General features: G+C 35.4%; 1 protein-coding gene across 5 annotated transcripts; it reads left to right on the top strand.

Moving 5' to 3' along the window:
• Positions 1-36758: 36758 nt before the first annotated feature.
• LOC127850667 (uncharacterized) lies at positions 36759-98403 on the top strand. Of its 5 annotated transcripts, none has more exons than XM_052383846.1 (5): positions 36759-36882; positions 42843-42936; positions 45663-45731; positions 46828-47146; positions 96022-98403. In XM_052383846.1, exons 2-5 carry the CDS (start codon positions 42883-42885, stop codon positions 97806-97808), a joined length of 2229 nt encoding a protein of 742 aa, XP_052239806.1. In that variant the 5' UTR covers positions 36759-36882; positions 42843-42882; the 3' UTR covers positions 97809-98403. The 5 variants fall into 5 exon arrangements, with proteins under 5 accessions (XP_052239806.1, XP_052239805.1, XP_052239807.1 ...); XM_052383844.1 differs by lacking the exons at positions 36759-36882; positions 42843-42936; positions 45663-45731; positions 46828-47146 and adding exons at positions 79018-79090; positions 88455-88514; positions 93193-93292; positions 94559-94627 and having other exon boundaries at positions 95703-98403; XM_052383845.1 differs by lacking the exon at positions 46828-47146 and having other exon boundaries at positions 95703-98403.
• The last annotated feature ends 45776 nt before the right edge of the window (positions 98404-144179 follow it).

Below are 144179 nucleotides of genomic sequence, written 5' to 3'. Positions count from 1 at the left end.
TTTCACGAAGATAACACATTAAGAAATAACATTTATTTTTAACAATGTGATCTTCAAAAACACAGTATATGTAAATATCACTCAACTATGTCTACCATACTGCAGTCAGCCTTAAAATAATTACAAAAGCAACATATAATAAAAATACTAATACTACTAATAATAACAATAATAATAATAATAATAATAATAATGATAATAATAATAATAATAATAATAATAATAATAATAATAATAATAATAATAATAATAATCATCATCATCATCATAATAATCATAAATAATGATAATAATAATAATAATAATAATAATAATAATAATAATAATAATAATAATAATGATGATGATGATGATATTTTTTCATGTTTTCCGATGGTTAATAGAGAAATGTCAGTGAATTAAAAAGTCGAATATTACCAGATGGCTGATCGAGTTATTTGTGTATGGTCATTCGTGCGCAAATAAATTGCTTTATCCTGTTATTAATAAAATGTTCACTGTTTGATATCAATTTTTACGACGATGACCAAGCGACTGTCCAATATTCAAGCACATGTTATTAATAGTGTTCAATGTTTGATATCAAGTTTTACCACGATGACCAAGCGACTGTCCAATATTCAAGCACATGTTCTTAATAAAGTGTTCACTGTTTGATATCAAGTTTTACCACGATGACCAATATTCAAGCAAGCATACATGTTCTGAAAGATAAGTTAATAAACGTTTGAAAAATAAGCTTTAAAAATCTAAGCGTTTTACCTGAAAAACAATTACCTTAGATATAACACATCGGCTCTTAAGGCATGGGTGTGGCAATAAAGAGCATACGATTAACCACAAAGATATAAGGCTATAATCAATGTAATAATTCAGTGCAAAGAAAGAGCTTGTTCTCTGATTGCATACATATATACATGTATATATACATTCACATTGATATTACGATGCATCTGTTAAACTCTGTTTTATAATGGCTATGGAGTATGTACTTAATCGTGTTCCTTCATTATCACATAAGCAGCCTTCATCTCGGGACTTCAGGTGTACGCATATATAATCCCCGGACACATGTCGCTGAGGTTATGTATTGTATTAACACTTTATCTTGGATAAATGGACCATTGTCAATGAGTAAATGTTAGTCTTTAAAGGGTGACCTGTCGCGGATTAGGAGTGATAATTAGAATACCGTGAGGACGTTGGTTCAACGGACGTTTTATAGATATGTATAACTTTTTTTATAAAATATACGTCAGTTAATAGACTTTCGTGACGCATCAGCGCGATCTATTCGCACTATGTACAATTAAGCAGAATCGCACAATCTGCCAAATTGTTTTAATTTTTGTGAACACGTTTCAGGCAAAACAAAAACTTCCTATTACTTGATCTGGAAAAGAATACCATGTTTAAAGGCGCCTTTAAGCAGATTTTGGACATGTTTTAAGTGTTTAATGCTTTAAAATTGGCAATAAAACAAAAACAAAATTAAAGGAATAAGAAAGTATTTCAAGCATGGACTCAAACCCTTGGAGTAATAATATTGCGCTAAAAGCACTCGGCCACCCTTGCTGACGTAACAGTGCATGTTTTTTTTTATTCTTAATATAACTAATACTCGTCTTTTCACAAAATGAAACGATAACAACATAATTTTCCAAATTATTCAATCGTTTTGAGTTTGTAACGCTTGATAGTTTTCATATCTTTAAATCGACAAAAGATGTAAATAATGGTTTTTAGTGGAACATGTTAAGTATTACTGTTTCCTAGCAAAAAAGAACATAAATACAACGAAAATGTGTGAATTTGGATTGTGTTTCCCATTTTGTATATTTATCAAAACTTGCAAAGGTCACTTTAATTTCTAATTGAAACTCAAAGAGAGGTGTTACATAATTCGTTAATCTTTTGTAACACATAGCACGAGAAATTAAATGACTTGCTTTATTGATATGGTTTTGCAATAAAAGTGTTTATGTCTAGTTGTATTGCTTAGATTTTGTTAACATGGCACACATTTTACACGAGATATTCTATTTCGCATCGAGGTTAAACGAAACTTTTTTTATAAAAATCATTTGGAGAAACCATGGTCGTTATACATTTGTAAGTATAATAATCACATTTACAAAATCGTTCATTACGCAACAGGATTTCACTGAATTGCCTGAATTAGTTGTTTATCCCTACAAAAGAACACAATTTCCTATATTTTTTGTCGAAATAATAGACGTTGTAAATAACGTAAACTTATGTACATTTCAAAAGGTATATGTGTGATAAATATCATTGATTAAAGACTTTTTTCCGAGTTAAGTCCTCGAACCGTTTAGCCAATCTAGTAAGAACTTTATTGTTATATTTGTGCAACATATAAGAAAGAGTATGGATACAATATATCATTGAAAACGTATGTCAAATAATTTACTTACTTATTTATTTAAAGCAGTATTACGTTCAGGTAGAACCAGAATCATGGAATCAGGTAATATCGGTTCGTGTCGATTTCGTTCGTAACGTATCGGTTTCTCTCGATACATTGACGGACATTGTCGGAGATGATAATATCGAAACGAAACATTTTATTACATGCCATAACCTACAAATTATTGATACAATTAATGTTAATCTATTGTTGAACTATCAGGTTGAGTAATAGCACGCTTTCTCTTCGGGATTATATATATTTATGTAAACATGTACATGTAAACGCGAGTAAACCGTACACACGGAAATCAATTGTCAAACACAACAGCTAACCGGCATAAAGACAAGTGAAAGTATACTGGTCAAACAAGGGGGTTTACAGAGTAATAGTGCAGGTTATTATATACGGACAAATTCGGAGTTATATGTATATAGTTTGTTGAAATGTTTTGTTTTGTCTAAAAAATATCGAACATCACAAACATAAAATACATAAGGTATCGTTAGGTGAAAGAACGCTTCAATCATGGTTAAAATAACAATAACTATAATACGTCATAGTTTGTTCCGCGTTCTTCCGCGGTTACGTTACTTTTCACAAATAAAAATTGCAACGTTATGACGCATGTTTAACAGGGATTGAACAATAATATTTATTAATCAACGGAAGTCGTGTGGTGGATTAAGTGATTTTATTACTTTTGTAAAGTCTTATGAGAAGTTCTATTCTTCCATGACGTATACATAATAAATTCTAACCCAGCGTGAAGCGCTTGTAGTCGAACCAGTGTCACATAGGTTCGTTGCAGTTACCTTGGTGGTATGTATTTTAAGTAATTTGTTAATAATTGGTTCCCCTTTTGAAGCAAAAATCTAGCATGTTAAAACTAATCCAGTCGCAATATACGAAAATGGATTTAAATGCATGTGTGTAAATTGTCGTACCTGATTAGCATGTGCAATCCTCACAGGCGTATCAGGGTCGACTATATCGGCCAAAAGTGGAGTTTCGTTTAAAAGACACTTCCTTTAAACGAAAAAAATCATCAAAGCGGAAAGTGTCGTGCCTGATAGAACAGCAGACTTGTATTACAATCTTAAACAAGTCCACAACTCGACTACTATCACGCACATTTTAATATTCTGAATTAAAAACCACACAATTATATTCCTTCAACGTTGCTATTCGATATATTTAATGGTCGCTGAACTATTTACGGCCTGAAGCGATCGTGTTCGGTCGACAAGACGCCACATTTATATGTATGACGTCTTATTCGCAATCCTTAGTTAGGTAATCATATTGCTTATCCCGAGGTGTTCTATTTTAGTGTCAACGTTTAATTTTGGTTCATGTCAGATCTGATGACATTTTACTGGCTGCATTGATAGAAACATAGGGGTGTTGTTCATACTGAAACAGTTTGCAATATATTGCACATGCATGCATTAAATAAAGCACTGTTTCTAGTGTTTGAAGTTTATACAACGTTAAAGTTATCAGTTTAAGAATACAAGACTTCAAAAATGCAAGAACATACAGTACAGCTCACGCAAAACCAACAAAATCCGCGGCTAAGCCGCGGACACACTCTTTTGTTTTCGAAATTACTCCGCATCCACAACGAGTATTCCCTCGGCATCATGCCGAGGCACTCCGCGATCATTCGCGGAGTTACGCCGCGTCTGTTCCTGCCTCGGCATCGATCCGCGGCATCACGCCGCGTCTTTACACGCGGCGGTTCGCCGAAAAAAATACAAATATTTATTATTTACTGTAACACATGTTAAATATTTTGTACATAAACGATTATTAGAAACAGATACAAATAATACGTTGATATGTTTACTTCTGCGTGATTGTGTAAACCTTTGGTCAGCTTCTCTGCATACGGAACTTCATATATGATGATTGTGTAGGTCATTATAACCATATCAATCAACCTTACACAGTTTAATCCCGAACATGATCTCGGAAACAAGATTTACTTTAAACATCGAAAATAACATATTGAGTATCATAAGATTTGCGAAAATACATATGAGAACCAAAAAACTATACACATAGAAAACAAATATAAATAATGTTGACAATTTTAATAAAAACTTATATTCGTTTATATTTAAAAATGATTACTTTCACTTCGTCCCGATTTTCAGAAATGGCCATGTACATGTTGCATCTAAATATCAATTTAATAAACGAAATTATCGGGCAATATATTGAAACATTAAACTCGGCATAAATGTGACTACCAAAATAATATTGCGACGCAAAACAGTATCATTATTGCGACATTAAATACACTTGTAAATCTGCTGTTCTCTTAGAAATTGCGCGAAAATAAAGATGACTCGTGTAATATCACGTTGTCTGCCTGGAAGGCGTGAGCTTTTTCATTGTAATTTTAATAAATCTTTGCATATAACAAAGACCTATAGATTACACAGATTGGAAACTTCGCGCCTTATCGGGCTATCTCTCGGCGGGGTCACGTGGTCGAGAAACTGATAAGAACACTTGGGATCAGCAGACGATTTATTCCATGAATCAATCGGAGTAGTCCGGAGATAGCCGGTGTATCACGATTGCGATAAGATAGCGACGCGTCAGTAGCAACGGCTACGATTATCGAGAAAAGTTATGCGAAAATGTTACGGCGCTGTAGAAAGGCGGCTGTAACTTGGTAAAAAATGATCCGATTTTCATAAAATTAAGTTTCATAGAAACATGAGTAATTATGTTTTTATAAAATCTCGATTTTATTTACCTACAATAAGAATTCATAATGCCGCGATCATTGAAGCAATTGCGCTAAGAACTTCCAAATCGCGGCGAGAATGCTGTTGAATAGTTTATTTGAAAGGCTTTTGCTGATAAAATATTCTTGTATAATTTGGTATTTCAGACAGTTAAAACCTTATAAAATATTATTATTTCAAAAAGGATAGATATATGTGGACACATAGATCTAGGTCTCTGATTAAAACAACATTACAGTATAATAAATGCTATGATCGTTCGATCCAAAAACGGTTTTAGTTCGACTTATTTCAATATTGATTGTGTAGATTTTTTTCAATTGTTTAATTCTCTTTTTATTGAGATTTAATTCATGAGTTATAGGTTATTAAAGTTTTGTTTGTAATCCAGTTTTTTTCTTTTGGTAATTAAATTAAGCTTTCAGTATCGTGGGCTAGGATTTCGCGAAAAGAAAAAAACAAAAACATTTCACGCGCGTGTTAATCGTCGGATCAATTAGCGAACTGAAGATGCTTTGTGTGTTTTTTCTTTACTCTTGAGAATTAATTAAAGGAAGGGATTCTTACTTCAATTATCAGTTTGCGTTGTTGATTGATTTTAATTGTGTGATCAGTGGCCGCGGCCGGCGAATTCATTCTTTATATGTCATTGTGATGTCCAATTAAGGTAAGTCTTTGTTGTGAATGTGTTAGATTTTAATATACTTGTTTATAATAGTACGTTATAAACACAATGAAATGCTGTATAAAACTGTTTAAAAAAAGGCTGTTCTCGATTGTGTATCTTATAAGTTGGACATACTAGTACATATTTTGGATTTTACATTTTTAAATTCTGTATCATTTGTGCAATCATGTCGCGTAACAGAGACCCTGATTTTTTCGCTTGGAGTGATAGTGATTTAGACCTTGATGAGCTTTTTGAAGGGGACTATACTGACAATGACTCTGTTTGTACTGATAAACATAGTGTTAGTGTTGATAAGAAAGATATATATGTGTGTCCAATTTGTTCACGAGAATACAAGACTATATATATTTCTTACTGTAAGAGGTTTTGCAATTACAAAACTAATAAATAAGAAAACTGAGAAAAGTGCAAAAAATGAAAAGAAAACATCCGCCAGCCTGAGAGATGCTTTAAAGTCACTGAATACCGGTAATTTGAAATAAACTGGGACTATAGGTCTGTACCAGAAGTTTAACATCAGGACTATCAGTATGGGAATATTGAAACTAATAACGTGTGCTCTGCTATTGCTTACGCTTTTAACAATGACAATTTGTGGTTTTTATAGTCATCTCACAGCTTTTGTGTTTTAATAGTAAGCTCACAGCTATCTGTTAAAATATGTTTGTATATTAACTTGCATGTGTAACATTGACAGGAAAACTGGTAATACTAATAAAATAAGATATTAAATGAGAATCTAAACCCATACATTGTACTTTCATCTAGTTCTTTTATTCATACCAAGATAAACATATTACCCAGAATAAAAATCTTATTTCTTCAATTTGAGGTGAATAATGACAGGGACCTATACAAACAAAGTATAGGTCCCTGATAATGACAAAGTTTTTCACAATGAACCAAAGCACGTTTGACAACATGTGTGTATAATAGGGTAAAAGAGCTTAAAATTGTACCATCTTTGTACAAGGCCAAAATCCTTTAAAATGAACATTATCCTACAGTTTAATTAATTCATACCAAGATTAACATATCACCAAGCATAAAAATCTGACTTAATCTATTTGTGATGAAAAATGAAAAAGTTTATCAAAAAGAACAAAAACACGTTTGACAGCTATCTTGTACAACAGAAGAAAAGAGCTTAAAATTGTACCAACATTGTATAAGGCCAAATCCTTTAAATTGAATATTTTCTTGTAGTTTGTTTAAATCTATACTTAGATTAACATATTGCATAAAAATCTTACTTCAACGATATGGGATGAGAAATGGAAAAGTTTTCACAAAGAAACAAACCACTTTGGCGACAGGTGTGAAAAATTATTGAATGAAATAACAGTATAAAATTGTACAAAATGTACAAAGGCAAAATCCTTTAAAATGACTTATTTTCGTCTACTTTTTATTAATCATACCTAGAATTACATATCACCAAGCATAAAAATCTGACTTTATCGATTTGGGATGAAACATGAAAAAGTTTATCAATAAGAACAAAAACACGTTTGACAGCAATATTGTACAACAGAAGAAAAGAGCTTAAAATTGTACCAACATTGTATAAGGCCAAATCCTTTAAATTGAATATTTTCTTGTAGTTTGTTTAAATCTATACTTAGATTAACATCTTGCCTAGCATAAAAATCTTACTTCAAATATATGGGATGAGAAATAAAATAGAAAAGTGTTTCAACAAAATACAAACCACTTGATTGAATGAAATAACAGTATAAATAGTACAAATTGTACAAAGGCAAAATCCTTTAAAATACCTCATTTTCCTCTACTTTGTATAAATCATACATAGATTAACATCTCACCTAGCATAAAAATCTTACGTTATCAATATGTGATGCTTAATGAAGAAGTTTATAGAAAAATGCTTCGGGCCTTTCAATTTTTAAAAAATTATCGAAAATGAACGAATCCAGTGTTCTCTTTCAAATTCCGATAAATTAATAATTAATTAGAATAATAACTACCAAAACCTAAAGAATTATCAAGACAGAAAATAAATACTTATTTCTTATCACACAAAAAATATTCAATATGTCTTTTTTCGGAGACCGACTTTGCTCACTACGTAAAGTTCGTAACGTTGCGCTTTCAGGCATTCATTGCTCTGCAAACTGACAACCGAGCGCTAAAAACACTAATTAACACATTAATATTGTTAATAACAATATCAAAATAATATAAACTAACCAGATCATGCTCAGAATACCCTACGACATCAAATATTAACGACTAATTACGAAGAATAATTGTTTGCTTTATAAGAAAATGCACGGAGTGTATATTGACAGGAGATGAATCGAGTATTTGACCCTTACTTTAGTAAATTCAATCTTATGCAAAAACTATTCATCCGATTTTATTGGTTTATACGTTATCTTGTTGCTTATTAATTCCTCTTTCAAAAAAATATAACTTTTAGTATATTCCTGTTGTTATTAATGGATTTATAGCGAGTTAAACACAAGAAATACAAATTTTATGTTTTACCACCGCGCGTTTTAACGTGTCGTGGCTATCGATCTTTTACGATTAGCGTACAGCGAAGCGCCGAGGTTATACATTTTGATGTACCCACTCACGTCTTTTGTTAAATTATAGTTTCATTTCTCGGCCGATTTTGACAAATTATATATCATTAGAAAGCTTACGTTACGCAGTAAACAGATATATCAATATATATTAAGTTTTTCTTCTGATTTCGACAGCCCGGCGAGTTATAACTTTAACTTTTGCAAATATCATACCGTTTTGGAGTTTTAGAATCTAGATTTACGGTTGACATGTTCGTACTTAATACCAATTTGTAGCGTTTATATTTGGAGTTCAGTTTTAAAAATTACATCTTGCTTAGGAGAAAAGAATTCTGTATACGATAGAAAAAAATTTTGTTTAAAAACCAAAGTAATTAAGGAATGAAGGCGGGAAAATGTAGCGCGCGTTCCTAACGCACTGAACTGATGCTACGGTCTTGGCGATTATGCTTTTGTTTAGAAATCGGCCATTGAATTTCTTTTGCCATCTTATTATATTTTTTATGGAATATATTGTAGTATTTTGTTCACGAAACATATCAATAAAGCTTATTATAAATGAATCTTAATAAATTAACGATTTCAGCTCTTGTTTATAACACAGAAAGGTTGTAAAATTTATGATGAAACAGCGTATATAGCGGACCCTCTCGATATTATTCGGCTTTGCATGCATACTTGAAATAAAATGGGTGTCAAAAACATTCATCGTTTGCTGTTTATTATCAACAAGGTAATTATGTATAATTATTTGAAATGTTATTTACCTTAAATTATCAATTTATTAAAGATTCTTGAAAATCACGGTCCGTGTTACGCGGGTCATTTCGTATTTTGACATCAGGGCATCATGTCCAACTATTGAAAATCAGATTTTTTCACCGGGACGATGACGGCTTGGATTTAGACAGGCAGACAGATAGTTTATTCAGACTTAAACAACAGTACATCGTCTTCAACTCAAATATATAAATTATTTTTAGACGAATTGTTAGGTGATTACACATATAGCAGTGATGATTCTGAGAATGTTGCCATGTTTCTTATCCGTGTATTCTAGAGTCCATGGTTTGAGCATTTTTATCGCGGTGTTCAAAAAAAGATATCTCAATAATCTTGTTTATTGATAGATCTGTGGTTTTATTGCCCCTGTGTTCAGCACAAACCAATTATCTCGTTATGATCAGATACTGTGCCGACCAATACTAAATAACACTATGGTGTCATACGCCACAGCAGGGACCTATACTTGTATATTGGTCCCTAACCACAGGTGGCAATGTCTGGTCAGATTACACTTTTTATGATACCTCCATGTCTTCTCGTGGTATTAGTGGTCATTTCTTGGAGTAATGTAACGCCCAATACTCAATTTTGCGTTTATGAGATATGTAGCGTATTGAAAACATTTATAGTCATCTGCCCATACAGATTGCCATAAACTAAATACTGTATAGATGTCAGCCAGCTAAATCACAATAATTATAAGTGCTTAATACCTATACATGTACATTTTAAACATTTAAAAAATCTAATACTTAACATTTGACGTATTTAGCGGGTACCGGTAAAAAAACTCCGTCATTTCGTAGTCCTATAAAGAGTGTATGAATAATCTTTCCGAAAAATACAAATAATACAGTGTTTTAATTTAGAATTCTATATATTTATAACTCTGTTAACTTATAAAGATATTTCAATATACATGCATAGACAGTTGACCGTGATTTTCAAGAATCTTTAAATAATTTTAATTAATTTATAATTTATGGTTAATAACCTTTCATATAATTTTACATAATTACCTTTTTGATAATAAACAACAAACGATGAATGTTTTGACACCCATTATATTTGAAGTATGCAAAGCCGAAAAATATCAAGAGGGTCCGCTATACATTTGTATACGCTGTTTCATCATAAAATTAACACCCTTTCTGTGTTATAATCAAGAGCTGAAATCGTAAATTTATTAAGCTTCATTAATACTTAGCTTTATGGATATGTCTCTAGAACAAAATATTTCAATATATTTCATAAAAAATATAATAATCATGGCAAAGGAAATTCAATGGCCGGTATCTAAACAAAAGCATAATCGCCAAGACCGTAGCATCAGTTCAGAGCGTTAGGAACGCGCGCTACATTTTCCCGCCTTCATTCCTTAATTACTTTAGTTTTTAAACAATTTTTTTTTCTATCGTATACAGAATTCTATTCTCCTAAGCAAGATGTTATTTTTAAAACTGAACTCCAAATATAAACGCTACAAATCGGTATAAAGTACGAACATGTCAACCGTAAATCTAGATTCTAAAACTCCAAAACGGTATGTTATTTGCAAAAGTTAAAGTTATAACTCGCCGGGCTGCCGAAATCAGAAGAAAAACTCAATATATAATGATATATCTGAAAACTACGTTACGTTAGCTTTCTAATGATATATAATTTGTCAAAATCGGCCTAGAAATGAAACTATAATTTAACAAAATACGTGAGTGAGTACATCAAATTTATAACCTCGGCGCTTCGATAAAAGATCGATAGTTACGACACGGTCACGTGACTTAGACACGACAAGATATTTGGCGTAACGGTCCCGTTTCTTATCCGTGTAATCTAGAATCCGTGGAAAATGGCCGACAGCAGCTGGAACAGGGAATAATCTACAGGTACACCGGCATCTCCAAAATCAATGTCACGTGACCCGCGTCCGCCGATAGATATTATCGCATATCGCTATAGCGGAGACGAGAGATTCCAATCTGTGTAATCTATAGGTCTTTGCATATAATACGAGGATATAACAAGTAATACAAGCGTATGCGAATGCAAAAGGAAATGCAGTGAGAACCCCGCCTTAAAATATCGAATTTTATACTGAAACATTAGGCGGTTAATCTTTTGATTTGTCGGCGTTTTTTTTAATACTGAAACATTAGGCGGTTAATCTTTTGATTTGTCGGCATTTTGTTTCATTTCAGACTCCATGCAGTTTTCAGATCATAATCTCAGTGCTTTATTATCCGAACTCGTTAGTTTCTGGACACATGCGCTACTGAAAATAACCACCAGTTATGACCCAAACAAGCACAAAGTGTCTAGTCTCCCGTGTGTTTTATCCCTAAATGTTAGATAAGCACGTGCACTATTTATTATTATGTTGGTCAGTAAAGAAGGCCTTCTGAAAACCGCCGACTGCGTCTTTGTTTTATTGCTCAATCTAGCACCGATAATCCAATATCCCGTGTATTACAAAAACACACACTTAAGATAAGCACGTGTCGTCCGTCAAAACTATAATTTATCAGTAAACATATCGAAGTAATTCTCGTATATGATCTCGGAAACGGGACATTTACCATTACGATATTTTTTTTCATAAGATTTGCTTAAAACAAATGAGAACCAATCAAACATACACAGACAAAACAAAATATAAATAATTATGACAAATTAAATGGAAAAAAACGTTGGTTTATTTTCGAAAAATCGCTTTTCCTTTCTCCCAATTTTCAGAAAATGACTTGTACATGTTGCATAAAACCTAAATATAGATGACGCTGTTTATTGGTGTTGTAAAAGAATATTAACTTTACACGGCACTTTGTGTGCAATCAGATACAATACAGTAATTGTTGCAATATTAAACGAACTAAAATATGAAAATGATACAGCGTTTTTGACTTTTATTTTATTCAGGAAAATGTCAAAATCATTTGCGAGATACCCCGGTACTCAAATGGAAATTCACTACGAAGTTTTACAATGTTGTCTGCGCAACGTAGTTTTGTGTATCAATAATTTCACCCACGCTTATTTTCGTGCGCTTTTTGTTTTAGACAAACACTGGACATGAAAATATCATGGGCATATACATGTATTTATTTGTGTTACCCTTGTCCCGATTGGACACCTATTTCATCAAATCTTTATTACAAACATATGCCAAAATTCATTTGATATTTTAGAAAAATGTTGGATGTCTGTGTTAATGAGTTTTATTGAACACTTTTCTCGTCAGTATTAATCAGAATTTGCATTTGAAAATGGAATACACGGGATTAGCGTGTAATGGATAGAGACGGGAAAATTCACATGTATGTGGTAATCGATATTGACAGTCATAAACGCATGTATCGGGGAAACGATAGACTCGGGATTATACGCATCTATCAGGGAAAGGGTTAAGAAACAGTTAATAAAGATAATTTGGACAGATGATGCAAAACCTTATTGTCAATGTATTATGTAGTGAATTGTTTCGCAACGTAGTAACGCTCCATGTAATAAATTTTATGAAGCGAAACTCGGAGTCCATTTCTATCCGAGGTACATGTACATTGTAAATTATAATTAATACGATTGTCCGCCGAATGACTCGACATCATCAATAAATTACTAGGCATCATGCCGAGGCGAGTCGCGGAGACGAGATGCGGAGTGCCTCGGCGGACAGACGCGGCTACTCGGCGACCAGATAGTCGATTCCGAGTCGACTCCGCGAACACAAGATGGCGTCTGACTCCGCGGATCGCGGAATATGTTTGTTTTGCGTGAGCTGTACTGTATGCTTGTTTAGAAATAATTTCTTAGTTGTAACCTATTTATTTAAGCACGATTGTATTTAAAATGCTTTCTACTTATTTGAAACGCTCTCTAGTCTGTTTCCTTGGCCTAGAGCCAGGACTTGGTGTTTTTGGGGGAACGCTCCAACAATTGGGATTAAACCCAACACCGAGACGAAGAAGGTCGCTAAGCGGACACCGTATCCATGACACCACGGCGACCTTGACACTAGTTTATTTTGTCCGCGGATTATATTTCCTAGTGTTTGCAGAGGGAGGAATGTGCTTACGCCAATACGCACCAGTATACAGAAGGCAATAACGTACGGACGTCACGTTATATATGTATACATGGGATTGTTAATGAAGTCGCTTCCAAATTTACCGACATTAGCACGTATAATTAAAGAACTCAATGAAACAACTGTATGATAAAATTTTACAATTTGAAGACTAAGCGTTTTTCAGGTAACATACTTTTTTTACCGTTATACGTACATAGGAAACATTCAATATTTTAAAATGAATAATTACATTACGCAAAACGATATTTCTCTGTTTATCGGTTACGAAAACATTTCAATTGGTAATATTTGCATATTATGATACATTTCGCCTTCCGGTTATGTACAAAAGTCTTATCATTTTTGCGCGTGAACAAGCATTCACGATAAAGGTTTATATAATCGTGCGAATTTTGATTAGCTCAAACTATAAAAACGCAATGTTAAAAAGAGATAGGATGTTGAGTAAAGAGATTTTTTTATCAAATTAAATAGAAATATTTGAGTATCAGGACGTACCAAACATGTTTTTTAGGCCAATGAGCACGTGTTCTGTGTTGATAATAACGTTAATGTTCTTCGGAGGTAAGGTTTTATTGTTATTTCAAAAGATCTTTATTTCAAGTTGAAACAGTTTATGCAGACCTTTCGAATATACCGATGGGTCGAGAAAGTATATTTAATATTTTGTGAACTCGAACAAAAGTTTTTAGTTTATTTATTAAGCAAGCTTTTATTCTTATTGATATTGGTATTTATTTTTAAACCAATTGAGTAGACCATATTTAAATTTTGTCACTTATAAAACATGGTTTATGCAGTTAGCCATCATCAAACATATAGAACGTACACAAAACTGTTGGTTTAAACATATTTATTCAAGAATGTGTTTAACAACATAAGTTACACGCATCTAAAGTGTATAGGATTGTAACGATAGCTAGGCTAGTAGGGTTTCTTTCCTCAGTTGTATATTTACAAACATAGTGGCGGAATTTGCATTTTCAACACAAAACATTCGAATAATCATTCGAGTTTAAACACGTTTGTGAGTATGATTGGAACTTTTGACCGTTTTATAGAAAAGAATGAGTCTGTTTTTGGACCTTATTGTGCCAAGAGTTTCCCAACCAATTTCGTTAGAAAGTAATCTTTAGGACACAAGTCGGGTACAGCCGGAAACAATGCGGGCAGCTTCAGTTTGAATTTATCTAACTCATTTTTTCATACAAAGTACAATTATCCCATACAACACCTGCATATTCTAGAATAGATCTAATAAACGTAAAGTTAATTATTTCAAATGATCGTCGGTCAAGGCGAAAACAAAGCTTTTTTAAAAGGTTGACACGTGACCAGGCCTTTAATTTAATACACTCAATGTGTTGATGCCAACTTCCATCATTTGAAAGAAAAACGCCTAAATGCGTGTGACTATTCACTGCGAGAATCGGAGTATGGTACATATGGATAGGAGTATGATAGGATTTGTCCCTCTTACGTGATATAACACGTGATTCTGACTTAATTGGATTGAATTTAACCAACCATATATCGGCCCATTTTGCAATTTTGTGTATGTCGCGTTCTTAAACGGTGGCTGCAAAATATCGACGGTCAACACCCACGAACAACGTAGTGTCGTCTGCAAATAAGTTTGTATGAGCTTGAATGCCATTTTCAATGTCCTTTATATATACAAAATAATAATAGGGGACCAATAATGGAGCCATGTGGAACTCCAGCCTTCAAAAAACTGTTCGGGCTGTAGATAGGGACCTTTGTACAGACTGATAATTTAATTGATATATTTGCATTGAAGCGTAGCGTAATTGTTAGCTTGTAGACATTTTAAATCCATGAAGAGTTTTACCATTTTGATTTTGTTTAATTACTGAACAATCAATTTGCAGTTTGTAAAAGTTATTGTATGATAAATGTTACATCATTCGAATAGTTAAATAACAAGTTAAAGAACTTAAAACACACAATGAACAACTAACACTTTTGTTCTGAAACGCAAAAACAAAGACAACGTGCTACACCTAAATACATTTAAGATTTATCAAATGTCTTTAAAACGCATGATTACATGCAATGACTTATTAGATTGTTTTGAGTTTTGAAGTCAACAGTATTTGCCTGATATTTCCTATTCGTGCAATGAAATTGAGCTGCGTTCTGGGAAAACGGGGCTTAATGCATATGCGTAAGGGAGTCGTCCAATATTAGCTTGTATTGTCCGCACAGGGACGACACTTTTTGGGGCTAAGTGCATTTGCGTAAGGGAGTCGTTCAAGATTAGCTTGTGTTGTCCGCACAGGCTAATCAGGGACGACACTTTTTGTTTGTACGTAATTTTCGTGTAAAGGAAGTCTGTCTCATCTAAACGGAAATCCAGTCGTGGTGTTGAGTGTCGTGTCCGATTGAGACTGTGCGGACTACACAGGCTGATCTTGGATGTAACTTTTTGCACATGCATTAAGCATAGTTGTCACACCGAGCCTCAATTATTGATTCAATTTAAGGTCTCGTGTCTGCGGATAAAGACTCCGAAGAAAGCGTGAAATATTTCCAGAAGTTACTGACACGGTATAGTATATTCATTGTCACACTTGTCTTTAATTATCAACATTTGTTAATAGTCAAATAGCGTACAATTTCTGTATTCATTGTAATAATATATGCTAGTGTATGTTAATTGCATTTAAATATAGTTATTCAAGCGCAATTTTCTCTTATAAATCGTTCTTTAGATTTCCCGCATATACATCAAGTATTGGTTCTAGTCCCAGGAAACGGACTTGAGTGCGTTACAAATACGCCTTATGCTGTCTATGCAATCGAGTTAAAATAATTATATGCATACACATATTCAAAAACATTTGGTCAATTTCATTCAAAAACACACTCAAATAATTAGGAATAGAACAATCTCAACATGGGAATATGTATTCCCAGAAGGGATTATCAAGATGGAGACGTCCATGCCGAGGTAGGTATTTTTCGCCATTTTATACCCTTTATTACTTGTATTAATTTTCTAAATTCCGCTCACTTTCCAGCCATATTTGCAAAAAAGTTACTGCCGTTTGTTTCATCGAAATATTCGCTCTATAATTCGACTTTACTCGCTGCGAAATTTCTTAGCAGGATGACCTAATTAGGGCTCTACTTAGAAAAATTTGCGGTGAGTAAAGTCGATATATAAAGCGAATGTAAGTACGAAATAAACGCTAATCACCTTTTTAGTAATATGGCTGGAAAGCGAGCGTCATTTTAAAAAAACAAACAAAAGTAATAAAGGGTATAAAACGGCGAAAAATAACCGTCTCGGCGTGGACGTCGTCATCTTGACTATCACGTGATTACCCCATCTGATTCCAGTTCGCTCCGAGACGGAAGTTCCCCTCATGACGACGGTATGACTAGAACCTTCTCCGGCGCCATTTCCGGCGGTGGCCGAGGACCGGATACGATTGTCCTCGAAGCAGCGATACGAATAATTGAGAATATCCTGGCCACTAGCAACACCAATAGTAACCTCGTGGAAACCCTCGAGAAGTTGATCAACCTCCGAGACGTCGTGAAAAATAGACAGCAGCGCAACGGAAGTCGGGCGGACGCGGACCTGAATTCAGAACGAGTCGGCATGGAAAATGAGCGGCCAATAGCACAAGGCCAAGAATCGGAACCGGCTGTTGCTGAGCGCGACTTCCATTACAAGAACTGCTTAAAGCTTGGGCAGATCTGCGGCTTCTACCGAGACTCCTGTTGCGCGCGCGATACGGAGTACGGCTCAAACGCGCCGTTCTGCTGCATCAGGCTTTCCGGCGGCGGAAATTTCCTCCTGAGCGATAGTTACGGGTACTGCGTGCCGAACTACGAATCCTACACGTGCGAAGAGATGCAGATGATGTACAAACTTTGGCAGCGTTAAGTTGCCGTTGCACCGGAAATGACGCAATTTATACGTGTTGGCGCCTGCAAGGGCGGTCTGTTGTTTTTTTCGTTTGCAAGCTTGTTTGACAACACTTGAAACTTTGTTCTTCACGTGCGTTAGTTTGTGCGGTGGTGTACCAACAACAAGAATACTGTATATTATTTGTGTTCACTTACTATTTAACGTAGAACGCTCATTATAATTGTGTTGTTTGAATTATTATTAACATTAATTATTGTTATAAATATTGTAAACTCGTCATTATTCTGTGAGATGAGATGAATAAGTTATGTAAAATTGGTATTATTATGTGACATTTACAGGCTTTGTAAAATCGTGATTAATCTGTGACATGAATAGGTTATGTAAACAAATTTTGTTTCATTACTTTCGTAGGTTTATCGATCCTCAAATTTAAGATCGCAACGAACAATTGGATGATTGTATTGTATGTGTGTTGTTTTTAATTTTGTTGTGTTGTTTTTAATGTTTGTTGTGTTGTTTTTAATGTTTGTTGTGTTGTTTTTATGTTTTTTGTGTTGTTGTTTATGTATTTTTACGGAAGAGGGCATGATGAGAATTCAACGAATTTACGTGTCAACGAACTTGTATGTTTCTTAGACATGAAATTTTATGTCGTATTTCATATTAAATGCCAATGTTTTTTTTCATTTAACTCATGTACGTTTAGTTTGAATCTATTAAAAATATACTACGAAAAAAAGTATTGTTGTTGTCCAAATACCAAAATGACGCCTTGACGTTGTTGAATACGCTGATGACGCCATGATTGTTATTGAAGACGCTGATGACGCAATGTCTGTTATTGAAGATGCTGATGAAGCCATGACTGTTATTGAAGACGCTGATGACGCCATGACTGTTATTGAAAACGTTGATGACGCCACGACTGTAATTGAAGACACTGATGACGCAACGACTGTAATTGAAGACGCTGATGACGCAATGACTGTTATTGAAGACGCTGATGACGCCATTTCTGTTATTGAAGACGCTGATTATGTAAAATAGTACGCCTCGCCCTCGGGGGCATTACAACCCGTTTTCCCAGAGCGAGACTCATAAATCAAACATGACTATTGATGCAAGATTTGAAGTGATGTTAAGACTTAATGAGTATTGTATTGCCTTTTAATCTGATCAGTTAAAACGTCAGTTAATTTTAATAACGCCGGTTGTCAGATTGCTGTCGACCATTGCAGGAGTCTTCGGAATTGTTCTTGTCTGCGCTTTGTTAAACACTATACAGGGTGCAGAGTCAATGGGGTTTTAAGGGGTTTACACACGTGTTGGACAGAATGCAATCAACCCGTTTAGATCTGTATTTTTGCAAATATCTCAAGTTATTGAAATACATTTGCAAAAATCTATAATGCATAAAAGACAGTTTTTCTTGAAGTTTGTGCCGATATCTTGCTGTAAATGAATACATCCTTGAATGCGTCTGCCATTATTCATGAAAAATTTACGTTCAGTGAAACATATACGGCCATTAACCGTGTACAACGTCTGCAGTTACAATGAACAAGAACACATGTTTATTAAATACAGTAATTCTGATGTATTTCACATTGCCATAAGCAGCATAAAAATCTGTCTTTTATTTACTAGTTGAAATTCTTAAGAACATTTGTTTAAAAAAGTTATTTGAAATAAAGCACCTCTTACCGTCGTGTTAAATCCTATAAAGTTAAAAAGTGGAACCCCAAAAAGTCCATGTATGTCGACGGAAATAAAGAAATCGAGTGAAAGCCTAGCAGTTGTTTTCATTCAAAATTACGCTTCCGCTTATTCAATTCATAATATTGCCAGTAGGGATTTATTAATTATTTTTGGAATGTCAAACTGCCAAATGCCAACATTATTGTAAAAACAAACGAGTAATATCAACATATATTTGAAATATTTTAAACGGCAAAACGATATCACTTTTTTTTCAAACGTGTAGTTAAAACAAATAAGTGTTCATATTTGTTCGGAAATAAGGATCGGACGATACTCGACGTATTTAATACAATAACAACGTACAACTCATCCGAGCTCGGTTTCATTTGGTGACTATTTAGCAAGAAAAGGAAGCACACATGTACCAAGTAAGTAATCCTTGATTCATTACACTGATACATCAAACAAGTGTTTGAGTTTTTAACACGCCAGCTAATAGGACATGGGTCCCGGATCAGAGGGGGTAAACACGTGATAGTCAAGATGGCGACGTCCATACGGAGGCAGGTTTTTTTCGCCGTTTTTAAACCTTTTATGACTTATATTAATTGTTGTAATACCGCTCACTTTCCGGCCATATCAGCAAGAAAGTTACTAGTGCCTGTTTCGTGTTAATATTCGCTCTATATCTCGAATTTACTTGCTGCGAAATGTCTTAGTGGCATGAACTACCGGTAATTACAGCTCCACTAAGAAAATTTGCGGGGAGTAAGTCGAGATATAAAGATAATTTTAATACGAAATAAACGCTTATCACAGTTTCACTGATATGGCTGGATAGTGAGCGTCATTTTTAAATTGAAAATACAAATAATGCGTATAAAACGGCGAACAATAACTATATCGGCACGGACGTCGCCATCTTGGCTATCGGGTGATTACCCCCTCTGCGGATACTGTCCATTGGAAGATAGTGATTGGTAACAGATGCGTTTCATCAGTGAACACGCTCTAAGCCACATCTGAAAAGTTAAAACAAACAAGATTGTAATACATATTCATATTGGTTACCGTACAACTCTGTTATCAGCGTAAGGCAAAACGGCGTCATTGTATGGAGCGAATGTAAACAGCTCTGCTTTTTATTCGATCGTTAAATGGCGAGATTTTAGACGCGAAGGTTTATTTTTATGCCTTATGACAAATGTGAAAGCAATAATAAGACAACATCTTACAGTCAGCGAATACATGACGGTCTGTGTGTATGCAAATTAAGTTAAATTTTCCGGACAGATTATTAACCGATGACATTGCAGTTCTATTTTGTCGGCATGTATGCAACTAAGGCTTACTTTCTCGCTGGTTGAAACACAGATAAAATGTAGAATGATTCATCTTAAATCATGTTTAGTGCATCATATAGCGACCTTTCACAGCAGTAAGAAATGCATTCGCAACTCATGTATGAAAGTGCATATTTAGTTTGTACCATGCGTTTCCGAACATTACCATGAACTAGAGCTGCAACGATTCACCAACAGCTCGATTCGATTCGATTTCGATTTCAGACACTCCGATACCGATTTTTTCGATTCGATTCAACTTCAAACCTAGTTTTATCATATATTCACTCTTATGCCTCAAAATTAACATTTCTGTTCAAATGTGATTTTAATAGAATTCATAAAAAAGAAAAGCAAATTAGGAATTTTAGGAATTTTAATATAAAAACTTCTGACTAGAAGATTGTGTTGATTACACAATAATATAAATAAATAAATAAATAATCATAAGAACGTATCTGGAATCAGTTGAATGGTTGTACTAACACTATAATATTTTTACCCAAAACCGCTATAAGCATGTCTACCATTGTGTCATGACAGCATCCCCTGTTACCTGTAGGACAAATCACATTCTCTAATAAGCTTAACAAAATTCCAACAGAAACAGAACTACTTTTCTGGCTCGCGACTTCAGTTGTTGCACTCTTAGTCTTGCTAAATCAACGTTATATTTGCGTTTGACTTGTTGCATTAGATTAGTGGTTGAGCCGGACTTAGCGTACGCCACATCCGTGAAGCACAGTTTACACTTTGCTTTATCGGTAGGGCTACCATCCCGAAACTCAAAATACTGCCACACTTTTGATTTTAGCTTCTTAGGCGCATCTGATAATTTCAATTTGTCGGCAACAACTTGGTCAGCCATTTTGACGCTTTTTCCGAAAGTAAACCGTAACGCGCTTATTGATTGGATGACTAAAGTATTAAGCAACCAATCGCGCGCGTCGTAATTACATGTAAAGATAAAACCTTCACCTTTCCGTATCAATAGTCAGAATACAGCGTGCTTTACGTAGCTATGTATATATATGTATATATGTTAAAGAATCGAATCGAATTTGGTAGGTTTGGTATCGTAATCGAATCGAAGCATTTCGAATCGATTTTCGATGAATCGGATCGAATTGTTGCAGCTCTACCATGAACACTGTCATTTTTAAATAATTAACGGTTTTTATTCGAAGAAATGTCAGTTACGCCCATAATAAATATTGCTTATGTAAAAAAAAATGGAGTGTGCATGCTTCTCTGTGATTTACGGGGTAATGTCAGTGATTAACAACTGGTAATTCAATGGTTCAAACAAAGAAAATATCACTTTTAATATTATCAAATATTTACACTGTTTTACTGTTAACTACGTGATGACGTTATCCTTCGTGCATTTCTTCACTTAATCCTTTTAAAACATAAAAACTATGAAAATTCATTAAGGAATTGTGTTTTTTTTATGAATTATTTATTTTCTTCAACAAGTGCCCACTAAACTAACGTATACTAATATACTAATTCCAATCGTTATGTACATGAATGTAAAGTGTTAACGTTGAGCTCACCGGTGACATCCGTTATCCAGCCGTAATACGCCGGCACTGACGCGGTGATGCTAGGGACGACATCATGCAGTCAGTTGCCGAACCCGAAACTGAGTATTCCCAGCAGTTTTCAACTTCCGTTTCCCCGCTGACACACCAGCAGACCGCCAGAATCACCATGTTTGGAACAGACAGTGTGGTTTAGCATGCATTTCTTTGAACAAAAAAGTAAGCAACATCAACAATACTTACTCCGTAATTAATCTTATACAAACTCATTGCCGACTTCAGTGCTATTATGCAGAAAGCCGCAATTGCAAAATAGGATCAAAGTTGACATATGTCTGACAATAACCAGAATCATAATTATTTGAGTTTTTTAAATGAAGGAATTCAACGCTCACCATCAAATATTTCTTCGGTCGCTCCGTACCCAGTAACGTAGTATTCAGCGAAAACGAAAGCGTTATTTACGGTCGTCGCTCACGTTGCCACCCCGCAAATCGAAAGTAGCGGCGATGGAAGGCACACGGGACGAGTGTAGTTAGAGAGGAGGACCGTATGTTCCAGTCGCAGTATCGCGATGTCTTTCGCCGGGTAAGGTTCGCCTATGTTTCCAGTCTCTTTAAACAATATAAAATAAATGAGAGTAGTAGCACGTGCACGGACGTAATTTTATAAACAGGCATTAATATGATGACTCTTATAGATGCCAGTTTAATAATGACCATTTAGTTTAGCGCTAAGTTATTAAGCCCTTTTAGCTGCATTTATAAGATTTATATTTTGTGTGATGCAGCACTACAATACTTTATCGTATGTTTTGGTAACCCGAATCGTCCGCATCCAGTCATCGAAAGTGAACAAAGAGTCGACGCCGAGGACTACCGAGTATTCCGTATATGAAGGCAGCGATGTTTCAATGAAATAAAATACAATAAAGAGCGACTCACATTGTCAAACTTATAATTCACATTTAGCGCTTATAGTATACGTAAAATTATGTTGGTAATAATACTGCAACTCTATTTGTGCAGGTTTTCAATTATTTTTAAGTTAATTATTAGGAATTTCTTCAACAACATACACAATTTATTTAGTGAGAATTGCAATCAACGCTTTGGTTTTTGTTTAATTTATTTTAAGAGGAATTAATATATTTGAATCATTGCACAGTTAATGGATTATTTGCGTTTTTATTTTACCTGACTGTCATGAAATGTGACGTGGATGCGATATTCCAGAGGGGGTGATCATGTGATACTCAAGATTGAGACGTCCATACCGAGACAGTTTTTTTAGATTTGGTATGCCCTTTATTACTTTTGATTAAGAAATTCATTTGTTTAATTTTTTGATAAAGCTCACTTTCAAGCCATATCAGTAAACATGTGATAAGCGTTTATTTCGTTTTAAAATTCGCTTTATATCTTTACTTTACTCCTCGCAATATTTCGTAGTGAAGCTTTAATTAGGTAATCCCGCTATGAAATTTCGCAGCGAGATAAGGAGCGAATATAAACACGAAATTAACGATAGCAACTTTCGTGGATGTGTTATATTACTTTCTGGACTTTCTCTTTCTCCTTAACAATGACAACACAAAATGAACATAAGCTTAACATTTTCGACAAACGTGACTGACTATAAAACACTCGCTTGTTCAGGGACTTTTTAAGGGGAAATAACTAAACAATGCGTGGATAACGGGTGAGTCTCATAAAAATCCCATAGGGAGGAAAAACCCAGCAGACCGAGCGACACAGTGACTTCAATTTACTCCGTCCATTCGGGGATATATAGACCTCCCTTCTGGGGTATAAAGACCGTTCCATTTCCAAAAATAGTTTCACTTAATAGGGAGCCTTATGGATCAATTTTAAAATGAGCCTTATTCTGGTAAAACTGCGCATAATGCATGTGCAAAAAGTGCATTCCCAGATAAGTATGCGCATTCCGTACAGGCTAATTAGGGTCGACACTTTCTGATATGTAATTTTTCGTTTAAAAGAAGCATCTTTTTCGAAAATGCAGTTCAGGTGAAAAGTGTCGTCCCTTTTTAGCCTGGGTTGACTGCACAGGCTTATCTGGAAAGACACTTTTCTCACAAGCATTAAGTCCCGTTTTATACGGGAACTTACTCGTGCAGACAGTGCGCAGCGTTGAGCATCCATTCCGGGCTGATGACGTCAGCGGTGCACAGCACGTAGTCCTGCACGATACGAAACGCCGTCCACGGCCAGTCTTCCACGCGCGTGTCCTGTCTTTATAGCACGTGCGGCTCCACAAGAGTGTCCGTTGCGGCCCGCCTACCGCAGACTACACGTGCATGGGGAATCTCAGATTATGCCAAAGAAACGCTGTGGGAAAATTGGGCTTAATAAACGTTAGTAAAATGTCATCGCAAATAAGCCTACGTGTATGAAGTCTGCATGGTCTAAACAGGGACGATACTTTCGCTTTTGTGGTATTTTTGGTTAAAAGGAGTTATCTTGGCGAAAATCAAAATAAGGCAGAAAGTAGTGTCCTTATAAGCTTTTACGGGCTACACATGGTAATCCGGACCTTTAACGCACATGTATTAAGCCCTGTTTTCCAAGAGCGAGGTTCATAAATTCTTGTAAACCAATTAATGTTAGCCCTATATGTACTCGAGTCATGTTCAAATTGGAAGCTCGTCTCCAGGAGTTTTGGATAATTTGCTGGAAAAGTCGAAAATTAAAATGTCGTTAAAGCTCTTTGATCAGGGTCATTCAATTTTTAAGGCCATAATGTTTTTAATGCAGTGACATATTATTTATTATATAGACCAGTCGCATGTTAATGACGTCGGTTTTGAAAAACGCATTTGAGCTTACCTTCAACGCTTCATAAATACAGACGATTTATGAGGAAATTGCTATAACTTATACTAAATGAATGCATATAAAATATTCTATCATTTTATTGATTTTTTAACACTACACGATGTGTATACTTATTACGAAAACCCCGATAATCGTCTTCAAACGTCCCGCGTAATATTATACTTGGATTTGGAACAAGATATCGACTTTATTTTTATGGCGCCAAAACGCAAACGCTAATTTTTTGTTATATCAGATCGTGAATTAATTTCCGTTTTTAAAGGGGCCTTTTCACAGATTTTGGCATTTTTTTAACTTATTCATTAAATGCTTTATATTGATAAATGTAAACATTGGATCGTAAAAGCTCCAGTAAAAAATCAAGAAAAAAAATAAAAAAAGGAAAAGAACATTGCCCGGAGCAGGTTTCGAACCAGTGACCCCTGGAGTCCTGCCAGAGTCCTGAAGTAAAAACGCTTTAGCCTACTGAGCTATTCCGCCGACTACGCATTTTCGACGTATTTTATACCTTATATAAGCAATCTTCGTAGTTTCACAAAATTTAACGACAAAAACAGAACTCTCCAAATTATTCAATCGTTTCGCGTTGCAACGCTTTATAATTTTTAGGTTTTAAAATCGTCAAAAGATGCATATAATGGCTATATTAGAGCATGGTTAATGTTCAGTATTACTGTTTCCTCACAAATATCATAACTAAAACGAAAACTTACGAATCTGAAACAACTTTTTTCAATTTTGTCAATTTACCAAAGCGTGAAAAGATCCCTTTAAATGTTAAATCAAAATAGTGATCTGCGAAATTAAAAAGCGATATAATTAGCGAAAAGCAAACACTGTTAAATTGTCCCGGTCGACTTAGCGTTTTTGGGTGATATCACTTGCAATTGAAAATAAAAATGAATATAATGCTAAAAGGTAAGTACATTTGATCACAGGTGGAAGTAACGTACCCTGGATAGTATTTTTTTTAATTTTTTTAGGAGCCCAATGTATTCAAATGAATATATTTATCATGTTTAATGAGAGAGAAATTGAAATTTTTAGGGGTAAGTGGTTGCATATGCTTGCATTATGTGACACGCCTCGTTGTTTTAAAGGATTAGGACGCGAGCTATCCATTTAGGGGACAAAACTAAACAATATTGTTTGAAAGTCTGTCGAAGATTTATTCGGGTTGACAAACGGACTCGAAATATTGCTTGGTTAACGACCGACTGCGAGTTTACGGCTGGACAGATTTTTTTGAAGTAAACTTTTTTGAAAGGTGGTCCAATTGCCCATAGGAGGATTAAGGGATGCTTTGGATTAAAGCTTTTTTGACATTTTTGCGGCCCGTGAAGACAGGTCTATGATAAATTCTAGTTAATGACCTTGTTAAGATTCCAATATCAGAGGGTGGTGATTTTTTTTCATGGCTCTTGGTAAAAAAAATTCTCATTAAACATGATAAATATATTTATTTGAATACATTGGGCTCCAAAATTTTTTAATTAATTATACTATCCAGGGTACGTTACTTCCACCTGTGCATTTGATTATAATCTTGTACATTTATGATTAAACAAACATATTCAATTTGCAATAGTTCCTGTTAATAATGTATACAATTTGTTCCGTTCGAATATATTTATGAACAATGTCCGTAACGTCATTTATTTGTAAATTTTGAGAAAACGGCTCAGATAATATGGAAATTGGTAAACGAATATTTCCTTTATTTTCTAAATCAGGCAAATGGTTTGGAACCGTACATATCCGGGAGGAGAATGATGATATATAACCAGAATCGTTAAAGTATATACATTCAAACATGTCATTTTTACTGAAAACAATGGCGATGTCCGCTCGATTTATCAAACTATTTTTATATTCCATGTCAGCGTGTTATGTGTACATATTACATATACATGTTTCGAAAATTAAAAAAGAATCTATATATCCTCTGAGTAAATTTTGTTGAAAAAAAAAATAAAGAAGATAATATAATTAGAAGTGTATATTATGTTGTTTTCTAAGCAATTATAAATGTCACCTTACCTTGAAAAGTATGCGTTTTTGCATATTGGGCATTATTTCTTGCGTTATGACCGCATGCCATAATCAGATGTATGTTTTTAATGCGTTTCTGCAAGCTTGATATCAAAAAAGTAAAATATGTAACAAATGACATGTTCAAGTATCGCCGCATTACGAGTTAAAATTCTAAACGTATTCTAAACGCCTTTAGAATTGTCGCCTATACAAACTATTAACGCGTGTTTTCATAGACGTCATTTTACGACATTACGCATGTTACGCGACTTTGTTGTTTGAATCAAACGGCACGCCGCTATTCTTTATTCTAGAGTATGTAACAGTTGTTGTATTTCATTTGGTGTGTGAGCATTCGTATTACATGGAGGTTTACACTGGATAAACAACTTCTTGAAACGGAAAATAACAAAATGTTGACAGCGCTGGTCCCGAAAATTAAGAAGGCTGGGCCGAATATGTGTCGTGTTCTGAAAAAAAACGGGCATAATGCTTGTGCGTAAAGTGTCGTCCCAGATTAGCCTGTGTAGTCCGCACAGCCTAATCAGGGACGACACTTTGCGCCTAAACTGGATTTTCGCTAAGAAGAGACATCATTTAAACGAAAAATTATATAAAAGCGGAAATGTTCGTCCCTGATTAGCTTGTGTGAACTGCACAGGCAAACTTGGGATGACAATTTACGCACAAGCGTTATGCCCAGTTTTCTCAGAGCACGAACATATACTCTTTGCAGTACGAGTATACTTTAACAAGCCATGTAAACACTATTTATGAAAAATCCCATTTTGTTTTCCAGATAAAAGCCGCATGATGAGTAATTCAGAAAGAACAGAATGGTATGCAGACATTAAAAACAGTTCTTGCTGAAAATGACGAGTTCTTTTTGCTAGAAGCAAAGTCCAGACCATTCATTCTAACGCTGGTTTCAACAGATGACTATCAAACAACTTTTATGGCAGGCACAAGTATTATGGAGGGACTTTATTACGGGCGCATGAAGAAATCAATCTTTGAGTACAGGCTTTTACCAAAACATAGAGCATTCGTACCTGCATTGTCAGTTTTGCGAATTTTAGTGAGGTTCAGGGCAAACGAATAAAATTATCTGAAGCAGTTCATCAAACTATTGTTGATACATTTGATGAACTTTAGTGTAAATATTAAATCAAAGCAAAATTTTAGTCTAATAAGAACCCGAGCGAATTTCACCGACTGATCCGATACGGCTTTTCATTTGTAAATGTATTGACTGTTTAGAACGGCTTTATTCATTTAATCATTACAACTTATCTGAGCAAACCCGTCTTAATAATCAGTTTTATTCAAATAAATCTTCGATTTTTTTATCAAATTTCAAGTTAATTAACCGAGTTGTGTTATTATTTGTATTTATTTCTATAGGTAATTTCAATAATCGAGGTGTGACTGTGCTTGATAGTTTAAATATACGCATTCGTTTTATGGGATTTCTGCCCGTCAAAAGAGTGAGCGTATTCAAAACAGTCACGCTTTGAAACTTGAAGTTTATCTTTACATGTATAATCAGACGCTCGACGCAGAACGTCATTTCAACGTTGCGTCATGTTACGCTAACGGAAACCAATAACGTGCGACTGGTCATTATGTTTTGTATTATGTTGCATTTATATGGTGTATTATGTTGAGTATTGTGTGATGAATATTGTGTATTATGTGATGAATTATGTGATGTAGTATGTGTTATATAGAGTTGTGTAGTATGTGAAATAGTTTTAAAACTGATGTAAAGCTTTGGATAACGTTTAAACGTGATCATTTAATTGCGATACGTCACGATTTGACTTTGTGATGCTTAACTTTCGATTAGTCAACATACGTCACGATTTTACGTCGTGTAAGATTGCGTGCGATGTGGCAATAAACATCACGATTTGACGTAATAATGTTTTACTTGTGATGTACGTATCAAGAGCATAACGTTAGATCAATATGTTGACTTGTTAAATGCGTGTTAACGTACTAATGTGACGTCATAATGTTTACTCATGATGTGATAATAACGTCTTTATACGACACCAATGTGTTTTAGTTGCGGCGAATTTGACATATTTACAGTGTAAGTTAATGGCGTTTGTTGAATCTAATATTTAGAGAATCATACAATCGGGCCGTTATATATTATATATCTCTTACTTTGATTTTTCATCTTTGTTTTGTTCTCTAAAATGTATTACAGAACTAGCTTTCCGTACGTTTATTTTCGTTCAATTGATTAAGCAATTTATGAAGTATTTATGTGACGTAATTTCTGTGACATAAAACACCAGTGTTAGCTATTCGAAAGTGAAAGGTTTATATTTAATATTTTTGAAGCATCGAATGAAATCAAAAACGTATTTCGGAGTGTACATGTGTCGTGCATCATTGGAAGCTTTGATAAAATTATTGTTTACAATCGCTCCGACAAGTCATTCGATTTTGTAAATAGTGTATTGGTGACAATGGTTAGCATTCGCTACAATCGTTTAAAAGTGTGATTCAAAATAAATATAGATAAACAGATAGAATAACAGAAAGCGGAAAGCACATCGTTGTTATTTTATTATTATAAGCATCGAATTAAAGGTTTCATAGAAGTGTGTATTTTACTTTTTAAATTTTGCTGTTTGGTAATTCCTGTTAAAGCTCAAATAGAGGCATCAATCTAATGAAGAATTCAAGTAATGTGAAGCAGAGATTCAATTTCAATCGATATTTTCATCATCCAAATTTCGAGCTACCTGTCATTAAACAATCTAAGTATAATAGATTATTTCGTTGATTTGATGCTAAGACTGAATTTGGACGCCATTTTTTCCAGTTGAACGTCACGCGCACACATTCTGAGGACCGATTATGTATAATTACCACGCAATGGTGATAATGGCATGAAAACTGTTTAAATCTGTTACTATATATAATAAGGTATGTATTATACATTTAATAAACGTATATGGCTACGAACTACATCCCATTAATCTCTATGCAGATTTTGACGAAACATCACATAAGTGATCCTTAGCTGGCTCTCTTTGAACGTTGCTCTCTTAAAAGTGTGTTTAAATCATGCCTATGGGTTACAATTTTACCGCACACCGGGCACACATAGTTAATATAGCATGGTAATGTAAAACTAATATTCTCTCAAGCCCATTTAAAATAAAAACATCAATCATGAGAGCGATCTTAGACATATTAGCCACTATGTTTGTATTTTACGTCGTACTCATAAACACCAGCCTCGTTATGGGACAACTGGTCGAAAGGCTTATGACACAAGATAAGCTAAGATGGCTCTGTATGGCATAGGATAATCTGTTATTGCACTTTACGGCACAGGATAATCTTCAAAGGCTCTTTACAGCATAGGATAATCTGTGATGACACTATAGGGAGCAGGATAAACTGTGAGATCACTTTACAGTACAGGATAATATGCGATGACATTTTACGGCACAGGATAATATGTGATGGCACTTTACGGTACAGGATAAACTTTGATGGCACTTAACGGCACATGCTAATCTGTGATGGCACTTTACGGCACAAGCTAACCTTTGATGGCTCTTAACGGCACAGGATAACCTTTGATGGCACTTAAAGGCACAGGATACCTGTGATGGCACTTTACGGCACAGGATAACATGTGATGGCACTTTACGGCACATGATAATCTGTGATTGCACTTTACGGCTCAGGATAGCCCGTGATGGCACTTTCCGCACAGGATACTCCGTGATGGCACTTTATGGCACATGATAATCTGCATTGATACTTCACGGCACATGATAATCTGTAATGGCACTTTACGGAAGAGTATAATCTGTGATGCCACATAACGGCATATTATAATATGTGATGGCACTACACGACATAGGTACATCTGTTAGGGGACTTAACGGCACAGGCTTATCTGTGATGGCTTTTTACTTTCTTCGGGCATTGGTATCGTTTCGTAAAATACGATATATACGAATATTCAAAATGTTTGTACGGTGATTTACGACCTGAACTCGCCTGCCCAGCAGCAGTGATGTTAAAGGACATGTTTGTTTCACATTAAATATATAGGATATATGCATATCCTTTTCTTTTTGAACACGAATGCAAGGTTTCAATCCTGTGACTGTAACATCGAGCCCAAAAGTAAAATTCGAGTGTGACAAAAAAAACACATTCAGTTTCACATAACGTAACTGTCGTTCTTGCATATTTTTGGTTTAGCGCCCTTCAAAACCGAACGATATTGCAAACATGCGCCACCATATCCTTGAACAAATTAGTATTGTTCGTTTGTTTTTCAGATTGTATTCTGGCGATTTCGATGGAAGCTGTCCTAACAATATACTTAGAGCAGGATATACCAAATATGGAGTATTATCCAGTGTACACGACCGGTATTCAACAAATAGACGTCTCGTTAAAACTGTGCTTGGACGGTAAGCGATGAGTTTAAAATGTTGCAAATAGTTATTATATGAGACGTTCTCAACAAACTCAACAAATATTTCGCAAATTAAAGGTTTCCAATAAAAAAGTAGTGTTCCGTAGAGCGCTAGCCAAAACGTCAACGTGTTTTGCGTAATATTCGTTGATTGTGAGTATTTATTTTATTTTTCGCATCATGATGTCGAATCGTGGCGTGTGTTGCTTTATCGAAAGTTAAGAACAAGAATTCAAATCGTGAAGTATGTTCACACATCGCAAGTAAAGCATAAAAAGTCAAAATTTCACGTATGTTGCCACAACGGAAATAAAACATCACGAAGCCAAATCGTGACGTATAATGAGCCTCGCTCTGGGAAAAGAGGGCCTAATACATGTGCGTAAAGTGTCCGGATTAGCCCGTGAAGTGCATAAAGACTTATCATGCAGGATGACGTTTTTCGCCTAATTTTGATTTTCGCCAAACAGGGACTTCGTTTAAACAAAAAAAATCATACAAGCGGAAAGTGTCGTCCCCGATTAGCCTGTGCAGACTACATAGGCTAATGTGCCACGAGATTTTCCTGTGCAGTCCGCTAATCCGCCTACTATGGGACAGCACTTCAAGCACACGTATTAAGCCCCGTTCAAATCAGCCTTATATGGGACAACACTTTAAGCACATGCAATATGCCCCGTTCTAATCTGCCTAATATGGGATAACACTTTAAGCACATGCATTAAGCCCCGTTCTATTCAGCCCAATATGGGACGACACTTTAAGCACATGCATAAAGTCCCGTTCTAGTCAGCCTAATATGGGACGACACTTTAAGCAGATGCATTAAGCCCCGTTCTCCCAGAGAGATAATAATCTCTATTTGCGTATTGTTCTAAAACAACATAATTGCCACGTAACCTCATAAAAATCCGAAAAATATTACACAAATATTTTGTCAGACCCGTTTTTGCCAATTGCGCCTGTGCGGCAACGACAGCGAACTCTGCGTAACCACGTGGCTGCACGAGAACGGTTACTAAAACTTCACCAGTGACGTCATCTGTATCGCCAGTGAAGGACCGGTGGCGCCGACGTGCTTCGTTAGTATGACGGAGAACAAAGCCTAGCGATTTGTTGATCTCTTATGCAAAGCTTTTCCGTGTAAGCTCCGCAAGTGAAACCAAACACGTGTTTGCTTCGAACGTTAAGCAGTGTTCGTATTTTACGCAAAAGACGAATCTTTCAATTGTAAGTTTCGTATCTAAAAATTTGAGATAGTATTTTCTTCATGAGTGAAACTTCCAATTTCATTTACTAACAATTTATTTAGCATGTTTGAAACAACGTGCCACATCCTGTCGGGTTTGTTATGCGGGTGGTGGAGGGGGTATTCGACAAATTCTGGTTAAGTATCGGATCAGAATGGACCACATTTTAAGTTTATTAACAATCAGATCAGGAAAAACATAAACTGCTGTGACGTAAATTAGCTTTCAATATACGGAATTCGGAACCCATATCAGCTTAACTGACGTGTTTAACATTAATACGATTTCCAATGTGTTCGTATAATGAAGGAGAGAATAATAGACTTGGTGCATGTATGCTTCATTTTCTTGCTGCATATTCAACAAATGAAGCCCAGCTTGCGTCAAAATACACTTTATACTTGTATTTAATCAGTATATTATCGTCAAATCCTATATATATATATATATATATATATATATATATATATATATATATATATATATATATATCCCTACTGTAAAAGTTGTGAATTTGCAAAAGCAAAAACGTATTTTTTTTATGACAAAAAAAGCTAAAATGAAATGCAATCCGCACGGGCTCATCAGGGATGAAACTTTCACTAAGAAAGGCTTTTCGTTAAGAAGAATTTCAATTCACTCGAGACGTACATTAAAAGCTGAAAGTGTCGCCCCTGATGGCACTTAACGAACATGCATTTAACCCGATGTTCCAATAACACTTTACGAACATGCATTAAACCCCGTGTCTCCAGACCACTTTACGAACATTCATAAAACCCCGTGTTCCCAGACCACTTTACGAACATGCATTAAACCCCATATTTCCATAACACTTTACGAACATGCATTAAACCCCGTGTTCCCAGACCACTTTACGAACATTCATAAAACCCCGTGTTCCCAGACCACTTTACGAACATGCATTAAACCCCGTGTTCCCAGACCACTTTACCAACATGAATTTAATCCCATGGTCCCATAACACTTTAGGAACATGCTTTAAACTCCGTTTTCCCAGAACAATTTACCAACATGTATACAACCCCTTATTCCCAGATCACTTTACGAACATGCATTAAACCCCATGTTCCCATAACACTTTACGAACATGCTTTAAACCCCGTGTTCCCAGACCACTTTACGAACATGCATTAAACTCAGTGTTCCTAGACCACTTTACGAACATGCATTACACCCCGTGTTCCCAGACCACTTTAACAACATGTATGGAATCCCGTGTTCCCAGACCACTTAACAAACATGCATTACACCCCGTGTTCCCAGACCACTTTACCAACATGTATGGAATCCCGTGTTCCCAGAACACTTAACCAATATACATTAAACCCCGTGTTCCCAGAACACTACGAACATGCATTAAACCCCGTGTTCCAAGAACACTACGAGCATGCATTAAACCCCTTGTTCCCAGAACAGTTTACGAAAATGCATTAAACACGCCTTAAACCCCGTGTTCCCAGAGCGAGGCTTATTTACTTTACATAGTCATCATTATTTATAATAGTCGTGATATCATTTATGCATTGGGATAAAACAAAGACATTTGTTTGAACCAATATACTATTGACTAAATGCATACTCAACGCACATAAATTAAAAATAAATGGAATTAAATATGAAATACGACACACAAGGGAAGTATAAAATATGACTATACATAAAATACACATTAAACATGACTATACGCGACGTAAAAATACCTATCGTAACCTTTAGATGAAATGTGCATTAACAAAGGAATTTAAATTTAAGAATTTAGATCGTTTTTTTTTGCTTTATCTTCACTTTTGTTACATGAGATGTTGCTATATCATTCGGAGAGTAACAGGAAGTAAAATCACTATCAAAGCGTTAGGCATTTATTTAGACGATGGTTTAACAAACTGAAACTGATCAAATAAACGTCGCTTTGGGAAAACGGGGTGCATGTGCGAAAAGTGTCGTCCCATATTAGCCTGTGCAGTCCTCCCGGGCTAAGTATTATTATACCGGATGTATATGGCAACAATTCTGCCTTAACTGGATTTTTGCTTACAAGATACTTCCTAAAACCGAAAAATATCTTAAAAGCGGACAGTGTCGTCCTTGATAGGTACAGGCTAATCTTTGACAATACTTTACGCACATGCGGACAGTGTCGTCCCTGATTAGTGCAGTTTGCACAGGCTAATCTCGGACGATACTATACGCACATGCATTAAGCCCTGTTTTCCCAGAGCAAGGCTAAAATGTGCACAGTGTACGTTGTCACCTCAGGAGGACAACATTTGTGAACTACAATTCCATTAAGCATGTGATAAAGAATATCCACAAAACACGCGTAATTTTAGACCAACATGCACATACTATAAAATCATGAACATTGTATATTCGTTAGAATGAAATTTCGTGGTTCGAAAGTATGCAAGGTCGTGGACACGTTAATTTGTTTAATTCCAATCATCCCCCTTACGAAAAACAACAACAAAATAAACATTAAAACAACTAATTGTTTGTTGCGAACTTAAATTTTAGACTCGGTTAACCCTCGAAATTCATAAAACTTCTTGTTAAACGAATAATCACCTATGTATCCTGCGTCAGAGAGTTGCACAATGTTGCAATGTTGATCCTATTATATTACAAATTAAAGGCTATGGGTGAGACAAGGAACAGTAATTACAAAGAGGAAGTAAATCGGAAACTGTTTATTCAGTCTCGTATAACATATTTGTGTTTCGTAAATACACATTTAAACACAGAACAAATTGAACTTTTTTCATCATCGTTAACTGTCTAGCCTACCATTTACTGAAGGGAAATACAATTAAAAAAAATAAGGCAAAAGCATACAAATGTATGTATCATTTTAAAAACATAATTGTTTTACGTATCTTCTGTTCGTTTTCCGTATTTGTGTTGCCTTGTTCCACTCCTCTGTTGTTCTACATTTATTTTATTAGCTTTTAAATCACACACAGATCCTTTAAACACCGGCCAAATAGATTTAAAGAAACAGCACACAGTTAATCCGCTTATTTATTCCTTCGAAAAAATATTGTTCTTAACCGTTTTGAAATACCTATTCACAAATACGATGATTTTTTAAACATACCTTACAAACGTCAGTAAACGAAAAAAAGCCTTTGTTTTAAAAGATTCGAATAAAAATTGACGCACTAGGTTAGTGATCTGCACCATGTTTCATTATTTATAAATTAATATTGCATAAGTTAAACCTCCAGTATATGGTACTATACTGGGCCGAACAATGTAAGTGTGATGTGTTAGAAGCCCGCAATTTAGCTTTCACACATATTTTGTTTCTGATTGTCCATTCCTACCGCAAACAGTCTAAACCATCTCATTTTTGTACTTTTTATTTGGGTTCAAAATTTAAGTAAGGCTTGCTTTTGTATGGACTCACATGTAACAACTGTCTGTGAATTTTCAATGGGAATATACAGCTATGGTGTTATTTGTTCTGCCCTATACACTTACAGCGGTAAGCGTATTTCCAATTACGCTTGTATCCGGCCTCAGATTATTTATATTGTTTGCTTGCGTTGTGTGTAACATAAGTGATTGATTATCCTTCGATATGATTGTTTTTATAATCCACGATATTAAACTGTTTGATGGAATGTATCAGTGACTTATAACATCATTATCATATATTATATTATGCGTGATAGACATTGTTGCAGGGTTCCAAACCGTAAACAAGTCAAAATGTTAAATTAAAAATAGGTTGCAATACAGAAGTATGTGCATGATGTTTCAAATTTCAACTGTTTCCTGTGTGTGTGTTTGTGTGCAAAAATTACATTTGCACAATAAATATTGTATGTTTTTATCCATGAGTATTTGTTACTTTCGTAGTGTCGGTGTTCTGTCAATGCTGCGAACTAACGTGTCGATTGTACATGTATGTATGTCGGGCCTGAAAGTAAGATGAGAGGTCAGGATAGGGGTAAATATGTGACCAGTATTTGATATTTAAACGCGACATTGGAGACATATGTGTTGTACAAATCTTCTTAACACACCAAGCATGCAACCCGTCCTATATTTGTAGTGGCCGTTTAAATTATAACCCGTTTCAAATTCATCACTTAATACAATTATTGATCAATACCAAATACGATTAACATGCGTTTGACAACTTTTCATTGTTCACACCAACATCCATTTTATGAAACCCGTACACGGTCTGCGATTTTCTACGCGAGTTCATATTGTATCTGCTCTTCTTCTTTATCTTTAGCATTTTCTATTTGCCGATCCGTTTAAGTCAACACCCTTAAACCCACAAACAACAGGTATTCGCCGGTGTGTACACACTCGTCACACATCCTCAATGAACTTCAAGGGAAAACCCCGTAAAATTCACATTTTACTTTCGATGTTGACTCGAGACTTCGACGGATTTATATGATACATTAATTCGAACGAACAAGTGAGTAATGCTTTTAATATTTGTAATTATTTAATGTATCAAAATATGTAAGCAGCCGCTCCTATATAGAATATAACTCAAATATTCATTATTCATTTGAGCATGTTATGTGTGTTAATCAGCGTTCGTAAACCAGTGTACGACATTATTTGCTAATTTTTAAAATAAATAAAACATTTGTACAATACTAACACTTAGGTTATTTATTTGAACTCTTAAGGTTATAAAGTGTTTTATACCTTGAATAGTTAACATGTAGTGTAAGAGTGCTTTGTTTAGACATCATCTTTATCTATAAGAACAGTACTCTCTTAAAGGGGCCTTTTCACAGATTTTGGCATTTTTTAAACTTATTCATTAAATGCATTATATTGATAAATGTAAACATTGGATCATAAAAGCTCCAGTAAAAAATCAAGAAAAAAAAATAAAAAAGGAAAAGAGCATTGCCCGGAGCAGGTTTCGAACCAGTGACCCCTGGAGTCCTGCCAGAGTCCTGAAGTAAAAACGCTTTAGCCTACTGAGCTATTCCGCCGAGTACACATTTTCGACGTATTTTATACCTTATATAAGCAATCTTCGTAATTTCACAAAATTTAACGACAAAAACAGAACTCTCCAAATTATTCAATCGTTTCGCGTTGCAACGCTTTATAATTTTTAGGTTTTAAAATCGTCAAAAGATGCATATAATGGCTATATTAGAGCATGGTTAATGTTCAGTATTACTGTTTCCTCACAAATATCATAACTAAAACGAAAACTTACGAATCTGAAACAACTTTTTTCAATTTTGTCAATTTACCAAAGCGTGAAAAGATCCCTTTAACATTTCCACGAACAATGTACGCCATTTTCGTTTTAGAGAGCAAACAATCAAGAGACGAGTTTAATTATCGGATCTGAGAAAATACGCTTATATTCGGGCTAGATATCGGAATATGTATAATAATAAGTATCGGAATCTATCCAAACAATAAGGAATAGGTTTGTTAAGTTTTATCATACAAATTATATATCTATACTAGATATTAGATTATCAAGTTCGCGATGTACGTGATGATTATGGTAAAACAAACTAGGTGAAAGGGGATCGTATATGTGCTTTATCGTCACAAAAACAAGAACGTCGATTTTGAACGCAGGTGTATATTTTTATCAATCTTTTTAGAGGACTACAAACACTGTCAACAAACATAAATCAAGTCAATTGAAACCTTTTCACGCTCACACCCCAGACACGGTATATTTTGACCCCAAGTGCATGATCAAAAAATGTTAAGGAGAGTTCCGAGGTATAATGTTTTATGCCAATCATGATACCCACTTGAATTTTTCTTTTATATTTTTTTTATTTAACTATATCAGTCTTAATAAATTGTGTGACCCTGGGGGAATCATTTGAACAATCTGTGCACAGGACCGTTATCTGATGTTTCATACCAAATATCAACACTCGGAGACTGGTAGTTTCAGAGATATGTTTAGTCATTATTGTAAGTCATGTTACCTTTGGGGTTTAACCCAGGTTCCTTTTAAAATAAAAATATCAATTTACCGTTTACTAGCCAATTGATTGTAATTTTGGCCAGTAATGATTACAACTTTACACGACCTTGTTGCACATTGTATTCTTAGCACTATCGCGGAGACTGTTTACCGTCTCATACATATGGGTTAGCAACATGTTAATTATGTAATTAGGTTGAATGTTAAGGTCAGAACAAAAACGTGTTTGATAGAACAAGTTCATTGTTTGGCACTAGCCCGACCGGAAAAATAGATCGTCAATTGCATTGTGATGTTAGGGTCGAGCGAAGTAATCTCTTAGCACAGATTACTGTATAATTGTCATTCATTGACACAGCAGTATAATATAAATGCAACTATTTACAAAAACGTAGATTATACAATTCTAATACATAATTCTTACAGAAAAAGTAGACTTTTATCCATGTTTACAATGAATCAATTCTATCACTCAGCAAACATCACATTCGTTGAGTTCAACTTGGCGTCTTGTGATGGATAAAGCCTTGTTCAAAACGAAAGTCGAATGAATTGTCAAAAGGGAAATCGAACAAATCATAACAACAATCGATTCGAACTTGTAACATTTCCTCTTTTAGCAAAACTCCAATCCACAATCGTACACAATAGATCCTGCACAATCAACGCAGGATTTCCGTTACAGTATCTTCCCATGCCCTACCAAGATCTTAATATAGATAAAGGTTTAAATTAACTAAAATGATGTTGCGCTCGTAGATTTCGTAGTCTACGTTCGGTTCTCCGAAATATCGGTGCATACGCCGCCATATTTACGCTAAATTACTGAGTTACGTGAGCCTTTGAGCACACGTAACTTTACGTGCAAAAATACGGTAAACGTAACTTTACGAAATTTATAGAAACGCTACTAACTGAACGCATGATTTTTGAACGTACGAAGTTTTAAGAAACGGTCCCCAGGTCAATAAATACGCCCAATGTCTATGAGTTAGCGGTCGATAGTCGCACAATTTGGTATAAATAATAATAATAATAATGTTTAATAAATACGCACAATATCTATGAGTAAGCGGTCGATAGTCGCATAATTTGGTATAAATAATAATAATAATAATAATAATATTCAAAGTCAAATATATCTAAAAGCAACAGATGCAAGGTGTCTTCTGATTGGCTAACACTCAAGGGTCGGTGAAAATTGTAAGTCGAAGTACATTTCTCGTTCTACCTAGTAGGTCTTGAAGACTTTCGACGTCATGGTACGTCATATTGACACTAAGTACTGGTCCTACCCAGGAAACAGTTTGTTTCATCAAATGTCTCAATTCAACTTGACAGCTTGCTAAAGCAGTTGCATTTAGCATACAGTACACTGATTTAACATAATCAAAATCATGTGATGTGTCAAATCAATTTTGATTGACAAATTTGACAGGATTTTTTTTTAATCCAATAAGTTTTAGACTGTCAAATAACACACACTACATATTGAAAGCCATGCCCGGAGCTTTCGTCTGTATACCACTGACTTCATCAGAAGAATGATTTCTACTGTTGGGAAACGTTAACAACACTAATTGTCTTCTTATTTATTATCAATGTACATGTATAATTATGTGTAACAGCATAACAACATACGTGTTTCGCAATTTAAATATTTAATGAATACAGGTATCTTGCAGGTTTCTTATTTTCCTTCGCAAACTATTCTTGAATAAATTAAATTTTGTCGCCACTAAAAAACTAGCCATTTTGTAGCATTTCTTAAACCACAGTCTAAACTGCATACACTTAGCTCTATACTTACAATTTGAATGCAAATATTAGAATGCATCATGTTATATCATCCATATTTTTTTATTTAAATATTCAAATAACACATAACACAGTACATATATAAAAAGGTATGTGGTATTGTGTGGAGATACCAAAACACTTCACATCATTTATTTGCGCATAAAATAATAGTTACAAAATAAGTAATACTAAAACACTGTCATCAACCTACAGTACAAGAATATTTACGTATATGAAATTACAAAGTAGTGTTATTTTATTACTTTTTCAAAATGAACAATGCTGGTTTTTTACAAGCCATAAAACATTTATCATGGATTGACAAGTAACAACCAATTTATTAATTACACAATAGAAAGGAAACCATATTAATTGCATTATGCATTTACTAAACAAGCTATTTGCTACTGTTTAGAATTACACTATCTTACAAAAAATGATCACAACAGGTACTTAGTGCTTTTACCTACTTGTGGTAATTTTTGTATTACTAGTTTGACATTTATTGGCAGACACTTGTGTATATACAGACTAAATTTGCATGGGAACTTTCATATTTTCTCAGCATTATTGCCTTCAGATTGTTAATTTAACAACCATTTGACATTGTTTGCACATCTGATCTTATTATACCATAGCTCTTTTTTTTAGATAGACAGCTAGAGACTTTTCAAAGTTCTATAAAAGTTCACACATGTTCCATCCAAGTAAACCAACAGAACCAATAAAGATCACCACAGATAATAACTGTGTGTATAGCTTGGAAATTTTAATTGTTCAGGAATCCCTCCATTGTTGATTTCTGTAAACCAAAACTGTCAGTTTTGCTGGATAGAATGGCTTGTGTGATGCCCAGCTCTTGCCTTGGTAGAACAGCTTCTAAAAACGGAAAACCAACACATATCTAAAAATTTCATCAATAATGCAGACAATTTATAAATGTTTTTTGTTGATTTCGAATCAGAAAGATTTTTTAACGTAAGATTGTGGTACGAAAATCCGACGGTATCGGATATTGTGGTTTTAGGCCTAAACTTATTATAGTGATATGTAACCTTTCGGGATTTCGGTAAAGTGCGAGCAAATACGTTTAAAATTAAAGCTGAGACTGAAAAGTTAGATCGGAATATCTTTAAATTTGTTGAATAAAGGTGTTTCTGATGGATAACAACGACAACTTACCAGAATATTGCTCATGATCACACGTAAAACTTCTTTCTGAAAGCGAATGGAAAAGATGTCACGAATTCTGACAAATAAACAGTGGGTCGTCGTTATTGAAATACCGCGAGAATACTGGAATAGAAATGCCAACTATAATGCTTAAAACAAATAGTTTTATAACAAGCGTTTGTGATTTGTCAGGATAATAATAACAATAAGATATCGAAAAGATCAAAGCAAATGAATTCGACAGTAATCTAAGATTCGGCAATATATTTAAGACGGGTTTTGTTCACGAAAATAGTGTTTGGTAAAGACTGTCACTATATGTAGTGAACCAGTCTTCGGCTTATACCCACTGAAGATGAGTATTCAGGGGAGATAATTGAGTTATGACTTAATTCTGGAACGGTTGCGAAGAAAAACAAATAATGCGAGAATATTTAGTGCGATTCGCTACACAATTATGATGTCATTAATATAATTTTACTTGAGCATATGTCAAAGTGATTTTGATTTGTTCAAGATCATAAACAGCATCGCGAAAATATATGTCGCGTGGCAAATTTTGTTGAGACCCATCCCTATGTGGTATTCTTATGTAATTTTATGTCTAAACTTCCATATGTATGAACCGTCAACGCCCGATTCGCTGGCTTTTGCCCGTAATATTTAAATTACATTTTTTGTAAAATATAGGTAAAATTCTCCCGTCTGGAAAAAACTCCCACGGGAGAAGTGCAGTTCTATTCTTAACGGGGAAGCCAAAACCCCGTTTGGATCCCGCGGGGGATGGCAACTTTATCATAAAATAACTCTACTTTCCAAAAACATTTTAACTCTTTTTTTCAATTATATGTATGTACTCACTGTCCCCTACAAATATTCAAATTTCATAACAATTGTTCAATAAATAAATAAAAAAAAGTTTGCAAATAATCTGGATTTGCAAACTGAATCTGGATACTGTTTATGGAGAAAATTGGGAGTCAAAAGGTTAGATTTTGAGTAATTGTTCAATGTCCTTACGCCAAATTTTCAACAGAAATACTGTCCGGAGCCAGCATTACACCTGTTTTCGAATTGCATTAACTCTACTTCCTGTATGCAACTTTAGTTACAATACCAATGTTTTGGTAACTTACAAACATCCAAGAAAAATCACCACAACTCAAGCTTGACATTCATTATTATTTAGACACTCAAAAAGTGCTTACTTAAGCAAGGTTCTCTTTATTTACAAATTTGACCGGGGCCAACTCGCATTGGTGGCTACAAAGTGTGTTGTGTGCAGCCTTATGCACACGCGAAATGAGATATGTTCCATGATGCGATTTATTGCGAGCTTTGAAGTTAAATAAATATATTACTCTGAGTTAAATGGTTTCTTATTTGATTGGGGTATGTACCTTATATTTAAACGTTTGAAGCATCGTAATAGTATCGCAGATCGCATATTAATAATGATTAATTCTTGACACGTTCAGGTTACACGAGTTTGAAGAAGTACAGGTTGCGTTTAGCAAGATGTGGACACTTTCAGTGGAAGCCGCGCCAAGAGAATCAAGGATGCAAAACAAGGTGTGTGCTTTCAAAAAATCCTATATGTTATGTTAGCATGTTTTTGTAACATTATAACTTACACAATACTTATAGTAGCTTAAACTGTTGCGTTTCGTCACAGAAATTACTTCAAACGAGAAACATAATAAATTGCCTTTTTAACTTAATGTAAATTTACGAAAAGCTGATAATCAGTGATAATTTAAGTTAAGAACAGAAAGTATAATATGTTATATAAAGGGTCATGCCCGGCTTAGCTCTGCCGTATGTGTTAGTCTAAATGTAAGGTCATTTGGAAATGCTGTGATTTTATTGAGTCAGTGAAACATAGATAGCATAAACTGATTATGTTATAGGATACATTTCAGAAAATTGTTTTAGCGTTACATGTTAATGATTGCCGTAAAAACCAATGGTTCTTATTTCATATTTTGTTAATTAACCACTACATCCTTCTCAGCGGAGCATCAACAAATATAATTGCCACAATAAACCACGCTCGAGTGTCATTTGTTCCAAAGGTAACTAAATATGTATATACTACATACCTTACTATATATAGTAACAAATTTGTACAGTTTGTCATACCCTTATCACCGTTGCGGGGTCATTATAAATATTCGGCCCTAGGGTCGATTATTTATAATCGGCCCTCAGAATATGTGCGCGTGACGTTAAACTGGAAAACAAATGGCGTCCACATTCAGCCTTAAACACAAATCAACAAAATAATCAATCATTATTAGACTATTAAATGACAGGTACCACACAATTTGGGTAATAGAAATATCGATTAAAACTAAAGCTGTGCTTCACACTATATTGATGCCTTTATTTGAGCTTTAACAGGATTCGCAAAACAGCAAAATTTTAAAAATTAAAGACACAATTATCTCTTTGACAACTTTAATCCGATGCTTATAATAATTAAATGACAACGATGTGCAATCCGTTGTTTATTCTATCCGTTTATCTATATTTATTTTGAATCATACTTTTTTAAAGGGATCTTTTCACGTTTTTGTAAATTGACAAAATTGAAAAAAGTTGTTTCAGATTTGCAAATTTTCGTTTTAGTTTTGATATTTGTAAGGAAACAGTATTATTGAACATTAACCATGGTCTAATATAGCCATTATATGCATCGTTTGACGATTTTAAAACCAAAAAATTATAAAGAGCTGCAACGCGAAACGATTGAATAATTTGGAGAGTTCTGTTGTTGTCGTTAAATTTTGTGAAACTACGAAGATTGCGTATATTAGGTATACAATACACTACTATGTATACTCGGATGAATAGCCGAGAGGACTAAAGCGTTTTTACTTCAGAACCTCCGCAGGACTCCATGGGTCACTGGTTCGAAACCTGCTCCAGGCAATGTTGTTTTCCTTTTTTAAATTTTATTCTTGAGTTTTTACTGGAGCTTGTACGATCCAATGTTTACATTTATCAATATAAAGCATTTAATGAATAACTTCAAATCTTGCCAAAATCTGTGAAAAGGCCCCTTTAAACGATTGTAGCGAATGCTACCCACTGTCACCAAAAACACGATTTATAAAATTGAATTACTTGTCGGATTGATTACAAGAATTGTATAAAAGCTTCCAATTGTGCACGACAAATGCACAATCCGAAATACGTTTTTGTTTTCGTTCGATGCTCCAAAATATTCTATATAAACCTTCCACGTCCGAATAGCTAAAACTGTTGTTCCGTCACAGAAATTACGTCACAGAAATACGTCATGAATTGCGTAATCAATTGAATGAAAATAAGTACAAAATCTTGTTCTGTAATACATTTTAGTGAAAAACAAAACAAAGATAAACAAAACAAAGTTAGGTATATATTATAGTCGTTAATACGGGCCGTTATGCTCCCTGTTAACTGGTCCCCCGTTGAATATAACCGTTGACTCCGTTGACTATAATATACAACAGGTACAGGCTAATGTATCGGCGATTTTAATTGGATAACGCGAAAACCAATCGGAACGTTGTTTATTACTGTCGGGAATTCATGACGTTAACGTTTATCCGCTAACATGCACGCGACGTCATGTATACTATCGACGTCACTTTTCATGTTGTATAGTAAACAACTTCGTATGAACGTCTAATAAAATGTCGACACTAACGCAACTGTTTTCGTATTTCGCAGTTTTTTAAAACCATACGATCATCATACGCAATAATAACGATCTTTTATTCTTACCTGTCAGCTGTCAAAAAGTTCGGGAAATGTTTTGTTTCCGGTTTGGAAATGGTACACGGATTACTTCCCCTGAACCTCGTATAATCTCGCGATATGTTAACCGGCCTGTACCGATCCCTATATAGAGAGTATGCGATAGATAAGGGGAGGTAACCAATCTATGCTCCCTGCGGGCTGATTATCACTGCCCGCCCCGGCTCAGCCGTGTATTATCCTCTTAATATTCCTTTTTACGAATACACAAGCGAAACACTTGAATAATAAATAAATATGTATTTATTCTACAAAAAAGTAATTAATGCATTGTGATTTTCAACAATCTGATTTAAATGTATATTGGATATGATTATCCATAAAAGCCAATGACAGGCAAGTCACTTTGATCAAGTAAACCATGTAATTCCTGGTGTGTACTTTTATATAAATTGATATTAACTTGCAATTATATTTTAATCCAAATTTCGAATCGTTTAAAGTTTCTAGTATATAATTTTTGCTAATCATGGTACCTGTTTTTTTATTAGGAAAGCGATATTGGTATCAGAAGAGCGTCGAACAAAAAGCGTTATCAAAACCTTCAATCAATCATGCAGGTATATCATTAGCATTTGTTTGTAAACTAGTTGTTTGTATTGATAGTTTATACTGAACATAAGGAATGCAGAACACGTTCTCAGAGATACGGGCAAACTGACTGAGAGGCACACAAATTGTTGACCACACAGAAATGTAAAAATAGACAGACAAGAAAGCCACATATATACATGAGGTACGCTCTGTGAAAACGGGGCTTAAGGCATGTGCCTAAAATATCGTCCAACAATAGCCAGTCCGTACCGGCCTGTGTATTCCGCACAGACCTGTGAAGTCCGCACAGGGTAATCAGGGACGACACTTTCCGCTTTTTAGAGTTCTTCTCTTTTAAAAGAATACTCTTCAGAAAAAAATCAACTTTCGGCGGAAAGTATCGACCCTGATCAGCCTTTGATGACTGTATAGGCTTATCTGAAGCTAAGAATACAGACAGGCATCGTTCAAGAAATAAGTCAGTCTTTCTTTGGACAGGCAGAGCGGGCGAACAGACAGACAGACAAATATATAGAAAGACAGCCTAGACACAAGGAGTGACTGATATATTTTCTGACTTGCTAACTGAAACAACGACTGGCAGGCGTGCGAACCGACGGGTCGGTCTCCAACTCACAATCAGGCATCCACATTTACATAATGACACATGTTCGATTAAAGAAAACATTCAAAACACATACATCCTTCATTTGGAAATATATTCTTTCATCAAACGGAGCAAATCACAATTTTAAATAAGACTTTAACCTATTGATTTTGAATCATATCTGATTTATATCTATAAGCGCCAGCGCGCGTATGGATTTATCAGTTCTCGTATACATGTTTGTCGATTTAATATACTTAAATACTTAAAACTATTGTATATTAAGTACTATCAATACATTTGGTTTTGATATATTTCATCTGCTGCATGTTTGATACAAACGATACAATTAGATGTACTAGTACAGAGTTATCAATAGAAACATGTACGTAATTTATATAAAATTAAACAAATAATATCCGCAATGTGTATCGAAAATATTGCAAAACTATGCTCAATATATATGTACAAATGATCAAAACTAATTGAAAGTTATATCATAAATGCATATTTAGATTCCAGAGCATTTCACAGAACTGTCTATTCGGATGTTTGAAGCAGTTGACGACAGTGGAGCTGGGAAGGAAACTTTATTGGAGCGGAGGAGAACTTACTTGCGGAGGGAGCAAATTGAGAAAATAACACAGCAACTACAAGGAAAGAACTGTGAGTGTTTTCATTTCGGGAGCCAGTCGGAAGGGACCACAACTCCCGGTCTCCAGTCTGATATTGATTTTCTAATAAGTAACAACATAATCAATATCATGACCGTCTGGGAAGACTGGAAGGCTGGGATTCTGAACCTTCTGATGCTCCACGACAACACCACTCCACCTCAACAGTACTTGCTACAAGTCATCCAAGACTACACACCGGAACCAGTGACCAGTCTGACCCATGACACGTTCGTAAGGAAAGATTCTGGGCAAATACTGTTCAGCGCTGAAAGATGGAAAAATTACATCGCGTATAAGGCTAGAGATCAAGGGGAGGCAGCTAAAAATGGGCCTTCTGTGAGTTGGATGCCTAACTGGGATATTGTAAATGCATGTCATGTACGCAAACCTCTTCCTGAAATACAGCACTGGATAGACAGATGTAGAGGTAAACACTGGCCACCTGTTCAGCTTCTCGAGGCTGCACGGATAGCTCCGTGTTTCCTGGTACCAGCAGGACATCCAGACAGTGATTTCAAGAGCGAAGAATGGCGACTATCTCCGAACCTGATAGAACGAATGTTGATGTTTAGCTTTAATATGACACAACTAAAATGTTACATTATTTTAAAACAAATCAAAAAATCATTAATTGCTAAAATTTTGGGAGATTCTTTTACAAGCTTTCATTGTAAAACTATAATGTTTTACACCATTGAAAGAACACACCATTCCATGTGGTGCGAACAAAACCTTATGTTTCTACTTTGGCTTTGTTTACACGTATTGAGGCGATGGCTGCGATTGGGAAGGCTCCCGCATTATATCATAGAAGGAGTGAACTTGTTTGATGGGAAACTATCCAAGTTGCTACAGAAACGTATTTTAGTGTATTTAGACTCATTTATAAGGAATAATTTACAATCTGTATTTTATATTGGTATAGACAATAAAGGATGTCGGTTCCAAGCGTGTAGTATGCGGTACATTGTACAGGCTGGAGAACTAAGAGGTGTACGCTTACGTAACAGTATCAGATTACTGCTGAAGTTTGAGTGCTTGGGAACATTTATAGGTATTTTAACACGGTACCTACATGAACACAGCATTTCTCATATAATCTTCGATCAACATGTAAAAGGTGTAATACGCAATGCTTTTGAAAACTCAACGAATGTCATATCGAAAACGGCTGCTTTAGAATGTATTAAACTCTTGTACGCGCTACACATTTCAGTGCAATCATCTTACTATTTGCGACTACGACACGTTCTTGACAGCGAACATATAAGGCGTGTCCAATATTCCTTTCATGTTGATGTAGCTTCTAGTCGCTTAAAGTTTGCTTCTTTGTTGTACTGTAGTGGTCATCTTCAAGCGGCAGTTCGAGTGTTGGAGGATGTAAAGAGGAGGTATCACAGTACGGTCAAGACTGTGTGTGATTGTAGACGTTTAGTAGGAGACCGTGATCTCCAGGTGTTTGCTGATATGTTATCAGGTAACAAAGAAGTTGGATTCATTGAATCGCCATTCGCATTCTGTGTCAGATTTTCTAGGCAAGAATCGTATTGCGCTCCGTTCATTTTATTGTTTGAAATGAATCGCAATACCACTGAAGAGGAAGTAGCACAGAGGGATCGCGTTGATAAACGATGGATGGACTGGGCTGAGGTTGATGCTCGTCCATTCCTACACTATCTACAGTATCTCACGTATGGGGGACTCGGTGTACGTGACAATCAGCTACGTGCATTAAGAGACTTGAAGTCGTGTATGTATGATATGTCTGTAAGAAATCAACTCAAACTGTATCACATCGAGACTGCACTGAACTTGCTGGGACACTGCTGTGAAATGGAAGGAGACTATCGATGAGCGTTAAATTTGTACGAGACATCGTTGATAATTCACGCTACAAACAATGCCGCTAATTGGCACGTTCGGCGTGTTCTGGGTCTTATAAGTGGTTAAAATACGTACGTTTAACATGTTTATTGTGCACGATATTGTACAAAAAAACTAAACACGCATTTTAGGATTAACGGTTCGTTATCGCTAAGTTTAGGCATGTTATCTTATAAAGTATAAGGAAGTGTGATTTATATGTATGTTTAAAAATATTTTCATCGGTTTTATATTAAACGTGCTCTTTTAGTAGCGTCCCATTGATCAGTATATATATTTCCATTTGTTATGTTTTTTGGTAAACGGATTTACTTCTATCGTATGCATCTTCTAATAAGTATGTTTTGTGAAGGTATGTCTTGAACGTTACTATGAATGAATGTCTTGAACGTTATGAAGTATAAATGAGTTTGTTCAATCTTCATTCAGCAACTACATTTATTCATAATATGATAATCGTACTGCACTCCTTTTATAATGCTGTTTGAAATATAATCGCTATATCACTGAAGAAGAAGTGACGCACATAAATAGATCTAAAGAATGCTCCCAAAGTGATTGAACCCATGACCTCTCGGCCGTAAGCAGACACCATAACCACTACGCAACGGCGACCTATCCGTTTCCAGCTAGAAAGCTGTTTCGATCCCCATAGCGTGAGAATTTTTTAGATCTCCCACAAAACGCCAATTCCTTTTTATATCCAGGAAAAGGACTCGCGAGCGTTTCAATAAGCCTTTGGATCAAAGCAGTTGGATTGACGCAATCGAGCTTAAAGTAAATTGGTTAAACGTAAATTTCAAAAGACACAAACTCGGACATTCTCCCGTACATACGTCTTCCGTACGCTTGCAGGTCTGATAGTGGCCGTGCTAGATCACGAGCACTTCCGGCTCAAGATGCTGTCCAAGGAGAAGATGATTTCAGCGCAACTTGAAAGGCTGGAGGATACCGAAAACCGATGTGACGTAAAGAGAAATTAGTGTTGTTGTTTCCATACAATCTCTGTAACATTTTGGAGAATGAATATGTTTACTTAAAAACATCATGTGTAAGCAGAATTTAAGTATTTTTGGAGTATACGTGTCTTAATGTGCCATTGAAGCCGTGAAACAACTTGCTAGAGCCCTATTTGTCTACTACATTTTGTTTGTTTTTACACTCATACAATTATCATTAACAAATACCATTAATAAATTTACTAAGTCGATAGTCGCAACAGATTTGATTACTTGCCACATACTTTTGTGGTACCATATTCATAGTGTCGTATCGTAATTCAATACTTTACCCTAAACATACACATACATATAAAAAAATGCAAAAAGATAAATGATAACAAATAATCGAAAACATATGTAAAAACAACTAGTCATATGGCTGGATTATGTACATAACTTGGTGTTGGAATTAAAACGATAAACAAGCAAAATATAACAGTTCTTACATACAATACCGTACAGTTAACAAGAGAGATCAATCGCAAATTTCTTCCCAACACATTTGCAATTAGTTCTTTTAGATTTTATTTTGCAACTTCAGCTTGCTGTATATTTACGTAAGATTTATCTAAGTAAATTAGTAACTTTTCATATTCCGTAGTACGAGTCAGTGGTTGTTGTTTTTTTAGTTTCAGAAAATTGAATCGTTTTGCGAGAACGAGTGCATACCCAACTGTAAGATCCGCCAACATACTGGTGAGCGCACGGAAATAGGGTTTAAATGGAGAAACGGTCTGGGAAAATGGGGATTAATGCATGTGCGTTAAGTGTCTTTCCAGACGAGCATGCCCGCACAGGCTAATAAAGGCCGCTATTTCCGCTCTTATGTAAGGCAGTATATTCTAAGCAAAAATCCAGTTTAGGTGGAAAGAGTTTTCCCTGATTTGCATTTGCAGACTGTACAGGCTAACTGGGATGTCTTTTAAAGCATATACATTAAGTCATGTTTTTCCATGACTAGGCTCAATTGATCGAAATATTATTGGTCTTTGTGTCAATATTTGTCTCCCCAATAAAGTTCGGTTAATTCCACCAAGCCATTTGCTAATCCAAATTATTACATTAAGTACTATTTGTATTCATATTTCGCTGGTGTGTCCGCTTTAATTTTTCCTGTTTGAGTAGTAGTAGTTACGCTCATTGTCGACCTGAAATTGCTTGTAGTCAACCGGGTTGACTAGAAGCCGATTCACCCTGGGGTGCTTCAAGCCGATTCTAGTCACCCGGTCGGCTTGAAGTCACCCCAGGGTGACATGAATAGGCTTGAAGTCACCCTAGGGTGACACGAATCGGCTTCTAGTCACCCCCGGGTGACTTCAAGTCATTTCATGGCCCGTATTCACCAACCCATTTTTTAGACTTAAGAATAAAGAATAGACTTAAAACCAAGACAAATGAGTTCAGTGTTTGAATGTTTGCCAGTTTCCACTGGTGATTATGTTATTCACAAAATGTTCCATAAGAATAATGATGTAGATATAGGTTGTTAATACCACGTTTGACTCAAAATTAAAAAAAAATATTGAATATTCTAATTTAAAGAATTTTCTTTATTCTTAGACTTAAGTCTAAGAATTGTTTGGTGAATACGGGCCAAGGTCAACAATGACCCAATATAAATTCGACCCCTTTTGACCCATCAGACATCCGTGTGTTCGGAATACATTGACGCCGTCGAGAATGTAGATACACAAAATGGCAGTTCTGTAATGGACCCCAACCATCCTGTAACATTTGACATTGTGTAAACTATTTAAATCGATGAATTATTCGAATCAGCGCTCAGTGACATAACCACGTGGTATTATGACTTGTGCTAACCACGTGATACATCCACGGTCATTGGCGTCGCACTGAAGTGCGGCGACTAGTATGTAATACGTTTTTTTCGCTAATGGGAGAAGTTATTTTACGGATCATATTTTGCATAGTGGTGACATATTGTGTAAATTAGTGTAACTAAGTACTGCATTTGTGCCTATTACATCTTCTACAACATTTATTGCCAATAATGCAAAGCTAATTCTTTTAATTATTAACAGATCACAGGGACTGAGCAATAATAAAAGATCACAGTGACTGGGCAAATACGCGAACCGGTGAAACTTTCTGGTTTTGTATAAAAACAAAACATAATCAAAATATATTTATTTTGTGGTTTTTCTAACAATAGCGCAGACTTTTGCTGTTCGAGTTTTGGCTAACGCGTATTTTCGTCAATTTTACAAGACGACAGCGATTACACGGTTTATTGCTTTATTGATAACCGTTACACTACAGTCACTTATTAATATCTTAGTTAGAAGGTGATTTTTCAAGCGGTTTCGTAGTGCAGCTCGCTTCACATGTGAGAGGCCCAAGGTTCGAGCCCAAGTAGAATCAAATTTATTTATATGTGTTCTATGTTAACTTTTTGTTTTGATGTAGACATTTTAGTTTAAATAAATATGCTGTATAATTGTAACCATTTTTTGTTTTTATTATGCCCATGAAATATATGTGTGAGAGGGTGTGGGGTTCGTAAACACATTAAAACTTTAACAGTGTTTTCATATCAATGAATACTCAACCCCTCTCGTAAATGAGCAACGTTAGAATAAATTCAGAATCATCTCCCCTTGAAGTTAAGAAAAATATGAAATTACGCTTACAAGATGAAGCAGATTTTTTAAAACCTACACAGTTCTGTTCCATTAATGAAAACTGCACATGGATGCCATTTAAAAAAAGGAAACCAATGTAAATAAAATGAACTATGAAATATTTGTGGGTTACAACACAAAATCCTAGATAATGATTATTTGGGGGTTATAACACAACATCCTAGATAATGGTAATTTGGGGGTTATAACACAAAATAATAGATAATGGTTATACCAGTATCTTTTTCTATTTTGTTCAAAATAATCGACCAACATATTAATATTTAAAGTAGAAATAGTAACTTCATTGAGTGCCTTTTACACTGAAATTCCCGACGCCCTTTCATGCTTTGCATCAATACTTATCTTGTACTGTTTTGTTTCATTCACAACATTCAAAGCTAGATCGGTCTGGAGCCCGTATTACCAAAAAATGTCGACTAATTTAGTTGACGACACATTGACTTAAAAACACATTTACTTTCGACACATTTACTTTACGTCGAGTTTACCTTACGAAACATTATTGAACGATTCATTTACGGTACGACACAGTCAAACATTAACTATATGACAAATTTACATCACGAACAATATACTTTACGATACGTTAAAGGAGAATCATACACTCTCTACCCCCACGCAGATGCGTGTATTATTTTCCATTTTCTTGGAAATTTGCACAGTGTCCTTCGTTTTAAGAACATATTGATATTACATCTGTACACCAGCCGCAATCTGCGAATATGTGACTTAATGCAGGTGAGAAAAATTTTATTCCATACAAGCCTCTTTAATTCGCACAGGCTAATCAGGAACGACACTTTCCGCTTTTATGGAATTATTCGTGTAAAGTTAGTCTCTTCTTTAAGAAAACAAAGTCTAGGCGGAAACTGTCGTTCATGATTAGCCTGTGCACTTTATGCCCGTGCATTAAGGCCTGTTTTCCCAGAGCGCGGCTCATTTGTTGATTCTTTATAATTCGGTCGTAACTTGTTCTTGTCGTAAGATATTTGATAAGCCATGGACCTGCTTTTCAATACCAATTGCCTTCGGTTGTGTGGTGGACACAAATTGAACTTTGCTTTAGTCGCCGTTCTAACTGGTCAAAACGTTAACGTCAAAGCAAACATGTTGACGTAAGATATAGTATATTATATGTTACACTATAAGAAAAATGTTAAACATTTAAAAATGTCTTTGTATTGCTATTTAAAAAGCAACAACTGGCATTTTGTAAATTCAGATTTTAGTTAAGTAAATATCACCACCCCAACATGAAGAAAATCACTTCTAAATATCTACACATATTTCATTTGTATAGATTGCACAGATAACCGTTCCTAGCGGACATATTACGAAGCATGATACGAAAAGAAAATACGACATTTAAAGCGGTCATGTAACAACAATTTCGTTATCGTTATTCGTATAGCTTCTTTAAACACGATACCTGGTGACAACTATGGCATTAAACGCGCAAGTATACTGCATTCGAACACAGAGTAGTGAAGTTCATGTAGATGGATTACAAGCGCTTTCGAACGCAAAAGTAATAACATATTACTTTTTTTACAAATGCACGAGTTTTAAGTTGAAATAAGCGCTAGTTTATCTGATTGGAATTAATGATCGAAGCAAATACATTTGAAACGCCTCGCGATTTGGGCAATTAATTTTAGACGGGTTATGTTCACTAAAGTTGTGTCTGGAATTAGTAACTAGTATTACGCCTCGTCATGAACCAGTCTTGGCTATTTCCCTTCAGGCCGGAAACAGAAACAGGAAGCACAACAAATTGGCGTGAAAAAACAACAACTTACTTTTAGCGGAGAACAATCATATCATACGAACATATTGAATGCGATTCGCCACAAAATAATAATGTCATTAGTATATTATTTCTGGAGGTTTGTATATATATGAACTAAAGCATTTTTGTTGAAGTGTTAATGATGCTTAAACGTGTCTGTACAGATGCGCGGCGGTCTTTTGCCCGTATTATTAATAATACAATTATTGCAGGAACGACGCTTTTCGCCCAAAATGTATTTTCGATGAAAAACAACTTCCTTCAAACGAAAAATAGGATACACACGGAAATGGTCGCCCCTAGTATGCCTGTGCGGACTAACCATTTTAAAATGGGACGACAAAGTTCGCACATGCATTAAGTACCATATTACCAGAGCGCGGCAATAATACAATGTATAGTAAAATGAAATGAGCTAGCTAAACGCATACGCATACATGCATACGTCAAATAAAACCATTTCGCAAAAAAACTTAACATGGCTAATCAGCATTAGTATTACATGTATCTTCATTATTATCAACAAAGATAACAAAACAACAGACAAACGCACGGACGGTTTTGTAAAGGCATACAGAATGTGTGAAATTATTAGTATACACAAACAACGGATACTTTTTACGATTATGACATAAAATATTTAACGGGGACACATTTCAAACTGGCGGAAAATATTATTCACGGTTACGAGCCCATGGAAACAAAACAATGTAATAATAATTTTTTTTCAAATGTGTTGTTATCCGGTATTACTACATATTTTAAAACACTACGCGTTTATGTGTTATCTAAATGCAAATGTGTCATAATTACAGCAACTACATTGTTTTCATAACCATTATTGTATATATAAAAATGCATTTGTATGTATGAATGCCATGACGTTTTCAATGGCATATTCTAATATTTATGTTATTATTTTGATTAAAACGTTTAGTGAACAGCACGAGTAAAAACTGAACGTGTCAAAACAATACGAAATATTTGAATAATTGAACCTCGCTCAGGGAAAACGGGGCTTATTACATGTGCGAAAAGTGACGTCCCAGATAAGCCTGTGCAGTCCGCACAGTCTAATCAGGTACAACACTATCCGCTTAAACGAGATGTGTGCAAGGGAGAAATGAAATACAAATAAAAATACGCACTTGATTGCATTAAGTCACGTTTTCCCAGAGCGCGGTTATTTCATTATGTTTTAGTATTGCATCTACTCGGAAACACATTGAGCGGTTGTAGCAAAGTTTGAAGAAAGAAGAATTTTGAATTTTCGTTCCAATACATTTTTTTTATCGGTCAATATACAATTGAATAACTATGCGAAGAAATTTAAACATGGTGTTAGTCAGAGTTGTTTTATTGCCACGCATGCTTCAACAATGATGGCTCATTGTATGATAATAATACAAGTTTAGCCACGTGTTTTAACAATGTATATATACTAACAATTCATGCTATAAACGACATGGACATAAATACCAACTTTATACTTTTCATAAAACGGTCTTTACGTGATCTTCGGACCTTAATGCCGAGGTCTCATACCCTTCACGGTTGCGCACCAAATTTGATATTGGTGTTTCATTATGCATTTTAAATAACAGTAGGACCGCCCGGCCGTACGTTTTCCCGTCCAACCACATTTGACAGAATTATTGCGCTTTGCCTATCTACTCTTGTTCCACTCTAGAATACGGTACACTCATTATTATTCTAATTACATTAATTTTCGTTAATTTCGTGGGTAGATCGATCAACGTATATGACACAAATACGTCGGACAATGACCGACGCAAATTCCTATGTTTCGTTTCCCGAAATACCGGAAATGAACGTGTCTAAGTAAAAAGTCTTCAACGAAATTCCATGCCGAAGAATATAAATGATATAACAGTATAATCCCCAGAATTGTGTGACCCTAACGTCGGAAAGCCTAAACTGCGTAACGGATTCGGCTCAAACTTATACAGCTGAAATATTATTTGTGTAAGCAAGTCCTTTGTAACGGACTTATGGATTGCCTGTGTCAAAATACGTGTCTTGGGGTCATTAATGTATCTGATGCAATTACTTACGTGTTTTTAAAAGTAATAAACGTTTTCCCGCGCCAACCGTGTCCTAATTGACGACCCGTTTTGTTTTCCCGAAAACACCGACAACTGAGTAAGACGAACAGCGAACAATCCCGCTTTGAAGCGACACACTGCAAAATCAGTATTATTAGTGGGGCATTAATTGTCGTTGATTTCTTTGATTGACCTATCCGAAAATTAAACACGAAATTCCATGCCGACGAAAATAAATGATGTTATAGTATTGTACGAAGAACGCCAATGATCCAGAGGGACGCATCATTTTGACGGGAAGAATACATCACAAGACTAAAACATTGATGGCACACCGAAGACTTAAACAGTGTAGCTCGCAATATATGTTGATGGGTGTGTGTGTGGGGGGGGGTGTAACAACATAGTTTGTAGCGCTAACCCAAATCTCGGTGATTAACTAAAAACGCTCGAGGTGGTGTTCGCCTTACCTTCGGCAGGTACCTGGTGCGATACCATCCCCACAAGTGCCTTGAATGATAGCAGGTATTGGTTCTAAATAGGAAACGGACTCGATGAAAGTGTCTGAAAAAGCCTTCGAACTAGGGACATTTGAATATAATATAGCTGAAATAAATAGTTTAAGCTAAACTAAGTACGGTATAGCTTTGAATATCGACGAGGTGCGCTGTTACAAAGCGGGTTTCGGCTACAACATGCATGGTGTCCCAAACAGTTAAAAAAAATATGTTTACTTTTATTTTATTGTAAAACAAATGTATATGGATAATTTTGCATTTGATGCGGTACTTTGTATAAATATTTATTTTGTAAAATTAGTATGCATGCATTAAATTAACATTATACGATAGCCATGAACAGTCATTATGGTTAAAATAGACGATGCGTTTGGTACACAATCACGTTGGTGCCATATCATCGTTTTGTATTCGTGAGAATTAGCGAATGGCGGATTTTAAAGAAGAATTACTAGAATGGGTATTTGCCTTTTTATTTTAAAATCAGGCGCACTCATAGAAAACCGGGCTTAACGCATATTAGTAGAGTGCCGTCCCAGATAAGCCTGTGCAGTCTACACAAGCTAATCAGGTACGACCCTTTCCGCCTTAACTTTATTTTCTTTTCGAAAAAGCTTCCTTCAAACAAAATAACCCATACAAACGGAAAGTGTCGTCCATGAAGTTCGCAAAGGCTAATCTGGAATCAAACATTGCACACATGCATTAAGCCTGGTTTTCCCAGAGCGCGGCTCAAATGTTTAGTTAAAGCAAAACTTGTTACATTACATTATTTGTTCTCTTTGCAACCATGACAAATATATTAACAAACATATCAATATAATTTGAAATATAAATATTTATTTTGGACCAGATTTCCGTAACGGCAACGTTCGCGTTAACGCCTTTATTGTTTTTTATTGCGCAATGTTTTGCCAGGAACCCAACAAAATCATTTTCTGTGACGTCGATGGGACACAGCGAAAAGTATAATCAATGCATGAGTTAGAAATAAAAATAAACACATATTAGTGATTTCACTTTAGCATATTAATATACTGTGATATCTTCAGTCTGTCGTTCCATTATATTACTATGATATCTTGAGTTAGTAAATATATTATATTATTTAGATATCTTGAGCTAGTCATTATATCATATTTTTATGATATACTGTAAACGTATAGAAATTTGTCGGTATGAAATTTCGTGGTTTAATAAAGAACAACTAATTCGTTGACACGTAATTTCGTGGATTTAATTTTTTGGGGGAAGACTGGCCGTCATTACAATTTAACTTTTATTAAAACAGCATGAGTAATAACGAAGCATAATCTGCTAATCTGTGTTGACAGCAAGACTTGAGGTTAATGTGCACTGAAGCATGAACGTGTTGCCGAGTATTGTCGATCAGAGCGATAAAGCGGCGCACTTGTTTGTCCCCGCTCGCTTATTGCCATCAATGTAGTTTTGACAATATTTGCAATTCTCAGCGCAATCGATCCCCTAGTAGTAACAATTGAGTAATAAGGTCCCCAAAATACACGTGTGAAAACCGTTATGTCTCTTTTAACTTTAATTGACATATGTGATAAATCTGCAAACTGTTAATTTGACGCATCACCTAAAAGAGAACAATCGTTGATGTACAGTTTAAATACATTGTTTGATTTAAAACGTATTATTACCCAAACACTTATCAAGGAAACAACATATTGTATTAACATGCATAGCTCAATCAAACAATGTCTCTTTCAAAATGGTTGAAAACTTTTGTATAGATCCCTGTATAGCATGATTGCCCGACATGACATTCGGAAATGACCGATTTCGGATTACAAATGAATAAATAATCGTTGGTACTTAAATGTGTAGTTCAGCGGACCGACGAAATCCACGAAAATTCGTACCACACGAAAATAAATGGTTTTACAGTATTGAGTTAGTCATTCATTCATTTTACAATACCATCTGGGGTTAGTCATTCTATCATATCACTCTAATATCTTGAGTTACTCATTCATTATATTACTACGATATCTTAAGTTACTCATCCTATTATATTTCCTTGATATCTCGTTTTAGTGATATTTTGAATTATTAATAATATCATATTATATGATATCCTTAATTAGTCATGCTATTATATTTCTATGTTATATTGAAATATTTACTATATTATATTATTATGATGTCTTGAGTTAATCAGTCTATAATATTTCTATGTTAAATTGAATTATTCATTTAACCATATAACTATGATATCTTGAGTAAGTCAGTTTATCATATTTTATGATATCTCGAGTAAGTCCAATCCTTTTCCTTTCATAACTACGATATCCTCAGTTAGTCATTATACCATGTTATTATGAAACATTTAAAATGTCAGTTTATCATATTACTATGATTTCTTGAGTAAGTCAGTTTATCATATTACTTTGATATCTTTAGTTAATCATTCATTAAAATACTACGATATATTCCTTTAGTCATTCAATTATTTTACTATGATATCCTGAGTTAGTCATTCTATCATACTACTATGATATATTGAGTTAGTCACATATGACTGATTTAATTCTTTCAAAGTACTATGCAACCTTGAGCTAGTCATTAGTTTACATGTTTGTTACAGACTTTCAGACATGGACGCTGGAGTGTACACATGTGTAAAGGAGGTAAATGGCGAACGTCATCTTAATGACGTCACCGTGACTCTCTCCATCCTTCGAACCTGCAAGTACGAACTTTTGATAAGGATTGTTCAAGAAACAATCATCAAATGAACCTCTTTTCTAGAAAACTGCACACTGCACAGGCTAATTTGGGGCGACATTTTACGTACATGCATTTAGTCCAGTTTTCCAAGAACGCGGCTAAAATACCCACGGCCGCCACTTACACTGTCCGTACGGCAATTTAAAATTCACTTTAACTTTTCAGATTAAATTGTCTTTGTTACATTCAGTCTTTAATATAATACTGCATGTTTCAATACTTTTAATGCAAACATTCGTAAACTCGAAGTATTGCTTTGAACGATTATAATTGTATCCTTTTGTACGCAGAGTCACAAAATAACACTTACGATATCATTCCACTTGAGTGCGATGTGCGAGTGTCAGCCTTTGTGGGTTGAAGCCAGCACGCTTTTTATTGTTATCAGTGAAAGACTGCACAATGTTGAGTATATTTCAGTAACGACGTAATAACTATAAATTGCATAGTGTTAAAGCATTATTAGTCTTGGGTTAATATATTTCAATTATTTCTTGGATTGCAGATCCAACAATTAAAGATCCTATCGAATATTGATTTCCAATTTTAAATCGGTTAAAACCAAATCATTTAAGACGAAAGAGACAGTAATATCCAACGTTATCAACTAGAGCTCAAACGGGTAACTGAAAAAATATGCGGATCAATAAAATACCCGCGGATCCGGGTCAAAGTTTTTGCGAACGATACAGGTTCGAGTCGCTATTTACGAAGTAGACGATTATACGTTTGAAACAGTTATCTTCTTTATCAGTTTAAGCATTTGATCTTATTCAAGTTGAAACGTCATTTAGAGCCAACAGTTAATCTTAATTTGGCTTCTGCTCTTAAAGTAAGAGAAGCTTTTTTCTGTTGGACGTGTTATTTTGTTTTATACCTATAATCGCTATTTATATTAAAATATGTTGAAATTCATTAATAAAGTCATGTAATATTAGTTCAAATATTAAAACTTATATTTGAAATAACTTATTATAAAAGTAAGTTTATCAGGGTGTATTGCGGGTGCACAATGGGGTCCTTTATAATTCAGCCTCAAGCTCGGAACGAACACATACACTTCGAAATACACGAATGGAAATGCCTTATAAACGTAAAAGTACATAACCGGTATATTTCAGTAGTACAAAAATTTCTGAATATTTAAATCAAATCAGAAAACATGCGTATTTTACAGCGGACGGTTTGCTATAGGAACATACATGGCCTTTGTTACGAGGCTGGATTTCGAAACGTTGACACACCAGGTACTACAATTAACTGTGTTGCATAGGTCTTGACATATATGGGCCATGGTAGGTGTAAATGTCTGCAATGTAATTAAAAGTCATCTATATTATTCCAAAGATCTAAACATATATTGACAACATTAGGTTTTAATGTCTGCTATGTGCGTAGAAGTCATCAATATGTTAGCGTCTGAAAAAAAAAGCTAACAACCGATTTACTAAGTTCAAAGCCAAAAGGCTCATCCTGTGCTTGATTTAAATAGAGAATGCCGTGTGATATTCAATCTTATATACAAATAGTCTCTGTCATGTAGTTTGGCATAAATGTATTTTTTCCGCTCAGACTGTTCGCTGAATAAATCTTGTGTATAGAATAGTCTAGGGCGCTGATTTTATGGACTCTCTTAAAAAATTGCAAATGCGCAAAATGTTATAACATAGATAGATAGATAGACTTTTCAATTTGAGAATTAACCCACTAAATTAATGAATACTTCATGCCACAGAATAATCATGACGTCACACGAATAATCACGATGTCACAGAATAATGAAGATTGTGCAGAACCTATTTATGTCACAGAATAATCACGATTGTATAGAACCTATGTATCCTTAGTATGTGTAGTTAGATAAATACTAAGGCACTCAATTAATAATAATTAAATCAACGAAATCAGAATGAGCGTTCTACATTAAATACTTAGTGAGCACAAAGCATATACAGTATTCTTCTTGAAATACCCCCGCAAAAACTAACGCACGCGAAGAACAAAGTGTTGTCAAACGATCTTATGATCAAACCACAACAAATCGCGCTAGCAGAAGCCTACGCGTATAAAGTGCGACATTTCCGGTTCAACGGCCGCTTAACGCTGACCAAGTTTGTATATCATCTGCATCTCTTCGCACGTGTAGGAGTCGTAGCTCGGCACGCAGTACCCGTAACGGTCACTCAGGAGGAAAGTTCCTTCGCCGGAAAGCCTGATGCAGCAGAGTGGCGCGTTTGTGCCGTACTCGGTATCGCGCGCGCAGCAGGAGTCTCGGTAAAAGCCGCAGAGCTGCCCAAGCTTGAAGAAGTTCTTGTTATGGAAGTCGCGCTCAGCAACAGCCGGTTCCGAGTCTTGGCCTTGTGCTAGGGACCGTTCATTTTCCATGCCGACTAGTTCTGAATTTTGTTCCGCGTTCTCCCGACTTTCGTTGCGCTGCTGTCTATTATTCACGACGTCTCAGAGGTTGATCAACTTCTCGAGGGTTTCCACGAGATTTCTATTGGTGTCGCCAGTGGAAAGGATGTTCTTATTCGTATCGCTGCTTCGAGGACAATCGTATGCGGTCCACTGCCACCGCCGGAAACGGCGCCGGAGAAGGCTCTAGTCATACCATCGGCATGAGGGGAACTTCCGTCTCGGAGCGAACTGAAATCAGAGGGGGTAATCACGCGATAGTCAAGATGGCGACGTCTACGCCGAGACGGTTATTTTTCGCCGTTGTATACCCTTTATTACTTTTGTTTGTTTTTAATGACGCTCACTTTCCAGCCATATTGCTAAAAAGGTGATGAGCGTTTATTTCGTACTTTAATTCGCTTTATATATCGACTTTACACACCGCAAATTGTCTATGTGGAGCCCTAATTAGGTCATCCCGCTAAGAAATTTCGCAGCGAGTAAAGTCGAATTATAGAGCGAATATTTCGATTAAATAAAAACGCCAATAACTTTCTTGCAAATATGGCTGGAAAGTGAGCGGAATTTAGAACATTTATACAAGTAATAAAGGGTATAAAGTGGCGACAAATACCTACCTCGGCATGGACGTCACAATCTTGATAATCACGTGATTAAACCCTCTGGGAATACATATTTCCATGTTGAGATGGTTCTGTTCCTATTTATTTAAGTGTGTATTGAAATGAAATTGGTCAAATGTTTTTGAATGTGTGTACGCATATATTAGTTTAAACATATTTATTTTAACTCGATTGCACAGACAGCATAAAGTTTATTTGAAACGCTCTTAAATCCATTTCCTGGGACTAGAACCAGTACTTGCTGTCTATAAGCGAACTCTAAAGAACGATCCGACATTTGGGCTCGAACCCGTTACCTCCCGATCGTGGACACCATATCCACTACACCACTAAGACATGTATGAAAATATTCAATTTAAAATAAAGTTTTACAATATTGTTATGTGCTATAGTTTATTTCCATGTCTCATACGTCGCGAATCCAACAAATCGCCTTAATAATATTTATTAAGTTTGAAACTTTCTTTGGCGAAATTGCACAATTTCGTTGAATTAGGCAGATCATAACCAATTTAAAACGACGAAAAGGAATTGTAATAGTTAAATAAAAATCTATAGGAATTTTGAAAATGTGAGAACATTCCTTCGTTTGTTTCTGTTTTTTGCAATGTGATGAAAATCTTGGTATACAAATTCTTACAATAACTTTATTTAAATTAATGATACGATTTTGATCTAATGTTCTTATTACATGACATGAAATATCCCTACGATTTATTAGAGAAATTGCACTTGAATTACTGAATTTATCTTCATTGTAAGTACAATATCCTATATTATTACAATCAATACATAAATATTACGTTTTTTTACTATTAACAAATGTTGATAATTTAAGACAAGTGTGACAATGAATAAACTATACCTTGTCAGTGACTTTAGGAAAGATTTCACGCTTTCTTCGGAGTCTCTATACGCAGACACGTGACCTTAAATGGAAAACAATAATTGAGCCTCGTTGTGTGACAACTAGGCTTAATGCACGTGCGAAATGTTTCATCCAAGATCAGCCTGTGTAGTCCGCACAGTCTCATCAAACACGACACTTAACACCAAGACTGCATTTTCGTTTAGAAGAGACAAATTTAAACTTAAAAATTACTTAAAAACAAAAGTGTCGTCTATGATTAGCCTGTGCGGACATCACAGGCTAATATTTAACAATTCTTTAGGAAAATACATTAAGGCTCGTATTCACCAAACAATTCTTAGACTTAAGTCTAAGAATAAAGAAAATTCTTTAAATTAGAATATTCAAGAATTTCTTTAATGTTGAGTCGAACTCTGCAGTAAACATCTCTATCTATATTATTCTTTATACAGAACATTTTGTAAATGACATGATCACCAGTGGAGGCCTGTATATATTCAAACATTGAACACATTTTTCGTGGTTCTAAGTATTTTCTTTATTCTTAAGTCTAAGAATAGGTTGGTGAATACGGGCCTTGTTCTCGTTTTTCCAGAGCGCAGCATAATTTCATAAAACGCAAAAAGAAATATGAGGCAAATACTGTGGAAGTAAACATTAAGCAATCTAATTATTTATCGGATGAAGTAATGGGTATTTAACATTATTTGTTTAATCTTTTATGTATTGTATTCAGTGTAACAATTTGTCATTTTTGTATTGAGTTCCAGAACACAAGTGTCACATTTGTTTATTGTGTGTATCTTGTTCTTAAACAATTTGAATTATGGTCATCTCCAAGAGGATTTTACATTTATTTGAATAAAGTAACATTTTTTTTAAAGAAAACTATTCATAGATTTAAAACAACTACAATCAAACAATTACGCTGCCCTTTTATGCAAATATATCAATACAATTACCAGTATGTGACAAGGTAAATCACTAAAGCAAAATAGTATTATGTACGATCTATATGTTCGGTTATGGCATACAGCAAATACCTTTTTTCATAATTCATAAAAATTTCCATTTCAATTTGTCTACTCAATTGTTTTAAAAATACATGTTATTGTAAAAACAATAAACGCTTTTTTAATAAGTTAACTAAAATCTTTTCTCCGAATGAACAAACAAATCTATACTCTCGACCCATCGGTATATTCGAAAGGTCTGCATAAACTGTTTCAACTTGAAATACAAATCTTTGAATATTACAATATAACCTTACCTCCGAAGAACATTAACGTTATACACAGAACACGTGCTCATTGGCTTTAAAAACATATTTATTGCGTCCAGATACTCAAATATTTATATTCAAATTGATAAAACATTTCTTAACTCAACATCTCTTTTGAATATTAGTAATATAGTATGAGCTAATAAAATCTCGCACGATTATATCGAACTTTATCGTGATTGCTTGTTCGCGCACAAAATTGATGCGACTTTTGTATATAATCGGAAGGCAAAATATATAATTCTTTGCAGATATAACCAATTTAAGTATTTTCGTCAACAATAAACAAACACATATCTTTTGGCACTTTGTAATTATTTATTATGAAATATTCAATGTTTGTTATGTACGTATGACGGTTAAAAATCTACGTGACCTGAACAACGCAGCGATTCTGAAAAGTGTTTAAGTGTCTCATAAATAAGGATTGCGAATAAGACGTCATGCATATAAATGGGGCATCGTGTCGACCGTAAGCAACGACACGATCGCTCCAGGCCGTAAATAGTTCAGCGACCATTTACTATATCGAATATCGTTGAAGCAATATAATTTTCTTTTGTTGTCTTAAATTTCGAGTATTAAAATGTGCGTGATAGTGGTCGAGTTGTGGACTTGTTTAAGGTTGTTATACAAGTCCGCACAGCCTTATCAAGCACGATACTTTCCGCTTCTATGATTTCTGTCGTTTAAAGGAAAGGTCTTTTAAACGAAACTCATTGCCGAAATAGTCTACCCTGATACGCCTGTGAGGACTGCACAGGCTAATCTGGTACGACACTTCATGCATATGCATTTTAACCCGTTTTTCAAGAGCACGGCCAGATTAGTTTTATCAGCCCAGACTTTTGCTTAAAAAGGGAGCCAATTATTTATAAATGTATTTAAAATAAGACCATCAAGTTCATTGCAACGGACGTATGTGACACTGGTTCGACTACAAGCACGGTACGCTAGTTTGGAATTTATTATGTATACGTCATGGACTTAAAAATAATTCGAATACGTTTATACACAAATCATAAAAGAACTAAAACGACCACAGGACTTTAGGTGATTGATAAATATCAACTTCAATCCCAATTAAACCTGCGTCAAAAGGTCGCAATTGTTGTATGAGTAACGTAAAACTACTGCGGAAGAGTGTGGACACAAACTAGTACGTACTGTAGGTATTTTTATTTGAACCTATCACGTATTGTAGTTATTGTTATTTGAACTTTCGATGAAGCATTCGTTCTCCTTACGTACTTCTACTCGGACACACATTCAGTGGTACTAGTTACACGTGAAGAAAGGAAATGCCAAAGATGTTTGCATTTTCCTTCCGATATCGTGTTGTCAATCGGTCAATTGAAAACGGACTTATGCGTAAGAATAAAACCATGGCGTTAGTATCAGATGTTTAATTGCCACACATGCTTGAAAAATGATGGCTCATTTTATGAAAATAATAAAAACAACATCAACAACGTGTGTTTTACAGCGTATAATGGCGCTGCATGAAATGAACGAATAGTTATACAGAACAACTTGATAGCTCACATACAACTGTTGTATAACACATGCTATTATAAATATTGCTAACGGGGGTTGGAGGGAGTTTTGAGTGATGAAATCCGTCAGGGACGTGAATTCGAAAGTGGTATTAGCAACAGTAGGTACGATGTGTTTCGGTGATCTTCTAACTGGAATGAAGAGTACACCACACTGTTGAACTTCTATTGATATTTGTCGCGCTCAGGGAAATCGGTGCTTAATGCTTATGAGCAAAGTGTCACTTTCCGCGTTAATGGTATTTTTTGTTTAAATTAAGTCTGTTTTATGTGAAATTCCAGCTGAATGCACAGGGCAATCTTTGATCACATTCCACGCACGTTCATTAAGTCCTGTTTTCCCAGAGCGCAGCTTATTTTGAATGTTTATGCCCCTTTAAAGCGGGAGGCATTACGTAGTACGTATCCGTTTGACCGCCCGGCCGTACAATGGGTCCTTCCCACCTGATTTGACAGATTATGGCGCTGTGTCTGTCTCTTGTATGCACTATATAATATATGAGACTCGTTTGTCTGTCTCTTGTATGCACTATATAATATATGAGACTCGTTTTCGGGAAAACTTGACTTTATGCATTTGCAGTTCGTACAAGCTAATATGGTACGAAACTTTCCTTTTAAACTGAATGTTCGCTCAGAAGTGACTTCCTTTAAGCAAAACAATCAATAACGTCGGAGAGTGTCGTCCCTGATCAACCTGTGCCGGCTGCATAGGCTACTCCGGGACGAATCAATCAATTAAGCCCAGTTTTACCAGAACGAGTCTCATATAGTCCTCAAAGATAATATCCGATAACCCAAGTTGAAATGATCATACCAAGTAACATAAATGCAACGTGTTTTCAGGGATGGATTAATCGGATGTGGGTTTTGTCTTAAATATCGGAACTCATCACATTTGCAACTGCGCGATAAAAATGGGCTTTATTCCGGTGCAGTTAGTGTCGTCGCAGATTAGCCTGTGAGTCCCCACAGGCTAGTCAGTGACGAAACAGTCCTCTGTTTAAGGTATTTTAGGTTTACAGGAAGTCTCTTCGTAGAAAAACTTAAGTTTCGGCGGATAGTGTAGATATTGATATTCAATCAGGATTTAAACATGGCTTACTTTTGCAGATAATGTAATATACTTTTGTTGCATAATGATATATGCAGATATTATTTAGTGGTATTGTCAGGGACCACCATGGAAATAAGTGAAATCATTTTCACTTTTTGTGTTATCCCTGGTAATGGTTAGCATTTCATGGTAATATTTATTTATTTGAACTCGTATTTGTTATATTATGCCATGTATTACTTAACTAGTCTTGCATCCGTATTTGTTAGTATGTATCTATATGTTTGTATCTAATCATAATATGTGAATCAGTGCCAAAATAAAACTAAACTATACTAAATTGTTTATTCTTAAACGATCAGAAAGAATTGCCCACAATAAAAGGCACAGTTTTGTAGAACAAAACACACTTTCGTTTAAATATGTGCCGCGTTCTGGGAAAACTGGGCTTATTTTATGGGCGTAAAGCGGTTTCCTGGATTTGCATGTGCAGTACGCACAGGCTATTTCGGGACGAAACTGTCCGCTTCTATGGCATTGTCGAATAAAGAAGGGTTTTTTTTTCTATAAGAAAATACAGAGATCATCACCTAAACGGGATTGATACTTGCTTTAAACGAAACATACCATACACGCGGATCGTCCCTGCAAAGACTGGGACGACGCTTTACTCACGTGCATTAAAACCCGTTTTCACAGAGCGCGGTTCATTCATATTTCAGTCGGAATGCTGCATTACTTAACCCTTTTTTTTAATAAGCGAATACCGTATTCACCATGGATAAATCACTTCGGTCTGAAGCTCTATGGTTGCAATCTGCTTTGCACCAAAAAGAAATCAGGATTTATTTAAATTTAAATGTAAACCGTCTAGTTTTCGTTCAGTAGAGGCCTCATTTAAACGAAAAAAATAATAGAAGTGTAAAGTGTCGTTCCATATCAGTATGTGCAGTCCGCACAGACACATTGATAAAACCCTGTTTTCCAGAACGCGACTCATTTATAAAAAGTGTGATTTTGACGGGATATCCAGAGATCGATTGCGCGCAGATTGCGTTCCTTCCCAGCGTCAATTTACCGTTGACGAGACCGGCTGTTGCTTTGACTTCGTTGACCCCTCGATAAGGGGGTAGGGGGCAGTCCCGTGGGTTGGGAAGGACCATCCCAAGAACACGGGTAGGAGGCATCGCTGGCACAGTCTTCCAATAATACAGCAATATTATATTAGTCGCGTTCTGAGAATACGGGACTTTATGAATGTGCATTAAGTGTCGTTCCAGATAAGCCTGTGCAGTTCGAACATGCAAATAATGGTGGGCACTTTAAGCGTTAATTTGAATTTTTCTAAGAAAATACTTCCATTTTAATGACACATTCCACAAAAGCGGGTAGTTTCGTCCAGATGAGCCTATACAAAAGGAACAAGCTGATACGTTACGCACATGCAAGTCTCTTCTTTCAGTTTAGGCGGAAAGTGTCGTCCCTGATTAGCCTGTGCAGACTGCAGAGGCTCCTCTGGGACGACACACTGCGCTTTTGTGGAATTGTTTGCACATTTAGGCGCTCATTTGTTTGCTGATGAAATATGTGTATTACTTTGACGGAGTCATCTGTTAAAAGATCCGGCATTGAATTTCTAAGATAGGAAGCAATGTGGTTAATATTAATAAATAGAGGCCGCTTTTATGGTATTTTTTGTTTAAAGGAAGTCTCTTCTAAGCGAAAATCAAGTTGATGGGTAAAATGTCGTCCCAGATTAGCCTGTGTACATTTCGCACATTCATTACGCTCACTTTCCCCATTACGAGGCTGATATGAATTAGGTTCAGCGATCAAGGAATAGTGACAATTCACCAGAATCAATGGTATGCAGCCACCATTTAACGATCTGAATCTTCAAGACCGGAAATAATGCTGTGACGGCAACTTGATTTGCAATAAGTAAATGCTGTTTTATTGCAAAATTTGTTTAATTTGCATCATGTTTCTCGAATATGAGTGTATAGTTGTTTCGATCTTTTTTGTCTGAACCTTTAAGAATTTTTTGTTAATTTTTGTCGGGAAAAATTAAGTTTTCATACGGTTATTAGTAATGGATATAATCGGATCCTCAATATTATCAATACAATTCGTAAGAAGTTTTTATCCATAGTATTAACTCCGGATCGACACTTAATTTAAAGTATTGATTCAGTATTATCTGGACATCGAATGTCGTAACAAGTTTAATATCAATAATATAAATATTGTAAATATATACATTTATGACCTCTATAATTGTATATAACTATATATATATACACACACATATTGACTTGTTTCTTAATTCAACCCTTACGACGGACCACATGGCCACGAATTACTGACCACGCCCTCCTTCCAACGAAGAGACATAGATATTCGGCTTCGGTTTAGAGTACAGCTATATATACACAAATCGTGATTTTTTATAAATGAAAACTTCCATATTTTTTTCTATATTAAAATCTTCAGATTTTGAAAAAAACCTACAACTTTGGAGGTTTTATGATTTACAATTTCTGGCTTCTTTGCAATGTTAGTTGTGAACCAAATGCTTGTGCACGCCTTCCGTACAGAAATATATCATGTTATTTGTTTTGATAGAAGAGGTCCACAAAACAACCGTTTAAAACACAACAACAACGTTATGTTCATCATTTATAAGTACTCAAAACTGAAGGGTTTAAATTGTTCACTGGAATGAAATTCTTTAAAAAACGAGACCCATCTTTATCACATGAGCCGCGCCGTAGAAAACGGGGCTTAATGCATGTGTGTACAGTGTCGTCGCCTATGAGCCTTCGCACACCGCACAGGGACGACACTTAACGCTGTTATGCATTTTTTTATAAGAGTTGTTTCTTCTTAACAAAGATCCACTCTTGATGGAAAGTGTCGTTCCCTATAAGCATGTGCAGACTTCACAGGGTAACCTGCGATGCCACTTTGCGCACATGAATTAAGCCCAGTTTTCCCAGAACGCGACTCAATAATCTCATAAGATGCGGCTCGGTAATCATTTGAATTTGCAAACGTTTCGTTAAAATGAAGAATTAAAAACACTTCGGTCTTAAATAAAACAAAAGATAGTCTGCAACCCTTGTGAGCAAAAGAATGACATGCAATCAATATGTTATGAAATAAGAACATGTAAAAAAAGGTCCATATTTAATTTAATATGAAAACCATGTGAACGAAGAGTCGGGGACTGATAATATCAATAATTGGTAATGTATAGCTCTTCTCTTAAGTATAACCAAAAATAAATGATTTAATCGAGAGTCTACCGATATCCGATTACGTTTGTTTTGTGCTAAAACAGAGCTATATTTAGGGCGTTGAAATGTGACACCATTTCTTTTCTGTACAATCCTTTCATGTTAATGTGTGCGTATACAAATACCAAAATATCAATAGAAATCATCAGACCATTTAGTTTAAGTTCAGTAAATTGTGTATTGGTATATTTTGAATTGAATGCTAAAGTTAAAGCACTGGTGATTATATTTGAAGTATGAATTTAAATGTGTTGTTAATACTGTAGAGATACGTGAATCGCTGCTTTATATCCTGACGTTTATGTGTTCTTTTTATTGTTTAATCAACTCCAATGTAGCTATCTTAAGAAGACTGAACGTTGTGTTTGCAGGGAAACTTTAGGTAAGATTTACGCAGTTAATTTAATGCTAGTAAGGTATTCTATTATTCTACGTTTCATAAGTATAAAACATTTGAACGTTTACTAATATAACAAAACGGTAAAATCTGCAACTGTGTTGAAATAACAAAAATACACGTTGAATGTTGCGGTTTATTTTCATGTTCACTAGATAATACTATCTGAAAACCATATATGACTTTCTTGTAGGTATTTAACCTTAATATAATCAACGTCGTTATTGAATGAGTTCGGTTACATTCACAATAGAGATATTCTATTTCATAAAAAACTATGCATATGTATTGAACTATTTTTATGTGACTAAAATTATTAATAGTGAACTTGTAGTGCTTTTGTTTGATATATATAATATTGATATTGTGCCAGAATGGTCCCCTTTGTTCGATTCAAATAATACCTTTTCTGGAAAATATTGCAAATTAATCAATTGTCGCTCAATTTTATTTATTATCTGTGTTTCTCAATACCGAACACGTTTTGTAAAAATATTTAATTGCTAATGAATGCATCTGGAAAACGAACATCAATAGGTTATTAATATCAGAACAGAACACATCAGACAATATGAACAGTGGTTTGAAATTACTTAGTGATGAGCATACACATAGTGCATATCCTGCCTCATGTTACATGTGTTCTTGTAATACGGCAAATAAAGCTTGGAAACAGTGCATACTGCAACAGCGTTTCAAATATAATCGTTAAGTACTGTCATGCTGCTTGGAAGTTTGATACGATACGTCATTTACATTTTGATACTTTAATTATAATAGGGTGTATAAATCATTATAATATGACAAGTATATTTTCATCTTATGCTCTGATTTGTGTTTGTTTGTATCGATTATATCAAGAGACAACTACACAAAATCACAAGCAAAGTCGAAAAAAAGTATATCACTTACGCGAAATATCACACACAAGCGATTCGAAGTTAAATGGGTCGATGCTAGGATTATAACGTAACAATATTCTAGTGCTAAGTATTGACGGATACTTAATCGTTCGACACATGGTTACTAGTGACGGGGTATAAATGAGCAGACGGCTGGTCGGTGTTTAGTGAGTTCCTTGACTTCATTGAGTTACTGCCATCCCGCAGTTTACCGTGCCTTAAAAGAAAGATATATTAAATATGCATTCACTAGGTTTTAAAACATTTGTAAGAATAACATGAGCTGTATGTTATAACGTGGCTTTGCATGATTTGATTTCAGGTGATGCACGAAGTTAGTCCAATTTAAATTTTGAATCAAGTTGTAACTATTATCTAAATACGTATAACAAAACACAACAGTTTAATCGTTCGTTATTGATGTTTTTACAAAAGTATACACTAAAATTACTGTTAATTACAGTATAAACAAGTTTTGAAAACAAATTTGACCAAAAAGATTTTAAAGACAAATTCAGATTATTTCGCTTCTACTTACTGAAATTGCTTGTAGAAATGGCGGTTTTGAGAGTTAGTCATTAGTCAATCGCAACAAAAAATTAAGTGGCCAAACAGTTAAAATCAAGCCCTGGGGTAAGACCATGACTTGTAAAGAAGTGCAACAATGTGCGAATCACCACGCAATATAGCATGTTGGAAGCAACTATCATACAAGTCTGGCGTCTGTGGTTAGTGTTGAACCCTTTGTTCAGGTACATCTTACTCATATTACATGCCTAGATTTGTTTGCTTATACCCACATGTTTGCACAATTAGTTACAGCCATGTTAGTTAATTTCCTCAGTTTTGGCGATACAATATTTCATGTTTGCGTTTAGTCAAACACAGGTGTACCGTAGTTCAGAATGCGACTTGATTGTCTAAAGGCAATTATAAAATCTTCCTGATTCTTGAGATAACATTGAATATACGCAAGGATGATAGACGTTTAGGCTAGTTAAATACAATGTCTTTTGTTCGTTATTACCATTATAGCGCAACGGTAAATATATCTTCCTTGACATGGATTTTCTTAAATTGTTATCAAAGTACTCATCACATAAGCAATTGGGGTACATGTGTTGTTTCTGTTTTAATGCCACGAAGGTATATACAGATGAAGCAAATTGACTGGGTTAGCAAAAAATAACGCACCATAAATAATCAAAATGTCAAATGTTAAAGGATGTCATTTACAGATTTACGTTTCACATCGTGTATGCTTTTGTGTTCGACTGAAAAATAACAGAACAATTTTCACATGATATAAATGTAGCGTTTTAATAAAAATATACTCTAAATGCATGAGTTTTGATAATTTATCATCATGTAACATCGATAAATGTAAAACGTGCATTCCAGCTAAAGTGAAATTACATTTGGTATGACGTCTATAATAACTGAAATATTTTCAGAATGTTGGTAATTACTTCTTTTTTACAGCAGAGACCAGAAATGTTAGACCGTGGATACAATAAAGTATTCAAAAAATTCTGACAAGCATTTGTGCAAAATACTTAAATGTTAGCCACTTGTATCTGTTTGAAAATCAGCCCATCTGCCCCTAACAAATGTTCATATTAACTATTATCCCGCTATCTTGGACATAGTTTTACATTAGATTTGTGTATGTTTGTTGAGGAAAAAAACTTCTTTCGAATACTGTATTGTGAGGTTGAGGCATTGCGACATTGCCTCGACCGATAGAAGGTACAATGGTGCTTTTTCATCACTGGTATTTTTGCACATGTTTATTTAAAAGAATGGTCCGAATACATGGAGTGTCGATGAAACACTATTTCATACTTTATACTTTTTGAAAGTAAGACTTTAATCAATGTCGTTAATTTTGGAAGTCAAAGACCTAAGTCATAAACAATTTTTCGACCACCGCAATCCGTCTCATTTATTGCAGCCTCGACACAAACTGATCTGATTATTTTGGCGTTAAATAACACCGTGACAGGACTGCTCAATACAACAAACAAAATATTCCTCATAAATTGAGTTAAATGACCAGCTCCTTCGTCTGCCACTTGTGATTTACGATATGTTGTGGTAGATAGTGACTATATTGACAGTATCTGATCATACTGAAATTATCGGTGTATGCTGAATAAAGGGATAAATTAGTCTTGTCGACCTATGTAGTATGTTGTTCGTCGTATACTAGTATATGTATGTCGTATATATATATGATATATATGTCGTGCGTCATTTGCTGAGCGTCGCAAACGTTTAGTTTGTTAAGAACATTGTCAATCCAATCTTGTTGCAAGAATGTTTGTCTTGACAATATCTAGGCCGGATTTGAATCTGGGTTATATGCATACAAAACCTAGGTCACATGGTCAACTGTTATTTAAAAACAAACGTGTGTCTTCACTAGAAGCCAACATGTATTTCTAAATATTGACGGTACATGAACTATATCACTATATCTTTATACTGCATAGGCCAATTTCAAATCGTGGTCAAGTGCGTAAAAATTCTGATGAAACTTGGTCATATTGTTTATCTGTATAATTTGTTTGGCGAGTTGGATCATTGCAATGCTAAAAAAAAACTTACTAACAACTCTAGGGGCCAAATTTATGACTCATTTTTTTAAAATTTGTCAAAATATCTATCTTGAGAGTATCTTTGGCAAGCAAACAAGTGGGTCACTAGGGTCTAAACCCAAAGCTACCAAATCAAATCATGTGACTACTCTATATGCTAATTTTGGACTGAGTCTTAGTGAAACTTGGCCGGAATGTTAACGTAACATTCATACTCAAAATCAACCAATATTTTGCAAACTATTTCGTTAAATAAAGTTAAATACGTGTTCCTTATAGCAATACCCTAAATTTCAACCCTAGATAACGTATTGTAACATAGATCTAATGAGATATAAAACGTTCTTATTTTATGTTTTTTGTTGCACAACATTTTCCATTTAAATTTCCGGTAACGATATCTGTTTATACGACACACGAAGACACTCTATAAAAAAATAAAGAGATCATCTCCTTTGAAGGATTTACGCTAAGTATGAACTTGCTTAAAACGAAAAATCTCATACCGTCGGAAAGTGTCGTCCCTGATTAGATTGTGCGGACTGCACGGCGTAATATGGAACGTCACTTTACAAACATGCTTTAAGCCCGCTTTTCCAAGAACGCTACTCAATTATTGCTTCTTCTCGGATTCAGTGGTAGTAGTAACATGTGAAAAAAGAACACTTTTCTTTCCGATATAATTTTTTTATATCGGTCAATAAACAATGTATTTTTTATGTGTTTGAATTCAACCATGGCGTTGGTCCAAGGTGTATAATTTCCACGCATTCGTGAACAATAACGACTAGTTTTATGACAAAAATAAAAACTCAACCACCTGTGTTTTACAGCATATATGGCGCTGCATGCAATTAACGAAGAGTAATAAAGAAAAGAAACTTTCATAAAACTGTTAATTATCACATTGTATCATACATATTGCTAACGGAGGTTGGTATGAAATGTTGTTCGATGAAATCCGTACGAAACTAAAATTCGAAAGTGGTGATAGCAACAGAAGGTTCGATGTGTTTACATGATCTTCGAACTGGAATGAAAGTGCCCCGTACACCAAACTGTTGAAAACTAATTTTGATATGAGTTGCGCTATGGGAAAACGGGGCTTAATGCATGTGAATAAAGTGTCGTCTCATATTAGCCTCTGCAGTTTGCAAAGCTAATGAGTAACGACACTTTTTGCGTTGATGTTTTTTGTGTTTAAATGATGCTTTTTTCTAAGTGAAATTCCAGCTCAGTGCACAGGTCAATTTTTGAGGACACTTAATGCAAATGCACGAAGTCCCGTTTTCCCAGAGCGGGGCTTATTTTTGAGTGTTATGCCCCTATAAAGCGGGAGGCATTAAGTTGATTTTTATCCGTCTGACCGCAATGCAGTACAATTGTCCGTCCAATAAGATTTAACATAATTATAGCGTTTTGTTTGTCTCTTTTTTTCACTATAGAATGTATGGGCCTCGTTTTCTGTAAACATGGCTGAATGCATATGCAAGTGTAATTCATACAAGCTAATCTGGTACGACACTTTCTTTTCAAACTTAATGTTTGCTCAGAAGTGACTTCCTTTAAACACACAATTCCAAAAAAGGCGGACAAAAGTGTCGTCCCTGATTCACCTATACAGGCTGCATAGGCTACTCCGGGACGAAACATTACTCACATGCAGTATGACCAGTTTGTCCAAGCGAGACTCATATTTTCCTCAAAATTGTTCACATACAATATCCGAGTAACCGAGCTGAAGTGCTCGTCAAAAGTAGCATATATGCAACGTGTTTTCAGGGATGGCGTCATGGGATGTGGGTTGTGTCTTAAATATCATGAGCTCCTCTTATTTTAAAAAAACGTGCGATAATTTAGGCTCTGAGAAAACTTTGCTTAATTCATGTGAGTCTGTACAGGCTAATCCGTGACGAAACTGTCCGTGTTTGTGGTATTTTAGGTTGACATGATCCTCTTCGTAACAAAACTTTAGTTTAGTTGCAAGTGTCGACCTTGATTTTCAATGAGCAATTAAAAGTGGCTTACTTTTGCAAATACTTGTTTGCATACTGGCATATGTTGGAAGCATTAAGTGGTATTATCAAGTATTTCAATATTAATTTATGCGCTGAAACGATAAAAAGTATTGCCTACAATAAAAGGCTCAGTTTTGAATAACAGAACACACTTTCGTTTAAATATGTGCCGCGTTCTGGGAAATCTGTGCTTATTGCATGTGCATAAAGTGTTATCCTGGATTTGCATGTGCAGTACGCACAGGCTAATCAGTGACGAAACTCTTCACTTTGATAGAATTTAAAGGAGGTCTATTTTATAAGAAAATACAGCAGTTCATCGCTTTAACAGGATTGTCGCTAAATTTTAAATACTACACTTGCTTAAAACGAAAAATACCATACGATGGAATGTGTCATCTCTAATTAGCCTGAGCGGACTACACCGGATAATGTGTGACGACGCTTTACTCACAAGCATTCATATAAGTTTTCACAGAATACGACGCATGTATTTTGCAGCCGGATTGCTGCCTTTGGTAGTTTGTTTAATATATTTTTTGTAATATGCGAATAGCGTACTTACCATCACATTTCATTTCGGTCTGCAGCCCTAAAGTTGCAAGCTTATTTGCGAAAACGAATTCAGGAAAACTCATTTAACTTACATTTAAAAGTATAACGTCTTGTAGTATTTTCATTTTGCAGATGTTTTCCCTGAAGATCGTGACCACAACTTATTTTTTAAACACACAATTATAATTTTTCACTACCAGTGGGAGCAACAACGACCAAATTACACCAACCTCGGCTAAATAATATAGATTCAATAAAGTTGCTGGCAATTGATGGCAACTAAAGATTCTTATTAAACAAATATATGCACATGTATCAATTTTATTGTAATGCATATATTAATGGGTTGTAATAAACCTGCAAAATGTACATATTCATCGGTTGTGATGAACATGTGAAATGTATATATTCATCGGTTGTAATGATTATATGAACTGTACATATTCATGGGTTGTGATTAACATGCGAAATGTATATATCAATCGGTTGATATGAACATGTGAACTGTATATATTCTTGGGTTATAATGAACATGTGAACTGACAGATCCCCGAATTAACGCGTCCAAGAAAAAGTAGAACAGAAAAACTCGAAACTTCAAGCAGACGAAAATAATTAATTTTACAGCAACATGTGCGTGTATGTGTATTGTAGAGTGACAATCTCTTACATCTAGATATGTGCATACTTTTCTTCGGTTTAAATTGCAAGATTGTTATTGAACTGAATAGTATTGAAATATTCTATCATATCATATATCATGTACAATTATAACTACAACGTTTCGCACATTCTGATCAGTTACGACGCTTTCCGCCTTCACTTGATTTTCGTAAAGAAGAAATAGAAGCGTAAAGCGTCGTCCCAGATTAGCTTGTGCAGTCCGCACATGCACATTCATTAAACCTAGTTTTCCAGAAAGCGGCTCATTTATAGAAAGAATAATTTTAACGGGAAAATGTACCTTTGACGAGACCGACTGTTGGTTTGACTTCGCTGACACCTCGATGAGGGGCTGGAGGCAGCCCTGTGGGTGTGGAAGGACCATCCCTTGAACACGAGTAAGGGGTATCGCCATTACAATCTTCCAATAATACATCAATAGTACATTAGCCGCGCTCTGAGAAAACTTGACTTAATAAATGAGCGTAAAGTGTCGTTCTAGATAAGCCTGTGCAGTGCAAACAGGAAAATACGGGATGGCACTTTAAGCGTAAAGCTAAGAAAAGACTTCCTTTAACCGAAAAAATCCACAAAGCGGAAAGTGTCGTCCAGATTAGCCTATACAACGGCACAATCTAATCTGGGATGACATTTAACGCACATGCACGTCCCTTCTTTGTGAAATTACAGTAAAGGCGGAAGGTGTCGTCCCTTATCATGACATAAGTGAGATGGGACCAGCTCCATGAGTTTGCGAATACATGGTTTACACGTTACATAACAACTTATATATTAGTCATAATTTTACACGAACCATAGATAGGATCGATAATGTATTATTTTGTTTTCCGATACGTATTATGATGTACAGATGTTTGACAACTTTGCAATGTTTTCAACAACAATTCAAATTGATTGTATAGAAACCGTAACCCGTCTGCAGTTCATTGATTTGATCATATTGTATGCGCTTTCCTTCTTTATCGATATCGTATGATATTCGCGTTTAAGTTATCGGCTCGTAACAGGTATTGTAAACCTACCATGACGTCACTTAGTCACTATCGACCGATGTATACACATTGCCTTAACAACTGGAAATCCCCGTACAATCCACTTACTTTCGATTTCCCTCAAGACTTCAAGGGACAGTTACGATCAGCAAGTTTGAACAAATAAGTAAGTGATTTTATTTATTATTATTTCGATTCTATTATAAATTCTGTTTGTTGAGTCATGCGTTATGTTTTTCTGAAATATTAGAAGTTATACTAGAAGGTGGTCGACCGTGTCCATGTAATGGTTGCAAACATTTTTTCATTGTATTGCATTAGAAAATATTGAATTTCACGGTCAGATATAAACTGAGACTTGTCAACAATTAATAATGCATTCATATTTTTAAAAATTAAAGTTGAAGTAATTAGGGGGTGTTGTTAATACATACACATACTATTTAAAAAATGAAAATAAACAAACACATAGTTCGTTTCCATTAAAACTGATACATTACTAATTACGACCATACTTATTTACTCGCTGATAAAAATTGAAACTAGCAAAAGTTCGGAAGATTAAGTTAACCAATTTAAATGAAATGAAAACATAAATTTTTAATATAATGCATTACATTACATGCATATTGAGAACTTTTATAAACTATATACAACCGGTAAAACAAACAAATCTAAATTTGTCAATATAATAATTTCTATGTATATATTAACATTACCCATATGCATATATTAAAATGTTCGCCTCTAAATGCCCTCATCATAAACCTAAATTAAAATCAATATTTAACGCAGTATTTTCAGAAACAGAAATAAATATCTTTAAAACAGATATACTGCGTTTATTTTGTTGGTGAAAAAATATACGTTACATCAATAAGATCAAAGATAGCGAATGCCTTTTTTCTGCGCAGTTCTTAGCTTAATCAAGTCAATAACGGGATTTTGCGCCAGATGTTTCATTTATACTGTTTAGATAGTATTGATCGTATATCTATAGATACAAAACGTAAATACAAAATAAGAATGGAAATAAATCACCTATACATATTAGAAATACGTATACGCGCGTTCTTCGAGCAGATTTGTTTTAGGGGTTTGCCGGACATTGTTATTTGATGCGATTACTATTTGTATCGGAAATCATCATAATCGTGCACCAAAAGGTCAAAATGGTGGAATACTTCTTATCAAATTAATAAAAGATAGAATATATAATTGACATTGTTGAAAACACATAAAAAATCTAGTATTGTCATGCCATAGTAATATCGCCGAATATCATCATTTAAAATATGCCTGGTCAAATAACTCTATAGTTTCCCTAGTTTAAGCTATAGCGGTTATATAACGATTATTTTTTTCTGACCGCGAACTGACCTTTATTAAAACCTTGCGGGATGGAATGCAATGAATTTAAAATGAGATCATGACTTCGCTGCTGGAACGACTGTGTGTTAACAACTTAATTACTTTAACATGTTTAAAGGTCAATTTTGAAAACAATTGAAAGTATTTCTCTCAAAACGAAAATCATGAAAGCTAACGACAACACTTATATGATATAACATGTACTCGTGCATATAATGCAATATGGCAGGAATAACTTAATATGTCAACATAGCCTTAAAGTACAAACGCTCTGGCGATAACAATCTGCTAAATATAAAAGGACTTAAACAAGCTGTATCGATGACAAGAGTAAAACGCACCACTATACATCTTTTAATGAAATCCACGCATATTTGGATTTAAGTTTACCCTATACACCACACAATAGAAAGTCAATTGAATTTCCTGTTAATGTAAATAAGATTGCACATTTTTTATTTCGAACGGTTTTGTTTTTATAAACACACAAAAAAAATCCATGCTGTTTTTCATTCTGTCCAACTAGCGGTACGTTTTATTCTAATTGTAATGCACGCTTACAAAGGTCAGCTAAGATGAACAGCTTTGTTATACAGCTACGCAGTACAACCGAGACTTTAAAATATCACTCATAATGCATAATTTGTTTGCTTTAATAACATTGAATGGGTCTCCATGATAATACACTATTCTTGTCGAGCCATGCAACGATGTATATTGGTAAACACAATTACTGCAAAGTTACGTGGTAATTGGTATATTTAGTTACATTTTAAGACCAGGACAAACAACATGTTCGTAAGGAAAAATAAAAGTGTATGGCACTAATCCGACTGGACCAATATAGTGTCCATTGCATTATACAGTGAGAGTCGAGCCCTGTAAACAAAACACAGTAGCAATAAGATGTATCCAAACATAAAAACATGTATATCTTATTTTTAGTGAAATATGCTGGAATGCCATTATAATTTTTGTTATATCTGACTATGTTTAAATGTTGCCAAAATAATATATATGTTAGTTGATATGATGAAAAAATATGTAAACACACGCACCATCTAGTGAGTATGTATGTGCAAATTGGAGATGCATACAGTTTGATTAAATGATTACGAACTTAACCGAAGTTCTCTCAAATATCTAATGTCAGAAATAATGTTTACGGACCATAAGCGTTTTCTGATATGCGTCTGTTCATTTGTTGTACTTAACACATTTTTGACAGACGATATTGCGCCAATCGATGTTATACCATAGCAGAGTTATTTGTGCCAAAATAGAACTTAAGCTAGGTCGTTGAAATTCGACACCATTTCTTTACAATCGTTTCAATTCAACGTGAATACTTGGGCATTCAAATAGCGAAGAAATCAATACAAATTATTAAGCTATTTGGCCATTAAGGTACAGATCATGAAATTGTGAATTGGTATATTTGGGATCGAATACAAAATAAGGCTTATTATATTGATTGAAATACTTGACTTACATATGGGAATGACGTGAATCACAGCTTTATATTAATGCAGATATTCGTTCGTTTTATTATTGAATCGACGCAAGTGTCTTAAGCTATCGGAAGAAGATTGACATTTGAATTAGGCGTGAAAATAAAGGTAAGATTTTTGCAGTTTAATTCAATCGACGCAAGTGTCTTAAGCTTTCCAAGGAAGATAGGTATTAGTAGTAGGGGTGAACATGGAGGTCGGATTTACGCAGTTTTATTAATATTAGGAAGGTAGTGTATTATGTCATTTTCATTGTTAGAATAGACTATTAGGCTCACTTTAAAATCTTAAATTTATATCGAGCATATAATTGCAATAATGAACAATACGGATACCTTTGTTATAGTTTAAGTGATATCGTATATAAATTTATATCCGATTACACGACATAATTATTTTGAAAAAAAATTCATTATTTCAAAGATGTTGTCCCTTTGTGTCTCCTTGCAAGACCAAGTCCATGAATACATCTGTCCGTAATGCACACGCCAACATGGATATTTACCGTAATACGAATCATGACGTTAACAAATAAATATTATTCTGAACAATTGTTCCTCTTATCTGACTGTCTTATGTGCCTTATTTAAACTCTATGAAACAACATTAGATTATTTAAGATCGCAAGACCGAAATTCTTAATTCTTGATACGTTCATGTTGCACAAGTTCTTAGAAGTACAGGACGCTTTGAACAAGACGTCCACCACGTTCAGGGAATATGCCGGCCTTATTATAGATAAGGTTCGTTCTTGAACACGCCGATATCATCATAATGTGATATTTCAGCATTGCTTATTTAATGAAAATTTATTAGCGTTGCCATTTCTTTTAAAACACGAATATAAGCTTTAAGTGATGTTTCGTCAAGAAATTACTTCTTGTGAAATACTTGATCTTCATAAATTGCGTAATTGGTTGAATACAAATAAACGTATGGAAAGCTGGTTCGATAAATATTTTTGGTAAAGGAACAAAATAAGATGATATGTTATATAAAGGATAATATGTAATATAAAGGATATAAACCGTCCCAGCTTTGTCTTTTTTTTTGTCTGAGTATACGCACATATATAAATGTTACGATTTTATTAAGTCACTGAAACGTAGATAGAAAAAGCGGATAATTTTACGCATTATGTGACAAATAACAAAAGAGCATGACATTGACTAAACGTTACGCTTTGATGATTGCTGTAATAACCAATGGTTCGTGTTTCTTTGTATTCTTTAATACCCACGGCACTCTTCTAAGCGGAAACATCGAACGGTCGACAATTGCCAAAATAAATCCCGCTTATCTGTCAGTTTTTTTTTATAAGATATTTAAATATACCTAAGGTTTCCGTTTGATGCAAAGTTATATATACACGCGCGAAACGCATGAATACTTTATCAGTGTGTATTTATTTATTCTACACATATGGTGTGTATACATACTAGTTTTGCACAGACCTAATTACATATTTGATTTGATACAATTATCGTTGCCAGCCACCAAAGACAGGCATGTGGCTTTAAGAGTGTTTGATCTTTTGCTAAAATATAATTTGTAATATGTGCAGTTACATTTGAAGTATTCGACCGTGTTCAAGCTATAATTGTTAATTGTATTCGTTGTGTTGCATTCGAACATATGAACAGTGCGATAATATTTGAGACTTCTCAACAATTAATTAAACATTCAAATAATTGGTAATGAAAATACCACTAAATAATGGATGTTGTGGCAGTTATGAGGATTTCTATTTATAATAATATCCATTTCTTATAATTTGCCTACAATTTCTACATACACATACTGTTTTGATTTTATTTGCAATAATTCAATATGCTTTTTTGCATTCAGACTGTTAAATAACTTATCATGTCAATCATTACTTGTCGTGTCAATCATTACTTATTATGTCAATCATTACTTATCATGTCAATTATTACGTATCATGTCAATAATTACTTATCATGTCAATCATTACCTATCATGTCAATCATTACTTATCATGTGAATTCTACTCAGATTTTGGATTCAAACTGATTGATAACTTATCATGCCGATCATTACTTATCATGTAAATACTACTCTGTTTTTGGCATTCAAATTGATATGTATCTTCTTCTCCTCAATTTTTGCGTTTGTTTTTCAAGTTTTTTTTATCAGCCCGAAATCCGGGCTAATAACTGGTGGCGTGTTTAATGATGTCATAACGTCATAACGTGTAGAATCAACTCGATACCTAACGCATCATTGGTAAATTATGTATTTTATACAATTGAAAATGCTACTTTTATTTTAAGTCTATGCGAAGACTTTACTTTTTTGTCACATAATTGAGCGTTACTTTTTAAAATAAATTGTATCATTTTGACATCTTAAATGTATTTCCCGCTATGTCATCATCAATAACAATATAAAAATCTATAAGGCACTGCAGCATTTTTAGAATTAAAAAACGAAACCAAAAGTAAACCAAAAGTTAACATTTAATAAACAACTACATCTACAACGACATTGCTACACATCCCAAATAGTTTGTCCTAAATAAGTGCTCATCAATTGTTGCATTACCTTTTTACATCATACATTCAAATTAAGGTGTTTTAGTGATTTTGTGTGGACATCTCATCGATTTATTGACTAAAACCACTTGTCCTGTATGCAAATATTTTAAGTTACTCTTACCAGTGTTTTTTCCAACCAGTGAGCATGAATGATGGCTAACAATAGCAATACCAATCAACTGGTCTATTAGTTACTTGTGTTTAGCTTACCTGAGCACAACGTTAAGACTTTTTGTGATAATATTTTTTCATTCGTCCGTGCGTCGCCATTATTTACATTTATGTCACACTAGAGGCAACCCTTTTTTTACAATCTTCGTGAAATCGATCAAACATGTGTGCTAGTAATACAGCGAACGAGTAAGAAAATTAATTGCGTAAGTACAAAAACTTTGTCATTTGGTAAACTGAAAGAAACCCCTCGTGAACACTTTGCATGCCACATTTTTTGTCAGAACATTTGTCCCAATTATATACCGACCGAGTTCTAAAATTGTTCAGGTCCGTTGGAAAGTTGGCGGGGCAATTTTTATTGAATAGTGAAACCTTCTGACCGCTCTAGATGTTACATTTATAACTCAAATTGAAAGAGATAATATCCCATAACAATCGTCACAATGATATCAGGGCCGATTTCAAAACGTGTTCTGGTCCGTTAAAAACCGTGGCTGCGAGGAGGTGGGGCAGTTTTTCTTAAATTGCTATAGGGAAACCTTGTGAACACTTTAGGGGTCATATTTATTGCGCAGATGACAAATGTCGAAATAAATATATCGATAAAATTCGAAACTGGGTTATATGGGGTAAACACTAATTGAATAGTTCAAATTATTAAAAGCTTGTTAACCCCAGATGCCATATTTATTGAACAATCGTAAACAAATTGGTGAGATAATTAAATGTTTTCCTAATATGTCTCCGGCGAGTTTGAAATGTGTTACGTGAGCATTTTAAAAACCATATTTATTTATATATTTATTAAACATAAGCCGCCATAAAAATATGGGGAAAATCTAGACGCCACATTGTTTGTCAAATCATCATACCGAGTTTTAAAATGCAAAAACAGTTCTGTATATTCAGGTCGCAGGTGAGTAACTGTGTTGTCCCTTAGCTTGATTATTAGTTGTATGTAACCTGACCGATTTTTACAACGCTATAATTTTTACAAGAAATCGTTTGGTCACGTTTTTCTTTACTCCTATAAATATGAGGTCGATGTAAATATCGTTTAACGTTATTTTGCAATAGCATCGTTCCGACATGAATTCATGTCGGAAGCTTTAACGGCATCAAATTCATATAACAGCACAGAATAATCATGCAATAAATTATTAAACATAAAATATAAACATTATTTTACTAATTGCATTAGAAAAATGTTTATACAAACTTACAAGTAATGATAGTCCAGACCTTAAAACACTACCACTGTTCAAATTCCATATTGTTGCCATATAGCACTGTGTAAATTGAAAGTTGCATAATGTTACCTCATTGGTCGGTTATAAATACATTGTTTCTCTATATATAGTATTCGATTTAGACGAAAATAATAATTTACGTGGAATGTCATATTAGTTTTCCATTAAAACTTTGATCTTGCCGTGTGTGTTTATGGACGTTATTAATTATGTTATACTTATTTTTGTATTTCATTAAGAATTAGAACGTGTAGCCCTTTTTGTTAACTGTTTTTAGAAAACGATTCGCGGCTTAATAAGACACGGAAAATAGTTAAAGCGACACTTTTATTTAAAGGTTAAATGTGAACAATATTAAATAAAACCTTTTTTGGTATTAATATATTTTATTGACATGTTAAATTCGATACTTGAAAAGGTGTTTAGTCTTTAAAAAGATGTCGCTGATATTGTTAATTTCAATAACTGTTAATATGCTTAATGTTGTATAAGAAATTGAATAGTTTCACTGAGTTGTATTCCCGCCTAAAATCCGATATCGTAAAACGCGCAACGGTTAAGAACAAGGTCTGAATAAGTTTAAGTATTCAGATCCGAATATCAGCAGCTGCGCCAGCTGGGAAGCCCCGTTTTGGCTTTAACAACCGCAAGAGAAACAACATACTTTTTTAAGTCTTGCACTTAGACTCCATGATCACAAGTATAGGTCCCTGCTGTGGCGTATGACACCATAGTGTTATTTAGTATTGGTCGGCACAGTATCTGATCATAATGAGATAATTGGTTTGTGCTGAACACAGGGGCAATAAAACCACAGATCTATCAATAAACAAGATTATTGAGATATCTTTTATTGAACACCGCGATAAAAATGCTCAAACCACGGACTCTAGATTACACGGATAAGAAACATGGCAACATTCTCAGAATCATCACTGCTATATGTGTAATCACCTAACAATTCGTCTAAAAATAATGTATATATTTGAGTTGAAGACGATGTACTGTTGTATAAGTCTGAATAAACTATCTGTCTGCCTGTCTAAATCTAAGCCGTCATCGTCCCAGTGAAAAAAAATCTTATTTTGAATAGTTGGACATGATGCCCTGATGTCAAAATACGAAATGACCCGCGTAACACCGACCGTGATTTTCAAGAATCTTTAATAAATTGATAATTTAAGGTAAATAACATTTCATATAATTATACATAATTCCCTCGTTGATAATTAACAGCAAACGATGAATGTTTTTGACACCCATTTTATTTCAAGTATGCATGCAAAGCCGAATAAAATCGAGAGGGTCCGCTATATACGCTGTTTCATCATAAATTTAACACCCTTTCTGTGTTATAAACAAGAGCTGAAATCGTTAATTTATTAAGATTTATTTATAATAAGCTTTATTGATATGTTTCGTGAACAAAATACTACAATATATTCCATAAAAAATATAATAATCATGGCAAAGGAAATTCAATGGCCGGTTTCTATACAAAAGCATAATCGCCAAGACCGTAGCATCAGCTCAGTGCGTTAGGAACGCGCGCTACTTTCTTCAGCCTTCATTCCTTAATAACTTTCGTTTAAAAAAAATCTATCGTATACAGAGTTTTATTCTCCTAAGCAAGATGTACTTTTTAAAACTGAACTCCAAATATAAACGCTACAAATTGGTATTAAGTACGAACATGTCAACCGTAAATCTAGATTCTAAAACTCCAAAACGGTATGATATTTGCAAAAGTTAAATTTATAACTCGCCGGGCTGTCGAAATCAGAAGAAAAACTTAATATATATTTATATACCTGTTTACTACGTAACGTAAGCTTTCTAATGATATATAATTTGTCAAAATCGGCCGAGAAATGAAACAAAAATTCAACAAAAGACGTGATTGGGTACATCAAAATGTATAACCTCGGCGCTTCGCTGTACGCTATTTGTACAAGATCGATAGCCACAACACGATAAAACGCGCGGTGGTAAAACATAAAATGTGTATTTCTTGTGTTTATCTCGCTATAAATCCATTTATAACAACTGAAATATACTAAAACGTATATTTTTTGAAAGAGGAATAAATAAGCAACAAGATAACGTATAAACCAATAAAATCGGATGAATAGTTTTTGCATTAGATTGAATTTACTACAGTAAGGGTCAAATACTCGATTCATCTCCTATCAATATACACTCCGTGATACAACTGGTAGTTTTAACACACACAAATAGGTTTCATTTAATTAGTGAGTACAGAAAGCTAAAAAGTGATGTGGTTTGTTGTACAACAACAATTGGTTATGTGTAACCTATTCAAAAAATAATTTCGTTCAAAATAATTCAATGTAATTCTATAAACGACAACCACACTGTGTTGTGTATGTTATTTTTAAAATGTACAAAAGTGGTTATAAAGCACAATTTTTACACATTTAAGAGGTAATCGCTCACATTTATGTCTAATTAATGATAATTTTATGCATTAGCAAAGATTTAACGAGAAAAACTGAAGTTTAAGTTGAAATCAATTTGCTATAGGAAAACGACGTTAGGCGTTGTTTAGACGTAATCGGTAAATTACGTCTAATTATTTGGACTAGTGTAATACATGATAGATCCAGTTCCTTTTTTATTTACCGATGTTTTGTATCATTTTACAGCCATCTACAACGCCACGCATACCTCGATATCCAGTCCAATCTAATTGGTCTCACCGTTGTGTAAGTTAAATGTAGTTATTGCAACATTGTTGTGATATGCTGTTATTTGGTTGTAATTATTTGAATAACTCAACTAAATCCATCATTCCTTAAACGTTCAGTACTGCCTTTTATTGTTTTGAATTCTAAATGCTCAGAGTGATGGACAGTAAAATCTTATGTACATCTTGTATAATGCTAAAGGCCTAAGATTACAATTTTAATAGTTGTGTAACCCTGTTATTTTACGGGTTATTTTGTCATGCATTTTGTAAGTTTTTTGTATTGTGTAATTTCAGTTTTACGGGATTGATCCGTTATCTTGCTGTCAAATTAAATCCGGCTGAATGAGCCGTTGTCTTCTGTTCAATTAAAATCCGGCCGAATAATTGGGGCTGTAAAGTTACCTTGGACGTTTGACCCACTTGTTTCTGATATTAGATCTAAAAATGAAGGCCTGGATATAACAATTATACTGCAATAAAGTATATTTTATATCATATACAATGCAAACGCTTCCATAATTATGACCATTCATGTGTGTGTCGGTAAGTCAGGAATGTTCTTTATTTAATCGCAAATTCAATGTACATGGTAGATATTGTAAACAATGAACTAACCACAACGGGTTCAGCTACAGTACTAACACAATATGATGGCTAAGATATTGATCCCGAACACCGCTTTTGCTTCAACAGTGTTGCCACTTATCCGAGATAGAATGTTGTTTAACGTTTGTTAAAATCGGCGCGTATTTATCAGCTGATGTTCAATAATGCAGTATCTTAAAAATCTTTAAGCGAACGGAATAAAATACATTAAATATGTATTGTTTCCGAACAAATCAATGCATAAGTGTTAGTTGACGGGACTACGGCATGGAAAACTGGGTTTCCAAATTATAAATTTTTATATAAATGCACTTTAATAAAACATAACTTATAAAGTTAAACAATGATCATTTGTCAGAAACAAGTTGGTAAACAATCGGACAATACAAAAAGTTAGTATCACACACAAACATGCCTAAGCTGCAATTCAAAATATGACAGTTGACACCACTTTAACAAACTGCGCTATCATGCTTAGTTATTGACCATGTCAAACTTATGGAGATATTGAATACCAGCACGACGTAAACATGTTAACGCAAAAAGGGTCAAACAAACAATCCGCATATTATTATATGATTTCTACCATAGAATGGAAAAAACTGTGTGTTATATATAGCGAGTTGTATCAGTTCATATACAATCGTACTTTCACCAAAACCAGGGTTTTTAATGTCCCCCACTATAGAAGTGGGGGACATATTGTTTTTATGCCCCCCTTCGAAGAAGAGGGGGTATATTGCTTTGCTCATGTCGGTCGGTCGGTAGGTCGGTCGGTCCGTCCGTCCACCAGGTGGTTGTCAGACGATAACTCAAGAACGCTTGGGCCTAGGATCATGAAACTTCATAGGTACATTGATCATAACTTGCAGATGACCCCTATAGATTTTGAGGTCACTAGGTCAAAGGTCAAGGTCACGGTGACCCGAAATAGTAAAATGGTTTCCGGATGATAACTCAAGAACGCATACGCCTAGGATCATGACACTTCATGGGTAGATTGATCATGACTCGCAGATGACCCCTATTGATTTTGAGGTCACTAGGTCAAAGGTCAAGGTCACGGTGACCCGAAATTGTAAAATGGTTTTCGGATGATAACTCAAGAACGCATACGCCAAGGATCATGAAACTTCATAGGTAGATTGATCATGACTTGCAGATGATCCCTATTGATTTTGAGGTCACAAGGTCAAAGGTCAAGGTCACGGTGACCCGAAATAGTAAAATGATTTTCAGATGATAACTTAAGAACGCTTTTGCCTAGGATCATGACACTTCATAGGTACATTGATCGTGACTCGCAGATGACCCCTATTGATTTTCAGGTCACTGGGTTAAAGGTCATGGTCACAGTGACAAAAATGGTATTCACACAATGGCTGCCACTACAACGGACAGCCAATATGGGGGGCATGCATGTTTTACAAACAGCCCTTGTTGCCCTGTTTGTTGGTCTGTTGGTTGGTCTGTTGGTTGGTTTGCGCCAACTTTAACATTTGCAATAACTTGTGCAATATTGAAGATAGGAACTTGATATTTGGCATGCAAATGTATCTCATGGAGCTGCACATTTTGAGTGGTGAAAGGTCAAGGTCATCCTTCAAGGTCAAAGGTCAAATATATGGGTCAAAATCGCTCATCTAATGTACACTTTTGCAGTATTTCAATATTCAAGATAGCAACTTCATATTTGGCATGCATGTTTATCTCATGGAGCTGCACAATTTGAGTGGTGAAAGGTCAAGGTCATCCTTCAAGGTCAGATGTCAAATATATGTGGCCAAAATCGCTCGTTTTATGAGTACTTTTGCAATATTGAAGATAGCAACTTGATATTTGGCATGCATGTGTATCTCATGGAGCTGCACATTTTGAGTGGTAAAGGTAAAGGTCAAGGTCATCCTTCAAGATCAGAGGTCAAATATATGTGACCCAAATCGCTAATTTTATTCATACTTTTGCAATATTGAAGATAGCAACTTGATATTTGGCATGCTTGTGTATCTAATGGAGCTGCACATTTTTAGTGGTGAAAGGTCAAGGTCAAGGTCATCCTTCAAGGTCAAATATATGGGTCAAAATTGCTCATGTAATGTAACTTCTGCATAATTGAAGCTAGCAATTTTATATTTGAAATGCATGTGTATCTCATGGAGCTGCACATTTTGAGTGGTAAAGGGTCAAGGTTATCCTACAAGGTCAAACGTCATATAGGGGGACATTGTGTTTCACAAACACATTTTGTTTTCCAAAGAATTTGTCCCTTGGGTACACTTTTATATGGCATAGCCCCTTGAAAGCAGAATACGGAATAAAATATGTTTCCCTTATGTGGCAATATACAGTCTCGGCCAATCTCGTACACAAGCAGGAGTGAATCAATGTCTGAAAACTGGTCACCTCGCAAATCAGAAAATAAACCTAGCACATTTCCAGAATGGTTGAGGGTGTGCCTTCTGAAAAATCAAGAACATTCAATCCAATGAGTTGAGGAAAAATGATATAGTATTGATTATTTCAAACGAAATCATCAGAATTATGTGTGTTTCCGAGCCTTTTTAAGCCCGTTTCACATATAAACTGCCACTTTCTGTCAGACGCAACTTGCAGGGGTCTAGCTAAGCTCAAAATTTTGGGAGAAGTCACTTCTCCCTAAAGTGAAATAGGGAGATTTGGCCACATTTTTGGGAGAAATGGTACATTTGCGTCATAAATCTTAGTTTTACGTATATTTTGCAGCAACTTAATGGATAGTGGTTTCTGTTCAGCTTTCAATCAACTCTTCGATGTTTTATACAATAAGACATGTTAAATGTATAAAACTGACAGTTTCCTTATTTCTCATCGATTGATGATCATGATTGTACTTTTAATTTTTTTTTCTTCAGAACAGGTGTATCAAATAAACTTCAATAGTAACAAGCCAGTAATGTTCAGAATCTATTCACTTCCTTGTTAATTTTAAGCAATTCAACATACAATCACATTTATATTTTGTTACAAATATTTGTATTAAATTTAAAATTCATTTAAAATCTCTAGATTTAAAGTTCATTTAAAATCTCATTTTATAGCAGAGATTCCAAATCTGACCTGTAAATGGGCCCCATGTATCTATTGCCGGTGCTAGGTAACATCTTCCCATTTGATCATTTCTTAGTTTAATAGTACTGTTTTAATGGGCCATTTAACTTTGCTGAATCATAGTTATTGGTAGCAAGCAGAAGGCAATTAATCAAGGCATCATCTATTAACAATTTCAAGAAGTGTTATAGCTCCAGACTGTTCTTTTGAATGTTCAACTTTGCATGACCTGTAAATGGGGCAACTTATTGCTGAGAATTCTATTGTGTCCAATTCTCCACATCAAATTGATTTTAATCGGTCAATGTCTGGCACAAAGTAAATCATTAAAAGGAGGAGAAATCACTTCGCATTCATGATATTAATGTGCGAAGTGAAGATAAATTGGGCGAAGAAATCGCCCACTTCGCCCACTCGCGAGACCCTTGCGGCAAGGTGCATGAAAACAGTGCTTTTTACATAGCTAACTTATCAAGTACTAAACAGCTATGGAGAAAATTGGGGGTCAAGGGGTTAGATTTTTTGTAATAGTTCAATGTCCATAAGCCAAATTTTCAACAGAAATACTGTCCGGAGCCAGCATTACACCTGTTTTCGAATTGCATTAATTCTACTTCCTGTATTCAGCTTTAGTTGCAATACCAATGTTTTGGTAACTTACAAACATCCAAGAAAAATCACCACAACTCAAGCCTGACATTCATTATTATTTAGACACTCAAACAGTGCTTACTTAAGCAATGTTCTCTTTATTTACAAATTTGACCGGGGCCAACTCGCATTGGTGGCTACAAAGTGTGTTGTGCAGCCTTATGCACGCGCGAAATGAAATGAGATATGTTCCGTGATACGATTTATTGCGAGCTTGAAGTTAAATATATTACTCTGAGTTAAATTTTTTCTTATTTGATTGGGGGATGTACCTAATATTTAAACGTATGAAGCATCGTAATAGTATCGCAGATCGCATGTTAATAATGATTAATTCTTGATACGTTCAGGTTACACGAGTTTGAAGAAGTACAGGTTGCGTTTAGCAAGATGTGGACACTTTCAGTTGATATGGAAACCGCGCCAAGATTATCAAGGATGCAGAACAAGGTTTGTGCTTTCAAAGAATCCTATATGTTATGTTAGCATGTTTTTGTAACATTATAACTTACACAATACTTATAGTAGCTTAAACGGTTGCGTTTCGTCATAGAAATTACTTCAAACGAGAAACATTACCATGGTCTAACATAGCCATTATATGCATCTTTTGACGATTTTAAAACCTTAAAATTATAAAGCGTTGCAACGCGAAACGATTGAATAATTTGGAGAGTTCTGTTGCTGTCGTTAAATTTTGTGAAACTACGAAGATTGCGTATATAAGGTATACAATACACTACTATGTATACTCCGATGAATAGCCGAGAGGGCTAAAACATTTTTACTTCAAGACCTCGGCAGGACTCCAGGGGTCACTGGTTCGAAACCTGCTTTAGGCAATGTTTTTTTCCTTTTTTAAATTTTATTCTTGAGTTTTTACTGGAGCTTTTACGATACAATGATTACATTTATCAATATAAAGAATTTAATGAATAACTTCAAAACATGCCAAAATCTGTAAAAGGCCACTTTAAACGATTGAAGCGAATGCTACCCACTGTCACCAAACACGATTTATAAAATTGAATTACTTGTCAGAGCGATTACAATAATTTTATCAAGGCTTCCAATTGTGCACGACGAATGCACAATCCGAAATACGTTTTTGTTTTCGTTCGATGCTCCAACATATTCTATATAAACCTTCCACGTCCGAATAGCTAAGACTGTTGTTTCGTCACAGAAATTACGTCACAGAAATACGTCATAAATTGCGTAATCAATTCAATGAAAATAAAAGTACAAAAAGCTGGTTCTGTAATACATTTTAGAGAAAAAAAAACAAAGATAAACAAAACAAAGTTAGGTATATATTATATACGTTAATACGGGCCGTTATGCTCCCTGCGCGCCGATTATCGGTGCCCGCCCCGGCTCAGCCGTGTATTATCCTCTAAATATTTCCTTTTTACGAATACGCAAGCGAAACACTTGAATACTAAATAATTATGTACATGTATTTATTCTACAACATAAGTTATTAATGCATTGTGATTTTCAACAATCTGATTTAAATATATATTTGATATGATTATCCATAAAAGCCAATGACAGGCGAGTCACTTTGATCAAGTAGATCATGTAATTAACTGTTGTGTTCTTTTATATTAATTGATATTAACTTGCAATTATATTTTCATTCAAATTTCGAATCGTATAAACAGAGATTTTAGTATATAATTTTTGCTAATCATGGTACATGTTTTTTATTAGGAAGGCGATATTTGTGTCAGAAGAGCGTCGAACAAAAAGCGTTATCAAAACCTTCAATCAATCATGCAGGTATATCATTAGCATTTGTTTGTAAACTAGTTGTTTGTATCGATAGTTAATACTGAACATAAGGAATACTGAACACGTTCTCAGAGATACGGGCAAACCGACTGAGAGACACACAAATTGTTGACCACACAGAAATGTAAAAATAGACAGACAAGAAAGCCACATATATACATGAGGCGCGCTCTGTGAAAACGGGGCTTTGGTCATGTGCCTTAAATATCGTCCCACAATAGCCAGTCCATACCGGCCTGTGTATTCCGCACAGGGTAATCAGGGACGACACTTTCCGCTTTTTAGTGTTCTCTTTTAAAAGAATACTCTTCAGAAAAAAATCCACTTTCGGCGGAAAGTGTCGTCCCTGATCATCCTATGATGATTGCATAGGCTAATCTGAAGTTAAGAATACAGACAGGCATCGTTGAAGAAGTAAGTCAGTCTTTCTTTGGACAGGCAGAGCGGGCGAACAGACAGACAGACAAATATATAGATAGACAGCCTAGACACAAGGAGTGACTGATAAACTTTCTGACTGGCTAACTGAAACAACGACTTGCAGGCATGCAAACCGACGGGTCGGTCTCCGACTCACAATCAGGCAACCTGGGCATCCACATTTACATAATGACACATGTTCGGTTAAAAAACATTCAAAACAGATACATCCTTCATTTGGAAATATATTCTTTCATCAAACGGAGCAAATCACAATTTTAAATAAGACTTCAACCTATTGATTTTGAATCATATCTGATTTATATCTATCAGCGAGCGTATGGATTTATCGGTTCTCGTATACATGTTCGTCGATTTAATATACTTACATACTTAAAACTATTTTATATTAAGTACTTTCAATACATTTGGTTTTGATATATTTCATCTGCTGCATGTTTTATAAAAACGATAAAATAAGATGTACTAGTAAAGAGTTATTAACAGAAACATGTAATTAATTTATATAAAATTAAACAAATAATATACGCAATGTGTATCGAAAATATTGCAAACCTATGCTTAATATATACGTACAAATGATCAAAACTAATTGAAAGTAATATAATATATGCATATTTAGATTCCAGAGCATTTCACAGAATTGTCTATTCGGATGTTTGACGCACTTGACGACAGTGGAGCTGGGCAGGAAACTGTATTGGAGCGGAGGAGAACTTACTTGCGGATGGAGCACATTGAGAAAATAGCATGTCAACTAGAAGGAATGAACATTGAGTGTTTTCATTTCGGGAGCCAGTCGGAAGGGACCACAACTCCCGGTCTCCAGTCTGATATTGATTTCCTATACAGTAACCACATAATCAATATCATGACCATCTGGGAAGACTGGAGGACTGGGATGAGTAACCTTCTGATGCTCCACGACAACACCACTCCACCTCAACAGTACTTGCTACAAGTCATCAATGACTACACACCGGAACCAGAGACCAGTCTGACCGATGACAGGTTCGTAAGGAAAGATTCTGGGCAAATACTGTTCAGCGCTGAAAGATGGAAACAATACATCGCGTATGAGGCTAGACATCAAGGGGAGACAACTAAAAATGGGCCTTCTGTGAGTTGGCTGCCTAACTGGGATATTGTAAATGCATTTCATGTACGCAAACCTCTTCCTGAAATACAGCACTGGATAGACAGATGTAGAGGTAAACACTGGCCACCTGTTCAGCTTCTCGAGGCTGCACGGATAGCTCCGTGTTTCCTGGTACCAGCAGGACATCCAGACAGTGATTACACGCGAGAAGAATGGCGACTGTCTCCAAACCTGATAGAACGAATGTTAATGTTTAGCTTCAATATGACTCAAATAAAATGTTACATTGTTTTAAAACTTATCAAAAAATCATTATTTGCTAACATTGTGGGGTATGCTATTACAAGCTTTCATTGTAAAACTATAATGTTTTTCACCATAGAAAGAACACATCCTTCTCTGTGGTGCGAACATAACCTTATGTTTGTACTTTTGCTCTGTTTACACGTATTAAGGCGATGGCTGCGATTGGGAAGGCTTCCGCATTATATCATAGAAGGTGTGAACTTGTTCGATGGGAAACTCTCAAAGTTGCTGCAGAAACGCCTTTTAGTGTATATAGACTCGTTGATAAGGAATAACTTACAAGATGTTTTTTGTATTGATATAGATTATATAAGTTGTCGGTTACAAGCGTGTAGTATGCGGCATAATGTACAGGCTGGAGAACTAAGGGGTTCATTTTTACATAACAGCATCAGATTACTGCTGAAGTTTGAGTGCTTGGAAAGATTAAAAAAAAACACGTTAATGAGAATCAAACAAGGACAGGGCAGTTCTCATACAACCTTCGAGCATATATTAAAATATGTAATACGCAATTGTTTTGAAAACTCAAGGAATGCCATGTCAAAGACTGCTGCTCTTGAATTGATTAAACACCTTTATGCGTTACAAATTTCAGTTCAATCATCTTACTATTTGCGACTACAAAACGTTCTTGACAGCGAAAATATAAGGCGTGTCCAATATTCCTTAAATTTGGATGTAGCTTCTAGTCGCTTAAAGTTTGCTTCTATGCTATACTGCAGTGGTCATTTTCAAGCGGCAGTTCGAGTGTTGGAGGATGTGGAAAGGAGGTATCACAGCAAGGTCAAGGCTGTGTGTGCAGTTAGAAGACTAGAGGGAGACAGGGATCTGAAGGTGTTTGCTAATATGTTAGCATGTAACAAAGAAGAGGAATTTAGTGAACTGCCATTCGTATCTTGTGTCAGTTTTGTAAGGCAAGAATCGTATTGCACTCCTGCAATATTATTGTTTGAAATGAATCGCAATATCACTGAAGAGGAAGTGGAACAGAGACATGACATTGAAAAACAATGGATGGACAGTGCTGAGGTGGATGCCCGTCCGTTTCTATACTATCTGCAGTATCTCACGTATGGAGGACTCGGTGAACGTGACAAACAGCTTCATGCTATGGGAGTCCTCGAGGCTTATATAGATATAAGAAATAACCTCAACATATATCACCAAGAGACAGCACTCAACTTGCTGGGGCATTGTTACGAAATGGAAGGAGACTATGCAGGAGCGTTACATTACTACGAGTGGTCGTTGCGTTGGGACCGTACAAACAACGCCGCTAACTGGCACATCCTGCGTATTATGCGTCTCATAAGTGGTTAAAAGAACAATATAACAATGTAACGACATTAAAAAATAACTATAAACCTATGTTAAATATAAGATATTTGTGACCAGTTAGTTAGTCTCGATTATGTAATTTAATGATATGTACATGTATTATAAACTGTAAGAAGAGGCAATGTATTTGTATGTTTCAAAATATTAACATCGCTACATTGTACACTCTGAATTGGTGTGTTGAATACTCTCGTATTTCTGTCAAATACGCATGATGATGTGTAAATTGGTATATGCACGTGCTCTTATATTTTTTGTTATGAATCTTTTGGACGCACTTTAGAATCAGAAGTTATAATCAACCACTACGACTATACATATAATTCATATATTTACCTTCACGTGGAATATACACGTGTGTCCAGCAAGGTCAATAAGCCATTTTACGGTTCAAATTGTAAATAAATCGTTTTACAAATGAATAAAAAATCAAGATATACGCTACATACAATCTTCCTCAATTGCGCAGGAATTGGATGGAGAATATAAAGATTTGATACATAAATGTGTTACTGCATTGAATAATGAACATATATGAATAGAGCTTGTTTGCTATGAATACATTTGTAAATTTAAATTAATGCTTTTGTGTATACTGTATTACCCGAGCACGAAATGCTTATGCTAACCTTTTTGTAGTTCTTTGCAAATTAAATCTTTAATATAGTACTTGAACACAATGCAATACCAAGTTTAACAAAGTCCATATTTTTATTCACTCATTTACACTTGATGTGCGTAGAAATGTGCACTCAAGAAGTGATAAAACCCATCCCTAATCAATGGTTTATAGCCTCAGAACAGACAATGCATGATTGACTAACGTATCGCCAATCAGCACTATGTATTCCTTTCCAACCGAGAAGACAATAACATCGAAATGCATTTATTCTCACTTTTATGCCCCTCTTCGAAGAAGAGGGGGTATATTGCTTTGTACATGTTGGTCGATCGGTCTCTCGGTCGGTCGATCCCATTACCTCCTGGTCGCAGGGCGGACACCATATCCATAGCGTCACGGAGGGGATCAAACCAGTTGCCTTCTGGTCGCTAGGCGGACACCATATCCATAGCGTCACGGAGGGGATCGAACCAGTTACCTTCTGGTCGCAGGGCGGACACCATATTCATAGCGTTACGTAGTGGATCGATCCCGTTACCTCCTTGTCGCAGGGCGGACACCATATCCATAGCGTCACGGAGGGGATCGAACCAGTTACCTCCTGGTCGCAGGGCGGACACCATATCCATAGCGTCAAGGAGGGGATCGATCCCGTTACCTCCTGGTCGCTAGGCGGACACCATATCAATAGCGTCACGGATACATTTTTGAAACTTGTTTATAAAAGTCCTTCCATATAGTAGACAATTTGTTGCTGTGTTAGATAGTCGATTTATGTTCACGAATGATCAGAGAAATTAATACACAAGTTTCGCTGTCTTGAGTGAAAACATGATTGAGTGAATTAATTAAGTTATGGTTATGGGGGATCATATGCGCGTAAATGTTTACATTATTTGTTAATTAAGTTACAGGTTTTGTATGAATTTACATAATCTTGGAATTAATATATTGTGACTGATGATCATTTGCTGAAGAAATAGATTATCAAATAATAACAACAAAGTTAGTTTTATCTTATGCTTTTTCATCGTTTGTTAAGCTTTTAACAGGGTTTTACGGGAGAAATGTACGCGAAAAATAACGTCATGACGTAGGTACCGGTTAAAAATTATTGAAATTGTTCATAATTATATTTTCTCTGTTTGAAACATTGAATTAACAGTTGTTTATCCTGACGTGTTCTCATAAACCGTATAAAAGCATATAATAAATCCAATTTATATTTAACTGGCATTAGTTATAGACGTCACTGACATTTCTTCGATTAAAAACTGTTCATTTTAACAAAGCACATTTGTTAAGGTCAACATGGAACAAGCTAACACTACACTTGCACGAGTTGCGAGCGAATTTGTAAATGCTATATAAGGACTCTATATGATGTACTTAACATGATTTAATTATATTTAAGAATCGGGATGCATTTTGCTAGATTTCCATATGTGCCGACCGTCGTGTATTTGTTGGCGTAAGATGCTCGTTTCATACTCGGTTTCATATTCGTCAAATGGCACAAACATTACCTTTCACGCTTTACACACTCTTCATTTAACGAGTGAAAACAAACAGAGAGTTAAAAATACGCGCAATTCAATTTAACATGCAATAGTCATACATATGAATATGTGTTAAAATTTTGTTTGTTTTCAGATATGGTTTTAGCGTGTCAACTAATACAATATATGCAACGAAACATTACTTTCCCACTGACGGAATTCGGGACCCACTGCCTATTAATGAGCATTAAGCCGCGCTCTGGGAAAACGGAGCTTAATGCATGTGCGTGAAGTGTCGTCCCATATTAGCCTGTGAAGTCCGCACATTTTAATCAGTGAAGACACTTCCCGCTTATGCATTAAACACTGGACTATACAGCCTAATATGGTTCGATACTTTACGCACATGCATTAAACCCCGTTTTCCCAAAGCGTTGCTTAATTGTATTAAATTAGTCTATATAAATCGTCAGATTCATATTGGCAAACAGGTATAGAAGCTTTCTTGTGTTGACTATTCTTTGAAAAAAAAATTCATTAAATCATGAGCCTCGCTCTGTGAAAATATAGTCAAACATATGTGCGTTTTGTGTCGTGCCTGATTATCATGTGCAGCCCAGAAAGGCTAATCAGGGATGACACTTTCCTCCTAAACTAGCTTTTTGTGAAGAAGAGGCGTTCTTTTAATAAAACAATTCCATTAGGGCCGACATTGTCGTCCCTGATTAGCATATGCCGACTGCACAGGATACTCTGGTACGACATTTAAGCCATAGGAGCTGACAGTGTCGTCCCTGACTAGCATATACCGACAGCACAGGATAATCTGGTACGACATTTAAGCCATACGAGCTGACAGTGTCGTCCCTGATTAGCATATGCCGACTGCACAGGATAATCTGGTACGACATTTAAACCATAAAAGCTGACAGTGTCGTCCCTGATTATCATATACAAACTACACAGGGTGATCTGGTACGACATTTAACGCACAGACATTAAGCTCGTTTTTTTTCAGAGCGAGGCTCAATTCATTCACAGAACCAGCATCTTTCATAATAGTCGTAAATGCATGTTTTCGTACTAGTAATATATTGACTAGATGCACACTAAAAGTACATGACTTAAAAGTGAAACAAATGGTACGAAATATGAAATATTCACAGGGGACGACACACATGGGAATAATACAATATTAATGTGCATAAGATGTAAATTTAAAATGACCCAAAACGACATGAAAGACGACTCTGTAATTTGTGTATGGTATGTGTATTTAAAACATAGAAATTTAAGTGTAATTTTTGTTTATGTTGGCATTTTCTATACTTTTTTTCAATGAGATGTCGCTTATATCGCCGAGAGAGTGTTTTGAAATTCAATCAAACCAACAACTTTGAGGATATATTTATACATTTAACGAACTGAAACTGATCAGATGAAGATCTTTTTTGGAAATCTGCATGTGCGTGAAGTGTCTTCCAAATTTAGCCTGTGCAGTCTGCACAGGCTAATGAGGGACGACACTATTCCAATTAACTGCGAAAATAGAGTTTAACACATGTGCGTGTAGTGTCGTCGCAGAATAGCATGTGCAGTCCACAAAGCTTTATCAGGGACGACACTTTCCGCCTAAACTAGATTTTCGTTAAGAAGAGGCGTTCTTTTAAAAAAAATATACCATAAGAGCTGACAGTGTCGTCCCTGATTAGCATATGCCGACTGTACAGGATGATCTGGTACGACACTTCACGCACAGGTATTAAGCCCGTTGTTTCAGAGCGAGGTTCAATTAATTACCAAATCAGCATATTTAATAATAGTCGTAAAAACATGTGTTTGTACTAGTATTTAATTGACTAGATGCACACTAAAAACATTACTTAACAGTATTTTTTTTTACAAAATATGAAATATTCACAGGGGATGACAAACATGGGAAAAATACAATATGAATACACACAAAATGTACATTTAAAATGAAACACATCGACATAAAAGATGACTATGTAATTTGTGTATGGTATGTGCATTTAAACATAGAAATTTAAGGCATTTTAACACTTTTGTTGAATGAGATTTCGCGTTGAAAGAGTGTTTTGAAATGTAATCAAAACAACACCTGTATGGATATATTTAAACATTTAACGAACTGAAACTGATCAGATGAGCATCTTTTTGGAAAACTGGGCTTTCTGCATGTGCGTCAAGTGTCTTCCCAGATTAGCCTGGGCAGTCCGAACAGGCCAATGAGGGACGACACTTTACGCATGTACTGCGTTTTCGCTAAACAAAGACATTCGTTGAACCTAAAATACTATACACGCGGAATGTCCACCTTCCCTGATAAGCCTGTGCGAACTTCACAGGCTTATCTGGAATGACACTTTACGGACTTTCATTAAGCCCATTTTCCCAGAATGAGGCTGTAATCTGCCATTGCACGTTGCCAACCCAGAAGGAAATCATTCGCAAACTAAATTCCAATGTAGAATGTATTTTAGAACATCTACAGACTTCTCGTAATTTAAGGCCAGCATGTAAACATGTATTGATGAGAAAGTAAAACAATGTATTCTACTCAAATCTTATTAAATGAATATTAACGGGAATTATTTAACATAAAAACAACAAAATAATAACTGCTAGCATTCTGCACACGAGTAAAAACGTGCACTGAGAAAAACGAAAAACGAGACGATAGAGCTACGACAAAAATGAATATATGAAAACAGTATCGTGCCTTAATGGAATGCACATAAGGCGGGTAACTAAGATTAATGCTATCTTATAAAAATCAGATACACTATTCGTCGTAAAATCCCCGCAAGCTCACGCACGTGAATAACAACGTTAAAAGTCTTGGCAAACGACTTTGCGGGAGAAAAAAACAATCCGACAGGCAACCCCACGTACGGATTGTGTCATTTCCAGTGCGGCGTCCGCTTAACGCTGCCAAAGGGTGTACGTCCTCTGCATCTCGTCGCACGTGTAGGAGGCGTAGCTCGGCACGCAATACCCGTAACGGTCGCTCAGGAGGAAATTTCCGCCGCCGGAAAACCTGATGCAGCACAGCGGCGAGTTCGATCCGTACTCCGTATCGCGCGCGCAGCAGGAGTCTCGGTAGAAGCCGCAGATCTGTCCCAGCCTGAAGCAGTTTTTGTTATGGAAGTCGCGGACAGCAAGAGCCGGTTCCGATATTTTGTCTTGTGATAGAGACGGCTCATTTTCCACGCCGACTCGTTTGGGATTTACTTTTGCGTTCCGGTTGTCCGGACTTTCGTTGCGCTGCTGTCTTATCTTCACGACGTCTCTGATGATAATTAACTTCTCGAGGGTTTCCACGAGATTTTTATTGGTGTCGCCACTAGCCTGGATGTTCTCGACTATGCGTATCGCTTCGTCGAGAGCAGCTGTACTCGGCCCACTGCCACCGCCGGAAATGGATCCAGAGAAGGCTCTGGCCATACCGTCGACATGAAGGGAACTTCCGTCTCTTAGCGAACTGCAATACATATATACGTGTTGAGAAGTGTATGTTCCTTTTTCTTGGAGTGTGTTGTTGAAAGAAATGAACACAACTTTTTTTAATTCAAGTATGCATAACTTGATTGAAACTGTTCTGTGTTATAAGACAAAAATGACTCAAAATAATAAAAAATAAAACGTCCTAAATGTTGAAAAGGTGACGAAATCGTGTCGTTTTTTTTGCTATTACAATTTGATGACCAACATGCTTGTTATACAAAGTATTATATTTACACAATGTCAATTTAATTGTTGACACAATGTCACCTTAAATATCCTTACTATATATATAAGCGGTAATTTCGCTCTAATTATTTTACACAACTACATCATTCGTGCAATATCTTGTTTTATTGCTATGTACAATACAAATATTGCAATATTTGACTTAATAAATGTTCAAAATTCAAGGCACGAGTTACAAGGCATATAATGATCCTCGTTCTGAATGCATCTGCGTCAATCGTCGAACCATATTAGCTCGTGCAGTGTGCACAGGCTAGTAAGAGAGAACAATTTCCCCCTGCATAGGATTTTTTTAGCCGTTTTTAAACGAAACACTCCTTCAAAGCAGATAATGATGTCTCTGATCAGCCTGTGCGGACTGCAAAGGCTGATATTGAGTGACACTTTGTCCCTTAATGCATTAAGCCCGGTATTTCTAGAAAGCGGCTCTGATGTACATGTACCTTGTCAGTGACTTCAAGAAATATTTCAGGCTTTCCTCGGACTCTTTATTCGCAGAAATATTGCCTAAAAATAATAAAATAATTTAATTAAACACATTTATTAGGCTATTGTAGTTGCGGAATGCCTTAGAGTTTAAAATTATTTAATAATCTTAAAAATACATGTAGTAATGCTTATTTTAAGATATTTGTTTAATCTTTAATGTATTTTATTGATTGGAGAAAGATGAATGACGATATGCAAACAGTGTTTTTTCATATTTAAAAATGAATAAACAATTGTAAAATTATAAATGTAATTTAAAACATCAACGACAAACAAACACACAAGCCACATTTAATTTCAAATCTAATTAATTAAAAAATCAGTCTGTAAGCAGGTAACAATATTTTCTCTTTCTACATGGTTTTAACCATATTAAGCACAAACAATCATTTGTGTTGCATAATCGACGTTATTTATATCGAGTGTAAACAAGTATTTAAGTATTATGTACATATAAATGGAATTTAAAGATATTTCATACGTAAACTAAACTAATTTCTCCAAATTCACAAAAAATAAAATAACATTAATGACCCCAACATTATATTATTTAAGGGACATTTGCACATATTTGGGCATTTTTGAAGTTGTCATTAAATATTAAAATATTTATAAATATAAAAGAGTAAACATAAAAACCAAAAAGATCGAGTAATAAAACTATAATAAACTTAACGAAATAAAAAAGGTAAAAACTGGGCTCGAACCACTGACTCTTTGAGTAAAAGTCAAACACTTAATCCAATCGGCCATCCGTGCTATCGAAGCAAGTGTATTTTATTCTTCTTTTAATAAGTTCTGGCAGTGTTTCTTAATTTAACGATAATAACATAACTCTCCAAATGTGGCAATAGTTCACGTAAGTAACGCTTTATAATTATCAGGTTTTTAAAAACGTCAAAATATTTATATAATTGATATTAAAGAGAATAGTAAATGTTCAGCATTACTGTTCTGTTTTCTCGCAGATATCATTACTACAACGAAAATTTGCGAATCTTAAATTTGACTTGTCAATTTTGTCCATTAACCAAAACTTGAAAAGGTCCCTTTAAAGTATACCTAAACTTTTCAAAGTTTAAAAATAAAATAAAATAAAACCTTACCTCCGAACAACATAAACGTTATTATCAACACATAACACGTGCTCCTTGACTGTGAAAACATGTTTCGTTGCGTCTTAATATACCAGTTATTTATGTTTGATTTGATTCAAAATCTCTTTACTTAACATCCTATATCTATTAAATACTGTGTTTTATAGTATGGGCTAATCAACAATTCGCACGATTATCAAGAATTTGTCGTTTGATTGCCTGTTCGTGCGCAAATATGATAAGACTTGTGTACATAACCAGAAGGCAAAATTTATTTTCATCTGCAAATATTACCAATTGAAATATTTTCGTCCCCGATAAACAAACACATCTCGTTTTGAGACGTGCAATTATTCATTGTGCATAATACAATAATCAAGGGTTCTTTTTTACGTTTGAATGTCCAAAGTCAACGTGACATAGACAACGCAAAACTTCACAGTGAGTCTGAAAATTGTTAATTATCTGAAAAACTTGTTTAATTTATTTTCTAAAGGATTCTTGTTAGAGTTTTGTAACCTCCATTTCTGGCAATTTCGGAAGTCGACTGCATTCACACGACACAGGCCTATATTCGGCGTAGTGACTACTAAAACGCAAGTGTCCAGTTGATATTACTAGTCTAAATTAACGAACCAGTGCCGAGACTAGCTAGACAACTATTGTGGCAGTATTTATAGTTTTCATATAGAGGATATTTGTTGGATTTAATGGATTATCGATTTTATTTTATTTTTGATTTTTTAACCACGAGTGAAATAAAATCGATTTTCCACCAAATCCAACAAATGCTCTTTATATGCTTTGCATACAAATGATTATAAGTAATTTTTCTAAAATAATGACGTCGCAATTTCATGAAAACGATGTCATTTCACAGTATTAATTTGAAAAATATCGATAAATGTCACTTTTAATTTCCACTGTTTGAAACAGTGATTATTAGTTTTAAATTAATAAAAAAACTTGTAATTCACTTATATTTCTTTATAAACAACCGGAAAGCATAAAATAAAATACAGCAACGCATATATATACGACATTATATAATTATTAGATTAAGAATTTACGAACACAATCATTGTAATTATATCGAATTCCACGGTTTCCTGCGGCCCCTATGGGTTGCGGGGCCCAAAGGCAGTCGCCTACTCTGCCCAATGTGTAATCTGGGACTGGTTGCAGCTGGGGCAAGGTTTGTCGTCTGCGCTTTGTGGGAGTACAGGGAGTTTCGAAAAACCATGCTTATGGACTATGAGAGCCTCGTTCAGCGAAAACTGGGCTTAATGCATGGTTGTAGAGTATCGTCCCAGTCAGAGGTAGGATGATAATTACGATTGTGTGACCAATACCAACACAATTTTTCTGCACGTCCGGGGCCGAATTGTGTTTAATAATAAATTCCGCTCGCATTCCAGCTCATCAACAAGAACGTCATCTGCGTTTATTTCGTATTAATATTCGCTCTATATCTCGAGTTTGCTCGCTACACATTTTTTTGCGGTGTGACATATGATCTAGTTACAGCTCCACTAAGAAGCGAATAAAGTCGAGTTATAATGCGAATTTAAATTTAATTAATGAATTTAAACAATTAATACATGCAATAACGGGTATACAATGTCGAAAAATACCTGTCTCGGCATGGGCGTCGCCATCTTGTTTATCACTTCATTACCCCAGCTGTAATTGGTCGAAATGAAGTTGCAACGATCTCATTAGTAGAATTCATCTTGTGATCCAAGCCCTTAGTGGACTTCAAGTATTATTTATTGACTTCGGCCACAACGAATGCTTCAAACTGTATGTATATTGGGTCGGATATAGCAATTCATGCTTTAAACTCTATGTATATTGGGTTGGATGTATCAATTCATGCCTTAAACTGTATGTATATTGGGTCGAATGTATAAATTCACGCCTCAAACTGTATGTATATTTGGTCGGATATATCAACTGAATTATTAATTAAAAAAACAACAAGTGGTGGCTTAAATTTATTTTACACAATATTGCGTATATGTTCATTTAAACTGTTATATGCGCTATTTGGATAAGCTGCATCATTTAGAATAATAGTATCCGTTTAATTTGAGAGAACCACGTGGTTTACAACATAGGTTGAAGTACCGCTATATATGATTTGTTTATTGCAAACCTTCTAATGACGTAAACCGCATGTCTAGATAAAAATCGTATATTTAACCGTTTGAGAATAAACTGCATCCCTATGTTTCTATACATGCAGCCAGTTACATTTCATCAGGTACGAAATTAACCGAACGTTTATATCAATATAGAACACCTCGGGCTAAGCAATATGATTTCCCTAACTAAATAATTTAGAATAAGGCGGCATACATAAGAATGTGTCGTCTTGTCGACAGTAAGCAATAACACGATCGCTTACGGCCGTACATATTTCATCGACAACAAACTATATCGAGTAACAATGACAATAATTTTGGTTTGTTGTTTTTAATTCAGAATTATACTAAAATGTGCTTTTTGCTCAGTTTTACATTAAAACACTTACACGGAGGATTGGTAGTAATGAGGTTGTAATACTATAGACCGTAAAAGTGTTTACGAAATATATTTCTTCTGACCAAACGTCTACCGACCAAACGTTAAAAAAACGCGTTGAAGTAAGTCAAACGAAAAACGACCTGATCATTATTATTCGTCTATGTTCTATACACCCGAATGCGTGTAAAATCTCTAGCAAAGACACGTATGTTGTATCAACTGATGATAATTTAGTAACCTTTGTATTATTGTTTTAGTGGAATGGGGCTTCACATGGTTCGATCGCTTAATGACTGACACATTATTTAAACCAGTTTCTGACACCAGTAATAGGAAATAGTAGACAACAGTTCGAAGTAGATATCAAAACCATCGCCATCGGCATCATCTGTGTTATTATTGTCAACATCAAACATCGAATATATAATGTTGTTCACTCATCAACAACATCAATTGGTTGACACCATTGCGAATTAGTAGGGAAACGCACGTTTAGCGTTCAAAACCAGAGTGTGTCACGCTCTGCGATGCATAAAACTGACGTTGGGAAATTCGGATCCGTCTAGATCAATCGGAAGTGCGCTGGACTGCATATTAACCGCGCTATGCGAAAACGTAATGTGTCGTCCTACACTAGCTTCCGCAGCCCATAAAGCCTTATTGGAGACGACACTTTCTACTGTTATTGTAGCTTTCGATTAAATGGAGTTGTTGTCGTAGAAAAACATTAAGCGGAAAGTGTCGCCCCTGATTAGCTTTTGCCCTGTACGGACAACACAGGCTAATCTGAGACGAAACGTTACGCAACGTATTAAAACACGTTTTGTCAATGCGCGAAACTACATATCCATTCTCTAATTGTGATTTGTCCGCTTTATTGAATTTTAAAGTCCTCAAACGTGTTTGTACCATCACATTTTTTTCTTATAGAAATCTTGCAATCCGAGCAGCACAAAAACGCGCACTACCATCGGTAAAACGAGTGTATAATATGTAACTGTATCCGTACATACGATAACTGCTAATGCTATCGGAAATAAATAAACATTACTGTTATAACACCAAGCGGTATAAAGAGTGTATGTTCATTAACAACCCAACTATTTTGAACGAAAAACCTTTTAAATGAATTTCGTATAAACGGACTTTTTTATTTAAAACGAACTTCACTTTCGAATGTTTTTTTTTAAGAAACACTTTAAATATTTTTTCAGCGGACGCTTTAATTATACCAGGACATCACGATAATTGTGTCTGTAATTGGTGGATTGAAATATTGCAAGGCAACTCTTCAACAAAATAATATGTTTGTAATACATTATGAATTCAAAAGAATTCAACGTCTTGCATCAGTTTTATGTGATCAAAGGAGCTTCGTTATCGAAAAAGTAGGCTCCATGGCATGTGCGTAAAGTGTTTTCTCAGATAAGGCTGTGCATTCCACACACGCTTATCAGGGAGGACACTTTCCACTTTTTTATTTATATTTTTAAGGAGGTCGCTTCTAAACGAAAATCAATCCTGGCGGAAAGTGTCGCACCTGATTTGCCGGTGCGTAAAATTATTTTGAATTCAAACTGTAATGAATATAATAATTGCGCAGGCTAATTTGGGACGACACTTAACACACATGCATTAAGCCCAGTTTTCCAAAAACGTTGCTCGAATAAACGTTAAGTTTAATTATTCACACAGCCATATACAGCCAATATTCTTTTTTTCTATACCAAGGAAAGCGATAAATAACTGAATTAAAAACAAACAACTCATTATCGTCATTACACGACACGTCATAGGGCATACAAATATCACGTACTATGTTAATGTTTATTCAATGCAACATGTTGTCATTTCATGCCTCATTAACGTTGTATAAAGAGACCAAACACGTCCGCGTTTACCGCCTGTGTTCGAGTTGACGGACTTTCCCTTTGAGTTTGGCGTAGGATATTTGTTGTCGTTGTAGGTTTGTACCGATGGGGTATCTACTCTCACCGAATTTTCGGAAAAAGAGCTTTGCCATGTGTTCTTTTGCGCGCCGCCGGTGCTCGCAAGAGTGTCTTTAATTACGTTATTTACGTCAACATTTGATCCGTCGGAACCAGTGTTTGGATTTATGTTAGAAACTTTGAAGTCACGGTTATTTTGGACTGATGGTGAATTAGCATTATATGAATTTTGCCATGCTTGTGGTCCGCCTGCGTTTCCAATGGCGTCTTTTATTACTCTGCTGACGTCAACATTTGATCCTTTGAATTACCTGTGAATACTTTGACGTCATTGTAGTTTTGTATAGATGGCGTATCTTATTTGAATGCATGTTGCCAGCTCTATGCATTTCCTGCGTTTCCGGCGCTTCATCGCGTTTTTAAGAATAGTATTAACATCAATGCTGGATCCGTCTGGATTTGTATTGCTAGTGGAAACTTTGACGTCACGATAATTTTTGACCGAAGGCGTACCTCCTTTTAATCAACTGTGCCAGCTCTGTGCATTTCCTGCATTTCCGGCGCTTCCTATTGCGTTTATAAGAATATTATTTGCGTCAATGTTGGATCCGTCAAGGTTTGAGTTTGAAAATTTGACGTCACGATAATTTTTGACAGATGGCGACCTTACTTCGAAAGAGGTACCGAAAGGGTATTTTTGTTTTGTTTTCCCATTCCCAACATTTGCGAACGCGTCCTGGGAGATTTTATTTACCTCCACGTTAGATCAACCAGAGCCATAGTTTGAATTGCTGTTGGAAACTTGGACATCACGATAATTTTGGACCGTTGGCGTATCTGCCTTGAACGACTTTTGCCAATTATGTGCATATCCTATGATTTTAAGGATGGTATTGACGTCAATATTTGATCCGTCGGGGTTCGAACTGTTGGAAGAAACTTTAATGTCATGATAGTTTTGAATAGTCGGAGTATCTGTTTTGAAGAAGTTTCCATTCGACAACTTTTGCCATTTACCCTGTTTGTTTTCTCTAGCGTTCGCGAATGCGTCTTGCATTATTTTTGCGACGTCAACGTTCGAGCCGTCGTCAGTGTTGGAAGTGACTTTGACGTCATTGTAGGAATTGACGTCACTGTAGGACTTTAAGTTAGTGCTCGGGAAAGACTTGAAGAAGTCTGCGAAGTTCACAGAAAACTCTTGGTTCGTTTTGCCGGTCGCCAAGTTGTAGGCGCGCGCAACATCGCTTCGGTGGTCTTGGTTGGTGTACGAAGTAGTCTTAATGGATGCCGACTTGATAAGGTCTGCTACGCTGTCGGGAATGTTATCATTCGAGTTGCTTAAAATCGATTCTATGATAGAAGCAACGTTCGCGGGAATTTCTTGGTTGTTTGTTAGTTGCGTCAAGCTGCTAGTGACTTCCGGTTTGTTATTGAGACGCACTGAAGTCTTCCCTTGGTCAATGTCGTCGACAGCCTTCGCTAGGACGCTTATTGCCTTGTCGAGTTCCGCTTCATCGTTATCGTCGTCGACAACGCCTCCCCGCCTTTACGTCCGGTTTGATCCTCACTATACTTCTCCCACCCTGTTTGACTGCCATAGCGATCGCCATCATTTCGGCTGTCTTTAAGTGAACTGCAGCTTAAGTATGTAAAGGAAACATTATCACTATCTGTATGACATGCGTTTTGTTTCTCGCCTAATAGGTATAAGAGCTTATTGTATAAATAACTACTGAAAATTCATTATTGTTTGAAGACATTATTTTTTGTTCATTACGTGGATTGACCGATCCAAGAATTTAACACAAACACGTGGGAAAATGACGGACGCAAATTCTTCAGTTTTTCCTTATTTTGAATGACACGAATTAACGTGTACACGACAAAATCATTTTTTAACTACGAAATGTCATGCCAACAACATGTTATTAAGTACTGGTATACCGTATTGCTTATCATATATAAATATAGTTATTAGTACTTTCATAATCATTTTCTAAGCCTATTTTTTATAATTTAAAATTCCATGTACACTAAAAATCTACGAATATTATGTACAATATTTCGAAAAATAAAGTTAACACATAAACAATTGATATAACTCATGGCAAAAGCCAAAAGATCAACGCTAGATGTGGTTTGGTAACATTTCTTTAACGCGATAAAACATGTTCGTTGTTAGTGTTTGTGTCACGATATTGCCGTGAATTTCCGGCTACGATATCCGAACAATACGAGCGAACGCGAAATTAGCTTCGGGCAGCTTCGGAACACGACGTAGTTCTGCAGTGGTCCTATAATACTTACCCTAGCACTGAAAGGAGTATCGATTTTGCTTCCTGCGCGTCGCTATCCACGACTGCACCTGAATCTGAAACGGAAATAGAAACTATCTGAGCATGCGCAGTTGAATTTTAAGATTGAGAAGGCAACAGTTTTGTTAGATTTTCTGAATCGAGTTTCAAAACGATGTGGATTTATTGATAAAAAAAAATGTTTTTGTGGCATATTTTGAAGAGTTCAGTAATCACTTGACCCTTTTGAGACAATGTTTAAGTGTATAGAACATGTATAGGAATGTCCATCGCTAAGTATGTAAGTTTTTTACTGCTAACATATTTATTCCCCTTCCCCACTCCCTATCCCCCACCCCCGTGCTACCCTTTGGGCTATTCATCAAAGTAACACTTATACGGATTATAAAGTCAATGCATTTGAAAATAATAAAAAAATGACCAAAAAACTCTACGAGAAAAACCAACCGCATTGTTCGAGGGCTTAAACGGTTTTGTGTTCGCTGTTTTCTTAAAAAAAATTGAAAAAAGAAAACTGCTCCTAATAAGCGTCACTGTGTGCCTTGTGAGCAATAGCATTTGCACGGGATATCGAAGACGACATAGTAGTGTTTCAGCGATAATGATACAGTGTTAAAAATGTAACACCAATTATTCTACAAAAACAATTAACATTGTATATCAAAATGCCGAAAGGTGACCCTCGTATTTTAATTAAGGTGACGAGTTTCTGAGTTACAACATCTATCCAACATCTATCATGTTATGCAATAAAAATGGAAAGTAGCGTAATAAAACTGTGTTATGTGTTTATGTTGAGATATCGGTTTGTTATACGTATGTTTGCTAGTATTATGAATTGGAGAAGTTCCCCATTGTTCTACGAAAATGCCGGTGCGTTTTAATATACATAGTTCATAACACTAAACCTATTTGTTCAATACAATTAAAATCTTAACCGCACTTCCCTCAGCAGTTACCGATGCAATCATTAAAAAAATCTTTCCAGATCTGGACTAAGTATTGGTTTGCTATGTATTTTTCTAATTTAATGAAAATCAGTGCAATCTTCTACATAAACCGTCATTTCTTTATTGTACAGTGTTAAAGAGTCAATAAAGTAAATTGTCAATGAAATATCCATTGTATTATTCATTGTTCATTGTTTAAGAGTCAAGAAAGTAAAATGTCAATGAACTATCCATTGTATTACCTATTTTTGGAAAGAAAAAGAAACCCTTCCGCGTGACTTTTCGCAATGTTCTGCACATTTTAAATATTCATGAGTGCAAAAAAAATAAAATCAAAACCACGTAGACGTGCATAAGGCTACCTGCTTGTTTCAAGAAAGTGGTTAATTGTATAAAATACGTGAATTACATTTTTGTAAGGAAGCTAGTTAATAAATCACAAATGATCAACGATCTAGCAAAACGGGGTTTAATACATGTACGTTAAGTGTCGTCACAGGTTTCTCTGTGCAGTCCGCACAAGCTAATCAAGGGCGACACTTTTTGCGTAAGCAGGATTTTCTCTCAGAAAAACTGTCTTTAAACGGAAAAAAAAACACACACACATAAAAACGGACTGCACAGTGTAATCTGGTACAAAACTAACTCTAATGCATATAGCTCCGCTTTTACCGCGGCCCGGCTCAAATTTAAATGTTGTACGAGGCACGTCCGTTTAACAGTTATGCTGCGCTTTCTGAATCGCTAAATACTTATTGAATTTAGTTAAAGGGGCCTTTTCACAGATATTGGCATGTTTTGAAGTTTGTTATTAAATGCTTTATATTGATAAATGTAAACATTGGATCTAAAAGCCCCAGTAGAAAATCAAGAATAGAATTAAAAAAAGGAAAAAAAGGAGCCCGCAGCAGGGCTCGAACCAGTGATCCCCGGAGTCCTGGAGTAAAAACCAATTAGACCGCTCGACCATCTTGCAAAGTATCTATAAGTCACGTATTTTATACTTTATATAAGCAATCTTCGTAGTTTCACAAAACGTAACAACAACAACAGAACTCTCCAAATCATTCAATCGTTTCGCGATGCAACGCTTTATAATTTTCAGGTTTTTAAATCGTCAATAGATACATATATTGGCTATATTAGACCATGGTAAATGTTCAGTATTACTGTTTCCTCACAAATATCATAACTAAAACAAAAATTTGCGAATCTGAAACAACTTTTCAATTTGTCAATTTACCAAAACGTGAAAAGATCCCTTTAATCCATATCTGTCCGTTCATTGTCATATTAAAAACGGCGGTCATTTACAGTTTCGATATTAATCACCAAACTTCAATATGGTGACAGCAAAGAAGGAACTGGGATTTTGAAAGTAATTGTTATAATGTATTTTGTCTACTTTCATTTAGACTTTGTCAAATTAGTTCCATAGCTGGCACACGATAACGTCCGTTTTTCTGCGCATTCGCTTTAAACGGTTTTCATCAATTTACTGGGTTCATTATTTGTTGCGTGCATAATTATATCCGTTTGCAAGACATATGAACCCACAGGATATACTTACAATTTGATAAATTGTATTTATGTGTAACTTTACCTTGAGATTGTATTGTTCGATAAAAGTGTTCCTTGATTTGATTTTACGACAAAACAGTAATGAGGGTATTAGTCAATAACAAAACGTGCTACGTGTGAAACAATATGGTTACAAATCGTGTTAATGTCGACAACATATTTTGTAGGATTTAATTGTATCTACAAATGGGTGTACCGATTAATTAACTCAAGTGTATGTTGATATAAACATGTGCCAGATTGTCCGTATGGACACGTGCGTTTAATAAGTCAAAGAAGTCTTGCAAATTAAAGGTGTATATTTAAAGCCACATACATTACTCAAAATCAACAAATACTTCGTAAAATAAAGATACACCGTTAAAAATCAGTGTTACTTTAAGCGATAGCCACACTTTAAACGCTAGATTTGGCATGGTAACATAAATTCAACGAGATACAAAATGCTCGTTTTTATTATTTGTGAGACAATATATTCAATGTCCGCTACGATATCCGAACATTTACAAGCAAACGCAAGATTGGGTTCGGGCAGCGTCGGAAGCACGACGTTGTTCTCATGTAAAATAATTATTATTGGTGGGATATAAGTGTTCGATGATTTTGTCGGTAGACAGATCCGTGAATATTACACAAACACCTAGGAAAGTGACCGAAACCCATAAATGAACGTGTCTACGAACAAGTAAATATAACAAAAGAAATTCCATGCGAACGTGTATAGATAATATTACCGACGTTAATTGACTGACACATCTAAAATTTGTAATAATCAGTGAAGAAATGCGCAAACGATGGTTAAGTATTTGTTAGCTGTTTTGGTGGACCGACATTTCTCAGTTTATCAAACCTACTTCTAAATAGTGGACATAAAGTCCCAATTTTTCAAAACAATATATATTCTCGAACAATGGACCGACCGTTTACAGTTCCCAAACTCAGTTCCTGTATAGCGGATGATAGCTCGTTGTTTCCGAAATCTAAACATTAATAATGGACCGACAGTTCCAGGTTTCTTAAATATAATCCTGAATATTCAATTGATTGTTGCAAGCTCCTTAATATTTACCTGTATTTGGACGTAATGTACCCAGTTACCTAAAAATTGACTTGACTATTGGACCTATAGTTCCCAGATTCCCAAAATCTTTACGTGAATAGTGAACCGATATTTACAGATACCCAAATATTTATGAATACTGATATTACTTGGTTTTCATAAATTTAGCAAAACTAGTTAATCACCTTAATAGGTTGCTACTCAATTGGTTTACATCTTTGATGTCGCTAAGCTGTTACGAGTGTTAAATTTTCAATAAAATGTAATATACCACATCATGTTATTATTTCAATTGTTTTTTTCGACAACCGGATTTACTTATATGTTTGATTTCGTCTGTAAATGGGGGTTATTGGCATTTCCAAATGTTATATTTAAGCTCACTTATATTCTACCTTTATTAGCAATCAATTAAGCAGTGGGAATCCAAATATAACACAAAACAATTTCAACGTAAAGATACGAAATCATGTTTATTGTTCCTGAAAATATACTATTAAACACAAGCCAACAATGATTTAGAATTTTAAATTGATTTTGATGTCGTATTCTACCGAGGAAACGGTCTCGAAAGCATTCAAAAAGCCGTTGGCTTTTGATGCGATCGAGGTAAAATAAATAGGTTTCAACTAACTAACTAATTAAATCAAAAACATACAGTTCAAAATCTCAAGCAGCACGACGACGATACTACTAAGAAAGTTCATGACGAATACATATGTAAATTACACACCATTAGAAGAATAATTTAAAAATGAACCTGGCCTCCTCTTTGCCAAGCGCTTGCGTACATGCATATAAGCCTTTGGCATGATCGTTACGGCTACCAAATACCTCTTAGCGAAATGCAGCTGTCCATAACATAGGATTATCGCCATCTGTGCGTCACATCCCGACTTAATCCTTATCGATTCAACATGTGTATCACTCGCGTGTTTTACCATATTTAAAACACGAAGGTCTTTTAAAGGTGCCTTTTCACAGATTTTGGCATTTTTTAACTTATTCATTAAATGCTTTATATCGATAAATGTAAACATTGGATCGTAAAAGCTCCAGTAAAAAATCAAGAATAAAATTTAAAAAAGGAAAAGAACATTGCCCGGACCAGGTTTCGAACCAGTGACCCCTGGAGTCCTGCCAGAGTCCTGAAGTAAAAACGCTTTAGCCTACTGAGCTATTCCGCCGAGTACACTTCCTTGACGTATTTTATACCTTATATAAGCAATCTTCGTAGTTTCACAGAATTTAACGACAAAAACAGAACTCTCCAAATTATTCAATCGTTTCGCGTTGCAACGCTTTATAATTTTTAGGTTTTAAAATCGTCAAAAGATGCATATAATGGCTATATTAGACCATGGTAAATGTTCAGTATTGCTGTTTCCTCACAAATATCATAACTAAAACGAAAATTTGCGAATCTGTAACAACTTTTTTCAATTTTGTCAATTTACCAAAGCGTAAAAAGATCCCTTTAAGTTGTGAGTAAGCAAACAGCTTTCTTAAAGGAGTTTATTAATGAAACATTAGTGTTTTCCTTGCAAACATCCAGTGTCACGGAATGTTTCTTCCCTGCCTAGTCTGTTCGCACTCTGCCAACATCCAGTGTCACTGAATGTTTCGTCACTGCTTGGTCTGTTCACACTCTGCCAACATCCAGTGTCACTGAATGTTTCGTCACTGCTTAGTCTGTTCACACTCTGCCAACATCCAGTGTCACGGAATGTTTCGTCTCTGCTTGGTCTGTTCACACTCTGCCAACATCCAGTGTCACTGAATGTTTCGTCACTGCTTAGTCTGTTCACACTCTGCCAACATCCAGTGTCACTGAATGTTTCGTCACTGCTTAGTCTGTTCACACTCTGCCAACATCCAGTGTCACTGAATGTTTCGTCACTGCTTAGTCTGTTCGCACTCTGCCAACATCCAGTGTCACTGAATGTTTCGTCACTGCTTAGTCTGTTCACACTCTGCCAACATCCAGTGTCACGGAATGTTTCGTCTCTGCTTAGTCTGTTCACACTCTGCCAACATCCAGTGTCACGGAATGTTTCGTCTCTGCTTGGTCTGTTCACACTCTGCCAACATCCAGTGTCACGGAATGTTTCGTCTCTGCTTGGTCTGTTCACACTCTGCCAACATCCAGTGTCACGGAATGTTTTGTCCCTGCTTAGTCTGTGCACACTCTGTCAACATCCAGTGTCACTGAATGTTTTGTCCCTGCTTAGTCTGTGCACACTGTGCACACTCTGGCTTGGTCTAGAATGACACTTTACGCACACTTTATGCACATGCTTGAAGAGGTATAATTAAGATTGTACATTGGTCATGCAATCTACAGAAAAGTTAGATGCATCTCTAAATTTAATTTCGATAATATTGACGCTATGGAGTGAACGTTTTCTTTTAATGTGTAATATGGACAAATGCATGTTTTGTCATGAGCGATGTTATTATTGAATACAAACTTGGTTCAGGTACTAAGGTGCTTCGTTAATTGACTGACCCGATGCCACATGTACTCCCCTTTTGAAATGTCTTCAGTACCACCTAAAGGTTTTCACCATCAGTGGCTAGATATACTGTTTTTATATTGAACAATGTTTTTCGTAAGGGTAAAGTCATTTCAAACAAATACGTATTGTAATTAATATTGTATGCACGTCATTATTGTAAAGGCGTCGATTTTACACTGTATTTGAAACATCGCCTACATGGACTTCATCCAGGTCATATTTAAAAGATTTTGCACGTTGTTCGTTTGTATCTGTGTCTACGCGTAAACAACAAATAACAATGGATTCAAATGTCTATCTGATTTAGGGATAAACATGTGTATTTCCATTTTATGTTATGAACTGGTGTAAACGCTGTACGCTCTTGCATTTCATGGCATCACAAACAAGAATCATGCAAGGCGTTGAAAGATAGGAGCATCTTTATGAGAGAACCCTTTACTGCACTTTCGTCAAGTGGCATTGCAAATACCGCACAGGCTAATCAGGGACGATACCCTCAGCTTTATAGAAGGTTTTATTGAAAGAATATTCCTTCCAAACAAAATCCAATCGAGGCGGAAATTGACGTCCCTGATTAGCCTGCGCCATTTTACGAGCATGCATTAAGTCCCGTTTTCCCAGAACGAGGATCTAATAAAGCAGTATTTGACGCGTTAGCAAATGCAACACGTTTAGTCAGTTAAAACGGCTACGCAGAGATTTTATTGATATTTTCATTATTTTGCACACACTTTGTTTAGAAACTTTACTTTAATTGACATCAACTCAATACAGATCGTCTACATATGACGTCACAACTTGCATATTATGTAAAGAAACTCAAATAAGGAAAGGCATTCTTGAACAAAAAACACAACTAGTATTTGTTATTTTATTTAAAGAATTTGTTCTCAATGGCTGGAAAGTGAGTGGCATTAACAAAAAAAAGAAAGTTATAAAAGATTTAAAAGGGCGCAAATACCTGGCTCGGCATGGACGTCGCCTTTTTGACTATCACGTGATTACCCCCTCTGTGTAACTTACAGTAACAAGAAGTTCGTATCAGACCTTTAACTAAGACGATCGCAATCTGGATCAGCCGACGATTTATTGCATTTATTGTAAGTATGTTTTCTGAGGACAATTGCAAAAGGGTAAAACAAATCGATACAACATTTCACATATATAGTGATTATAACTCAAAGTCGTCCATTTACTTCGTCTGTTTTATACCCACACTTGTCACAGAAGATAAAAGCTTTAAAATTGCAAATTACATGCTTCGCGCGATAATCCATCGTTTACATGCTTGCCAAAAGAAACATTATGTGCAAAAACATACAGGTCATAATTGCAATATTTCTTGTCAGGTTTTTGAGCCGCGCTCTAGGAAAACCGGACTTAATACATGTTTGTATGAAAAGTGTTTGTATGAAAAGTTCTTGTGCAGTCCACACAGTCTAACTAGGGGCGACACTGTTCACCGCAACTAGATTTTCGCGTAAAAGAGAGTTCATTTAAACAAAATTTCATTGTCGATGTCAATTTTAATCATGACCATGCGACTCTCCTATATAAAACCATACATGAATAGAAATATAAGTAAATACACTTTTGAAAAATAAGTTTTAAAAATGTAAGTGTTTTACCTGCAAAAAACCTAAGATATTACACACGGGCGTTAATTAAGGCATTGATGCGGCCATAAATAGCATAAGCATAACCACACAGATATATCAATGCTATATTTCAATATGATAATTCAATGCAAAAAAAGAGGTAGTTCTCTGATTGCATATATATATATATATATATATATATATATATATATATATATATATATATATATATATACATTCAAACCGATACTACGTAGCATCGTTTAAACTATGTTTTATAATGTCTATGGAGTATGTACTTAATCGTGTTCCTTTATTATCAAACATACAGCCTTCATCTCGGGACTTTAGGTCTACACATATATAATCCCCAAACACATGTCGCTGAGGTTTTGTCTTGTATCAAGACTTTATCAATGGATAAATGTTAATCTTCAAAGGTCGACCTTTCGCGGTTTAGGAGTGAAAATTAGAATACCGTGAGCACGTTGATTGAACGAACGTTAATAGATCCTAATGACTATGTTTTTTCAAATGTAAGTCAGTTAATAATCTTTCGTGACGCATCAGCGCGATCTATTCACACTATGTACAATTAAGAAGAATAGCACAATCTGTCAAATTGTTTTAATTTTTGTGAACACTTTTCAGGCAAGAACAAACTTCCTATTACTTGATCCGCATAAGAATACCATGTTTAAAGGGGCCATTTAGCAGATTTTGGGCATGATTTGAAGTTTTTCAGTTAATGCGTTCAATTGGTCAATGTAAACATCGGAACTAAAGAGTTACAGTTTAAAACAAAAATCATATTAAAGAAATAAAAAAAGTAATTCAAACATGGACTCGAACCCTTGGAGTAATAGTATTGCGCTAAAAGCACTTGGCCACCCGTGCTTACGTAACAGTTCATGTATTGTATTCTTTAAATATCCAATACTCGTATTTTCACAAAATAAAACGATAACAACAGAATTTTCCAAATTATTCAATCGTTTTACGTTTGTAACGCTTGATAGTTTTCATCTTTTAAAATCGTCAAAAGATTCAAATAATGTTTGTATTGGTACATGTTAAGTATAACTGTTTTCTAGCAAAAAAGAACATACAAACAACGAAAATATGCAAATTTGAATAGTGTTTCCCGTTTTGTCAATTGAACAAAACGTGCAAAGGTCGATTTAATTTCTCATTGAAAATCAAAGATAGGTACTACGTAATTCGTATATCTGCGGTTACGCATAGCACGAGAAATTAAATGACTTGCTTCGTTGATCTTGTTTTGTAATACACGTGTTTATATCTAGTTTTATGACTTAGATTGTGTTAACATGGTAACATTTGTGATAGAGGCGGTGACCGTAGACACGTTTTTCAATTCTTTGACCTGTACGAATTTTCGGCTAAAAAATGATGTTATGATCATAATTGAGTTCAAAAACATACACGACAAAAACCTTTAAAAGGGACTTGTTTACATATTTTCGTTTTTTTTTTAATATCATTAATATATTTTACTAACAAAACTGTACTATTTGGAACAGCTTTAAAATATTTATAATAAAAAGGAAAACTTTATATAATTTAATGACCATGTTCTGCGGATAGAAGCCAGAACCTTCGAGCTAAGTCGAAGCCATTACACCAAGCACGTTTTCAGCATGTACAGTACTGTTCAAACCGTACGTTGGCAATCCCGCCAGTAAGGTAACAATAGGTAAACGAACGCTTCAATGATGATTAAAATAACAATAACTATAATACGTAATAGTTTTTGTCTGCGTTCTTCCGCGGTAATCCTACATTTCATACATAAAAATGCAACCTTTTGACGCAGATTTAACAGTGATTAAAGCTGATATTTATCAGTCAACGAAAGTCCTGTGGTCGATTGAGTTATTTTATAATTTGTGAAAGTCTTATGTGAAGATCTTTTATTCCATGATTCCACAAGAAAAGTATGGATACAAAGCATCAAAGGGCGTCGAGAATTTCGGTGTAAAAGGCGCTCAATGAAGTTACATGGAACGATTTTTTTTCTACTGTAAATATTAATTTATTGGCCGATTATTTTTAACAACATAGAAAAAGATACTGGTATAACCATTATCTATGATTTTGTTTTATAACCCCCAAATAACCATTATCTATGATGTTGTGTTATAACCCCCAAATAACCATTTTTTATGATTTTGTGTTGTAACCCCCAAATGTTCCATAGTTCATTTTATTAACATTGTTTTCCTTTTTTAATGGCACCCGTGTGCAATTTTCATTAATGGAACAGAACTGTGTGAGTTTTAAAAAATCTGCTTCATCTCACAAAATGCGCATGGAGAGTGTCACCTAAAAAGTCCATACCAAAGGGTCCATTCCACCTGGATAGTAATACGTGTCGCGCTTCGCGCTCTATATGTGGTTCTTTAAAAAAAAACACCGAGGAGTGCTTGACTCTAAGGAAACAGGTTGCTGGGACACAGCTCCTTCTTGATAAGCGGCTGCTTCCTTTATCACAATTCATTGTTACAATCAATAATACGTGTCGCGCTTCGCGCTCTATATGTGGTAGGGATAGTATTAGGCCTATGATAGACAGCCATAAACAACAACAAAAAAACATGCAAAATAGATGTGTTGTTAACATTTATTTGTTGATATAAAAACACGTGAATTGTGTATATATAGCATATCAGGTTTGTATTGATTATACATGTACATCAGGTTTATCATGGGAGGCTTAGAAAACAAAAAGCACGAGCCATGGCGAGTGCTTTTTCGTTTTCGTACCGAGCATGATAAACCTGATCTATAATCAACACTAACCTATTATTCTATTTATCCAACTTTTTATTCAGTTAAACATTTTATTTAAACAAAATTAATTTAACTGGGTAATTTCGCGTTTTCATGAGTGTTTGTCGTACTTTGATAATGACTGTATTGTTACCAATTACAGTGTATTACTCCGCGTTCCAAAAATAACCACTGATTAAATATTCATTTTTTTAAATCAGAATATCGTTATGTGACAAAGAGTCGTGCGTTATTAATAACAATTTTATTCATATTGAATTGCAAATCTAAAAGTTTTATAACATCAATTTACCATTTAGTCGTTATATACAAGGAACTACATTTGCTTACAACGTAGCCTAACAACGTAGCACGTGTCGTTGATAATAGATGAAATTTAATAAACGGGGCTTTAATCAACCGAATTCGCTGTAAAAGTGGGATAAAAGAAATTTAAGAGATGTAAGAAATTTTAATTAACGTTGTCACCACGTGAAATCCATTGATTTTAATAAAAATGCGCAACGTTGTATTTAGTTCGCATTAAAACGCAGTTTTTTTTATTCTATTTAAAATAATATAAAATATATAATAATATCATATATATATATATATATATATATATATATATATATATATATATATATATATATATATATATATAAATGAATATATAAATAAAATAAATAATATATATAAAAAATGCTACCCGCCTGGGAATCGAACCCACCAACTCCCGATCACACGGCGGACACCTCATCCACTACACCACGGCGACGATTGAAATTTCAAAAAAAAAGTTAACTATTTATATAAAGTTTTACCGGTTCGCGTATTTGCCCAGTCCCTGTGATCTTTAATTAGTGCCCATTCCATGTGTTTAGCTATTAATTAAAAGAATTAACTTTGCATTATTGGCAATAAATGTTGTAATAAATATAATAGACACACATGTAGTACTTATTTAAACTAATCAACACAAAAAATCACCACTATGCAAGATATTCTTTAAACAAAAATATATACATTAATCCGTACAATAAGTGCTCCTCCCATAAGCGAAAAAAATGCATAACATACTAGTCGCCGCTCTCCAGAGCGACGCCAATGACATATACATACTAAATTGCAAACAAGCATGAAGCGCCTGTAGTCGAACCAGTGTCCGATAAGTCCGTTGCAATTACCCTGGTGGTCTGAAGTCTGACTTACTTATAAATAATTGGCTCCGTTTTTAAACAAAAGTCTGGGCTGATAAAACTAATCAATCCGCGCTTTTCGGAAACAGGGTTTAATGCATGTGCGTAAAGTGTTTTACCTGATTAGACTGTATAGTCCGAACAGGCGTATCAGGGTCGACTAACTAGGCCAAAACTGAAGTTTCGTTCAACAGACACTTCCTTTTAACGACAAAAATCATAAAAACGGAACGTGTCGTGCCTGATAAGGCTGTGCGGACTAGTGTTACAACTCGACTTCTATCACGCACATTTTAATATTCTGAATTAAAACACACACAATTATATTCCCTCAACGTTGCTATTCGATATAGTTAATGGACGCTGAAATATGTACGGCCTGAAGCGATCGTGTTATTGTGTACGGTCGACAAGACGCCACATGTATACGTATAACGTCTTTTTCGCAATCCCTAGTTAGGTAAATCATATTGCTTATCCCGAGGTGTTCTATTTTAGTGTAAACGTTTAAATCTGGTTCATGTCAGATCTGATGACATTTTACTGACTGCATTGATTGAAACATAGGGGTGTTGTTCATACTGAAACAGTGTACCATATATTGCAAATACATGTATTAAATAAAGCACTGTTTCTAGTGTTTGAAGTTAATACAACGTTTAAGTTATCAGTTTAAGAATACAAGACTTCAAAAATGCAAGAAAATATGCTTGTTTAGAAATAACTTCTTAGTTGTAACCTATTTATTTAAGTACAATTGTGTTTAAAATGCTTTCTACTTATTTGAAACGCTCTCGAGTCTGTTTCCTGGGCCTAGAGCCAGTACTTGGTGTTTTGGGGGAACGCTCCCAAAATGGGGATTAAACCCAACACTGAGACGAAGGTCGCTAGGCGGACACCATATCAATGACACCACGGCGACCTTGACACTAGTTTATTTTGTCCGCGGATTATATTTCCTAGTGTTTGCAGAGGGAGGAATGTGCTTACGCCAATACGCACCAGTATACAGAAGGCAATAACGTACGGACGTCACGTTATATATGTATACATGGGATTGTTAATGAAGTCGCTTCCAAATTTACCGACATTAGCACGTATAATTAAAGAACTCAATAAACAACTGTATGATTAAATTTCACAATTTGAAGACTATGCGTTTTTCAGGTAACATACTTTTTTACCGTTATACGTACATAGGAAACGTTGAATATTTTAAAATGAATATTTACATTCCGCAAAACGATATTTGTCTGTTGATCGGTTACGAAAATATTTCAACTGGTAATATTTGCATATAATGATACAATTCGCCTTCCGGTTATGTACAAAAGTCTTATCATTTTTGCGCGTGAACAAGCAATCGCGATAAAGGTCTATATAGTCGTGCGAATTTTTATTAGCTCATACTATAAAAACGCAATGTTAAAAACAGATAGGATGTTGAGTAAAGAGATTTTTTTAATCAAATTTAATAGAAATATTTGAGTATCAGGACGCACCAAACATGTTTTTTAAGCCAATAAGTACGTGTTCTGTGTTGATAATAACGTTAATGTTCTTCGGAGGTAAGGTTTTATTGTTATTTCAAAAGATTTTTATTTAAAGTTGAAACAGTTTATGCAGAATTTCGAATATACCGATGGGTCGAGAAAGTAGATTTAATTTTTGTGAATTCGGACAAAAGTTTTTAGTTAATTTATTTAGCAAGCTTTTATTTTTATTGATATTGGTATTTATTTTTAAACCAATTGAGTAGACCATATTTAAATTTTGTCACTTATAAAACATGGTTTGTGCAGTTAGCCATCATCAAACATATAGAACGTACACAAAACTGTTGGTATAAACATATTTATTCAAGAATGTGTTTAACAACATAAGTTACACGCATCTAAAGTGTATAGGATTGGAACGATAGCAAGGCTAGAAGGGTTCCATTCCTCAGTAGTATATTTACAAATATAGTGGCGGAATTTGCATTTTAAACACAACACATTTGAATAATCATTCGAGTTTGAACACGATTGTGAGTATGATTGGAACCTTTGACTGTTTTATAGAAAAGAATGAGTCTGTTTTTGGACCTTATTGTGCCAAGAGTTTCCCAACCAATTTCGTTAGAAAGTAATCTTTAGGACACAAGTCGGGTACAGCCGGAAACAATGCGGGCAGCTTCAGTTTGAATTTATCTAAATCATTTTTTCATACATAGTACAATTATCCCATACAACACCTGCATAATCTAGAATAGGTCTAATAAACGTAAAGTTAGTTATTTCAAGTGATCGTCGGTCAAGGCGACAACGAAGCTTTTTAAAGGTTGACACGTGACCAGGCCTTTAATTTAATACACCCAATGTGTTGATGCCAAATTCCATCATTTGACAGAAAAACGCTTAAATGCGTGGGAATATTCACTGCGGGAATCGGAGTATCGTACATATGGATTGGAGTATGATAGGATTTGTCCCTCTAACGTGATATAACAAGTCATTCTGACTTCAATGGATTGAATTTAACCAACCATATATCGGCCCATTTTGCAAGTTTGTGTATATCGCGTTCTTAAACGGCGGCTGCAAAATATCGACGGTCAACACCCGCGAACAAAGTAGTGTCGTCTGCAAATAAGTTTATATGAGCTTGAATGCCATTTACAATGTCCTTTATATATACAAAATAATAATAGGGGACCAATAATGGAGCCATGTGGAACTCCAGCCTTCACAAAACCGTTTGAGCTGTAGATAGGGACCTTTGTACAGACTGATAATTTAATTGATATATTTGCATTGAAGCGTAGCGTAATTGTTAGCTTGTAGACATTTAAAATCCATGAAGAGTTTTACCATTTTGATTTTGTTTAATTACTGAACAATCAATTTGCAGTTTGTAAAAGTGATTGTCAAATAAATGTTACATCATTCGAATAGTTAAATAACAAGATAAAGAACTTTAAACACACAATGAACAACTAACACTTTTGTTCTGAAACTCAAAAACAAAGACAACGACAAAGACAAGATTTAACAAATATCTTTAAAAACGCATTATTTCATGCGATGACTTTATTAGATTGCTTGGAGTTTTGAAGTCAACAGTATTTGCTTGATATTTCCTATGCGTGCAATGAAATTGAGCTGCGTTCTGGGAAAACGGGGCTTAATGCACAGGCACAAGGGAGTCAATCAATATTAGCATGTGTTGTCCGAACAGGCTAATCAGGGACGACACTTTTTGTTTGTACGTAATTTTCGTTTAAAGGAAGTTTGTCTCATCTAAACGGAAATCCAGTCGTGTTGTTAAGTGTCGTGTCCGATAAAACTGTGCGGACTACACAGGCTGATCTTGGATAAAACTTTAAGCACGTGCATTAAGCCCAGCTGTCACACAACGAGGCTCAATTATTGATTCAATTTAAGGTCTCGTGTCTGCGGACAAAGACTCCGAAGAAAGCGTGAAATATTTCCTGAAGTTACTGACACGGTATAGTATATTCATTGTCACACTTGTCTTTAATTATCAACATTCGTTAATAGTCAAATAGCGTACAATTTCTGTATTCATTGTAATAATATATGCTAGTGTATGTTTATTGCATTTAAATATAGTTATCCAAGCGCAATTTTCTCTTATAAATCGTTCTTTAGATTTCCCGCATATACATCAAGTACTGGTTCTAGTCCCAGTAAACGGACTTGAGTGCGTTACAAATACGCCTTATGCTGTCTATGCAATCGAGTTAAAATAATTATATGCATACACACATTCAAAAACATTTAGTCAAGTTCATTCAAAAACACACTCAAATAATTAGCAATAGAACCATCTCAACATGGAAATATGTATTCCCAAAGGAGATTATCAAGATGGTGACGTCCATGCCGAGGTAGGTATTTTTCGCCATTTTATACCCTTTATTACTTGTATTAATTTTCTAAATTCCGCTCACTTTCCAGCCATATTTGCAAGAAAGTTACTGGCGTTTGTTTCATCGAAATATTCGCTCTAGAATTCGACTTTACTCGCTGCGAAATTTCTTAGTAGGATGACCTAATTAGGGCTCTACTTAGAAAATTTGCGGTGAGTAAAGTCGATATATAAAGCGAATGTAAGTACGAAATAAACGCAAATCACCTTTTTAGTAATATGGCTGGAAAGCGAGCGTCATTTTAAAAAACAAACATAAGTAATAAAGGGTTTAAAACGGCGAAAAATAACCGTCTCGGCGTGGACGTCGTCATATTGACTATCACGTGATAACCCCATCTGATTCCAGTTCGCTCCGAGACGGAAGTTCCCCTCATGAAGACGGTATGACTAGAACCTTCTCCGGCGCCATATCCGGCGGTGGCAGTGGACCGGATACGATTGTCCTCGAAGTAGCGATACGAATAATTAAGAATATCCTTGCCACTGGCGACACCAATAGAAATCTCGTTGAAACCCTCGAGAAGATGATCAACCTCCGAGACGTCGTGAAGAATAGACAGCAGCGCAACGGAAGTCGGGCGGACGCGGACCTGAATTCAGAACGAGTCGGCATGGAAAATGAGCGGTCAATAGCACAAGGCCAAGACTCGGAACCGGCTGTTGCTGAGCGCGACTTCCATAACCAAAACTGCTTAAAGCTTGGGCATATCTGCGGCTTCTACCAAGACTCCTGTTGCGCGCGCGATACGGAGTACGGCTCAAACGCGCCACTCTGCTGCATCAGGCTTTCCGGCGGGGGAAATTTCCTCATGAGCGATCGTTACGGGTACTGCATGCCGAACTACGACTCCTACACGTGCGAAGAGATGCAGATGATGTACAAACTTTGGCAGCGTTAAGTTGCCGTTGCACCGGAAATGACGCAATTTATACGTGTTGGCGCCTGCAAGGGCGGTCTGTTGTTTTTTTCTTTTGCAAGAGTGTTTGACAACACTTGAAACTTTGTTCTTCACGTGCGTTAGTTTGTGCGGGGTTATAACAACAACACGAATACTGTATATGATTTGTGTTCACTTACTATTTAATGTAGAACGCTCTTTATTATTGTGTTGTTTGAATTATTATGAAAAATTAATTATTGTTATAAATATTGTAAACTCGTCATTATTCTGTGAGATGAATAAGTTATGTAAAATTGGTTTTATTCTTTGACATTAACAGGCTCTGTAAAATCGTGATTAATCTGTGACATGAATAGGTTATGTAAACAAATCTTGTTTCATTACTTTCGTAGGTTTATCGATCATTAAAATTAAGATCGCAACGAACAATTGATTGTAATGTATGTGTGTTGTTTTTAATTTTGTTGTGTTGTTTTTAATGTTTGTTGTGTTGTTTTTAATGTGTGTTGTGTTGTTTTTCTGTTTGTTGTGTTGTTGTTTATGTGTTTTTACGGAAGGGGGCATGATTAGAATTCAACGAATTTACGTGTTAACGAACTTGTATGTTTCTTAGACATGAAATTTTATGTCGTATTTCATATTGAATGCAAAAGTTTTTTTCATTTAACTCATGTACGTTTAGTTTGAATCTATTAAAAAATATACTAAGAAAAAAAGTATTGTTGTTGTCCAAATACCAAAATGACGCCTTGACGTTGTTGAATACGCTGATGACGCCATGATTGTTATTGAAGACAATGATGACGCAATGACTGTTATTGAAGACGCTGATGAAGCCATGACTGTTATTGAAGACGTTGATGATGCCACGACTGTTATTGAAGACGCTGATGAGCTATGACTGTTATTGAAGACGCTGATGACGCAATGACTGTTATTGAAGATGCTGATGACGCAATGACTAGTGCTGCAACAATATACCGGTATATCGGTATATATCGCAATACGCAATCCGCATATTGTATTGCGATACGATTTTCATCATACCGGTACGAAAATTTTACAAAAATTCATACACATTCCGTCCAGAAAAGCCATCCGAAATAACGATATCAAGGTAAACAAAGCAAAGCGGTGTAAATGAATTTTTACGTAAAAATAGCATTCTAAAATTTGTATTATACGGAGTAGCGTTGTTACATGGGAGCATTCGTTCGATGCTTTTGAACAGATTATCGTTAAATTAATTGCGCACAACTGTGAATGTTTCATTCGATTCCGAATTGAGCATTTTTAATTTGTAATCCGAATTTCGGAAACACACTTCCAAATTTTAATGCTTACGCGACAATAAAAAAATATCGGCAAATAAAAAGTGCTTTATCCTTTGTCTCAATAAAAAACGCGCGAAAGTTATGCAGACATGTAGAAGGTCGCATGGAAAGTAGGGGTGTATTTTGTGTTGTATAAAAACGGGAACATCACATCAGGCGAATTTCGCGTGTTCAGTGAAAACAAAAACGTCCCGATAGGACGTTATTTCATCACATCTTTAAATAGTAACAAATGCCATAATGTTTTTGATACTTAAGAAAATTTGCGAATGTTTGTGTTTCTTGTTATTCTTGAGCACATTTATAGTTAATATTAACCAGAATTTGTTTTAAAACTGGAGTATACGGGATTAGCGGGTAATTGGCGAGTTATAATTCTGATACAAGTTAGCAATTTATTGCGATATATTGCGATACGGGTTTTTGTACTGACAATATATTGCAATACGGTATTCGGCGTATTGTTGCAGCACTAGCAATGACTGTTATTGAAGACCCTGATGATGCCATGACTGCTATTGAAGACGCTGATGTCGCAATGACTGTTATTAAAGACGTTGATTATGTAAAAATAATCCCCGTTCTCGGGGCATTAAGCCCCGTTTTCCCAGAGCGAGACTCATATAAATCAAACATGACTATTGATGCAAGATTTGAAGTGATGCTAAGACTTAATGAGTATTGTATTGTCTATTAATCAGTTAAAACGTCAGTTAATTTTAATTACGCCGGTTGTCAGATTGCTGTCGGCCATTGCAGGAGTCTTCGAAGTTGTTCTTGTCTGCGCTTTGTTAAACACTATACAGGGTGCAGCATCAATGGGGTTTTCAGGGGTTTGAACACGGGTTAGACAGAATGCAATCAACCCGTTTAGAACTGTATTTTTGCAAATATCTCAAGGTATTGAAATACATTTGCAAAGATCTATAATGCATAAAAGACAGTTGTTCTTGAAGTGTGTGCCGATATCTTGCTGTATATGAATACATCCTTGAATACGTCTGACATTGGTCATAAAATTTTACGTTCAGTGAAACATATACGGCCATTAACCGTGTACAACTTATGCAGTTACAATGAACAAGAACACATGCTTATTAAATACAGTAATTCTGATGTATTTCACATTGCCATAAGCAGCATAAAAATCGGTCTTTTATTTACTACCGGTAGTTGAAATTCTTAAGAACATTTGTTTAAAAAAGTTATTTGAAATAAATCACCTCTTACCGTCGTGATAAATCCTATAAAGTTAAAAAGTGGAACCCCAAAAAGTCAATGTATGTCGACGGAAATAAAGAAATCGAGTGATAGCCTAGCAGTTGTTTTCATTCAAAAGTACGTTTCCGCTTATTTAATTCATAATATTGCCAGTAGGGATTTATTAATTATTTGTGGAATGTCAAACTGCCAAACGCCAACATTATTGTTAAAAAAACGAGTAATATCAACATATATTTGAAATATTTTAAACGGCAAAACGATATCACTTTTTTTTTCAAACGTGTTGTTAATACAAATAAGTGTTCATACTTGTTTGGAAATAAGGATCGGACGATACTCGACGTATTTAATACAATAACAACGTACAACTCATCCGGGCTCGGTTTCATTTGTTGACTATTTAGCAAGAAAAGGAAGCACACATGTACCAAGTAAGTAATCCTTAATTCATTACACTGATACATCAAACAAGTGTTTGAGTTTTTAACACGCCAGCTAATAGGACATGGGTCCCGGATCAGAGGGGGTAAACACGAGATAATCAAGATGGCGACGTCCATACGGAGGCAGGTATTTTTCGCCGTTTTTAAACCTTTTATGACTTATATTAATTGTTTTAATACCGCTCACTTCCCGGCCATATCAACAAGAAAGTTACTAGTGCCTGTTTCGTGTTAATATTCGCTCTATATCTCGAATTTGCTTGCTGCGAAATTTCTTAGTGGCATGAACTACCGGTAATTTCAGCTCCACTAAGAAAATTTGCGGGGAGTAAAGTCGAGATATAAAGTTAATTTTAATACGAAATAAACGCTTATCACAGTTTCACTGATATGGCTGGAAAGTGAGCGTCATTTTTAAATCGAAAATACAAATACAGCGTATAAAACGGCGAACAATAACTATATCGGCACGGACGTCGCCATCTTGACTATCAGGTTACCCCCTCTGCGGATGCTGTCCATTGAACGATAGTGATTGGTAACAGATTCGTTTCATCAGTGAACACGCTTAAAGCCACATCTGAACAGTTAAAACAAAAAAGATTGTAATACATATTCGTAGTGGTTTCCGTACAACTCTGTCTTCAGCGTATGGCAAAATGACGTCATTGTATTGAGCAAATGTTAACAGCTCTGATTTTCGTTCGTTCGTTTTATGACGAGATTTTAGGCGCGAAGGTTTATGTTTATGCCGTTGACAAAGATGAAAGCAATTATAAGACGACATCTTACCGTCAGCGAATACATGACGGTTAGACACGCATGCAAATTCATTGTAATTTTTCGGAAATATCATTCACTGATGACATTTCAGTTCTATTCTGTCAGCATTTTTGCAACTAAGGCTTACTTGCTCGATAGTAAAAACATTGATAAAATATAGAATAATTCAACTTGATTTTTAAATAATAATAAATAATGTTTTAGTACATCATATAGCGACCTTATACTGCTGTAAGAAATGCCTTCACAACTCATGTAAACAAGTGTATATTTAGTGTGTACCTTGCGTTTCCGAACATTACCGTGAACACTGTCATTTTTAAATAATGAACAATTTTTATTCGGAGATATATCAGTAACGTCCTTAATTAATATTGACAATTTAAGAAAACTTGGATTGTGTTATGCTTTTCTGTGGTTTACGGGGTAGTGTCAGTGATTTGCAACTGTTAATTGAATGGTTCAAACGAATTCAATATCAATATTAATATTATCAAGAATTTACACTGTTTTAATGTTAACAAAGTTATGACGTTATCGTTCGTGCATTTCTCCACTTAACCCTTTTAAAACGTAAAAACGATGACACACCATAAGGGATTATTGTATTGTTTTCGATAAATTATATATTTTCTTCAACAAATGGCCATTAATCCCACTAATCCTAATATTCTTATTCCAATCGTTATGCAAAATGTTAAATATTAACGTTTAGCTCACCGGTGACATCCGTTATCCAGCCGTAATACGCCGGCACTGACCCGGTGATGCTAGGGACGACAACATGCAGGCAGTTGTCGAACCCGAAACTGAGTATTCCCAGCAGCTCTCAACTTCCGGCCCCCCGCCGACACACCAGCGGACCGCCAGAATCACCATGTTTGGATCAGACAGTTTGGTTTAGCATGTACTTAATTGAACAACAAAGTAAGCAACAACAACAATACTTACTCCGTAATTAATATTATACAAACTCATTGTCGACTGCAGCGCTAATATGCAGAAAAGTTGGCATATGTGTGACAATAACCATACCCATTATTATTTGAGTTGTTTTTATGAAACAATTCAAAGGATTCACCATCAAATATGTCTTCGGTCTCTCTGTACCCAGTAACGTAGCAAACAACGTCAACATAAGCGTCAAATACGGTCGTCGCTCACGTCGCCACCCCGCAAACCGAAAGTAGCGGTGATGGAAGGCACACGTGGCGGGTATAGTTGGAGAGGAGGGCCGGATTTTCCAGTCGCAGTATCGCGATGTCGGTCGTAGGGTTGGACTCGTCTATATATCCAGTCTCTGCAAACAATATAAATATGAGTGATAGTAGTAACACGTGTACGGACGTAATTTTCTCAAAAGGCATGTACAGCATGACCCTTATAAATGACTCTTATTAATTCAAGTTAAATTATTAAAATTTATTTAAGCGCCTAGTTATAAAACCCTTTATGCAAGTTAAATAATAACCATTAAGTTCAGCTATATCTATACGACTGCTATGTTTGGTGTTGCAGCACTACAATACTTTACCGTATGTTTGATGACCCGAATTGTCTACATCCCCAATCACCGGAAGTGAACAATGAGGCGACGCCGAGTACGACTGTATATTCTGTATACGAAGGCAGCCTGTTATATTAAAATATAATAAAATAAAATAACGAGCAACCCACATTGCAAAACTTTTAATTCACATTTTGTTCTTATAATTAACTTACAATTATTTTGGTAATAACCCTACAACTCTATATGTGCAGGCGTTTAATGATTTTGTAAGTTAATTAGTCAGGCAATTCATCAACAAAAGCACACACTATTTAATAAGAATTATAATCGGCGCTTTTGTTGTTGTTCATTTTTATTTAAATGGCATTAATTATTTGATATAATTGAATCATTGAACAGTTCATGGATGATTTGCGTTTTCATTTTGCCTGACTGTCATGAAATGTGAAGCGGGTGCGTTACACTAGAGTGGGTAATCACATGATAGTCAAAATATTACGTCTGAACTCTCACTTTCTTAGGCAAATCCAAAAATGACATCAAAAACTGAACATATCGAAAAACGTGATTTTATCGCCCGCATCGCTTGTTCAGCAATATAAAGGGAAACTAACTAAACAATGCGTGTATAACGGGCGAAAAGGGGCGTGTTTTTCATATCTAACTTTGTGGCCATAGCGTATTTTAAGTTCCAATTAAATTTCTTTAGAAATGTGCAGAACAAACTTATAACATTTTATGCGGAAACAACATAGACCGACCGACACAGTGACTCACAATTTTCCCTCAATGTGGGGATATTAAACCCTCTCTTCGGGGGTATTTAAGACCGTTTCTTGTCCCAAAATCGTTACATTTAATAGAGAGCCTGAATGGCTCAACTTTAAAATGAGCCTAATTATGGGAAAACCGGTCGTAATGCATGTGCGAAAAGTGCCTCTCCAGATTAGCCTGTGTAGTCCGCACAGGCGTATCAGGGTGGACACTATCCGAGTTTTTGGAAGCTTTCGTTTTAAGGAAGTATGCAGTACAGGTGGAAAGTGTCGTCCCATATTAGCCTGTGTGAACTGCACAGGCTAACCTGGTTCGACACTTTACGCACATTTATAGAGTCCCGTTTACATAAATGCATTTATTTGTGCAGACAGTGCGCAGCTGTGAGCTCCCGTTCCGGGTGGATGACGGCAGCGGTGCACAGCACGTAGCCGCCTTGCCCAATAAGAACCGCCGTCTTCCACGCGCGCGTCCTGTCCGAATAGCACGTGCGGGTCCATAAGTGTGTCCGTGGGGGCCTGGGTACCGCAAACAACGCGTGCATATGGAACACAGTTAAAAATTAGAGCCACGCTCTGGGAAAACAGGGCTTAATACATGTGCGTTAAATGTCGTCACACATTAGCCTATGTAGTCTGCACGGGCTAATCGGCGCGACACTTTCCGCTTTTAAGGTATTTTTCGTTTAAACGAAGTCTCTTCTTGGCAAAAATAAAAATTAGGCGGAAAATGTCTTCCTGCATGATAAGACTTTATGAATTTCACGGGCTAATCTGTACACTTTACGTACATGGTATAAAGCCCTGTTTTCCCCGAGCGAGGCTCATTATACGTCACGATTTGACTATGTTATCTTTACTAGAGATCTATCAATAAACGTCACGATTTAGCATCGTGGTGCTTTACTTGCGTTGTGGCAACATACGTATCGATTTGACTTTGTGATGCATTACTTGCGATGTGTGACCATACTTCACGATTTCAATTCGTGATCTTAACTTGCGATATGGCAGCACACGTCATGACTTGACTTCGTGATGCCAACAGTAACATAAATACTCAAAATCAACGAATATTTCGCAAAAAGCGTTGAAAATGTGGCTATTGCTCTCCGGAACTCTGTGTAGGCTTACCTTTAATAGGCGAAATATTCGATGATTTCATTGAAAACGTTTCATAAAATCATTATTTGCAAATTTTTTAAATCACCGCTTACCGTCCAAGCACGGCCTTAACGAGACGTCAATGTGTTGAATACCGGTAGTGTACACTATTGATAAAATCATGTATGTTATATCCTGCTCTAAGAATATTGTGTGGACAGCTTCCATCGAAATCGCCGGCATTTTAACACAATCTGAAAAACAAACGAACACTAATACTTTTTTCAAGGATATGGTGGTGCATGTCTGCAATATCGTTCGGTTTCGAAGGGCGCAAAACCTAAAATATGCATGAACGACAGTTACGTTATTTGCCTGTCATACGTATTGGCGTGTAGACGGGTTGGCGCCATTCCATTCCGCCAACACACTGAAACTACATCGCGGACATCAGCCACCATATTAACGGGTCAACTAGAGTTCGGGGTTCAAATTAAACTTGGGTAATAAAACTGAATGTTTTTTATCACACGCGAATTTTACCTTTGGGCTCGATTTTACAGTAACATGATTGAAACATTACATTTGTTTTAAAAAAGGGATATTCATATATCCAATATGAAACAAACATGTAGTTTTAACATCACTGCTGCTGGGCAGGCGAGTTCAGTTCGTAAATCACCGTACGATCATTTTGAATTACGATACGATACCAATGTCCGAGGAAAGTATATACAATAGGCCTGTTCTGGGAAATCTGGGCTAAACGCATGTGCGTAAAGTTCAATCACAGATTGTCATATGCCGTAAAAAGCCATCACAGATTAGCCTGTGCCGTAAAGTCCCCTCACAGATGTGCCGGTGTCGTGTAGTGCCATCACATATTATCATATGACGTTAAGTGCCATCACAAATTATCATGTGCCGTAAAGTGCCATCACAGATTATCCTGTACCGTAGAGTGCCATCACAGATTATCATGTGCCGTAAAGTACCAACGCAGATTATCCTGTACCGTAAAGTGCCATCACAGATTATCCTGTGCCGTAAAGTGCCATCACAGATTATCCTTTGCCGTAAAATGCCATCACAGATTATCCTGTACCGTATAGTGCCATCACAGATTATCATGTACCGTAAAATGCCATCACAGATTATCCTGTACCGTAGAGTGCCATCACAGATTATCATGTGCCGTAAAGTACCAACGCAGATTATCATGTGCCGTAAAGTTCCATCACAGATTATCATGTGCAGTAAACTGCCATCAGAGATTATCCTATCATGTGCCGTTAAGTGCCATCACAAATTATCCTGTGCCGTAAAAAGCCATCACAAATTATCCTGTGCCGTACAGTACCATAACAAATTATTATATGTGCCGCAAAGTACCAACACAGATTTGCATGCGCCGTTAAGTGCCATCACACACAATGCTGTGCCGTTAGCATTTCGCCCAGTTTTCCTATATCGAGGTTGATATGTATGAGTACGACGTAACACAGTGGCCAACATATCTAAGATCTCTCACATGATTGATGTTTTAATTTCAATGGGGTTGAGAGAAGTTTCATTTTAAATTATTTTCACCATCAATGCTACATTAACTATATGACCCCGGACTGTGGTTATATTTTAACCATCGGCATGATTTAAACAAACTTTGTAGAGAGTAACGCTAAAAGAGAGTCAACTAAGGATCATTTATGTGATATTCCGTGAAAATTTGCCAGGAGGATTAAGGAGATGTAGTTTAAAGCTACGCGCTCTGGTGAGCCAAAAACACATACAAACTTAAATTTAAACCTAACGGAGAATTTCTCCGACGCTCCCGCCATTATCCACGACCATACTTCAACCTCCAAGTCAACGGAAGTGGTCACAGCGATGCGCAGACGGGATGTGTCGTGGTCGTATAGGAAAATTTCAACCAAGTTCCGCTGGAGTATTCACAGATAATACATTTCAGCTCCAACTTCCGGCCCTTAAACAAATTAAGATCTATATTAGGTCGATTGCTAAAATGTTTCCATGAGACATAACAAGCAGTGTATGCGTTGATGAAAAGTTACAAATGAAAGAAAATAAAACAAAAGCCCATTAATAACTGCCGTTCTATGTATTCCAATACATCTGTGCTTCGCACTGGGAAAACGGGGTTTAATGCATTTGTGTGAAGTGTCGTAGCTGACTAAACTGTACAAACCGCACAACCCAATCAGAGACTAAACTTTCAGTCAAAACTGGATGTTCGCTAAGACAAAAAATAGTCTGATTCGCCGCAACTCACCGTGTTTAACCGGTCAAACTGTAAAATCCAAATACACGTCATCCCTTGCCTGTATGCGTATCTACAAAAACAAATACGTGCAATACCATACATGACTACATGTATATAGCAGAATAACACAACACTTGGCATTTTTCCCCAGCCAAATGCGGTGGGATATAAAATGTGCGTTGTCCGTAGCCCGTCCGTCCGTCTTTAACAAACCCTCCAGGGCTTTATCTCAGAAACTATATAAGATATCAACATTAAACTTCATTGGTGTATATATATCAATAACGAGGACTACCATGAACAAGACAAATAACCTTCACTTATTAAATATGAGTTGTCGCCTTTTGTTATTGTATGATGTAATCTTTCAGGGCTATTTCTCAGGTACGTTACACGATTTTAACGTAAAAATCAATGGGTGTATATATATATATATATATATATATATATATATATATATATATAATTAAGGAGAAGTGCAATGCACAAGAACTATAACCCTCCTCTTTTTTAAATAAGAGGTATTGTCCTTTGTTGTTTTTGTATGATGATAATGTTTAGGTCTAGGTATCAGGTACGATACGAGATTTCATCATGAAACGTCATGGGTGTATAACTGTCAATGAGGAGAATTGCCTTGAACAATAACCATAAACCTACGCATTCAATAGTAAGAGTTATTGTCCGATGTTGTTTTTGTTTGATGTTACTAATCAGTGCTAAATCTCAGATACGATACAATATTCATCATGCAATTTCATGTGTGTATCAATGAGGAGAATCGAACGGAAACCAACAATAACCCTATACTTAATTATTCTTAACTTTTTCATACGATGTTCATCCATCAATAAACAAACATTATTTTGGGGAGGATGTGATATCAACGAATAAGCATGTTGTATAATCAGTGTTTTTGTCGTCGTAATTGTTTAAATCATAATTATCATTATACTTGTAGTAGTAGTTGTAGTAGTAATGGCAGTATAAATAGTCGTATTAGTAGTAGAAGTAGTAGTGGTAGCAGTAGTAGTTGTAGAACCAGCAGCAGCAGCAGTAGTAGTAGTAGTAGTAGTAGAAGTTGAAGTAGTAGTAGAAGTAGTAGTAGTAGTAGTAGTAGTAGTAGTAGTAGTAGTAGTAGTAGTAGTAGTAGTAGTAGTAGTAGTAGTAGTAGTAGTAGTAGTAGTAGTAGTAGAAGTAGTAGTAGTAGTTGTAGTAGTAGTAGTAGTAGTAGTAGTAGTAGTAGTTGTTGTTGGTGTTGTTGTAGTAGTAGTAGTAGTAGTAATTGTAGTATTAGTAGTATAAGTATTAGTAGTAGTAGTAGTAGTAGCAGTAGTAGTAGTAGTAGTAGTAGTAGTAGTAGTAGTAATAATAGTAGTAGTAGTAGTAGTAGTAGTAGTAGTAGTAGTAGTAGTAGTAGTAGTAGTAGTAGTAGTAGTAGTAGTAGTAGTAGTAGTAGTAGTAGTAGAAGCAGCAGTAGTTGTAGTAGTAGTAATAGTAGTAGTAGTAGTAGTAGTAGTAGTAGTAGTAGTAGTAGTAGTAGTAGTAGTAGTAGTAGTAGTAGAAGAAGTTGTTGTTGTAGTAATAGTAGTAGTAGTAATAGTACTACTAGTAGAAGTAGTAGTAGTAGAAGTAGTAGAAGTAGTAGTAGTAGCAGTAGTAGTAGTAGTAGTAGTAGTAGTAGTAGTAGTAGTAGTAGTAGTAGTAGTAGTAGTAGTAGTAGTAGTAGTAGTAGTAGTAGTAGTAGTAGTTTCCGCTCGTTTGAAATTAGTTGATGTATTTTTCATTTCATTATGTAGATGGATGCATGTTTTATATAAAAAAAATAACTAAATAAACTTTGCTGTCTTTGATCTAAAACAATAATGTAGACTTAACACTTAATCTACAAATATCAATGTTAAGATTATATAAGAAAAAAATATTTGGTGTATACAATACGAGAACATAAATCCGAACGCGTTTAAACTCGTAAACCGTAAACCAACTGATGCGCTATCGAGTTGGTAAAATCACTATACCTGCATCTATCAACCCATGTTTTATTCTCCATTGAGTTTATTGGCAATTCAACAAACTACAGATTCTGTTTACTCCAGCCCTGTGTGCATAACCAAAACGTAAATCGATCATTTCAACGATATAGCTGATGTACTCGGAAGTTAACAAACGAAATTAACTGTGGTACTCAATAAACCTTTAGTTCTATTTTTAATGTTGGGAAACCCATTGTTGGTCTGGTTTTACCTGCATCGCTCAGTCGCTTGTACGAAATATATTCGTTTTGAAGATACATTGGAGTTGTGATAATATAATAGAAGAAGTGAACATTTAGAAAAACAACGTTGTATTGTTCATTTAAAGCTGTTGACATATTGTCAATGCTGAATCTGTAAAGTTGGTAACAAGAAAAAAAAGGATAAGTTCAGGTATGTAGTTGGACTATTAGGTTTGTGTCTATGACTGTACTTTCGGGTTGTTGTCGTGTTTGTTCTCTGGATGGTTGATACAGACTTATAAATTATTAAATCTTCAATTTATAATGCTTAAGCTTATGAGTACAGGCGGTGTTCGTATTAAACCAAGACAAATAATACCTTTATTTTGAAGAGTCTCCAAGAGACATAACTGTTGTACAACTATATAGGCTGGTAACCAGTCACACTTATGCAACACACGGGGTCATTGACAAGATTGCCAAACATGTTGCAAGCTGTTGTTTCTTGGTCAATTGTTTAAATCGAAATTCGAAACTATGTAGATTGTGAATATATGATTCTATTATCATGTTAAATCTCTATAATTTTCATGTTTAAATAATTGGTGAGGTGTGACAGATCAAGGACGATCACGTATTACTCTGAACATATTATAACGTATATTGTATGCGTATGATTTTCCTCACATAGTAATTGAATTTAGAAGAGAATTGACAGTTATACATGTGTTTTATTATTTACTGACTGTTCGATAGTGGTAAAATTTGTATGAATTATAAAAATTATAAGAATGTGGATGCTTTATTGAATGTTAAAAACTCACCGATGTGTTCCAGGAATGTCAAGCTCAGAGCTATCCATAAATATGAGAGAGTGGAATACGGTTTGCTTTCTCTTTACAGATGGCCCGAAACATGCGAGGCAAAAAGAAACACTCAACAAGGAAAGAGAGGATTGTGTTGAAAACAGCCCAAGATGTGGCTAGAAATCCGTCAGAGGATGAAGAATTCTCATATCATCTGTCGCGTTTTCTTGAAACTGTTGCAATCAATGAAAATGTAATTCCATTTAGACGGAAAATAATGTTTTCTTTTGAACGTGCAATGACAACGATAATCAAAGCAATGTGGGGTAATAGACGAGTTTATGTATTTGGCAGTCAAATCGAGGGCACTACAACAATGAAATTGATGTCTGACACAGACTACTTGCATCGTGTTGATATGTTCCGTTTGTTTCTTGATTCAGAAATTCCACCTCTTCAGCCGCATAATCAGCAAGTCTTTCTTAAAATGAGCACAAGCGGTTGTGCTTCGCAGTTCTGTGTTTTAACAATACTAGACCCATCAACTCTAGCAATGCGTTTTCAAAAACTTGATCCTACTCGAGATCCTGTTGATATCGTTAATTTTTTTCTTAAGGATTGGACGACAATCAACGGAATGATTCCACATACAATTATGTTCCACAACAAAAACATAACAAACCAACATCCAGTTATACTTCAGCAAGCCAAAATACACGGACCTGCAGAAAGTATACGGAATATCGACAATGTTTACGCATGTTACTGTAAAAGTCTTCCTAAGCAATGTAAGTTTGTTTTCAAAAGGCCACGTCCTGGTCACTGGCCTTCGGAAAAGACGTTGAAAAAAGCAAAGAAGTATGGTGTGTTTATAGTTCCACAGGGACCCCCAAAAAGTACGAACATTTGTACATACGATTATTTTGAATACCAATGGCGAATTTCCACAAATCTAACAGAGCGCCTATTCATGTTCAGTTTAGATACAGTACATCTGAAAGCATTTGTGCTGACAAAGATGATAAAAAGGAGTTATTTACCCCAGAATATCAAGACAGGCTGAGTACATACCATTTCAAAACAGCCTTCTTCTTTGCGATCGAAAACACCCGGCCTGATGTGTGGAGGGTGGACAATCTCATCATTTGTGTCAAGTACACTCTTGCAACTTTGAAGCGCTTCTTAACGCGCCGCTATTGTCCCCACTTTACCATAGAGAATGTCAACCTTTTTGATGAGAAAATTGAAAGACACGAGTTTTCGAAATTGGTGGATAAACTTACATATGTGATTAATTCACTGTGGGAAAATATCAAAGGCATGCAAATGGACAACATTGGAACAACGCTTAATGAGAGCAGTGCGAGAAAAAATAGTCACAGCAGATATTTTTCTCAAAATTCAGCTTTATTTTATTATGTATTCTTAATTTGTCATGGCGAGCTGTATGCCTTTAATGCATTTAAACTTTCAGCAGCACCCCTCAATTGCAGGAAAGAATTGCTTGAACACGAATATACACTCTTAACAAGGCATTATCGCGCCCCATTGGGAAAATACAGAAAATATGAATATGCATTGCAAAGCGTCATGTCAGAACTCGCTAGTAAGTTAGCTGCGGTGTACCTAGAAGAGATGGTAGAAGGGCGTGAATATAATCACGATGGCATCCATAATGTTTGACAATTGTATACACAATCTCTTGAGTCAGATATAATTGGCAACTACATGCGATGCGTGTCCTTCCTTTTTTGCAATGGGGAATATGACGAAGCAGGTAAACATTTGGACTTGATAGAAAATCTGATACAAGAAGATATGAAATCTAATCTCGTTTACCAGTTATTTGTTTCCCCATCGGAGTCATTAGCTATGCAGATAGCAAATCAGTCATATGAACAAACTTCCAAACAAAGAGCGTCAGTCTTTTTGATCTTTAGTAAAGAATAATCCTGGTGTGTTCCTGCAATCCTGAGGTGCGAAATGTACCGAGGCCGTTTCGGCACCTTTGCTTCATCTGGTGTATGGTTAAATCTGAAATATGACTTCATATGTGTGCAAATCATGTCCTATCTCTACTATCTAAAGTATCTTACCTACAGAGAACTTAGTCAAGTACCTTAACAGTCGGAAGCTTTAATGAAACTATCGATATTCACTAAAATTATTAAATCCACAAGATTTATTTCATCTATTAACACTGGCTTTTTAGCACGCGGCTACTTTGATACTTCTTTGAGCATGCTTGGACACTGTTTAGAACTAGAGCAGACGTGGGAATTTGCATGGAAAACTTACAAAACTTCTTTACAAATGCAACCTCAAAGAAATGCGGCCGCCCTGCATATAGCTCGACTTCTGTGGCAAGTTGTTGAAAGTATGCCGACGTAAGGACATTTTAACTACAATCTCAAGTGACAAAGTGGAAATGTTCTCTATTTGTATTGTTATGTGAAAGAATCAAGAGTTAATCTGTCGGCGATTAATACCCTAATCTACCGATGTGACATAGATGCTGATATTTGACAATTCGTTATGTTATAAGGTTTACATTCGTTGACAAAGAATGATTTAACATTGTAATAGTAGTTCTTTTCGCCTTAATCATTATGTAACGAGTAGCAATACATTCTCGCAGTTGCACGTACACATTAAGGTTCATTTTATCTAACTTAAGACTTAGGTCAGCTCCTAACAAAGTTAAAAAACTGCAATTAGCGGGGCAGGATTTAGTAATATTTTTGTTATAATTATTATTGTTAATATTACCTGTATTATTATTATTATATTACTATTATTATTATAATTATTTTACATACATTGACTTTCTGAATTGTTGAAATATAACTTACGCTAAGATGTTTTTAATATACGAGGTTACCGGTATCTTTAACTATCAACAATTTGACAAGACATCTTTCTCTCCCACTCAAATAAAACTTCGCGTTATATGCATTCTTAGAGTTTTGTGTTATAATCTCAGTTACAGTTGCGAAACGCTCATTTTAAATAAATTGTTTTGCGCATATTAAATATTTACTAATTCTTTTTGAACATATTCG

Source organism: Dreissena polymorpha, chromosome 11 (genome assembly GCF_020536995.1).
Source record: "Dreissena polymorpha isolate Duluth1 chromosome 11, UMN_Dpol_1.0, whole genome shotgun sequence".
In the NCBI taxonomy this organism is placed as follows: domain Eukaryota; kingdom Metazoa; phylum Mollusca; class Bivalvia; order Myida; family Dreissenidae; genus Dreissena; species Dreissena polymorpha.
Note: the sequence above shows the minus strand (reverse complement) of the source record. Positions and strands in the feature narration are given on the sequence as shown.

Coding starts and splice junctions, on each gene's coding strand:
- LOC127850667 (XM_052383844.1), top strand. CDS start 93,233: ATGTGGACACTTTCAGTTGATATGGAAACCGCGCCAAGATTATCAAGG. Junction 93,293..94,558: donor TATCAAGGATGCAGAACAAG/GTTTGTGCTTTC, acceptor GTTTTTTATTAG/GAAGGCGATATTTGTGTCAG. Junction 94,628..95,702: donor ACCTTCAATCAATCATGCAG/GTATATCATTAG, acceptor ATGCATATTTAG/ATTCCAGAGCATTTCACAGA.